Here is a 144,179-nt window from a genome sequence, read left to right as displayed (position 1 = left end):
GTCCTTGTGCTCATAAATTATCTTTAGCAGCACTTGTTTGAAGCCTTGCTGGTATACATAAGCCAATGTATACTAGGGTGTCAGTGGCACCCTAGTAAAAATTGTCTTACAATGTTAGTAATGGTGGGAGGATCAGAATCTGTATTCCTTATCTGCACCCATATTCTCCTGAGATGTGTAATACGATAGAGTGGACACCTATGAATTGCCAACAAAGATGGAAAAGTTCACACACAAAAAGAGGACAAAGAGGGCACAAATATCTATCTGTTTCTATTTATTTCTTTTGATTGTTGTGCTTATATTGTTGTGTTTATATTCCACCTTTACTCATGTGAGCCCCATGGCCAAATGGGAATTTTTCTCCCAGGTCCTAGTTCAACATTATAACCACCACACCACCCTGGCTCTCTCTCTTCTATCTGTACTAATTTAATTAGAAATATTTCACAATAGTTAGGAAATGGCATCCAGCTAATCTGTGCTCCTGCTCATTCTGTCATTCCTCTTCAAGGACTCTGCTCTCTCTTATAGATGTCCTACCAGTGAGCAACGTCCCTTCCCCTGAGTTATGGCCCTTTCCCACCAGGTAATATAACAGGTAGCAATGTGCATATATCAAGGTCAGTCAATGCAAATGATTATCTGATCTTCCAAAATGTAGAGCTGTCAATATCAACTTATCTCCAACACTCCACAGGCCCCTGCTGTTAGGACCACGGCATATTAATGTTGCGTTTGGCTTTTAACGGAATAACACCAAGAAAGGGGAAGTGAGGGAGGGAGATGCCCAGAGATCCTTTGCAAAGGGCAAAGAAAATATCAGAAACACTAAGCAGCACAGCCACAAAGGACTGTAATTTCTTTACACAAGGACTAGTTTAAGTGTGCAATAAACTTCCAAGGTCATCAACAGAAGAAGTTAGCATAAACAGTTTTATAAAGGAGCTAGACAGGAATTTCAAAGTGGCAGCAGGGAGGCAAAAGGCTCTGGAGTTTTACTGCTGACACAACAAAGGGAAGCAGATCAAGATATGTAGCCTGGTTTAAACCTCCTCCTCCTCCTCTCCCCTCACCCAGCCCACCATTGCGCCACCTCTGTGCAGATATTTTATTTCCATCATCTTTCTAGATCATTTATGAAACCTAAATGGTATTCTTTTTCAGTATTTTTGTATATTTTAATATTATTTGACATCCGAAATAGCATATGCATTTCTATGACCTTTTTATGGTGGTAATAATAATAATAATAGGTTGAATCCAATGTTAACCATACTCATAGGAGACCCACTGAAATTTATATGCATGATTTACTTATATTCATTAATTTCAATACGTGGCATTCAACGAAGATTTACTCAGAACAGACCTATTGAAATTAATAAAATCTCATTAATTTCAGTGGTCTCCTCTGAATAAAACTTAGAAGAATAGCACCTGGTGGGTCATCTAAGTTTAATTCTGTGCAGAACTTACTTGGATACAGTCTAATACTATGTATTAATTTATGTGATTTGTTAGTTGATTAGTCTAGACAGTATCTAAGTGGCTCACAATAAGGTTAAAAGTCAAACAGGTACAACATGCAAAACATTTCATTTCAATCAAACCATTCCAGTAATCCATAAACACAGCAAAGAAAGCAAACTAATCCTTTCCTCCAATAGGCCACCAACAGGCCATTCAATCATTGCACCCGACAGGCTGTCAATATATTATCATATATGACTTATTTGCATAGCACGTGCATTTCTGTTACACGCTCTACATGTTTAATAAAGCAAATCCTTCTGCAAATGAGCGCTAGCTAAAGCCTTAGAAAAGTAGGAAATGGAAAATGAGAAGACTAGACCTAACTGGCTAACTGGGGGAAATGAATGCCTTTACTCATTTAAACTATTTATCGCCAACTCTTCATTGCAACAACAATACCAGAGCAGGTTATGCAAACAGCTGGAACACAACATGTATAACAATACAGCAGGGGGCAGGGAACGATTACATCACTCTCAACCATCAGAAAACAACTAAATTAACAATAAGAACAAGCAAGCAGAGACACTAATATGCAGATGTCTGAGTAAAAAGGCGGGCAGTTCAGCTGTCACATAAAACCTATAAGGGTCAGCAACACACCTTTCTCAGAGGAGAGGGAATTCCAGTACCACCACTAAGAAGGCCCTCTCTTAGGTTGTCACATAGCATATTTCACATCAACCTTAATTCACAGGTTGGTCTTGAACAGGAGAAAGCCCTCCTTTCTGTAACCTGTTCTTGAGTTGTATATTCTTTTGTAAGCCAGCGTAAAAATATTGAATTTGTCTTGGTAGCAAGTTGTGAAAAGGATTTTTTTGGGGATCATGTGTGTGTTGTGGGGAGGAAGCAGGCAGGGGCAGAGCAAGGGGGCGCGGTGGGGGCGGGTCACCCTGGGTGTCACCACTGAGGGGGGTGACAAAATGGCAGGCAGCATTGACCGTGCGGCCTGCAGCGTGCCCGAGCCACATGTCTCTCCTGGGAGTTACACGGTGGCTTGGGTGCCCACATGCTCCGCACTGCCCCAAATGGTCCGCCCACTGCCTCCCTCTCAGCTGAAGGGCGGCCGAGTGGGAGGAGGCAGGCAGACTCCTCAGAGGCCCCACAGAGCATCCTGCCCAGCTGGCCCCACCCCATGGGTGGCTGGCCCCGCCCCCTGGCGCAGGGCACTCACGCTGCCTCAGGCACTAACTCAGCTTCCTCCGCCACTGGAAGCAGGCCTGGCTTCCAACCTTAGCCACATTTGTTCAAGATTAGAACAGATTCTTCTCATGTATGAGTAGCCAAACACATCAGCACCCTTGTACAAGTGCGATATTTTTTTCTGGCTTCATGATTTGGAACCCTGGAAGACCAGCAGGGACACTATACGCTTTCAGCATATATATGAGAATCTATATATGCTTCAAATATATTAGAATCAAATGGACCGGGTGAAGAAGGATGTGAAAGGGTCCAAAATCATGAACTTACTCCCCGCTTTCACAATTGTAAACACATGTGTGGGAGCACCTGAATAAACCTAAGTTATTGGCATGTCACTTTTGTCTGAAATTAGTGTAGATTAGAGCAGAGCCAGCAGGCATAATTCTGTTGACTTTCTACTTTGATTTGTTGCAGTTCGTGAAGTATCTGAGAGATCTTGCTATGAAATAGGACTGGGAATAACTATAATTCTGTAGAAGAGCACCTGCCTTACTTGCAGAAGGTATCAGGTTCAATCCCTGGTGTCTCCAGTTGAAGGTGGGAATATTCTTGTCTGAAGTTCTGAAGAGCTGCTGCCCGTCGGAGTTGACAATACTGAAGTAAATGGACCAATGTTCTGACTCAGTATAGAGCAGCCTCCTATGTTTCCAGGTATTGGAGCATTTTGCTGTCAGAATAAACTAGTTATTCTTATTCTCATTCCTGTCCCCCACTCTGCAATTCTCCTCTGCAAGTTTTTATGGTGACTGTTTCCTAAATAACGTCAGACTTTCTCACTAGAATCTAAATATTCAGCAAATATTTAGTATCCAACACCAGCATTTTCAGTATTGCAACAGTGGTCAACACCTGACAGTCTCTTACAGCTGACATGCAGTATCAGTCAGTATTTGAAGGAGCAATAATTATTAGGCAGAGCCTGAAATGCAACATTTGACAGTTATGGAGTAGCTGTCAGTAGCTGTGTATACGATATGATATGTATTTTTTATTTAACGGTATCTGACATGCAGCAGTCAGTATATGATATGTATCTGACATGCAGTAGAGAACAGAAAGTTTAACAGCATAAGACATGCAACATTTGACCATTTTGGGCAAGTGCCTTACAACAGAATCGAGAAAATCTTGATAGTTTAATCCATTTAGCCAATGAAAAACAAGCAAATTTCAAATCATCACCATGTTTTGATCCAGACATTCTGAAGTCAATTTTTGAACCAGACTTTCAAAAATTCTGAAATTTCTGTACATTTTGAAATTTTGCACAACTAGTGTTTTAGCACTAGTTCATATGATTACTACAGACAAGTCGGATTAAATTTGATAAAAGGCAAAAACAACTATTTTGAGTCCAAGGACGGTTTGCATTTTGTCTAGATATTAGTTGAAAAGCCCTCTTAACAGATAGAAGTCTGCAGGCTGGGGCATAACAAGGAGAGTCTGTGCAGAGGGTCATAGTGAGCAGACGGATCTCAGGAAACCTGGCCCAAAATTGTTTAGGGCCTTAAAGGCTAATATCAAAGTCTTAAACTTGATCTTGTTGCAAAACAGCACCCAATGCAAGTCCTTTATCAGCAGTGCTACATTTCCACATCCATCTCTCAGTAGCCTAGCTGATGCATTCTGCACTAACTGGAGCTTCAAGACTAAGAGCAGCAATATGGGCCTCTAGCAATAATGATGGGCACCCCAGACCACATACCTGCTCCTTCAGATAGAGTGCAACTCTATGCTGGACAGGCAAAATGTCTTAATTATTGGACCTATGAACTGCTACCCACATGGCTGTCATCTTGCCATAATTGAGCTTAAGTTCATTGACCATCATTCAGCCCATCCAGACTCTGGTCCTAGTCATATGCATTCTAGCTCCCAACCGGCTAGAATAAGGCCAACTCTAGCACTGAGAATTCTAACAGCATATCCTGAAATACTGTGGGATTGCCAACATTGTTTAAGCCAAAAAGAAAGATATATGGCACTTTTTACAGTAGCACCATACCACTAATGGGCATAAAAAACCATAAGCCAAAGTTAAACAAAAGAGTGCTTTGTTCAGCTGCATAGGTAGTCTCGTGTATCTGTTTAGCATAATTTGGTGAACACCAAGGCTAGCAACATTTTTTAAAACTAAGATTAAGAAATACTCCTACCATCGCCAAACCTCCACTTTTTCTGGTATTTTAAAAGCCTGGTGATCTAAGAGTGCACACATTTACTTATCTTTCAAAGACATAATCACACTGTCATCCGCTTCTGGACCACAAAAGATGAATAGCATTAACATGGACTTAAAATGGGTTCATTAATTATCAGAAAAGATAAGTGTTTCATCAGGTATATACAGCAGATAATATTTATCTTTTCTCATAGAGGCAAGAAAGATTAAAGTAATTCTTATACACATGCTGGGGAAAAAGTAAGAGGCTGCACCACTGAATGTTTCATAAAGTGACTTTAGATAATACACCCCGCCACTATAGACAACCTTACACAAACAGAGCCACATATGATTTCCATCAAATGCAGTCTCCACAGCTTAGTTCAGGCAGAAGGGTAGTTTCAGAACCACGACTGTTTCACAGATTTCCTTTATTTCTGCAGCCCAATCTTATGCATATTTACTCAGAAATAAGTCCCAAGGGCTGTAATCTTAATAATGTCCATATGCAGATTTCTTTCAAACTATTGAACTACTAGAAAACAGCAGGGTTTATACCAGCCTGGAAAATAAATAAATACAGATATGTTATCACTCTCCCCCCCAAAAATAATAGTTTGCATCACTCTGCATCTGGTCTGTGTGTAGATCAATCAATCGATATTTAGATAGACACTCAGCCATACTCAGAGAAGGCTTAAACTACTTAACTGCACAGCTGTCAATGGTTTACTCTGAGTATGCCCACTTCCATTATCCCTGATCAGTAGCTGTGGTGTTAAGTGGAACTTAACAATTTGGGTATAGGATGCATCAAGGACCACCCCATCTCTTATATCCCTGCCCGATCATTGAGGTCTTCAGGGGAGTCACTCTTTATGGTCCCCCACAACTCGGATACATGGCTTGTATCCAATAGGATACAATTGTAGTTTATTAGAGCACCTGGCATATTCTGTTAGATTTCCTCTAACAACACATAGTAATAATACAATTTGGCTTGGTCCAGACATGAAGTTCCATATTCAGATATATATGGTTGGCAAGAACATCTCAGTCATGACTTCACTATGTAACCTTGGGCAAACCAATCACTGCTAAGTACAAAACACACACAAACATCTGGCCTGTGGGAAACCTGTTGGCATCTGGTGTGTGGGAAACCCCTAAGTGGAAGCTGAGCACAAAACACTCTCCCCTTCTATGGTTTCCAGCAACAGGGGGGCATGGGGGGGCTTGTATATTAGCATTAGTCCTAGTATTAGATACATAACATAGTCAGTTAATGAAACTGTTTTTAAAAACTTCAGATTGCTAGGAAGCTAAACCCCTCTTCAGGTAAAGTAAATAACTGAATGAGGGTATTAGGGTTCAGCGCACAAGTTCTGTTTCCCCCTTGCAACTCCAGTTGGAGGGCAAAGACCTGAAACAAGTAGACTACAGTACTCATGGAGGTTCCCATAAGTTTTAGAACTCTGATTTCCCCTAATGCAGACTCCCTCAGGATGGCTTAATTTTCAGCATGGCCCCATGCACATTGCCTCAGAAGCAAACCCCAGAGTGCTCATTGGATTGCAAAGTGCTCCTGTGAAGATAAATATTGTGCGGTTGCTTAAAAAGCGTGGAAGTGGGGAAAGGCTGTATCTTCTGCAAGCTTACATGGAAGTAAGTAAGTCCCATGGAATTTAGTGGGACTTACTTCTAAGTAGAGCACAAAGGATTACTCTGCATGATGATATTTCAGTTCTTAATTCTACTCCCCCCCCTTTTTTTTTTTGCCAAGCAGAAGTTAGCTCTGGCTTATGTCTTCATTTCAGCTATTCATAAACATTCATTTGAGAATCTGGGGCAGGGGTGGGAAGCTTCGCAATAGCATCAGCTACCTTCAGGACTAGGATAAGAAGCATGGGTCAGTGGTTTCTAGAGACAGAGCCTTCTTGAATGTGTTGTGATGACAGCTGGTATTTTCACCAGCTTCCAAAGATCATCATAATGACACATAAAAAAACACGAGATGCTCACATTAAGGCAAAATAGTTTTGTTAGATGAGACAACTCCCCAAGACTGGAAACATGGGTTGTTGTTTTTTTAAAAAAATCTCATTTTAGTTAAAGCAGATAGTCTAATTTAAGTCCTATTGATTTCCATTGATATACTCTAAATATGACTAGATCTGGATCCAACCCTTTGTAAAGAAATGACAATGCATAGACATCTCTCTAAATGCTAATATTACCCCCATTAAATGATTGACCAATTAAACATTTAAAGAATAGAAAATAAGCCAGTGTTTAATTTCTGATCAGCTAAAAGACACAGGCAGTGTTTGACCAAATCAACTCTATTATTTTAAGTGTGTGAAGTATTGAGAATAGAGAGTTTTAAATGTAAATGTCCAAACACCTAAACACCTAGCCACCCAAGGGAATTAACATATTAATTGGTCAGTGTAGCCTCAGACAAGTCAGTCACATATTCCAAATTTTGAAATTCTTTATGCTGTCATGGTGCACATGAAGAGAAAAATCACTCCTCCTTTTCTAGTAGCAGTCAATAAAAGCAGTGTTCAACAATCCTATACTATTTCGGTACCAGAAATATTTGTAAAAGATCTAACCCAGTGCTTTCCTGCTTGCAATGTCTTTCGACGGATCCTAAATGTCCTGATTTGGAGGTTAACCCTAGGTTCTTCCAAATCAAATTTCCTCCCAAGTAAAGATTCCTTGGAATGACAGCTTTTCTTTCCTGTTAAAAGCTTACATGCAATACTAGAATGCTTTCTTTTCTAATGCCGATTACCTTGAGAGTATATTGTTCAAGGTGCTGGAATATTAAAGAAAATGACAATCTGCATTTTCAGATATTAACGGCAGCCTACTGTTGCTCCTGTAAACTTACCTATACAAACCTATGTGACTGTGTCAGAGATACAATGCAGTAGCCTAGGAACTTGCAAAGTGTGAATGACAGTCTGTTTTCTGATCCTTACCACCTTCTGCATTACTCAAGATTACAACTGGCACCTACCCTTATGCTAATGAATGCCTCATTACAAACCCCCGCCTTGGCAATAAACTGCTCTCATCAGTTAGATTACCTGACAAGCCCTTTCACTCCAGTTCTGGCCCACCAAGAGTCTTCATTCTTTTCTCTCCTCCCGTTGTCTTTTCTGCAAAGAGACCTCATCCTGTATAATCCCCGGAATAATGTAGCTTCTCTCCTGGAAGAGCTGGCATCTCCCTTTTTTACATCAGTCCCCCTTTTTTTACATCAAGCTAATGGAGCCAGTAGGTATTCTATTGATCTTTCCTCAGTGTAGTTTCCTCAAGGATATGACAGATTTCCTTACAGGTTAAACATCCAGGCTATATGGCTATGTATTTTGTTTTTAATTTTTAAACTCCCCCTCCTTTACTCTGAAATCCTTGTTCATCCATAATGTTTAATAGCTCAGTTGATACCCTGCAGAGTAAAGGCTTATTTCTTTGCCGAACTAATCTAGACACTGTCTACTGTTGAGTACAGTTGTCTGATTCAAATCTTCTGTTACAAAGCAGATGACATCTCACTAGATGTCACAGAAAGACACTAACAATGACAATTCACTTATCCCTTAGAAAGAATCAATTCTCCCACAATGCATTTGTCAGAGGACTCTCACTCAGTAAAGCAATTTTTCTAGCTGTCTGACACCGTAATTGCTCTTAAATTTTCAATGAACGTTTTACAAGAACTCCCCTGAACCATGATGAAAAACTTAACTTTTTCTCAAAAATGAGAAGCTGACAGGATGAAAGAGGTCTTTCTCTTTTAAAGGCTTGCTTGCTTGAGTAGGAATTCTTTCATATCACCAACAAGCTGTTGAATAGAGGATAGATTACTTTCCATTTATTTCATCAATCAGATTAAAGACTCTCCTTCACAATGCCCTTTAAACAAGAGCTGTTTATGGTGTCCTCCCAGGTTCTACTTTAATGTAGTATTAAATCACTTTGGGTCAAGAGGCAGGTGAGGAAAATAAATATGATGAATATTTGACAATATTTACGTATTGTGTACATTGAGGGTTATTACCTATTTCTTGTCATAGACAAAGTAATATTAAGAACGGAGGAAAGAATAGACTTCTTCTCCCTGATATAAGCATTCAGGAGTACATAAGAAAGATAGATGTCAAGGTCTGGCCAACTTCATCTCTGTAGAATATGAAACTTCTAGATAGGTAAATGAATAACCTTTTACAGATATGTATATGCACTTGTTCTATGCTTAGAAAGATGTGCACTGTGACAGGCAGCAGTGTGAAAAATTGACTTCTTCATCCCCTTTCTCTTAATGAAAGTCTAGAAGATGAATTTATTTGGAGGTGTGGGCCACTTCTATTTTTAACTCCCAACCAGATGAAAATGAAACAGTAACAACTGGCGCTTTCTTTCATTTTACACAGGGCAGACTGATTTTATTAGGCTGAGAAATGTGTACAAGCTACACTTGATTGCTCAGGAGAAATCAATATGACTTTTGGCTTTGTTATTGACTACCCCATTAAAGGCACTACCCTCTCGTATATAGATAACAACGGCTCAATTCAATAATATTAAGCATGCTAAAACCCTATCATTTTGGGCTGGTAACTGTGGAATTACACTACACAAAAGTGTATTCTGAAATTGTTTAAGATCACACTAAAGTTGAATGAAATATATAGACTTCCTAAATACCAATTATCTGAAACAGAAAGGGGACTCTAATGTGGTCATCATACAAATAAGTACCCACATTAAATATCAGGCACGTTGGTAAAGCAGTATCATCTGACACAAAGTGATGGAAAAGATTATTGACTTTGCCCCAGGTAACCAATGTGATGCAACTAGAAGAAAAAATGGCAGTTGGTATTTAGATGATTTCATAGGATCATAAAATTGTAGAGTTGAAGGGACCCTGAGCATCATCCAGTCCAAACTTTTGCAATGCAGAAATCTCAACTAAAGCATCCATGACAGATGGTCATTCAGCCTCTGCTTAAGGTGAATCCACCACCTCTAAGGGAGTCTGTTCCACCGTCAAACAACTCGTACTGTTGGAGATGTATTTTCCAGAGAACTAAAATCCAGATGGGACTGTCCCCCTTTCATATTGGCACTAAATAGCAGTTAAGGGCAGGACTTTTTTGCCTGCTGGAACTCAGTTCTGGCACCTCTCTGGTGGGCACCATTGCGATTCTCAGAGAATGAGGGAGGCGTTCTAGAAAAATAGCTGGAGGAGGAAGGGTTACCAAATTCTTTTCCCACCGCCACAAGTAGGAAGGTCTAATGCTTGAGCATTTGTTACATCTCAATTTTGAATTTTGTATATACAGTGGTACCTCGGGTTAAGAACTTAATTCGTTCCGGAGGTCCGTTCTTAACCTGAAACTGTTCTTAACCTGAAGCACCACTTTAGCTAATGGGGCTTCTTGCTGCTGCCACGCCAGCAGGGCACGATTTCTGTTCTCATCCTGAAGCAAAGTTCTTAACCTGAAGCACTAATTCTGGGTTAGCGGAGTCTGTAACCTGAAGCGTATGTAACCTGAAGCGTATGTAACCTGAGGTACCACTGTAATGTACCCTAGAGATGTCTGAGCACATGTGATTCAAAACTGTCAATGGGCAAGAAAAAACACTACATAGAGGTTGAAGATCCAAGGTGTCTTTGAGTCTGCATGACACATAATGAGAAGGAAGTTAGAAGAAGCAATGCTTGAACTGTAAATTGCTTCCTTGAGCTCTATTCCAAACTTCCCTTGGTTCCATTTCTAGCTCACCTTATTGTCGGGGCAGGACATCAGCAGAGGCAATTAGGATGTTTCCGACCTTAAAGTATGAAGCCATATTTCTTACCACACCAAACTGATTTTACATCTGGCAAGTTGAACTGGATTTATGAAACCTTGAATGTTGTCTTTGTCTGGCCCTTAACACTGTGCCACATATGCAAGGAGGAGGTGAGAGGAAGGATTTCTTTACATCATCTCCTAAGCCTGCAGAGCCAAAAGGTAAAATGAAATGGAATTTACGACCAAGTAATGCCATTGAAAAGAAATGGTTACTGTGAAGCTGCTGAGGGCAGAGGGAGAGAATATATAGAACCAATTGAACTTGGCATGACAAGCTTGCTTTTTATGGTGAATCTAGGAAGTGCAGGAAACGGACATATTGCACATTACCACAACCTTCTGGCAATTTATTCCTGCAGAAGTCAATTCCTCCAAATTGTCTTAAACCCAAATACTTCCTTTAGCTGGACTGTTTTTAAAAAGGGCTTCCCATTCATCAATAAGCCAGATAATTATTCTAATTCACTCAACGAAAGTATCAAGTTTGATATTCACAGGAAAAACCTTCTCAGCAGTGTCATTTGCAGTGCAATCTTGTTCGCGGTGTCTACTCAGAAGTAACATGCATTAAGTTCAATCTGGATGAGGGTTTATCCACACTTACTGTTCCTCCATTCTTTCCAGGCACAGCACACAATGCAAAGCTCTGTGGAGCTTCCTCCGTGAAAACCCGCTCTTGAAATCACAATTGGAGCAAACATCAATCCATGGAAAACCCAAACTAATGTTTGCTCCAAAACAGTGGGTTTTCATGGGGAAAGCTTAAATAAAATAAAAAGATTTTAAAATAAAATAATAAATAAATAAATAAAAAGATGCATGGTTGTTCTAAAGCTACAGGAAGAGATGTTTTAGAAAATGTTCAGTGTTCCAGTAGTCAAAGTCCAGCTGTCTTTAGCTTATTCCCTAGTGCATCGCAATCCACTTTGATACAACTGATGCAGGAGAACATTCCAAAAGAAAGCACATTCTATAATAAGCTAATCACAGTGCAATCCTAGACCCATCTATTCAGAAGCAATCCCCGTTGAGTTCAGTGGGAAAACCCAATTGATATTTGCTCCAATTCAGTGCTAAAGATTGAGTTTTCCTGGGGGAAAGCAGCAAGACAAGTGGAAGTCTGGATGAGCTCTGGGTGACTGGTCCAGTCTCCATCTCTCAGCCAAACAACTCACAGGGTTGTTGTGAGGAGAAAGTAGAGAGCATGAAGAAAGAGCATATGCTGCCTTGAGTTCCTTGGAGGAAAACTGGATTAGACATGTAATAATAAAGAAAAATAAAATAAAAATATACAAAGCATAATTAGCCAGTAGTTAGGATTGCCATACGACCAGAATTTCCTGGACATATCTGGAATACTGCAGCTGGCAGCAGTGTCTGGGCGGAAATTGGATGTATGGCTGCCTATGTCCATAAAAAATAGATGGGAAAACTCCCAAAATGTTTCTGTCTGAATTTTCATTGTTTGAAATATGGCAACCCTTCAATAGGTATTTATTTAAATTTGTTTTATTCCAGCATCAGATTTGTGGCTCTTTATAAGATCAGCATGGACAGTTTCTTTGGATGCTTCATTCTCATGGATGTGTGAAAAGAGAGAGACAGAGGTGCTTTGTATATTTGGTACCTGTATGGCTTCAATGCATAAAGGACACAGTTTGGGAGTGTCAGCAAATGTGGCTGTAGCACTAAAACAAGGACATCTAGAGGTGGATGAAAACAAATTAATTTAAGGGATAGACAGAAGACTAGACCAAGGGTTTGCACTCAGCTGAAGTTGGAACTTTCCAGATTCTACATCTGAAATATTATGGATGCTGCAAGGAACTATATTTGTTATGCAGTTTTATTTCATAATGGATTTGTTCCACTCCACTCTGGAAAATAAGTTTAAAATGGTATATATGCAGTATCACATTATTTGCACAGAGAGGTATGTATGTATTCATTTATATTAAAACACTTATATCCCATCCTTCTGATACAAAAGCACAATTTAATAAAAACAACAACCAGTCAAGGAGACGGGGCAACAGTTAAAACTTTGCCACATATCATAAAAAGTCATAATAAAATGGTCTCTGGGAATTAACAAAAGGTAGGGAGGAAAGGAACCAATCAAGACACTTTATGGGGGAAGCCACCAAGAAAGTAATCTCTTGCCTCATTCAAATGTGCTACTGCCTGAGGTGGGACACAAAGAAAGGCTTTTCCTTAGGCATCTTGAGGAGCAAGGAGGGTGATATGGAATGAGGTGGTTCCTAAGGTATCCTGGACCTAAGCCCTTCATCAGGGCTTTGAATTGTTCCTGGAAGCAGATTGGTAACTAGTGCAGCTCCTGTAGAATTAGAGTAACAGAATTCCATGGCAGCATACCCACCAACATCCTTGCAGTTGCATTGTGGGTCAGATGAAACATCTGAAGACTTCTCAAAGGGGCCCCACGTACAACACCATAATAATACAACTGGGATTAGGTGTGTGTTACCATGCCAGGGTCTGAGTTCTTTGGGGGTGGGCACTGTGGGTGCACCAGCCTCAGCCGGCCGCAGCTGCCACCTGGTCATTCAGGTGTAAAGCTGAGTGCAGTTGCACCTTGAGTCTGCAATCTGGAGTCTTTATGGGGAATACTTTGCCATCCACTGCAGAGTCCATCTCCTTCCTGACCAGCAGCCACCATTTGTTAGCCCTCAACCAACCCATTATTGTCTCCAGGCACTGATTCAGGCTGTCAACAACTACAAGAAGAACTAGTGCTCCTCCAAATCCCACCTGGACCACCTGGTCCAGGACGCCATGGTGAATGGTAACAAAATGCCATTGAGAGGTCCAGAAGAAGTTAGATAGACGTACTCCCCTATGAAAGATCATCTGCCAAGATGACCAAATCCGCCTCAGTCCCCAAACCAGGCTTGGAGCCAGTTTGAAATGGGTCCAGATGTTCTTTGTAAACCCAATTGCAATTCTGAAGTCTACATGGGTATTGTGTGCATCTAAGTAAAACAAGAATGATGAGATAACAAAATAAAAAGCAGCTGGGGGGGCAGGTCTTTCTCCCACCCACTATTCCCTACCAGAAAGAACAGTCATCTCCAACAAACAATTGCCATGGGAGTGCAAAGCTGAAGGAGAGTTCAGCCTGCCATTGTTCAGAGGAAGGTATACTCCCTGCATCCCAGGAAAAACATAATGACAAGGGAGAGACTAATCTGACTCCACCAATCAGCCAAAGGAGAAGCAGCTTTCCTATCAGAAAGAACAATAGTAAGAACTATGCAACGAAGAACCAACCCCTGTGTAAGTCTGAGATTTAGATTGTAAGTCTGAGAGCAGGGACTGACTTATTATTCATCATTGTAAGCTGATGCCTGTGCAGACCTTTTTTGGCTGAAATGTGGGGTAAACCCCCTTTTTATATAAAAAAAAATCTAAATAAAAATAATGGCCAGAATCAAAGAACTGAACCACAGCACATAATGTACTGAGGGATGAAGAAGAAATTCAATTTGGTTCACATTTAAAGGTGGTTCTACCTAATTCTCACATTCTGGAACAGGTGAACTGAAACAGAATCATTTCAAATTTTACCGTTCTGAACTTTGCAGTGCAGTCCTTTAGCCAAGTAATGTGTACAAAAATACATATTCTAGGGTAAAATGTACACATGAATGCATTTAGTAGGGCAAATAGAGTACAAAAACGCATTGTACTGAGGAAAATCACTTCACAAAAATGTGCGTTATTAGGCGGTTGTGTATATTAGGAGAAATTTGTACTAAAATGATGGTGAATTTTCACGAGGACCTAAAACTCAAGTAAATAATGTTCTCAGACTGAGAACTAAGGAGAACTGAATTTAAGATTGGAAAAAAGAGAAAACCTAAAGGACATATTCAGCCAGTCCTCAATGTACCACAAATTATTTATTTAAAGAAAATAATAAGAGCAGAATGAAAGCATTGTTGTGAAGTGAACTAACTTAAAGGTGTTTCAGAAAAGGTGATATGTGAGTATATCAGCTCAGCTTTTTCCCCCAGTAGAGATGAAGGCCAGGGAATAGGCATGCTTGGGTTAGCAGTTCTACTGCCTACTTTCAGGTAGATTCATAGATTTCAGTTTAATGTAGTTCAATTAGCAGGCTCATTTATTACCCACCAAGATGTGAAATTGCAGGGTGAGGTTAAAGTATCAGCGAAGGTATCTTCATCACTTCGGTATCATTGCCTTAAAAAGCACTGACCAGAAGAAGTAGATGACCTCATTTCAAAATTATTATAGTGCAGAGAACTCAGTTTCAAGATTATAATTCATTTTCGTACAGAATATTTCAAATTTATTATCAGCTTCCTGACAAATAATGGCTAATCGTTAAGGACAGCCACTTTAACATAATATGAATACGCATTTCTCTATAGGTAGTACAATAGTTCCTACATTAGCATTATTGACTAAGGTGCATTTAACTTCTTCCTTAATACTTAATGGAAGGTTAATGTATAAGTCAAAGATTAAATGGCTTTTACTTAAAACTAGTATATTGATTAAAATAACTTAGGGAGGTTTTTAAAAGCTGATGCTATAAAAGTAGTCACACTTTTTAATATTTTTATTTCATATTATGTGCAAAATGTGGGTGATGGCTCACCAAAATTATGGGAAGTTATCATACTAATTGTACCCTGAGCTAATTACGGCCAGCAATTACCAAATGGATACTTTACACAGAAAGTGGCAGATCACCTTTAGTAAATTTAAAGCTTCCAAAGTAAACTCTGTTCTATCAATCTGCAAATTACCCTGGTTACGCTGATAATATCCAGTAATGTCCTTCATCGACAACCTCTGAAGAACTTAAGACTGTCTTGCTGGTTCAGACCAGGGCAGCTATCCAACTTTGCCTCTGGTGGTAGCCAGTAAGATGTCCTTGGGAGGAAGATCGCAAGCAAGGACATGATGGAAAGAGCCATTTCTTATTGCTTGTTGCTTGCAGCTGGTACCCAGAGATACTGCATCTCAGCCTTTTCAAAAGGCCCTCTCTCTAACTGCCCATCACAGTATTCTTCCGTAAGTTGCAACAGAAATATGCTGAAGGCTATGTTTCAAATGCAAATCCTATACACTGACAAGCAGGAACTACAGTCCATCAGTGGTGCCATCGTGGCAGGACTTGGGGGCAGATATCTAGAGCCTCACTCAGCAGGATGAATAGGAGGACCATCTAAAGAGGACTGCCTATCAGGCCAGTTATAGAATCCAGAGTCTACAATTACTTAAATTCACCACTGTAGCCAGGAACTGCAACAAATTTTGGTTCTCTGACAATATGTGCATATTTCATGCAAATACATTTGTAACATTCGTATTTGTCACATTTGTTCACGGTTGCACATTCAAAATAACATCTTAGGTGAAGCCATAGCTGAGTGGGAGGTCCCAATTTCAATTCCTGGCCTCTCTAGCTAGGAGTAGCAGGAGCTGGAGAAACCCTGCCTGCCATCCTAGAGGAGAAATGGTAAACATGAGTTTTGAGACTCCAGAATGCATCAGCTCTAGTTGATATGGTCCAGTGGTCAGGGATGATGGGAACTGGAATCCATCAAAATCTGGAGGGCACCATCTACCCAAAGCAAGCCACTGAAAGTCAAAATGCAGAACAGATAGTCTTGAGCAGCTAAAGCATAATATTGCAAAGTACTCCTGAAAATCAGTTGAACTGAACGGACCCGAATTTTAACCTGTGAGAGAACAATTTCCTGCTACTTCAGTTCTCCACACCTTTTGTAATTCCATGAACCCCCTTTTACGTTTTCATATACCAGGCACAATTGAAGGATAGAGTAACTCGCCTAGTACAGACTGACTATTCAGTGCCCCTGAAATGTAGTTCTATGTTCTTTTCATGTTTTTGCTTTATTATTATTGAAATGTGTGTGTTAAACTTAATACGCTCCTTGTATTCAATGCCTTAACTAAAGTTACAGTGCTAGGGGGTAGGACAATTGCTATTGGTAGGCAAATTTATATGTTGCTATTTCTTTTGCCTTCTTTATTTAACTCCGTATTCCACCCCAGCTCACAATGCTTAGGAAATGACCTTGTATTCATGTGAAATCAGACACTCGGGGGTCATTCACCTTCTCTGCTTCAGTTTCAGTCCTGTAAAAGGCTCATCCTGAGAATTTCTGCTTTAAGGCAACACAAGGTTGCACCGAGGGCTTTCGCTTTATGTTCCTTGGAGCCTTTTCACTGGCATGGAATTGTTCTTATTCAAGGGGAAAAACCCACCACCAAGCAGTTAGTGTGTGTGGGTTGCAGAAATAATGCAGCAATTATAGAGAACACAGGTAGGCAACATCTTTGGGTATTAATGGCTGTAGATTAAGTTTCCTGAGGTGGTTAGTGAATGTTGTGTGTTGGGAATGCATATGCTCTGAGTTAACCAACACGACCAGAAGGTAGGGGGTAGAGATAATTGAGTTTGAAGTAATTTGAAATGAGCCAGCTCCTCAAAAAATGGCGATGATGATGATGCTAATGAAGGCCAATACTTTGAAGATGCAAATGGTGGACAGAGGTGTTGAAGAAGGGGAGAGGAATTCAGTCGGTAAGAGAGAATATGCTATCTGGATGTATAAAAAAAATTAGTACATTCCTGAGAGAGGTGGGAAAGAAAGGCAAAAAATCCTTGTGGATTGAAAAAAAAAAAATTCACGCTTTCTGGAGCACTTTGGGAGGTAGTGGAAGTCAATAGCAAAGACCTTTTTTAAATTCCCGGTTCCCTGTTATTAAGGAAAAGCAGGGGGAGCAATCTTGCTCAGTACCAGATCCATGCATCAGAGGAAGGTGCATTGTGTTCCTTCAAGGTGCATCATGTATATATGTGTAGAAAACATGCCCCCCACCATTGCACAGTGGAGCAGAGGAGACAGCCAGCTCACCTGCCCGACAGCTAAAAGGATACTGCATTTGGCTTGCTTACAGGTTACATTCAATCCCTGTTCCATCTGTATACAAAAATGGTTGAATCCACATGTAATCTGCAACATACACAGACCATGTACACAAATAGCTGAGTTGCTCACATCAACAAGTGTACGGTCTTTCACACAAACACTTGTATATGTGTAGAGATAGTGTGTACCAGTGTTTAATGTAACATGTAAACAAACCTATTATGATGCAGATTTTCATTGTGGGGTGAGAACAGCACGGGAGCGGGTAACGCTGTGGTCTAAACTGAGCCTCTTGGGCTTGCTGATCAGAAGGTTGGCGGTTCAAATCTGTGCTATGGGGTGAGCTCCCATTGCTCTGTCCCAGCTCCTGCCAACTTAACAGTTCGAAAGTACACCAGTGCAAGTAAATAAATAGGTACCGCTGCGGCAGGAAGGTCAACGGTGTTTCCGTGCACTCTGGTTTCTGTCACAGTGTCCTGTCGTGCCAGAAGTGGTTTAGTCATGCTGGCCACGTGACCTAGAAAGCTGTCTGTGGACAAACGCTGGCTCCCTCAGCCTGAAAGCGATTATGATTTAATATGTATTTTTAACTGCCACTATATCTGTATTGTCTTTGTTATACCCAAATGCAATTCAATGTATTCCTGTCATGTTTTATGATTTTCCTGATATTGTAAGTGAGCCGGAACTGGTCTGTGACCATAGTAATAAATTCGATTCGAGATGAGTGCCGCAACCCCCTGGTTGCCTTTGACTGGACTTACCGTAACTGTCCACGGGTCCTTTACCTTTTTAAATGGGAAAAAAAATTCAGAACCTGTGTTGTTAAAAAAATGCACACACTTATAGATTCACTGATTGTAAAAATATAGGCTACCCACACCTGAAAAGCAACCTCATTTCTGAGCAGTCGTGTAAAGAACTGCACATTAAGCAAGAGCATGTGGTGGAGTGGCTTGCTGAGGGGAAGACAGAAAGGGGCAAGAAGAAGAGTTTGGATTTGATATCCCGCTTTATCACTACCCAAAGGAGCCTCAAAGCAGCTAACATTCTCCTTTCCCTTCCTCCCCCAAAACAAACACTCTGTGAGGTGAGTGAGACTGAGAGACTTCAGAGAAGTATGACTAGCCCAAGGTCACCCAGCAGCTGCATGTGGAGGAACAGGGAATCAAACCCGGTTCCCCAGATTACGAGTCTACCGCTCTTAACCACTACACCACACAAGGCCAGCACCCTATGAGCACACAGGCGGTAATGCTGGATTGGCTCTGCTGTCACCTTGTCTCACCACCTTTGCTTCCCAGTAAGCCACAGCAATGGCAGTGGCAGGACAGGCAAGTGCTGCCAACCCACCACCTGCTCTTGCCTCCTGTGCGATGTAAGAAGAAAATGGCTTCACCTGGCACTTAGTTGAACTATGGAACTTGCTTCTGCAGGAGACAGTGATGGCCACCAACTTAGATTGCTTTGAAGAGGATTGACAGATTCACAGAGAATCAGATTATCAAAGGCTACAAGTCGTGATGACTGTGCTCTGCTTGAATGTTCAGAGGCAGGAGTGCTTCCGAATACCAGTGGCTGGAAACCACAGGAGAAATTCTTCTGCTCAGGACTGACCTGCTTGCCAGTCCCCCACAGGCATCTGGTTGACGACTGGGAGAACAGGATGCTGAACTGGATAGGCCTTTAGAAGAACCTGCTGGATCAGACCAATGTTATTGTCATTAGTGGTCACTTGAGGGCCTGCTGAAGATGATGGGAGGAGAGGCTCATCATAGTGCCTGGTGAAAGATGGATTGTATTCACTGGCTTTCTAAATTCACCCTAAAATTATTTGGATAATACAGTGGTACCTTGGGTTAAGACCTTAATTCATTCTGGAGGTCCGTTCTTAACCTGAAACTGTTCTCAATGGATAATGGGGCCTTCCGCTGCTGCTGCGCCATTGTCATGCAATTTCTGTTCTCAACCTGAAGCAAAGTTCTTAACCCGAGGTACTATTTCTGGGTTAGCGGAGTCTGTAATCTGAAGCGTCTGTAACCTGAAGCGTCTGTAATCCAAGGTACCACTGTAATACTATGCGTGGTGTGGAAGCAGTGTTTCAAAGTGGCAATGAAAACTTATTAGGACTGGCTTAATGCTTAGGGTTCATCCTCATGTTGGCTTGTGAAGAACATTCAGGAAATACAATTGCGTGCTTTTAAAATCAATGTAAAGTGCATAATCTTTGCACAAATAATTTGAATCATACCTTTTAACATTCAAGTCAAGAGTAATGCAGCTTTTAAATGCTCTTGAAACCCATGTTATGCATGAATAATTGCTACTTAACAAAATTATAGGTAGTAAGATAAATGGAAACCAATACTCACGTGCTATAAACCAGAAGAGACCTAACAGATCACACAAAGGGATACCATATGAGGATACGTACACGGAGCATCAACTTAATTTGCAAAAGTTCAAAAGACATTCGATCCCAACAGAATGACATGAAAAAGGATTGTAAAAATATCTTGTCATGTAGCATTGTTGTGCTGTCTAGCTTTTTAATCGTGGCATAATGTTAATGCTATTAGAGTTTCCGCAAAGGCACAGGGGGGTCAAGGATACAAGGAGGGGGGAAGAGAAAAGAGGAAGCGAAAGATTATATGGGGCTAATTATATTTTCTGGAGCTTATCACAAAGGTGCAACTCATAACCTATCTTTGCAGGCTGTAGCCAGGTGACAGTGCTTTAAAAATGATATGTTACATTGCAATTGTGTTTGCTGGCATGATGACTCTTTCCCCACCGCTCCAATAAATTCATGTCAGATGCCTCCTTTCTGAGCAGAGGTAGCCCTAGGACCCCAGAAACAACCGGGTAGCTCACTAATATGTTCTGCTAGGATTAATACTGACTATATTTTAGTGGATCTATCTTATTGACACTACAGAGCAGTAGCAGCAGGTGGGGCAGCGCAGTTGGGGGGTCTATTGCTCTCCAGGCTCCCCCACCACTGTGGACTTCTGCTGCTTACAATAAGGAGAGGGGCAAGACACAAGGAACTGAGTGTGGTGTGGCACACCCTGGCAAGAGTGCCTGGCTTCACTGTCACATGCCTGGCTATGCTCTGCCTCCAGATGATGTGGAGGCAGTAATTCTTCTGAATACTGGTATCTAGAAACCACAGGAGGGGAGAGTGCTCTTGTGCTCAGATCCTACTTGCCAGTTTCCCAAAGGCTGGCCTCTCTGAGAACAGGGTGCTGGACTAGATGGAGCATTGGCCTGACACAGCAAGCTCTTCTTATATTCTTACATACTGTCACGGAACAGACAGGGAACGCCCTTGGGTCAAGGAAAGGGGGAGTATCAGAGCAGGGACAGTCAGACGGGGAAAACAGCGAAATGATGGATGAAGCAGGGGAGGAGAAGGCGGAGAGCAGTCAAGTGGTGTCAGGGCTCTGCGATGCTGGAGAGCCCTGCCACCAACCAGGGAGTTCAGGAACAGAAGGGGAAGCGGTGCCTTTGGCACAGGCCAGGAGAGAGTTAAAATGCAGGGATCAAAGACGTCTCGCGAGATTCCCACGTCTGCTGTGTTGGAGAAGGAGCCAAAGGAAGCCGCTCCCCGAATCTGACTCGTCGGATTCAGACGCATGATTCAGAATTGTAGTTGTTCGCACATATGTTTGTTGGTCCCACTCTCTCAATAAACGGCATTGACTCAGTATGCTGGGACAGCAACAGACCCACCCCACTACTGCTACTACTGCCACATGGTGTGAACTACCTCAGTCTGGTGTCATAGACTGGTTGGATGCAGAGGTAGCTGATGGGAGGCACCAGCTGCTGAACCTCCAAGGGAACCCCCACGGGAAGGAGGCTCTGAGCCAAGGGACTGGTGCTAGGATGATGATGCATGGCCAGAGGGAGAAGAGGGAGCAGACTAGGAGGAGGAAGTGTCAGAAGCTGAAGAGGGTTGAATGAGCAGGAAGAGGCAGAGGGCAGTCCAGACTCAGGAGATGAGAGACAAAGATGAGGCATGCTGCTGAAGAATCCAGGGAGTCTCTCCTTCCTGCTGTGATCAGCTCCCTTCCTTCTGGTCTTCCAGAACACACAGAGAAATGAAGAGGGCGGAGTAACGAGAGACAAGATGACTGAGCCTTAGGCTGCTGGGGGAGGCGCTTTAGAGAGCAGTGGGAAGGTAGGGGCCTTCAGTCCTTGCAACTCCTTCACTGAGGCAAGACCTCCTGGAAGTGTTGCTGTGACCACTAGGGCTCAGCTGTTTCTGTTTCTTTGAATAGTTAACTTCACTGACATCAGGTGCTTTCTTGTTTTATTGCTGACCTACGCCTGACCAGCTCCTGACATCTGGTATCATTTCAAGCAACATGAACAGCATACATGGAGATCTCTTAATACTTGCTACATACGATTTACGCAATAAACTAGCTAACCCTAACCTTAACTTATTTTTACATTGCAATCATCATCACCCCCCCCCCCCGCAGGTGATTCACTGAACTCCTATGTGACATCTAGCTTGGCCCATACACTCCAGGTCAGGAGGAGCAGGAATCCAAACACACCTGATAGGGCAGATGTCCATGGGGTCTTCTAATGTTTTTATAGGAAATGTTACTAACAATTACCCTTCATTCCCAGAGATGACATCCAGGAGTGTTGTATGGGTCAGTGTGATAGCAACTGCAGACCAAGCATTGCTGAATTCATCCTGTTCAAAGGTTTGGCCATGAAAGACCACGGTGTCCTAATGTAACCTCATGATCATGAAAAACCCACCTTCCTAGAACTCTTTCTTGATCTAAATGGTTTTGCTAATCCAATTGCATTTTGTTGTACGTGTTGTTGGCTTTTGCAGCTCTTCCCCCAGGAATGGGAAGTTCCAAGGGCAGCTGCTACAGAGTCAGTTTTCTTGGAATGACGGGTCCCATTTTTCTAAGATCTACAAACAGATATGCAAGCTGAGTGTGAGGAGAGGAGGCTGGCACCAAGACAGAAGACTGAGCACAGCATCTGCTTCCCAAGAAACAAACACCATCCCTTGGAACATGCAGACACAGCCTGCCAGCAGCAAAAGATCAGCTCAATGCTGGCTAATTTCCAGCTCCATCTATTCCTTTCCTGCCCGCTCTCCACAGCAGAATATAGCTGTCAGCTTCTACTCTGCAGGTAGGTATGACCTGGATTCCTACCTCTGGAAATGTCAGCTGGATCAGCTGTGCCCATTAGCAAGCAGTCAAGCTATACAAAACATTGTCATCTCTTTGCTAGATGCAGCACAACAGCTATTAGCACTAAACTGTTTTAGCACCAGCAGTATGCTTACCAGTTGCCACACACCCCATCATGGAGCAAAGCTCTGGAAGAGATCTGTGATGCATCTGAACTTCTTCATCAATTGAATGGGAGCTGGCAGGTTTTGACTTACAGGAAGTGAGGAGAGTATCAGAGGAGCTTGTAACTAGCATATCCTAGACTGTCCTCAGTGGGGAAGATTCCTTGGCAGAGAGGAATCACATCTTGCATTTCTGGCTGGCATGCATCCTATTTGTTTTCTTCTTCCTCTGAAACTACAGAAAATGCCTAAGTAGGGGACTTACAAAGGTGCCAAATCATCCACAAATAGAATCTCCAACACTGTATTTACAATATAAATTGAAAGAAGCTGCAAGTTTCCATGCTTTGGATTGGGATCATGACACGGGTGGGGTTGACCCTTTCCCTCCATGGCATTTATCCAGCTCAAACCAACACACACCCAAACTAAAGCTTCTATTTGCCATGCAGAACACATATCTGTATCTACTTTTATCACCCTATTGGACAAATAGCAGCTTTCTGGGGCGCTGATGCAGCGAGAGAGGATGAATCACTCCCTGCCCAGTACTGCCCATCTTGATCTGAATTGGGATACCCTGCTTTTAATTAAAAAAACAAACACAAACCAGGAGATCCGACCATTGGAACTGCTGCTTCATATCTACTTTGAGCCAAAGATAAATAGAGAGATAATTGGAATTAAAAGAGTAGGAACAAGGTGTAAAATCAAAGGTGGTGTTCTTGGCCAGACAGCTTCTGCATACAGCATTGATCTAAATATAGGCCACACTCCTCCCCCCCCATCTGTCTTATATAAAACCTGAGCACAGCCTATAATCATGCTCTTATAGGTAGATAAGCAATGATTTGCTCGATGGATGAAAAAAAATGCAGGGAACCTGCTATGATCAAATTGGCAGCATCCACTGCCTGCATTTTATTTAAGAGATGGATTAATGAATTTGACACATTGGTTGCTATTTTATTTATTTGTTTATTTGTTTATTTAATCACTTACTGCAAAATTAAAGCTTCTAAGTGACTTATGAAATAGTTAAAAGCCAAAAAGTGTGACATGATACACATTTCAATAAACTTTTTGCACTAACTCAGGGATTGGGGAAGCTGTGTCCCGCCAGATGTTGTTGGACTGCAATTCCCATCTGCTCCAGTTGTCATGGTCAAGGGTCAGGGCTGAAGGCAGTTGTGGTCCAGCCACATCAGGAGATGTGAGCCACATCAGGTTCCCCATCCTTGTAATAGCTCGTAAACAAATCCAGCAGGAAAACAACAGAAACTTCAGCAATGAGATCATTTATACCAATAGGCCTGGGAGAAGAGCTAAGTTCTAACCTGGCACTGAAAGGATGTTAATGATGATGCCAGGTGAACCTCACTAGGGAGATGAAGCTGAAGGATCTACTCATGCTTCTTGCACACCACACAACATTTGGTCCTTTGATTTTTCTGTCACACAGTTTAGTAACATACTCAAAGCTTGTCATTTGAAATACTGATGCTGACTCTGATACTGTTCCCAAATTTTAGTTGGATGTATTGGGTTGTGGAGGATAAAGTAATATGGGGCCATCTTCCTTTTGTCTTGGCTGACCAAAATGGTAATGCTCTGTCATTTTCCTCAGGGAAACCAAAGCAGGCAAACTGACAGAGCAGCACACTTTGGTTTCTTTCTTTCTTTCTTTCTTTTACAGTTTTTTTGCAATCTATAAATACTTGCTCAGTTATTTAAAATGGAGGAAGAAAATTCCTACTAGTGATTAAGATCAGGCTAATGAAACAGGAGACACACACACACACAACCTTAAATATGACCTGGAAACAAAAGATTGCTTAACAGTTACTATTAAGCAATACATTAGAAGATCAATTAAACAGAACTTCATTCTAATGAGAAAGCTGTGGGAGAGTCTCCATGGAAACCTGGAATGAAAGAGATTCAGAATGCAAATGGCAAGGAAGAAACAAATAATATTTGTAAACACGCACCTTGGAATTGGTATAATCAGCTAACTGATGAAAGGCAGACTCAGTGCCTCCCTTGCCCTATAATACAGGGAAGAAGGGGAGGCTGTGACTAAGGTGCCATTTTAGTCAATATTTGGCTGGCATGAAAGACAGGGGTGCCAGGATTATCCTTATGAAGCCCCTGTAATAATCATGCTTGTAAATTATAATTTTAGTCGAAATGAAGACATTGGCTCAGATCCAATGCTCTGTGGGTGGCTCTAATAATTCACAAATAGCTTTCTTCTTTTCAGGGAGACCGTGGATTGGAGTGTCTGCCTTCAAGGACTTACATAAATGGCTACAGGTTTGTTGGTTGGTTTGTTTTAAAAATGCATGCACAGAAAGAATTGTTTCCATCATACAGTCAGACCCACAGACTCATTCAAGCCAAAATCTTCTGCATTTAAGGCAGAATCAAACCCACTTGGCTTTTAAATGAATTCTGGTATGTGAGCCAGGATGCCGGCCCAGAAGCTGGAAATATAGAAGATTAGGTTTTTGATAAATGAAGTAGTTCAATATGCTATATGCATTATAGCTGTATGTTTGTATAAGGATCAAATGGGATAAATAAATGGGGGAGGGGCAACTCTCCCCCAGATTTTTGGAAACAAATGAGACACAACTAAACAGTTGTTAGCTTGATTTGTTATTTTTCTGATCACCTTCTCCACCTGCTGGTTTTCAAGAAGGAAGTGAAAACACATATGTGCATGTGCACACACAAACACACAGAACAGCGTATTTAACCAGTTCAGGGCAATCTATACATTCAATGAAGAAAAGAGTATTAATTCTTTAAAAATAAGTCTTCCACCTGGTAGAGGAAGGGCATTCTGACTAATAATCACTAATTAGCTTTACGTGAAATTTGCAAAGCTATTCTCACTGAAGGACATGTTGTTGTTAAGCAGTGCTGAATGAAATAGCATTAGCTCCCTTAGTACTGAGGAGGCAGCCACTGTGCTCTGTTAATGTGAACAGATAGCACAGGGTTTAGCAACGATGAACGTTGTTAAAATGCAAAGCAGTTTTGTTCAGGGGTCAGTAGCACTACCTTGTGGCTGTGGAAGCAGGGGCATTGTCAAAGAGTACATGAGCGTTAGTGCACATAGGACGTAATCAAGATCCTGATTTACTTGCTGCTTTCCTAATAAACAAGAGTGCTAATTACCCATCATCTTCTTGGTTCATAACCTTACAACAATAGCCTCATGTTCAAGTATAACAAAACTGATTTCATGCCGGCTGATGTGAATTCAATACTCCCCCTCAACAACTAAAATTAAAGCATCACTATAATCCTCTGCACTACAGACAGAAGCTTTGAAACAAACTTTTCAAAGTACACAGCATACTGTAGGACTCAATTCTTATATAATCATAGAATTATGGCGTTTGAAGGGGTCTAGTAGATCAAGGAGTTAAATTGACTCGAGCAGCATCTTCCACCTTGGGTCCCTAGATGATAGATAAATAAACTTTATTTGCATTAGCCAACGGCCATAGCAATATAAAACAAGCAATATATACAATTAAAAAGACAACAATGGATAAAAGGGACAATCAAATGATCAAGACTATTGTTCAGATGGTGGCCCTTAATCTCATTGCACCCTTGATAAAACTAGCAACCTTTGGACTTCCGGTGGAGCGCGGACCTGTGGCAGGCGAGGGTTTTTTCCGGTGAGAAAGCCCCTGCTTTTTGACCGTAATTAGGGGGTTTTAGGGTGAAAAAACCCCCTCGAGGACCTTCTGGAGGGTGTCTGGAGGTCAAGGCTCCCGGCGGTGCCAGAAGCCGCCTGTTCGGCCGTCAGGTAGCCCCCCGAAAAGGGGGTGAAGAGTGCGGCGAACGCGCAGCGGGCAATCGGGCAGCCATCGCAGCAGCGGTCAATTAGCGAAGCCCCGAGCCTGCAGGGGAAAGGCGCTCCACTCTCGACACTAAGGAATTCGGATTCGAAACAGCTAAGTTTGTATATTTGGAAAGCTAAAACAACAAGGAAGTTCCGAATAATAAGGGAAGAATCCGAGCTCAGCGGTCGTCTGACATCGTAAAAGAAAGACGCAGCACTTCATGCAGAGTCTAAAGAGAAAGTAAGTTGCCGCTAGCGGCTACTGTTTCCGTCTCCCCTGTAACTTGTTGAACTACTTCGCTTTTGTTAAGGAAGAGCTAAAGGGGAGCAGAGGACTTTGTGACAAAAAAAAAAAAATCCCATTGGACATTAGTTTGTAACAACAAAACACGGAGAGGGTTATTCGCTGTGTGCCTCTATAGCTAAATAATTAAATAACAGTGCGAAGAGGAAGCTCGGCGCCATTTTAACGCGGAGCTTAGAAGACCCTCCGTCTTTGCCTTTGATACGATACTAAGGGACTCCAAAAGACTCTAAAGCTATTCAGACAGAGAGACGAATGTTACGGACTTGTCCTGCTTCTCCTCCACTCAGATAGGACTTTATTTTTTGGGGGGTTATTTTTGCCTTCTTCTTGCTTTCTTCCGTGACAAAATTACAAAATTAAGTGCAAATAGCTGAAGGAGAGTGGGTGCCATTATTAGTTAAGAATCCTCCCCCTGAGATTGAAAGGCTCCGACGCCCCCTAATGGACTGTGATAAATACTGCACCCTAATGTAGAAATCGTTGGTGGAGTCAACCCGGACCTTGTGAAAATACTGACTAAGAACTGGCCTGAGAAATCCTTTCCTACCAATGACTGAGTTTGCTCCTTTTCTTTTTGATTTAATCAACATTAAAATATACTTATAAGGGACAAACAAAACAAATATAGATAATATGGACAATATAATTATATAATTACTTTACTTTATATATACTTTGGGACTTGACTTGGAATTGAAAGTATAGCTGACTCTTCTTTTGTTCCAGTCTTGATATTACCTCCAGGTTCTCATTTCGATCTCTATTTGAACTGTCTATTTATTTTGAACTCTAGTTGAATTGTACATTTGAATTGTCTATGATAACTCAAACCAGATATTGAAGGGAAAATAACTGTATTAAGGAAGCACAACCTTGGGTAGATTGGGAAACCATTGTGGTAGGGAAACAGTGACTGGGTTGGATTTCTTGCCCGAATAGGGACAAGGAAATTATAAAAGAAATACCCAGAGACGACAAATTACAAACCTCCCTGATTGAATCAGGGGGGGGGGGGGACAGAAAATAGTCAATGATATATACCTGGGTACTAAGAGCAAAGTAGTCCCGAGTGGTAAAAAATATCGTTTTTTTCAGGTTGCTTCATTATATTCTTTTGCTTCGGTGGTCTTTAACAACAACTAACTGAGATTGTAGCAACACTTATAAAATAAGCTGTGTAAATATCTAACAATGTCGCATACACAGAAAAAAGGAGCGGAGGGGGGGACCCCAACAGATAGAAGAGCTTCTAAGCAAGAATCAGACTTTAAAACAGAAATACTGAAGATGTTTGCAGAAATAAAACAAAGTGAGAAAAATTTAGAGACAAAGTTGGAACAGGTGGATAATAAAATTGGAAAGATGGATAGAAAGATTGAGGAGACAGTCAGTGAATTGAGAGGACAGATTAAAGAGGTTGCAAGAAGAGTAGATGAGGGGTTGAAGAAGTCTAAACAGGAAATAAAAGAGATGAAACGGGAAGAAGAGAAGATGAAAAGTGAGATTGCGGACTTAAACAAGACACAGGAAGAATTAAAGGACTCAATTGCAATGAGTGAACTGAAACAGAGAGAAGTGAACTTGAGACTGAGACAAGTACCGGAAACCCAAAACGAAAATGTAAAAGGAAGATTGATAAAGGAAATTGCGCAGTGGATGGAACTTGGGGAGGAAGAAGTGGCGAAAACAGTACAAAATGCTTATAGAATGAAAATCAAAACAAACAGACTAAAGAAGTTCCCAGGTGACTGTGTAATAACGTTTAAAGATAGAGAAATGAGGAATCAGGTCTTACAAAAGAACAGAGAAAAGAGATTATATATTGATGGGAACTATGTAATCATATTTAAAGATATCCCAATTAGGTTGTTGAAACGAAGAGAAGCTTACAAACCAATGGTGCAATTACTTAAGAAAAATAGGATTGAGTTCAGATGGGAATTTCCCGAAGGAGTCTCTTTCTTTTATAAAGGAGTAAAGAGAAGACTAACAAGTCCAGAGGAAATTGGTAAATTCACAAGAAGATACAAAGAATTACTACAAGGAGAAGAAGAGGTCAAAGGGGCAGAAGGAGGAGTAAGGCTAAGAGAGGAATTGGAAATAGGAGGAGAAGAAGAACAGACTGGGAAAGACCTAGAAGAAGAGGAAGAAGAAGAAGAAGAAGAAGAAGAAGAGACAGAGAACTTATAAGTAAATCAAAACTTTAAATAGAGGAAAGAAGAATGATGTTAAAACTCTGGAATTGGAATGTTAATGGAATGAACAATAAGAAGAAACGAAATGGAATTGAACATATTTTAAAAAAGAAGAACCTGGACATCATATGCCTACAAGAAACACACGTGGCCAAAAAACACAGGAAAGTACTAATTAATAAAAGGTTAGGGAACGAATTTATATCCTCGGATAAAGAGAAAAAAAGGGGTGTGGTTTTATATATTAAAAACAAAATTGAATCCCACCAACTATTCAAGGATGAAGAAGGGAGAATGATCGCAGCCCAAATAAACTGGCAAGGGGAAAAAATGATAATTGTTGGGATATACGCACCAAATGGGAACAAGACAGAATTTTTTAGATCACTTGAAGAAAAACTATTTGAATATATGGACCAGAAAATTATAGTAATGGGAGATATGAATGGTGTGGTTTCACTAGAACTGGACAGATTAAGGAAAACTGAGAACAAAGAAGGGAAACTACCCAAAACCTTTTTTACGATGATAAAGAATTATAATTTGGTTGACATCTGGAGGCTCAGGAACCCATTGGAGAAGCAGTTTACCTACCACTCAGAACCGAATCAATCGTTCTCAAGAATAGATCAAGTATGGGTTTCAAATGAGTTAACGCCAAGAATTAAAAAAATTGAAATTCAGGCGAAGGTGCTTTCAGACCATAACCCAATAGAAATGGAACTCAAAGGTTTGGAAGAACGATCCTTCAGGTGGAGACTGAATGATAACTTATGGGACGACCAAAAATTCGTGGAAAAATTACAAAAAAATCTAATTGAATTCTTCAGGAATAATATGGATAAAGGGACAAGGACTAGCGTGGTGTGGGATGCAAGCAAGGCGGTGATGCGGGGTCTTCTTATCCAGCAAAACATACAGAAAAGAAATAACAGGGAGAAATGGACTAAGGAGATCCTTAGACAGATTATGGATTACGAACAGAAATTGATTAAAAAACCCAATAATGAAAAGATAAGACAGGAAATAAAGATTCTTCAAACCCAATTTGCGATGACAACAAACAAAGAAGTTGAATGGAACATCAAGAGATTAAGACAAAAAAATTTCGAGTTCGCTAACAAACCAGGAAAATGGCTCGCCTGGCAAGTTAAGAAAAGAAAAGAACAAAATACAATCAGCAAGATTGAATTCAATGGAGAAGTAACAACAGAACCGAAGGTAATCAGAAGAGCTTTCGTGGACTACTATAAACAACTGTATAGGAACAAAGAAAGGAACAACAAGAAGAAAATAGAGAGATATCTGAAAGATAAAATGATGAGAAAGATCCCGACAGATGAAAAAGAACAGCTGAATGCCCCAATAGGTAAAGAAGAGGTAGAAGAAGCCATAAAAGAATTAAAGAGAGGGAAAGCACCGGGACCAGATGGATTTACTTCGAGCTATTATAAAGAAATGAAGGACTCCCTGATGGATCCATTGATTAAAGTAATGAATAACATCTTAACAGAAAAGGACATCCCAGGAACGTGGAAAGAAGCCTTTATTACAATAATACCAAAACAAGACTCGGATTTAACACAAGTTAAGAACTATAGACCCATCTCGTTACTAAATACAGATTATAAGATATTTGCGGGAATCCTTGCAAAGAGGTTAAAAAAGATATTGATAAAGATTATACACAAAGACCAACAAGGTTTCCTACCGGGCAGACAAATAAAAAACAATATAAGAAATATAGTTAATGTTATAGAATATCTGTCCGATAGATGTGATAAACCAGCATCCTTAATATTTGTGGATGCAGAAAAGGCGTTTGATAACGTTGTTTGGGAATTTATGTTAAAAAATCTGAGGTCTATGGAAGTGGGTCAAGAATTCTACAACGGTATTGAAGCAATCTACACTGATCAGAATGCAAGACTCATAGTGAATAATATCATCACAGAGGACATAAAAATTAGCAAAGGCACAAGGCAGGGTTGTCCACTCTCCCCATTATTATTTATTGTGGTTTTAGAAGTCTTACTAAACGTAATCAGGCAAAACAAACAAATTAAAGGGGTTACGTTGGGGGTAAACGAATATAAATGTAAGGCATTCGCCGACGACGTGGTATTGACTGTGGAAGAACCCACCGACAGCATAAAAGAAATACTAAAGGAGATAGAACAATTTGGAGAGTTGGCAGGATTCAGATTGAATAAGAAGAAGACTAAAATGATAGTAAAAAACATGGACCGAGAAAAAATTGAATTATTACAACGAAGAACGGAAATTGAAGTAGTAAAGAAGATCAGGTACCTAGGAGTTTGGCTTTCCGATAAGAATATAGATCTATACCAACATAATTATATCCCGGTATGGAAAGGTGTGAAAAGAGACTTAGAGATATGGGCAAGAATGAAGTTATCATTCTGGGGAAGAATATCGATGGTAAAAATGATGATACTTCCCAAACTGTTATTCTTATTCCAAACTATACCCATAATCAAAGGCACCAAAATTTTCAAAGAGTGGCAAAAAGCAATTTCAAGATATGTCTGGGAGGGGAAGAAGCCTAGAATTAAATTTAAGCTATTAACGGATTTAAAAGAAAGAGGCGGCTTCGCTCTTCCGGACATGAGACTCTACTATGAGGCAGCATGCTTATGCTGGATAAAAGAATGGGTAAAGTTAGAAGATAGGGAACTATTAGACCTTGAAGGTTTTAACAACAAAGTCGGGTGGCATGCGTACCTATGGAACGATAAGAAGAGGGTGGACAAAGGTTTTTCAAATCATATTTTCAGAGGTGCTTTATTAGAGGTTTGGGAGAGATACAAAAATATACTAGAACCAAAAATCCCCCATTGGTTATCCCCGTTAGAGATGATGGCTATAAAGAAAGTAAATATGAGAGAGAAGTGGGGAAATTATGGAGAAATGGTTTGTAATGAAGGAGGGAAGTGGAAACTGAAACCCTATGACCAAGTTAAGGCTTTAACCTATGATTGGTTACACTATTTCCAGATAAATGAAATGTTTAAAAAGGAATTGAAGGAAAGGAATTATGTAGCAAAAGAATCAATCTTCCAAAAAGAGATAATAAATAATGAGTATAAAAATCTGTCAAGAATGTACAAAATATTGCTAGAATGGCACACGAAGGATGAGGAGGTGAAGGCGGTGATGGTTCAATGGGTAAGAGATTTCGGTTATAATGTTCAATTAGAGGATTGGGAAAGGCTATGGAAAGAGAATATAAAATTCACAGCCTGCACGCTTCTGAGGGAAAACATGATGAAAATGCTTTACAGATGGTATCTGTCACCTACAAAACTAGCAAAGATATATAAGGTAGACAACAAATGTTGGAAGTGTAAAAATAAAGAAGGGACCTTCTTCCACCAATGGTGGGAGTGTAAAAAAATTAAATGCTTCTGGGAAGAGATTTATAACGAACTGAAAAGGATGTTGAAGTACACCTTTGTGAAAAAACCAGAAGCATTTTTATTAGGTATTGTTGGGAAGGATGTGAGAAGAAGGGACCATAAACTTTTCCAATATGCGGTGACAGCTGCCAGAATTGTGTTAGCTCAGAAGTGGAAACAAGAGGAAGTCCCAACGGTAGAGGAATGGAGAGCCAAATTAATAGAGTATGCCGAACTGGATAAGTTAACAGCGAAAATTAGATATACTAAAGATCAAAAATTTATAAAGGATTGGGAGAAATTTGTGTGTTATCTGGAAATTAGCTATGGTGTTAAAGTAACGCTAGCGGGATTTAAAGAGGCTTTGTAAAGTACCAATAAATATTGCTTAGCAGAGAGGATGAGGAAGGGAGGGATAAGTGGCAATATGAAAGATAGATGAAATGTGTATTAAAAGGATAACTACGACCGATCGTCAGCGACGCTGAAGGAAGTCAAAAAATAGATATGATGGTTGTATAATGAATGTATTTCCTTTTTTCTTTGGAAATGTATCATATATGTTTTCTACGTTTTATTTTTTTTTTGTCTTTTTGTCTTTTCTTTTTTCTGAGCAAATTTTTCTTTTTTCTTTTGAAAACCTTAATAAACATATTTAAAAAAAAAAAAAAAAACTAGCAACCTTTGCTGTTGTCTGATCATTTTGATCTGATAACAGAAAGAACAATGTGGCCGCAAATAGGCGGTCTGGGATTTGTGAGTAGGAGTGGGGTGATGATCTCATTCCTCAGGTCTTTATAAAGGGGACAGGACAGGAGAACATGAGCCACTGTTTCCAGATTGTCATCTCCACAGGGGCAGAGTCATTTCTCAGTTGGTACCTAGATTTTGTTGGACCACAATTCTCATCATTGTTGACTGTTGGCTAAGCTGGCTGAGGATGGGAGTTATAGCGCATGTGCTTCTAATTCAGAGGCCACCAAAGAGGCACCTGTGCGTACACATGTACCCTCACAGACTGCTTTTGACCCGCTGAAATTAGCCTTCAAAGAACCATTGCATTGTAGGTAATGGAACAGTAGTGTGTACTTGGTTGCATTATGTGTGTGGTGACCATGAGGCTTTCTCTAGTTTGCAAATGTGCCCACCGGCCTCAAATGGTTGATGACCCCTTTCCTAGAAAATGTGCTCAACGTACATAATGATTTAGTTATAGGAACAAAGGCAAGGAAAACTATAAAGCATCAGGCCAAATGCATCAAGCCTAATGGCAGGAGTTGTAGTTCAGCAACATCTGGAGGGCCAAAGTTTCCTCACTCCTGATATAATGAAATACAAGTCATAACCGAACTCTCCCTCCCTGAAAGCAACATATCATGGAAGAGAATTGTATTCTGAGGAGACTGGGTGATGTCACCAACTTTCCCCTTGATGCCTCACGATAAGGCCTAAAGAGGCCCGAACCTAGCATTGCTTTATAATTACATATTCTCCAAGTGTCCTTGTTTTCCAAGGACAGTCCTGGAATTACAAAAGCCAGCCTAGCTTCTGATTGGATCTGGCCTCAAACACCCACCCACACAGGTACAGCAAAAGGGTTAAGGACAGATAAAGTACTTCTCCATGCAGCACATAATTAAACTATGGCACTTGATCCCATAGGAGGTAGTGATGGCCACCAACTTGTATGGATTTAAAAGATGATCAGAAACATCTATGGAGGACAAAGCCATGAGAAGCTACTAGCCATGATGTGCCCCCACAGTCTGCCTTCTTCACCCTTAGCTAGTCTGCTGCCCTCAGGTGTGATTGAGGATGCTATTTGTTATGTATTTAGTGGTCTGTGTTTGCCTGGGCTTAAGTCTGGACTAAGGATTCTGAGCTCCTGTGTTCTGATTCTATACATGATGTCCAATCACAGAGCATTTCAGGATTTGGGCCTCTGCCATTGGCATTTGAACTCTGAGTTGTGATTCGCAGCTTGGAAGTTTAGACAGCCAGTCACGTTGGGAGTGGGAGTGGCCCAGGCTTACAGAAATGTATATAAGCAGTTGCTTTGCCTCTGTTTCCCAGTTATGTTGTTCAATAAAAGTTCCTGTTGTTATCACTGTGTCTTGCCTTGTGGGAACCCACCTACACTTCACGATTGTTCTTCACCTCAGGCAGCAAAATATATTGGACTGTCATGGTTTCCCATCAGCATCCCTTGTCAAAGCTACAGTCCTCATATTGCCCATCTAACCATAGCAACTCTATACCACACTGTAATGCTAAGGAACCATGCAATCATTGCTACCATCACTGTGGAGCTCCCTTCTTTGGGGGCTTTGCATCCTTCTCAAATATCCAGAGCCAGTTTAAATCAGCGTCCGAGTAGAAGGCAATAAGGGCAGTTTTGTTGCCTGTGAGAATCCAAAAAGAGTGGGGTATTTGGCAAGCTACACAAGTTTCCATTTGCTTTTCTGTCTCAAGGAACAACTTGACTGCCTCTTAACAGAAATTGGAGTTGGATATAAGCTAATATCCCTGTTGAAAACATTCCCTGTTTCATAATTCACGCTTGGTCACTAAAATGTTCAAGGCAATAAATAAATATAAAACTGTATAACTGAGAGGACGTAGAAGTGACTTTGCAAGGTTGGATTCAATTTCAGCGCAGTGCTTCCTTCTCTCTCCCCCTCCCACCCGCATAAATCAAATCACAAATAGCTTAGTTCTCATCCTGATGTTGCAGAAAAGCAAATATCTTTTATTCTTCCTCCTTCTTTCTTTTGAGTCATCAGTTCCTACCTAGAGCAAAATAATAAGCACTTATTTTGTCCTAATCATCTTAGTGGGGGAAAAGTCATAGAAGCATATTCATGATAAATGAAGAACCATGTTTTGCACAAATCAGAGTGACAACCTGTCAATGCTTCCTAATGCAACCTTATATAACAATTCCCTCCTCCTGTGGCAGTTGTCAAGAGAATGGAAGTCCTTGTCATTTCTATGGTTGCAAATTGGGACCTTCATTCACACCTAGTTAGAATCTTATTTGCAATTAAATGGTGAATTGAATTTTTATTTTTTTTTATTTTTTTGCAACCCATGATGTTACCTGGGAGGTTCATGGAATTTCAAGAAGTGGCATCTGGACCTATATGCGATATCTGGGACTTCACACCACCAACAAACATATTCAAGGTTTATAATACTTTAACTGTCATGGCTGCATCCAAGTCTGCTGTGCTGAGATTCTCCAAGGATGTGCAGTTGCCAGTTAAAACAGTCTCCTGTGGAATGAACCCTAGCCAAAAATGGAGGCTTAGAGAAATTCTTCTATCTCTGCATAACACAGAGTAAAGATTTTGCTGACCCACCCATGGCGGAGAGTTTCCTAGCAGTCGTGTAATCACCTGTCTTTGGCATTTTAGGGTGTTGTAAATATTAAATGGGAAGTGTGGGGCTGTACATATCAAGATGAGATCTGGGGCTGAAGCAATGTAGTCTTGGTCCATTTGCAGGAATGGGGCACTACTCCATCAACCTCAGTCTGTCTTTGGCCAACTCCCACCTGTCAGTCTTCTTACAAGTCACTCAGGGGGACACAATGACTGTTAGCTTCCTCCTCCTTAGTTGCAGTTTTGCCCTTGTAGAACTAAACAGGGAGGATTCTGGGAACAAAACTAAAATTAGTTGGCTCTGACTCCACATACTGTTGGTCTCTGCCTTCTACACTACCCAGTGGGCACAAACTGGGTTATGTTGCATATATTTGTTAGGATCGTCCTCCTCGCGTGTAGGACACTGGTAGAGACACATGCCCGACTGGCATGTTCTCTCCCTCCTGGTTGTTCGTTCAGGAGCTTCAAAAGCTTTCTCCAGCCCAAACATCACAGCAACTGATACCAAAAGGCATTAGCACACTTTAGGATCCTGCAGAGTGTTAGCAGTTCACGTAACAAACTCAGTAGCACAGCATTTTGGCTAAACTACGTTTACAGTGGTGCCTCGGGTTACATACGCTTCAGGTTACAGACTCTGCTAACCCAGAAATAGTCTGTACTACCCAGAAATAGTACCTCGGGTTAAGAACTTTGCTTCAGGATGAGAACAGAAATTGTGCTCCAGCTGTGTGGTGGCAGCAGGAGGCCCCATTAGCTAAAGTGGTTCTTCAGGTTAAGAACAGTTTCAGGTTAAGAATGGACCTCTGGAACGAATTAAGTACTTAACCTGAGGTACCACTGTATTTACATATAATACACTCAGAGCATTCTGACTTAGCTCCTTCCTCTTTCTCATCAGGCAGCAAAGAAAAAGAACAAAGGACAATAGTCCCACATCACGAAAACACAGTAATACCAAATCATCCTGTCTCCGTCATTCCCACTATGTGGAATGAAAACATACACCGTCCTGTGACAGACAACAATCCCATGACTGCAAGCACGGAGCAAGAATCCTAACAATATTATGTAAGCACATCTACAATATTCACTGGATACTACCATGAGACAGCTCAACAACCCAAATTTTCTATGAAATGACTTTCCCATAATTGAATATGCTTTACAAGACCCTATATATCATCTTGGAATAAGAAGATTTCAAATATACCCTGCAAATAAATTGCAGGTAAAAAGCAATTAAACCCATTAATAGTCCCCTCTCTTCACGGTATCATTCCAGTCCAGAGCATCAATGCACATATGGAGCTCATGCTTCATGGATTTAGAGGGAATAAATATGCCCATCTGAAGGAATGCACACATTGATCTGCTGCTTTTCTAAAGAAAAAAACCCTTTTCATGCAGGGGAGCTCTAAGAATTAGGAATCAAGGTATAGCAAGGTAAAGCTAGGAACCAGGTATAGCAGCTGGAAAGTCCAACCAGTTAACAAGCCAAAGTCAAGGAAGGCTATCATTACTCATTTCAAGTCTAAGCAGGAAGCCTTTGTAGCACTTTCCTGTTAAGGGTAACCAATGGCTAGCCTGGACAGGGAAAACCAATCTATCATAGTGGAACCCTTTACTGCCTAGGCAGAGGCTTCAAATGGTAGCCCTGGTGGCTTACCATATGGGTCATCCATTTACGAAGCTATGGGTTCCTATCTCTACCCCAGAAGCTCTTCTTAGCTCATAAGGAAATGCTTTTTCTGAACTACAGATATTGTGAAACAATAGGTCTCACTTTCCACTTCAGAAGATCCCCCCCCCCTACTCTAATGGCAAGGGGTGAGGACCTCTGTAGGCCTTTGAAGGCCTACACTCTGTCCAATGAGATCCTTCTTAAGTCCTCTGCTGCTGTATCTTGTTAGATTTAGAGGCTATCTGTCACTTTCCATTGCAGCTAAATACTGCTGCCTTAGCTCCTGCTTTGAATGAAGTGGGAAATTATAGACAACCAGCATTTAATGTGCTACAGGAGCAAATTGACTGTATTTCTCTTCATACCAAGCTGTTGCCTTTGATATTGTTTTATACATAAAGTTGCCCAATCGTGCTAAATTTTATGTACTAATGACAAAGTGATTTTCTTTACTACTTATTCCATTTATTTCCAGTGATCTGGAACAGCAACAAGCTTACAGCACTCCCCGCAGGCCTGTACAAACCAGAGTTTTTTTCTTCTTCTTGTTTCCTTAGATGATAACAGATCTGTACACAGTTCCTTTTCAGACATACAATAGCTTTCGAGCACAGAGATACATTTTTGACATCATGCCAAGAATCAAATTGTCCCCAAGGGAGATAGGAATAAGGTGCAAAATGTGTAACTTATACCAGACACCTAAAGCAAATGCAATCCCAAACAGTCTGGGTTCTCATGTAAGTCCAAATAAGATCTGTGTAAGATCTTCATGGACCATGCTAGAGCTGAGAGCACTCAAGTGAAACATAGATTAAGGCTACATTCAAATGTGGAGATTATTGTGTTAGTTTTCCTGGTTATAATGTTAGCACTTTTGCCCTGGCTTCTAATCCTTTTACATTGCTCTAGCTATTGTGTTATGAAACTGGATTTTTTATCAATATACCACCATGTCATTGTGGGAATGTTCAGGGTGGCAGGAAAGGATATATTGTTTATTAATATCCTTTCTAACTTGTGCTAGCATTCCCCTTTATGCAACAGATAGCTGGTTACATGCTCATGTGAGCCTCTCACTATTATAGTACGTTGTTGTTGTTGTTGTTGTTGTTGTTGTTGTTGTTGTTGTTGTACGTTCCTGGTAAGTTCCCTTGAATCCCTCTTAAAAGAATAAAGACGTGGGGGGCCACTAGGGGGCGCATCGGAAGATGGCTGACAATAACATCTCTCCGACCCATACGAGGTAATTTGGAGGCTATGATGGGAGTAATTAGCCTCCCTACCCCCCCCCCCCCAGGATGGGGGGGGGACTGCCCTTGCCTGCTGTGCCCTACACCACCCCCGAATTTGTGGGGATGGGGGCACTAGGCACAAAGCCCTCCTGTGGGATTCCGGCACTCCTGGACGCTGTCCCTGATCCGCGCCACTAGCTGCAAGAACTTCAAAAGAAACAATTTGGATGAAGGAATGCACATATTTCAAGGAAGGAGGGGGAGTAAAGACTGCTAACAGAAGAGATCTCTGATAAAACAAGACAAGAATAAATAATGAGAAGATACGCCAAGATACGGTATGGCAAATGACTGATGGGGGAGGGGGGGAAACTTTCCTTTCTTTCCTTATGTGATTAAACAAGAATCCCCTCCCCTCACAAGTCAGAAATGTCGTTTTAAGGACTTAAGCTGTGGATTTAAGACTGTGTGGAGATAAACTTTCGAACCAAAGCATGTTTTAAGAACAGCGTGGAATGTACAAGAGCTCTGGAATGACGCAGTTAAAAATGCCGTCGCCATATTGGGAAGTTCTGTTGGAGGTCTTGAGTCTGGGAGGAGAAATAGAGAAGTAGAGCTGCTTTTATATTGTGGGTGAAACTCCTCAGAGGGACTTAAGAGCGACAGTGTTGCGAGATTAATGATGGAAAGAGCGATGTTATCTATGAAGGTGATGATATATGGAAACCATCTCGATTTGAGGATTGGAAGAACGGAAAAATTCACACAGGATTAATATTGGTGTTTATCGGCTTAAGGAGACTATCAGAAGAGATCATAAAGAAAAAAGAGAAAATATATGAACAAGATGTGATGTGGAAACAGCAAGATAAGACTGGATAGAATTATGAACTCTGTTTGGACTGATTTGGTCTGATTTGGACATTAATGCAGTAGCAAGAAGATGATCAGAATCCCCCTTCATATCTTGAAATATGGGTCCCCCCAACAAAATTTAAAATTCGGCTTTGTAATTCGGAATTTATGTGATGTGATTTGATTTGATTTGATTGGCTGGTTAATAAAAATTATTTAAAAAAGAAAGAAAGAATAAAGACGCCACAATCTTATTCAAAGTCAGTAAAAGAAGTTTACTCACATCAGTTCACAGTTGGATTCCTGAAGGTTACAAATATGTACATGTGGATCTACCCCATATCGGGGAATAATCCCAGTGCTTCTGCTAGCTGAGAGCTAGCAGAGCAGTCCTAGCTAAAAGCTGGTGAAACGAAGAAGGAAGTCAGAGAGAGAGAGAGAGAGAGAGAGAGAGAGAGAGAGGTGTTGCGTGACTCGTCCTTTTGTTACCTGGACAGGTAAGGTCACGCCCACCTTCTATCACATGCAAGGAAGGATGCTCCAGCCAGGAGGAACAGGAAGTTTTGACTGGCTGGACCAAACATTCCCTTGCATGTCTTCTCTAGCATTACAAGGAATGTTGTACTTGATAGCTTCTGATGGATCACATCCCACAGTCATGCTAAATTTCATTCACGCCAGTGGACATCATTGATCATATTGCAACCACCCTCTATGTGCATGTGTGCTTCTGATCTCCCATGAAAACAGGGGGAAGGAATTGCATGCTGAGATGCTGCACCAAATTTTGGTCTGTTGCTGTTTAGACCCATTGCACAGCTTATCTTTCTTCCTGACCTGGGCTCATCGGTTTAGCGGTTCTCCTTAGTCTCACGTTTCTGCTGCTTTACCAAAAATTGTGGAATAAATAGTTTTAGCTCTTCCAGCTAGTATTGTTTTAATGATATAATGAATAGGGATGGAAAGAGACTGGGTAAAGCAAGTATGTATTCAGCTCAATTCAGGGATGCCAACTTGAATAAAATATTTGGGGGGGGTGCAGGTAAGCCCCGCTCCGCATAATCAACCACATGATGCAGCACATACACACCATTTTAATGGCAACACCCATCAGTTTTGGGGGGCTGGCTCCTTCAAATATTTTATGGGGAGGCAAAGAGACCCCAGTTCCTAGGAGTTGGCTCCTATGGCTCCATTTAACCAAAGGTTTGGCCTAGGCATACTCAAGAGATCACTTGTTGTTGTTGTTTAGTCATTTAGTCGTGTCCGACTCTTCATGACCCCATGGACCAGAGCAAGCCAGGCACTCCTGTCTTCCACTGCCTCCCGCAGTTTGGTCAAACTCATGTTAGTAGCTTCGAGAACACTGTCCAACCATCTCGTCCTCTGTCGTCCCCTTCTCCTTGTGCCCTCAATGTTTCCCAGCATCAGGGTCTTTTCCAGGGAGTCTTCTCTTCTCATGAGGTGGCCAAAATATTGCAGCCTCAGCTTCATGATCTGTCCTTCCAGTGAGCACTCAGGGTTGATTTCCTTCAGAATGGATAGGTTTGATCTTCTTGCAGTCCATGGGACTCTCAAGAGTCTCCTCCAGCACCATAATTCAAAAGCATCAATTCTTCGGCGAACAGCCTTCTTTATGGTCCAGCTCTCACTTCCATACATCACTACTGGGAAACACTTAAGAAACACTAAAAAGGTAGGACAGTTCTAAAGATTCTCAGCTCTTCTTTTCTTGGTAAATAGCTCAGAGTTCTACATTTTGGAATCAAGATAATTGATTCTACTGAGAAATGGTACTTGATGTTTAGTTTTGCACCATTGGAAGGAGCGACTGTTGCTGGCCTTAATTCTTGCTGCCATATTAAACCACGCCACGCCATACTACAGAACCAGTACAGCAAAGACAATGTTTGTGATGGAAACATCAGCAGAATTGTGCAAACATGATTTGTTATAGGATTAAAAATGGAAAAATGGTGTCCCAAGTCATAATGATTTACTGCTGAATTACAGAAATAGTTGAAATGTCCAAATGGGGCGGCTGCTTCTCCAGTTCTTGAAGGCTGGAAATGCACCAGAGTGGTTGACAAATACATTTAAATATCGTTAATACTGCTAAACCTGGAAAAGCAATTAGCAGCAATAAAATTTGTATTGAATTTGGATAAATTTTAGGCAATTAGCCTTCCTCTAAATGTAATTTCTGGCCAAGTAATCCATAGGGACACATGACTTATCTACATTTATTACTCATTACAGCAGAGTAATGTCTGTCACAGCTGAACAGCAGGGGATTTATCATCATAAATTCAGATCTGCTAATGGACTGAGTAGCCTTTTTCCTCTGAAGCACAAATCCCTAGGCAACAGATATGAAATATAAATTGACCATAGCGAAAGGACAAAGTTGTACAGCTCGTATGTTTATCTATGCTTTTTGATGCATGTTTCCAAAAGAATCACAAAATTAAAAATAAAGACGAACAGCGAAATGGCAACTTTGCTGAGGCAAGTTAAACAAAAGCATTGTGCTAGCTTTGAAGTTTCACAAAACTCTTCCTAAGGCTTGATGCTAAACAAAAGAACAAGCAACAACAGGGTCGTGGGTGTGGCGGAAGTCCAATCTGCAGGCTTAGAATAATAATTCAGGAAATTCTTTGCAAAACAGCTGAGGAAGATTGTACCAAATGTGATCACAGCTTGAGCAAAGGAGAGAAGCAATATATATTCTTTTGCATTTGAAAATATAAAAGCCAGCAGCTATTCAAATACATTTCTGGCACTGGGAGATTACCTGTAAGGAAGGGAACATGAAAGTCTAAGGAAAGCAAACCATGACAGTTCTTCTTATTAGCAAAAAAGCAAAACTGGACATCAATTTTAGATGATGCCCTGGTTTAGTGCAAAGTGTGTGTGTGTGTGTGTCTCTCTCTGTGTGTGTCTGTGTGTGTACCAGTTATTTTTAAGACATCATTTTTAGAGATCATGGTACTTATTTCCCTTTTACTAAGATCCTGCAAGTGATAGTGTGGTGTAGTGGTTAGAATTTAGGACTAGGATCCAGGTATGCTCACTGGGTAATAATCCTGGACTAGTCATCATCAATCAGCCTGACCAATCCTTACAAACTGGTGTCAGGATTAACAGCGGTCTGGGGCAGCAAGTGATTATCTTTACTGCCACGAGCTCTTTAGAGAAAGTACAATTTTTAAAATATACTAAATAAACAATCTGAACGTAGCACAGCAAAACCTCAAGTCAACACTCATGCTAGCAAGCTTTTTCATCTTAGCCACCAATATCTATGGGTGGTATTCAACTAAATTTCACTAATTTGGCCTTGTTCGTGACTTTCAATGGGTCTACTCTGAGTAAAACATCATTGAATACCACCTTATTGGATGAGATGCAGGCAAAGTTAGTTAAACTCAGTTCTCATTGAAATGAACTGGATGGAAATAATTATCACAATTAACTTGTCCCATTGATTTTAATAGGACCCTAGTGCAACCAGTCTGGATCCACCATTGTGTCTTTTGAAGTACTACATGGCAACAATTCTGTGTTTGCCCAACAGGGAGAGGCCGCCAATCCAAGTTCTCTGACAAGTATGCATATCTGATAGGCTTGCTTTCATGCACCAGTTTTATTTTGCATTCACAGGCTACATTTTAAGGGGTGCACTTCAATAGCCTAGGTACAGACTTACATTGTAAGTTTAAGTTATAGATAGGTAGCCGTGTTGGTCTGCCATAGTCAAAACAAAAAAAATCCTTCCAGTAGCACCTTAAAGACCAACTAAGTTAGTTCTTGGTATGAGCTTTCGTGTGCATGCATCTGAAGAAGTGTGCATGCACACGAAAGCTCATACCAAGAACTAACTTAGTTGGTCTTTAAGGTGCTACTGGAAGGAATTTTTTTATTGTAAGTTTAAAGCATATTAAAGTCATTGAGAAATAAGCAGTCTTTAACAATGAAGGGCTTCAAATGCCCCATTAGAAGAAGCTACAGATAGCATTGAAATTTGTATTTCCAAGATGGGAAATACACATTTCAGTAGCATTGGTATTTTTTTAAAAAAGAAAATTCCAGCTCAGAAATAGCTCTGAATGCTTATCTGTGGTGGGGGATCATTATGTCTTCCCACCCAGAATCTCTCCCCCCCTTTCTTCTAAATTGCCTTCCTGCTGGTGCAGCTGCTAGCCCAGAGAATCAGAAAATGTGCTTTCTTCTGAGGACAGACTAGGCTTTCACCAGCCTGTTGCCCTCCAGATGTTTTAGACTACAGCTCCAAATGCCCTATGTGTTCTGGAGCTAATGGGAGCTTCAGCCCAACACATCTGGAGGGCAACAGGTTCACGAAGGCTGTCGTTAGGGATGGAAAAATCTGTCCATTTTGGTTTTTCATAGCTTTCCATCCATCTCCCCACCACCACCCCAGTTCTGAAGTTCAGGTCTCCACATTTTCATTTCACTTTGCAAAACCTCAGTCCTTGTGAAAATCCATCAGACTTTTGTAATATCCACATTTCGTATCTAATTTTGCTAAATATTTGTGTCGTCCCCCCCCCCCAAGCAACCTCCTCTAATATAAAGGATTTTTGTACATTGTATTTTGTATGAATTTTGTATATGCATTTTTCTACACATTATTTGGCTGGACAATGACATTGCAGAAATTTGGGAAAATGCAAATTTTGAAGGAGGGCTGTGTTTAGGTCTGCATGCTGTTTTGCAAGTGCAAATTAGACTGGTTTCCAACTAAATTCGAACTGAATTCCCCCCCATCTTTAGCTGCCGTTGAGCAACTGCCCTCCCTTCCTCTGCTCTCAGTGATGCTGTAATATAAGTGACTGGGTGGAAGTTGCTGCATTAGTAGGTTGGGGGATAAGATCAAACCATGGAACACTGTCAGCTACATTATTGGGGTGTGGCAGGATCCAGTTTGGCTTCAAAATGTGTTCAAAATAAACTGAGTTACTTTCTGAGTTTGATGGGGAATGAGTTGGGTCTTCTGAACCTAGGGATACTTGAGCAATTTGGTTTCTGTTAATTCCATTACCAACTGACCTCATCTTTGCTACCCAGATATGCATCGTATGATGGTATGTTAACACTGTTTTTGAACCAATCAATATTCCACGATAGTTTTATAGGCTGGTACAATATGATAATATTACATGCTCTTTGTAAAATTATAATTGCTTGAGCCTGCAGTATCTAACAGCATTTCAAACCAGGTTTTTTTTTTTTAAAAAAAGCTGCAGAAGAAGAAGGTTCACAGGGATAGTAATTTTAAATATACATGTTCATTCCTGAGAGAAGCCAAATGCATATTTAACATGACATGAATGGTCACCAGGAGCAAGATTTATTTCTGAATCATGCCTGCAAACAATAGTGATGTGTGACTGACTCTGCAGGTGAGGATGTTAAAACAGCTTTCTTTGATTAAAGGATAACTGGAGTTGAAAGTGTGAATGGAAGTACTGTGTTGAAAAGGGGTCACAGGCAGTTTGATATTTGTTAATTAAAAAGGAAAGCTGGGTTTAGAGACTTGAGAGATCAGATGCATCTGGGCAAGTGAATTGCAATGAAGTCAACAGTAAATTATAGCAGTGGTTCTGCTTCCCCCTTTCACTCTCTGTTCTATTGGTTCCATTGGTGGAACAAGCATAATATTAGCAGGCACAACTATTGCTTGCTTGGCCTTGAAAGTCGACCCAATTTTGTAATTATAGTACAATTTTTAATAATGTTCATACAGTAATTAAGCGAGGGCCTGGTCCAACCAAAGCCAAACACCACGACAGTGTGCTTATAGAAAACAGAATCATAGGATCATAGAATTGTAGAATTGGAAGAGACCTGAGGATCATCTAGTCCAGGCATGTTCAACTCACAAGAGACTGTGATCTACTCCCAGTATAAAGAAAACTGGCAGTGATCTACCCATTTTCATTGTAAGAGTTGTTAAGCTTTTGGTGGGGAGGATTGCCCAGAGCTGTTGAGCTTTTTTTAGAGGGGGGTGCCAAAAGTTGTTCAGATTTTTGGGGGGAGGAACATACAGCACCCCAGCGATCGACCTCCAACCCCCTGAAACGCATTATCAGCACCATGCTCTATCCAGTAAACATGCGTAAAAATTCTATTAGGATGCTAACCTAAAAGTGCACACTCAAGTGTCATTAATGAAATCTAACTGAGTGGGTTTCCTACAGCGCATCGCCCCTTTAAAGTAGAGTTACCTAAGGTAATATGATTTTTGCAATTGCCCTATGAATTGACCCCATTTGCACACCCCAAGTATAGTGTATGTGTTAGAACAGAGGGTTGTGTTTAATTTCAATTGGTTGACTCTGAGTAAAAGGTAAAGGTTAAGGGACCCCTGACCATTAAGTCCAGTCATGGATGACTCTGGGGTTATGGCGCTCATCTCGCTTTACTGTCTGAGGGAGCTGACGTTTGTCCACAGACAGTTTTGCCGGGTCATGTGGCCAGCATGACTAAGCCACTTCTGGTGAAACCAGAGCAGTGCACGGAAACACTGTTTACCTTCCCGCCGGAGCGGTACCAATTTATCTACTTGCACTTTTGGGCATGCTTTCAAACTGCTAGGTTGGCAGGAGCTGGGACCGAGCAACGGGAGCTCACCCCGTTGCGGGGTTTCGAACTGCCGACCTTCTGATTGGCAAGCCCTAGGCTCTGTGGTTTAGACCACAGCGTCACCCACGACTCTGAGTAGAACATAGTTAATGGACCCAGATAATCCAGGTCCATTAATCTCAATGGGCTTATTCAGCATGGCTTATTTGGATACAATCCTTAGACTGCAATCCTAACCCCTACCTCCCTGAAAGTAATCATAGAAACATAGTTGGAGGGGACCCTAAGGGTCATCTAGTTCAACCCTATGCAATGCAGGAATCTCAGCTAAAGCATCCATGACAGACGGCCATCCAACCTCTGCTTAAAAGCCTCCAAGGAGACTCCACAACCTTCCGAAGGAGACCATTCCACTGTCAAACAGCCCTTACTGTTTTCCTGTATGTTTAGTAATAATCTCCTTCCTTGTAACTTGAAGCCATTGGTTTGAGTCCTACCTTCCAGAGCAGGAGAAAACGAGCTTCCATGTGACAGTCCTTAAGATATTTGAATACGGCTATCATATCTCCTCTTAGTCTCCCAGCTCCTTCAACCGTTCTTCATAAGGCTTAGTTTCCAGACTCTTGATCATATTAGTTGCCCTCCTTTGCACATGTTCCAGCTTGTCAACAGTCTTCTTAAAATGTGGTGCCGAGAATTGGACACAGTATTCCAGGTGTGGTCTGACCAAGGCAAAATAGAGTGGTACCATTACTTCCCTTGATCTGGACACTATACATCTGTCAGATTCAGTAGGACTTATGTATGAGTGGATATCAATTTCTGGTCTCTCTCTCTCTCTCTCTCTCCCTGAACCTTCTGCCATTTCTTGTCTAACCATCCTTTTTTTAAAAAAGTGTATGATTTGAAAGAAAATATGCTCATAAATACCTATTTTGAGGAGAAAATAAAATACAGTGGTACCTCTGGTTGCGAACAGGATTCATTCCAGAGCCCTGTTCACAACATGAGCAGAATGCAACCCGCGTCTGCGGGTTGCGATTCGCCGCTTCTGCGCATGCGCGTGACGTCATTTTGAGTGTCTGCGCATTTGCGAGCGGCAAAACCCAGAATAGAATAGAATAGAATAGAATAGATTCTTTATTGTCATTACACAAGTGCAACATTGCACAAGTGCAACGAAATTGGATGCCATCCCTTAAAAACAACAAAAGCAAAACAACAACAACAACCAAACAAACCACATTCCAGCCACACCCACACCAACACCCATCAAACTCCCAGGTCACACTATCGAGTTACAGCATTCAAAAAGGCCACAGCTCTTGGATAGAAACTGTTTTTCAGTCTATTTGTCCTTGACTTGATGTTTCTATATCTCCTGCCAGAAGGCAGTAGTGCAAACAGACTGTGTCCCGGGTGAGATGAATCCTGCAGGATGTTATTTGCTTTCCTAAGACAACGGGAACCCTTTCTGGTACTTCCGGGTCGTCGCAGGATGCAACCTGAAAAGATTTAACCTAAGGCAAAAGTAACAAGAGGTATGACTGTATGTTTGTAAATGCATGATTAAACACATTATTTTCCTGTGGATTAAAGCAACTGCAGATTTTGAAGGCAGAGGCTGGAATGGATTTATGGGTCAACACATGCAAAAGTGAGATGGATCTCTAACCAGAAGTATTTGTGGGCCGACGGTTTATAAGAATCTACTGGTTGTCTCCTGGGCAATCTGCTCTGTAGTTTCTCAAGGGTTTTTGATCCACAATGAATAGCAACAACAAAAAAGCAGCCCCCCCTCTAAATTTGCTTGCAAAATTAAATAAAGCTTTGGCAGGGTACATGACTAAGGATTGTACTAAAATTACAAAATTGGGTGGACTTTAAAGGCCAAGTAAGCAATAGCTGTGTCTGCCTAAGGTAGGGTTACCATATTCTCAAAAGTGAACATCCGGCCAAAGTTGTTGATGTGTCAGCCCTAGCCTTCCGGGTGCTCTACAAATTCATGGACTGAGTATGTGCTCAGAGGCATTTTGCTTAATTTGATGTCTGACTCTCCACTACCTTTCACTTCGTTCTGCTTAGTGGACTTTAGATTTCTATTAAAGACAAAAACAAAAAGCCCTGAAGTTTGCCCACTCAGTTTTCAAATGCCATGCAGAGATATCAATATTCAAATAATTTAATTCAAACCTTGTTTCTTTCCTTCCTTCTGGCAGTTTTGAATTCTTTAGGTTTCTCGTTTTCCCAATATTAAGTTCAGTTCTCTACATGTCCACATAGGTTTTGTGATATAAATGTATATTTTAAAGGCCCTCATAAAAATCATCCGTGAATTTCTCCTAATATACATGCCAGTATGCAGTTGTGCCTAATATACACATTTTTTTGCAAAGCAGTTTCCCATGATACAATGCATTTCTCTTTGTTATTCTCACCAGTAGATGCATTTCTATATATGCATTTTTGCACATATTGCTTGCCTGGAGAACAGCAGTGCAAAATCCAGAGTATTGCAGATTTCAAAGGATGGCTGCGTTCAATTCACACATTTTGTGGGGGGACACTGAGCATTAGGTAGGTTCACCTTTCAATGCAAAATGAATCAAATTTCTCCACCAACCCTACTTCTTAGTAGACCTGGTTGGGGCTACACTGCTAAGCCACAATCCAAAGTAGTAATAGCTGCACTTGGATGTGAATTGCAAGCACCACACCTGCCAGCTGCTTTAGCCTTTCTGCTGCCAAAGAAAAAGGGAGACACTCAGTTTAAGAAATGGCATGTTTCTTTGGCAGTGGAAATTGCTGCAGCCAAAACAGCCCACAATGCTCCAGCTGCACTCACACTTCTCTCCATGTGTGCATATCAAGCATTTGAATCGCTGCCCTCAGTTTCTCTTGCCTCTTTGCAAACATTCAAAAACAGTTTTGTGATACAGAAAAGAGAGAGCTTTCTAATTAGAGCCAGATCCCCCACTGCTGCAAAAACACAGTTTTATTATAGCATCGTTTAACCTGGATAATCCTAACTAAGTTTTACATCTGTTTTCTTTTTAAGTAAACAGGCAACAATACAGACCGCTTGCAAGTTGAGTTTCATCGCTGTTTTGCACGAAGCTATTGGACAAAAATTAGACCTGGAAAAAATGGGAGATTTATCGTTTTCACTGTTCCTCTTAGAAGCTCAGCGGTCTTTTTTTTTTTTTTAAAAGCAATTTCCACAAAGGTAGACTTAAAAGTATGTTGGCAAAATATCCGATGAAACCACAGAAACAAGGGTAAGATTTCTGTTAGTCAGGAGCCAGCCCTCCTGTGTCAATTCTGCCATGAATAGGAAAAGCTGAATAAAATAGTGCTCTGCCAAAATCAGTCCTCTCCTCCTATTTCTCAACAGTTCTCTTCCTCTGAAAAAAAGGCTTCCATTTTCCCGCCTTGTCTCAAGATGCTTTAAAATTTCTATGGGTGTGTGATTTTAAGTTTACCTTACTGTAGCAAGCTACCTGAGGGTGTTCTCTGCAGCTTGCTGATCCCCACCCCCAAAAAGCCTGATGGGAGGAGTTGCCTGATGATATTTTCCCCTTTGGCTTTAAACTGAAGAGCAGACACCTAGGGAAGCAACAGAGTGCAGATCATTTGTAGAATGAAAGAAAAGACACTCACAAACACTCCTTGGCCAGCTCAAAAGAAAGGACACACCAAAATCATGAGATGGTCCCTTTTATTTTTGGAGAAAATGCAGTTTTTTGATTGGCTTGCCTAAGATCCAGGACAACGCACAACCTTTCACCTTTGGGAAAATCTGGACGTATGGCAGCCCTACTGCCCCCTGTCCTGTTTGGACTTCAAATGGGATGCCTTTTTTCACGTATCCGAGCTCCTCCTACTGGTCCTTAAAACCGCACAGTCAGCAGTGGGTCTGGTGGGAGGAGGAGAGTGACAACCTGAGCGGGAGTTTGTGGGGGCAGAGGGTGGATCCATGAGGAGGAGAGCCAAGAGTGAGAGCGAGACATCAGCATAGAGTAGGGTAGGGCGGAGCTACAGGGAGGAGTTTGAGAGAGTTTTTGTATGGGCAGAGGATGAGTTGCGGAGAGCAAGAGTCTCATGTTTTGGGTGGGTGGGTGGGGGTTTGGAGAGAGAGTTTTTGCATGGGAAGAGGCGGGTCAGTGCTTTTGTTGTTTTTCATTGAATAAACCACTGCAAATAACAACAACAACAACAACAACAACAACAACAACAACAACAATTTATTTGTACCCCGCCCATCTGGCTGGGTTTCCCCACCCACTCTGGGTGGCTTCCAACAAAGATTAAAAATACATTAAAATGTCACACATTAAAAACTTCCCTGAACAGGGCTGCCTTCAGATGTCTTCTAAATGTCAGGTAGTTGTTTATCTCTTTGACATCTGATGGGAGGGCATTCCACAAGGCGGGTGCCACTACCGAGAAGGCCCTCTGCCTGGTTCCCTGTAGCTTTGCTTCTCGCAGTGATGGAACTGCCAGAAGGCCCTCGGCGCTGGACCTCAGTGTCGTGGCTGAAAAATGGTAGGACTCAGTTGAAGGCAGGTTCCAATGTATATTTTTGGACTTTGGCAAAATTCAAATGGGATTGTCAGAACTCACCTGCAAGGGTACCAGTAGAGAGACACATCTCCTCCAGCCTGTCAGTGGTTATGTGGTTGAGATTACTCTGTAAATTACAGGAGATATGGAGTCTATGAGTAGCAATGCAAATATTTAGACAATTCCTTCATTTTCATAACACATGCAGAAGCCCATAATTCTGCTTTTCTTACTGCAGGATTGGGTGCATTTGCTTTGCTTTCATGGAAAGGCAGGCAAATCCTCATTTCCACACTACATTTACTAGAGGTGTTGTATTAGGTTCTTTCCTATTTAAGACTCTATCCAGCTGTATTTCTGTGTTCACCTTAGTAAGCTGCTTTATACCAACTTATTAATTTTACCTTATTATTAATAATAATAATATCCCAAGGCACTAAATGTGATGCACTAAATGAAAAAAGATGTCACACTGTAAAAGCAACATTTTGCCTAATGATGGTTTGGGAGGGGGAAAGAGGTCAAAATCTGCTATTTTGCGTATTTAATAATACATAATGATGTTGTGTAATTAGTAATTTGCCCACTGATGCCTTGTAGTAATTAACTTATTAAACTTTGATAATAATGTCCTTTTCTTCCCTTTGCATCCTACTGACAGACATTCTAATGATCCCCTTTTCAGTAAAGTACCACTAATTTTGTGGCCCACACTGACTTTTTCGCTTCCTGCACTAATTATACCCCTTGTTTAAAAAGCAAAACAAAGCAAAACAACCCCACTAAATAGGGTACTACTTTTGTAAGTAGCAAGTACAGGCTCGGTCTCGATCCCGAGTAATAGGTTTTAGCGCATTTTCAAAGGAAGAATTTTGCAGGTAGGAGCCCAAATGGATTTTCAACTAGGCCTCAACCTTTCGAAACCTCCTGATGTCAAATCATCTTGTGCTGGTTGCCATGCCAACTGATACCCGAGGAACACTCTGCCGGGTGTTCATCTCCTAGAAAGCTTCACCAGATGTCTTCAACAAATTGCAATGAAAAGACTTCAGCATGTTAGTCTTGTTAGGAGGTTAGGGGGAGAGGGAGGGAGGGGAGTGGAAATCAACCGAAGAGATGCCTCTGCCTCCACCTTGGATAAAGCCAAGCCATAAAATATGTAGACCTGTGCTAGTCTCACAGTAAGCCAGTAAAATCTCTTTCTCTCCCCCTCCCCGCCCAATTCCCCTTACTTCCTGTAGCAGGATTTTTAAAATATTTATGTTCTTATTCCTACATGCGGCACGAGGCCATTATGCTTCACAGCTGACATCGTCTGGCAATAGAAACCTAGAGGCATCTGGCTGGCAGCGGAGAACGAGAACAGGTTGATAAATTATTGATTTACATAAATCAACACCCTTTAAATATTGGTCTTTTGAAGCAAAAGGAAAAAAGGGGGGAAAGCTTTTGTATTACTCCCCATTGAAAAGTTCTAATCTGAACAGGTAGGAGGCCTTTGGGTTTTTTATGCCTTTAGCACAGGTATCGTGTAAGCTTCGATGTGCATCCTAAACTTGGTGGATGCATTTTGTGGAGGTCAAGAAACTAAGAGAAACACTTGTAAATATCTACATATGTTATCTATATGTATGTAGGGCAACTCAGGCAGGGAAAGGACCATAGATCAGGGATACAGCACATGCAGTACATAAAGAAGATCCCAGGTTTGATCTCTGGCTTCTCTAGGTAGGACTGGGAATGTTCGCTGCTTGAAATCCTGGATAGTCACTGCCATTCGTCTTAACAATACTGAGCTAGATGGACTAATAGTAAATAATAATAATTTATTATTTATACCCCACCCATCTGGCTGGGTTTCCCCAGCCACTCTGGGCAGCTCTCAACAGAATATTAAAAACAAGATAAAACATCAAATATTAAAAACTTCCCCATGCAGGTGTCTTCTAAAAGTCAGATAGTTGTTTATTTCCTTGACATCTGGTGGGAGGGTGGGAACCACTACCGAAAAGGCCCTCTGCCTGGTTCCCTGTAACCTCACTTCTTGCAGTGAGGGAACCACCAAAAGTCCCTTGGAACTGGACCTTAGTGTCGGGGCTTAAAACTGGTCGGACTCAGTTGATGGCAGGTTTCTATGTCTATTTTTGGATTTTTGCAAAATTCAGATGGGATTGTCAGAACTCACCTGCAAAGGTCAACACGCACCACATTTGGAACATTTTAGAGGTGAGTGAGCACAATAATGCTTCCTGTATTAACCCCACTGCACTCCACAAGCATCTTTAGCATCTGGGAGCATCTGGGGTGAGCTGTGAGATCAAAGCCAGCTTCTCGCTCCCCCAGGATGCTTTCCCTTACTGACATATGGCGGTGCCCAGTGTCAGTCCTGTTCCTGCCACTGTGTAGGTTCAGGTAGTCTGGAACCAATGCCTACACAACCACTCGCATGCTGTAATCAATAAAGTTGTGGCCAAAATTAATGCCAAAAAAACCTGAAACTAAATTCTGTGTCTATCGTGTCTTTATTTTGGGGGTGGTTTGGGGGGTCTTCACACGCAACACAGAAAATGATGCATCCTACAATACTATCAGCCAAATATTTCCTACAATCCCAGCATTTCTTCTGAAAGAGATGGGACTCCTGAATTAAGATTTTGCTACACAAGGATTATTGGGTTGCTGTTTTTTTTGAAAGGAGAGAGAGAGAAGGCACATACTTTTTATTATCCGTTTGTATCAGTTTTCAAATATATAAAAACTAAAATATGGCTGTGACATCCGTTCTCACCTTCTTGAACAGCACCCTTATGAGACCTACACAAGTGCTCAGGAATATTTAGGCTCCTCTCCCTGTGCGCAGGCTCCACCCAATCTCTGCCCATGCACTGAAATCCATGTCTGCCATATCTAGCTGCACATACAAACATCCCAATGTTGGCAGGGCTCCATGTATCATGAACACTGTCCCAGGCTGCAATTCTATATGCAGTTACTTGATTCTAGGCTCTATTGAACTTAGTGGGGTTTACTTCTGAGCAGTTATGAATCGGAAATGCACAGTATCATAAAAGAAAATGTCAAATCCAGACCCGTTCATTTCTTCATGGGGCAAAAATTCACTTGACACTGCATTGTAATTAGTTTAAAAATAGGCTTATGCCTTATGTTAGCAATCAATAAATAAGGAGATTTAACCAGAACAATAATTTAGAACAGAAGCATTATAGCACAATAGCCCTTTTTAAAAAGGAAAAACTCTAAAAACAAAGTGAAACCCTGAACGATTTAACTTTTGCTTGGATTAAAGCCAGGCTTAATGTATTGATCTAATTGATATATGAAAGCAGAAAATCACATTAAGATCACTTTCGTGACCATTATAGAAATCCTACCTATGTCCCTATTGCAGCTAAAGATGCTTGTTTACTGAAAAGTTATTGCCCAATGCAAATTATTTCTTTTTATCTGTGAAGCAATGATAAGGTCATTTTTGTAATTCCAGCATAATTAAAACATGAGAGTCTGCACTGCATGTCCATTTGGAATTACAATAACTGTCAACCGCAAGTGAAACATTGTTTGTACTTTCTTGTTATCAATGTATAAAGCAAGTGATAATGCTATTTTCCTCCTTTTTTAAAAAAAAAAAAGCACCAGGGAGTAAACATTGTGAGGATTAATGATGCAGTTAAAATTAATGATGGCAAATTATTTAGTCCGTATAATAAAACTTTTTCTTCTTAAAGCTGCATTAAACTTTTATATAAGAAATAATGTTTCAGCATGATGCTGTGAACACTTCACTGGAGAACCTTGAACCGTGAACTCCTATGCAAATTGAGCATAATTTTCACAGAGCTGGTGCTGAACTTTAAAAGGATGTAAAGCGGAAATACTCTGCCTACCTACCTGTCTTCCTTCTGGATTTTAGGTGTGATTTCTGTACTGCAGGGAGTTGGATTTGATGACACTTTGGGTCCCTTCTAACTCTACAGTTCTGTGGCTTCTGATGTGAATCTGTTTGGCTGCTGTGAAAACACAATGCTGGACTAGGTAGACCTTTCATCTGTTCCAGCAGGACACTTCTTTAAAGAACAAATACTAAACCAAGGGCAATTTAGAGGCTTCATATCACCTGCCAATCACAGGCATTTTGTATCCCTCTTATCTTGTCCTCCCTAAAGAGGGCTTTGTGGATTGACCATATACAGTCAAAAGATGCTCACAGTACTAATTTCTGGCTCCTGCTCCTGAAGTTCTTAGATCAAACTCCAGAGTCACTGACAAAGTAGCTGCTGGCCCACCCTTTTCTCCCTTCCACTGTAATCTTTTATTACCATCTCTAAGCACTAAAAGTGGCAGGTTCTGGCAATGCTAATTGCAGCCCACACATTGGGTATACCAATTTCTTTCATTGTGTCTACACTGCATATGGCTTATATCAACATTGCATATGACTACACCGCACACAGCTGATATCAATATATATAATGAAAGGACACACACTTCAGTAACATACAAGAATAAAGAAAGGCAATACAGGGTATCAACCATGGTTGATTTATACAGCTCAGGGAACTTGCTTGGAAAACAACAATGGCTTTCACAAAGTCAGCTATGAAGATGAACATGGATCAGGGGTCAGCAAACTTTTGCAGCAGGGGGCCGGTCTACTGTCCCACAGACCTTGTGGGGGGCCAGACTATATTTTGAAGGGGGGAAATGGACAAATTCCTATGTCCCACAAATAACTCAGAGATGCATTTTAAATAAAAGGACACATCCTACTCATGTAAAAACACGCTGATTCCTGGACCGTCCACAGGCCAGATCATAGCTGTCAATGTTTCCCTTTTTTTAAAGGGAAATTCCCTTATTCTGAATAGGATTCCTCTCAAGAAAAGGGAAAAGTTGACAGCTATGGGCAAGATTAAAGCCTGCTTATTTACCTACTTAAAAACTCACTGCAAAACTAAATTGAATTTTCCATTGTGATGTGTTACCGCTTGGTAATGATTGTGATATTGATAATAATAAATTATCAGGGCTTTTTTTCAGTTCTAGTAGCTCTCAGGTGGGCGCCATTGCCATTATAAGAGTGCAAGGGAGGCATTCATGGTGAGTTCTGGAACCTCTTTTTAAAAAAAGAAAAATAGCACTCATAATAATAAAAGGCATATGTCCTAGCTACCAGAGCATGTAGCCGCACTACCTCAGACCTGCCCAAACAGAGTCAGCAATTACACAACTCCCTTCTTCAGTCTACTTTCCTGATTTGTGAATTGGCCTCATCACCACGTCCTCTGAAATCAACAGTAATGTGATTTCCAAGTGATATAGAAGGAATTCTTTGCTGGGAGGCCACAGAACTGAAGAAATCCTTATATAGCCAACCTGTAAACGCTCAGAATGTTCATTAGTTTCGGTTGAATGTTGTATTTCTTCAACATATTTAAGATGAAACCTCAGATTAGGCCATCCTAACAACAAAGTCAAAGTTAATTAGTCCTAACTAACAGCCAAGTTGTAAACGGCAAGAGGTCAGCTCCACCCTCAGGAAAATGAACATTAGTGAGACATTTTAAAGCACTGTCTGTTTTTATAGGCAGTGCAGGGAAAGGCTAAACCAATAAAATGTGATCTTTCCATTCTGTATTTTAATAGTAGCCTCTAAAGGATGGAACACATCCCCCGGCTTTGATGGCAAAACCTTGCACCAAGTTAATAATGATATGTGAGTAAAGAAAATTACTGTCATTTCACTTTGATGCTGACCACTGAACGTAACAAGCAAACAGCAATCAAGCCCATGTCAATCACCGGTGCCTTTTGCAGGGGCAGGGGGGTCATGTCCTAGTGTGGGCAAGATAGAAGTCCCCAAAGATCACTTTGAGGCTTCCTTAGTTTACCTAAGCTGATAAATCATAAAGATCTCAAATGATTCTGTTTGCAGGTTGGGAGGTAAGGGTTAGGAAATAAATAAATAAATCCCACCAACGTTGTTTGAGGACGTTTCAGCACCAGCAGCTGTTGTTGATTATGACTTCATTTTCTTTTCAGCCGTCTTTGGTTGCACAGCATAACTGCATGGGGGCATGGAGGTTTACGGCTTCGAAATAGCCTTGTCATTTGGTGAAGTCTAACAGAGCAAAGGGGCTCAATAAATGATAAGAAAGAAAGAAAAAGAAAGAAAGAAAATTCATTCAAAGCTTTAGCTTAACAGGGTGATTCTTGAATCTTCAGGTTGGAGAATCTTGGTGTGGTCAGGGGTGAGGTGGGAGAGATGACAGAATGGTGACATTTGTGGTGGGCTTTCCAAATCCTTGTATTTTATATGCAATGCAATCCTATACCCATTGGCCTTTGAGTTAGTCCCATAGAACTCAATGAGCCTTAGACCTGAACAGAAATGTAGAGAATTGTGCTGTAAAATTCTGAGACTTGAGATTTTTTTTGATTTTTTTTTTGTAATTGTTCATTTTATTAAGTTGTAATTGTTCATTTTATTAAGTGGGGTAAAAAAAATTATTATTATAAAAAATAATAAACAGTGCAGAAATTAGTCCATTGATTTACAAAGTCTATTTGCAAGCTGGGCTATAGCCCATTAAATAAAATATACACATAATTTTCACCTACAAAAACTGCTGAAACTATAAACTAACTTTAAAACTATAAACAGTAAGTCTGAAACATGTCAAATCCAATTATTTTTAAGGGCACAGGAACTTGGCGCTGATGTGAAATTCCCTTGGCTTCAAGAATTCTCAGCAGATCCACACATGCATTCCTTGCACGTACATAATTTTAAATTCTGTGATGAGAGATATGCCCATAAACCTATGGAAGAGTGTCACTTTATACTGTACCCTTCTCCATCAATGGAGCTGCAGCATTGTTTTTTTTACATAACCCTGTAGTCACTAACAGATTCCATGGGGGTGGCCAGTGTGGGGCTCTCGAATGTTGTTATCATCCATGACCATTGGCCATGTTGACTGGGACCGATGGGAGTTGTAATTCGGCAGTGTCTGGAGAGTACCACTTTGGCTACACCTATTGGCAGGCATTGACATAAAACAAGTCACAAGAGCAACCTTTTGTAATGAGAGAAAAGAGAAAGCTGAGAAGGAATATGGAGAAAGAGAATGGGAAGTGATAAGCAGGAGGGAGAATAAGAGATTTAGGTTGGAAGGCAAGACAGAAGGAAGGAAGGAGGAAGAGGGAGATATTTCAGATAAACATAAAAATGTAAAACTTGTCCCTGTTTTGACAGTTGGGGTTTCGAGCCATTTCCTAAGTACTAATATCACAATCACCTAATATATTGAAGCGTTCATGCAGAATACTATTAAATAATCTCTACCTTTCAATTTTGGACTCTATTTAAAAATTAACTTTGGAGTACACACACATATACAGATTTCTGATAGCAAGATAAGAAACTTTCTCATTTGCTAGAACAGAAGGGTGAAGCAACAGGGTCCCATTCCCAGTGTTCAAAGTAATTGTAAGAGTGATAGGACTCATACTGTCCTCCATGTGAAATTTATCTTTCATTCAATCAGCAGAAACAACTACTGCTCTGGAAGGGGTATTATATCCCATCTACTTCCCAATAAAGCCAGTGGTGTCCAATCAGACACCTATTGTTAGTAGAGAACCTGAAATTGATACAATCATCGCGTTGATCCACAGTTGCGCATGCCAGTGCTTGGCTTCGCTGTCATCCTCTCCCCACTCTTCCTTCCCCCCTCTTCCAAAATGGAACCTTCATAAAGAAGGCTACATCTTTTTAAACTAAATATATTGGACAAATGGCAGGGGGAAAAGGGGGTTGTGCGGGTTTGTTGTTTCACATTACCTTTTCTGCAACACTTCCTCATTTGTGTTCTCGTGCACAGTCACGCCCATTCATTTTTACACACTGTAGTGTTTATACAAAGCAACTTACAATTCACACACAAACCACCCCACAAGTATCAGTTACACACTCAGTGTATCATTTGGCTTCTTCTCTGTACTTCTCTCCACCAACGGATTCATTGTTCCCTAGACCTTGCGAAGGCCTGAAAGTTGGAATGTTCATAAACATTCCGTGGCATCAAATAAGCTGATCTACTGGCTACAGAGAGCTAATTCCAATTGATTGTAAATTGAAACCTCAGAGCCAACTGCAATGGAAGCTTCAGTTGCTGAAACTGCACCCTGCATTTACCCCAATCCTCTCCCCACCCTCAATGTAGTTGAACTGGGAAAATTGAGAGGTGGTGGTGGAGAAAGACAGTTAAAAAAAAAGTTCAAATCTGTTTGTTCTGCGCTTTTATCTTATACTTCACTTTCAAAGTTCATAGTAAGTGCCCTAAAAGATTATTGAAAGGCAGCTTTGACTTTGAAAGTAGATGTATACAAATTGGGGTCTGTAAGAAAGCACAGGAGATAAATCATTTGGAGTCCCCTGTCATTGTGGCATAGCATGAGACTGCTGAGCTCAAACTGCTGTTATTTTGGGCTAGGTGTGCAGGAAACTGCTGATATACTCCTGAACCTGGGCTATACAGTGAGGTAGACGAGGAAAGTACCTTTATCTTTCCATTCCTGTGGTGTATGGGATGGTTAGAGCTGAGGACTTACTAAACTTTGTTAAGTTTCATGATGATAACATCATGTACACCACCATGGAGCGGCAGTTGTTTCCTACAAGTAGTTTATAAATCAGATAATATGCCTTTTCTGATTAATCAAGTTCACTTCTGACCCTCTAAATGTCACATATACACTAGTACACGAGTTGGGACGTGGGTGGCGCTGTGGTCTAAACCACTGAGCCTCTTGGGCTTGCCGATCAGAAGGTTGGTGGTTTGAATCCCCACGACAGGGTGAGCTCCCGTTGCTCTGTCCTAGCTCCTGCCAACCTAGCAGTTCAAAAGCACGCCACTGCAAGTAGATAAATAGGTACCGCTGCAGTGGGAAGGTAAACGGCGTTTCCGTGTGCTCTGTCTTCCGTCATGGTGTTCTGTTGCTCCAAAAGCTGTTTAGTCATGCTAGACACATGACCCGGAAAGCTGTCTGTGGGCAAACGCCAGTTCCCTCAGCCTGAAAGTGAGATGAGCACCACAATCCCATAGTCACCTTTGACTGGACTTAACTGTCCAGGGGTCCTTTACCTTTACCTTTACCTATATATTAGTGCACCAGCTATATCAGTTTTCTGTAATTCTTTGCAATAATGGAGGCAATTTAACTTGCATGCGACCATTATGCATCTCTTGGAATAGCTGCACAAATATAAGATGAGAGACACATGGCTTACTAGCAGTACATGTGAAAAGGATTTAGGGGTCTTAATGGACCACAAGCTTAACAGTGTGATGCAGCAGCGAAGCAGCAGCAGCAGCAGCAGCAGCTAAATGCTATTCTAGGCTGCATCAACAGAAGAATATTGTCCAAATCTAGGGAAGGAATAGCAGCACTCTATACTGCCTTGGTCAGACCACACCTGGAACACCGTGTCCAGTTCTGGGTGCCACAATTAAGAAGTAAATAACTTTATTGCACTAGCCGTTGGCCATGACGAATCTGAATCAAAAATAAACACATGTAAAGGGATGCTGCACCACAAATAATAGTCTCTATTTAGATCTCTGAATCTCACTTACAGTTTGAAGCTATTTGGTCCAGGGTCTTCTTTCTAATGTTTTTGGTCGCCAGAGCAAAAAGGGCTACTTTGTGAGTAACTGAAACATTTACATTGCTAAGAAACCATAAGGCCTTCTCTGCCTAGGACTGTGTAATTTAAGAAGGATATTGATAAGCTGCAACATATACAGAGGAGGGCAACCAAGATGATCATGCCTTATGAAGAACAGTTGAAGGAGCTGGGTATGTTTAGCCTGGAAAAAGGGGACTGAGAGGAGATATGGTAAAGGTAAAGGTACCCCTGCCCGTACGGGCCAGTCTTGACAGACTCTAGGGTTGTGCGCCCATCTCACTCAAGAGGCCGGGAGCCAGCGCTGTCCGCAGACACTTCCAGGTCACGTGGCCAGCATGACGAAGCTGCTCTGGTGAGCCAGAGCCGCACACGGAAACGCCATTTACCTTCCCGCTAGTAAGCGGTCCCTATTTATCTACTTGCACCCGGGGGTGCTTTCGAACTGCTAGGTTGGCAGGCGCTGGGACCAAGCAACGGGAGCGCATCCCGCCACGGGGATTCGAAGCGCCGACCATGCGATCGGCAAGTCCTAGGCGCTGAGGTTTTACCCACAGCGCCACCCGCGTCCCGCAGATATGGTAGCCATCCTCAAATATTTAAAGGACTGCCCCATGGATGGGGGAGCAAAGCAAACTTATAGTCTCTTGCTCTGGAGGGTAGAACTCAAACCGATGGTATTACAAGAAAGGAGAATCTGACTAAACATCAGGAAGAACTTTCTGATGGTAAGAGCTGTTTGACAGTGGAATGGACTCCCTTGGAAGGTGGTGGACTCTCTTTCATAGGAGGTTGTTAAGTAGAGGTTGGGTGGCCATCTGTCATGGATGCTTTAGTTGAGATTCCTGCATTGCAGGGGGTTGGACTAGATGACCCTCAGGGTCCCTTCCTTATCTACAGTTCTCCAATTCTATGAATTCCTGCTTGATCAGCTCGGCCTTACAGTTACTGTGATTCAGGTATGGGTAGTAATAGACATTTATTAAGTCCCTTGTTTTAGCAGATGCGTATGTCTGCAATATTTCCCCCGGGTGCCAACGCCAACTTCAACAAATTTCATGGGATCATAACCAATTGCTGCTCAGATACTGGTTGAGTCTTTCTGTCATATGCATTAAACTGTTGGGCATTTATTAAGGTTTCATTTATGTGACTCACTCATACTTTTTTTATTCCACAATGGTTCTCACAGTAATTTCAATCATAATTGGAATTCTTAAAATAGTATCAATGAAAGCAACTGTTAATTTAAGACTACCATCAGCAATTACATAAACAAAAGCAAGACAGCAGATGTCAAATCTCCACAACTGGGAGGTAAATCAGACAGAAAAGGCACACTGAGACAAGTAGTCTTTTACTTCCCTTTTAAAGGAAGGATGGAATGTTCCAACCTGTCCTGAAGGGGGTAACCACTTAGGGGCCACCACCAAAAAGGCCCACTCCTTGGTGATGACAATCTGAATCCCCTAAATTAGCTTTTAAGATCATTTGATCTGTGATGGTTTCAATACTGCTGTATTTTTAAATTTGCTTTTATTTGTTGCTTTTAGTGTTAACCTATACTCATTTTTAAGTAACCAGATTTAAGGATAATCAGAATGAATTGGTGGATGGATGAAAATGCTGGAATGTGAACCAGGGTTGCAGGATCACATCTCAATGGAACCCAATAGTTGTCACTCTGTTGACCTACTGTAAAAATGAGGGAGGTAATTTTTCAGATATTGCTCCTACGGTCTATAACCCCCTGCCCCAAATATAGTTCCCCTCCCCATTCTGTTGATGGAGAGCAGAGTGACACCTACTGGATTCTACCCAGTATCTTCGTGGGGTTTTAACAGAAGTAATTCTCTCTCTCTGTCTCTAGGACAGGGGTAGGCAACCTAAGGCCCGGGGGCCAGATGCAGCCCAATCGTCTTCTCAATCTGGCCCATGGACGGTCTGGGAATCCGCGTGCTCTTACATGAGTAGAATGTATCCTTTTATGTAATATGCATCTCTGGGTTATTTGTGGTGCCTGGTTGGTGTTTTTACATGAGTAGAATGTGTGCTTTTGTTTAAAATGCATCTCTGGGTTATTTGTGGGGCATAGGAATTTGTTCACCCCCCCCCAAAAAAAAATAGTCCGGCCCACCACATGGTCTGAGAGACAGTGGACCAGCCCACAGCTGAAGAAGGTTGCTGGCCCCTGCTCTAGGAGGTATAGGAATGAAACAGGTTGGTGGTAAAGGTGAAAAGCCCATATGCCCATTTGGTATGTAAGTTAAGGGATAAGCCTGTTGTAGATCTGCCAGCACCCATTTTAAGGCCAACAAACAACATTTCAGAAGCATTTATGCCCAGAAACAACTGCTGGTATCCCCCCCCCCCATCTTTGTTTCTCAGCCACATTGGAAGACAACACCTCTGTGTTGTTGCACCAATGCGAATCTCTGGGTTCAGGGTGTTAACTAATTAACAGTAGAGGCATGTGCAGTTTGTTAACATTTCCATTAAATCACACTCAATGCATTTCATTTTCGCCCTGTTCTTCTTTGTGGAATTGTGCACCATTTATATAAGGTGGGGGATAGGAAGCCTTAACATAAAGATGGACTGGGCCATCACAAAAGAGAATTCTTTATGGAGCTTGTTTTCCATATGAAAGTAGCAACATAAATGGCTTGCAATGCCTTTTTTTATGAATTGTGTCCTAAGTGGTTATGATTGTCCCTAGTATTCAGTGTTCAGTCATTAAGTAGCTTTGAAACAACAGGAGGAGAGAAAGGAAACATTTTGTACCTACGGCACTCACTTGGGCAACACGTTTTTAGCAAACTCTCTTCCCCTTTTGGATCTAAATTATGCAGGGACACAATGATGTGTGAATTGATGAAAAAGGCAAATCATATATTTCTGAGCCATTAATAGTCAATTCTGTCCCCTCTGGTTACAGGTGGGGAGGGGGAGAATTGCATTGATTTTCGTATCTGAATCAAATTCTCTTCCCCACTTTCTGCCAATCTGACTGCTGCTTTGACAGAGTCAGGCTGTGTGGGGAAAGAGTTGATTCTCTTGTCAGATCTCGAGATAAATAAGTCATGCTTCTTCTTGCTGTACAAAAATAACTCCTTTGGAGAAAGAGAGAGAAATCTGGTTTTGCACCCTGCCAACATATTCAGGTAAAATGGTCACTGTGCATAAAAGCTTCTTTGTAGTATATATTACAATAACATCCCATTGAGAGGAAAAGAGGATGATGCCATCATTATCTTGGTCTTCTTAACTTATTTTTTCCTTACCCCCTAAAAAATAAAAATAAAAAAAAATCTTTGTGCCTGAACCAAATTAGGCAGAAAAATACGGGACTTTATGAAAAGTTGACTTAGCTTCACATTGGTACGCAGCAAAATAAAAACAACCAACTTCCTTTAAAAAAGGAGAGGCAAGCCCTCATATGCCTCCCTCAGTGGGGTCTCTTAGGATTGGTAGGCTAGAGGGCAGGGAGCTGAACAGTAGGTGGCGCTATGACCAACAACAGAGCCCACTCATTCTAGTTTTGATCCCATCCACATCTCTGCTGAGTTCTAAAAGGCCAACACTGAGATTAAAGAGGAGTTGGCCGATAGGCAGTGCTTTCCGCTAGATTGATTGTAAGATGTCATGTCTGTAGGGACTGGTTGAGTGCAGTCTGAGGTTGGTGGGGCAGTCTAATGGACCAACCTACACTGGGGCCCCCACTCTAGCCAGGGTTCATCCTTGTGTGTTTCCCTAACTAGATGAGGAAGCATGCACACAATAGGTGGCATGCATTTCTTAAGAAATTTGTAGGGATTTTACACAGGACAAGCGGGCAAGAATCTATGGGCGCAGTGAGTATGGCCATATTTATTAGAGGAAGGGAATTTAGCACCAACAGGATTAATTTTAACTGGAATGCAATGCTAAATTAAGGAAGTATGACATGTCAGTTTGCATTTCTTAGTACAGAAAGTATTGATATGTAGATATCTTTCCTATTCTTCTTAATTCAAGAGGGTTCTGGATGCTTCCCTGTGCGAAAGAAACTTCATGATATTTGGGTTATTCCTTCAGAGAAGCTGAGTACAGCTGGTTTAAACTGGTTCTCTTATCTCTTTCTGACACGGTCATGCTGACTATAATAGTGAGGCCAGAAGGAGCCTGCATTTTTCTCTCTCTTTCTGTCTCTTCTTCTTTCTGCTGTGGTGTTAAGGTTTAGTCTTATTATAAGCTATTGTAAGTTTAAGTTAAGTCTGCTGCAACTGGATTTCTTATGGACAGTACCAATCCTGAATATATTGGATTTGTGACCATTATGCTCATTTGCCATCAGTAGCAGTAAAGCTCTTCTGGATGAAATGCCTCTGGTCTATTTTTTTGGGAATCCTGCAACATGTTCAAGTTTTTACGCGGCTAACTATACATAGGAATCTACTGTGGATCAATATTGAGTAGAATTTCAATGACATGACTTGCTTCAGAGAAATGTTGCTGGCCTCCCAGAAATATGCCTACATCTTCTTAGCCCCTTGTGGACTTCCAATTGCCAGGAATTTGCCTGTGGGCCCAGTTTCATACAGTACACTCCCATCTGAAATGCACTTCCAAAACAGTGTGCACATGGGGACATCAGGAGTATATCTGAAGCACAATGTCCTTGAGTCTTACAACATGAAGGTGGGGAATGCATTTCTATTCCTCTCCTAGGGAAGAGAGTCAACCATGCCATAATATATGGATCAGAACGGTGCTAATATGCGGTAGTGACATCTCATGGTTTGCCAATTAATCATCCTTGCTAGAAAGCAGTAAGCAATGTTTGCTTGGGTGGGAGCAATGCATGTATTCACCCACAGAAATAATTATTCCAGTTTTTCATTAGATGTAAACGTCTTGATTGGTAACATCATTGGCTCATGAATAATGAATGGATAAGGCACTTTGTAATAATTAACTGGTAACATTAACAAAAATGTTACAACAATGAAAGTGGACTGTATATACATTGATGGTACACACACACAGCTCCCATAGAGGGTGTTGATTATCAACTTGGATTGTACTTTGTTCTCCTAACGGCATGATAAATGAATCTCTTCGAAATCACACTGTAATTGTTTCTTTCCCTGCAGATAATTTCAGTTGATATACACATTATTAAAATGTCAATTAACCTTGATTTCCCCCTCCCCATCTTCTGTGATAAGTTAAACTAAGCTAACTTTGATATAGATGTAGAACTGCAAACCCTGTAATGAGGCAAATTGCTAAGGGAGCCCTAGTTTAATTAGTTCAGTCATTTTCTGTCACTTCTAATTATATAACTAAAGTCTCTACCCTTGGGAAAGATCACATTTAGTGTGAGCTGCTCTTTTATGCTAATGAGATTAATATTCAATGACCTCATTTGTGTACACTTGTTACTCATCTTATAGCTTTTCATAAGCTGATCATTTTGTCCCCCCCCCCCCACATAATTTGCAACTATCCACATGTTTCTGTCACCATTACAGGCAAAGCCCAAATTTTGCACTACACATATCTGGCACATACAATGTGATCCAAAGGAGGCAAAGATATCTGTGATGCTGTTCTTCATAGGTGACACCATAGAAACTTTGGGCAAAATGTAATGACAGATTGGCCACAGGAACCTCTAAAAAAACATTTTTGAGGGAAGGGGGGAAATGCCTCAGCCCCTAGCAGCTGATGTGTATGTTGGAGGGGCAGAGGGGGCAAAGGCTATATTAGTCTGCACCATGCAACTGCATGTTTAACTATCACTAGCTCAGAGCAGGGCCGCCATCTACTAAGCTGAGTGAGATCCCTTCCTCCATTGCTCACCCCTGGTGCTCATAGGTCAGAAACTTGGAAAGTTCATTTTAAAACAGAATCAGATCCAGTTCACCTCCTCCAAAAAGGAACTAGTTCCAATTCAATTTACAGTTCAATTCACAATTCATTCATTCATTCATGTGGTCCTTGGCATTTCCCCCTCCCCCCAGACTTCATAATGTTACAAACTGCTCTGCTAACACTATACTTAAGAAAACTAAGTGCAATTGCTTTGTTTATTTCCCCCGAAAGTTATCATCTTTAAACTCAAACAGCAGCTTTGTTTTTCCGATAGGTAGAAAATGGTAAATGCAATGGCCACAGTGAAGCACGAAGTTAAGTGCAATGAAAATCGTGTGTGTGTGTGTGTGTGTGTGTGAGAGAGAGAGAGAGAGAGAGAGAGAGAGAGAGAGAGAGAGAGAATTTAACTTGAATTGAATTAAAATACACCCAAAGTGCAAAAGGAACTTAATTGATCATTGGTTTACTTGGAAATTACAGGAACTTTCTTCAGGAACAATTCAGAGATTTTTAAAATTAATTTGGTAAATTCGTTAATTTGAATTAGTTCATTCCAAGCAGAGATTAGAAGTCAGGCAATATCATATTGTGTGTACTATATGGAGAAACTCCAGGTTCCCTCAGATTTTCCTCTCTGAAATCAGGCTCCCATTCTCAACTGCCCATATGATAGACCTTTTGGATGTGGAAACAGAAATGCCTCCCCATCCTTGAAAGAAAAATCAGACCTTGCCTTGAACATTCAAAACAACTGTTTAACTTCAATGGAAATTCCAGGACTGGAAGAAGCTGCTTTTGAACATGTGTGTAATCTCCTTCCTTGGACGATTTAAAGGGAGTGGGGATGTTGGAAGGGGATCTAGTGTATTTTGTTATAGGGATAACATGTCTTTATTAAGGGCAGGGATAGAACTACATGTTTATCTTGGTTCCTTGAAAGGCTCAGCAGTGGGTGGGGATGGGAGTCACAAAATGGCAACCTTCCTAACCTGACATCTGCCAGATACTTTGTAATAAAACTCCCATGGAGCTAGCATGGCCCCAGCTAGCATGGCCAATGGTCAGAGCTGATGGCAGTTGTAGTATAAAAGATATGGAAGGCACCAGGTCAGGGAAGGGTACAGGAGTGGACTTTGCTAATATGGCACCCTGTGTGAGGCCAAAAATGGACACCCTCTCCAGCCCTCTCAGGATGGCTCTGGCATAGTCCTAGAGCCCCCCCTTCTCTCCAAAGTTTAGTAAGTGCTTGCCCAGCTTTGGGAAGGAGGAAGAAGGACTCTAGGACCCTGTCAGAGCCCCCATGCCTCCTTCCCAAAGCTGGGCAAGTATTTACCAAGCTTTGAAAAGGCATCCTCCTAGGTTGCGCATCCAGTGAAGGACCACCAGTGGCTTATCTCTAAAAAGAGGGTGCTCTTTGGGGAAGTAGCTGCCACATTGACCCCACTCTTTCTTTTGGTTGCCTGTTAGGGCTGCACTGCAATGGTCCCTGAATATCTGGGCCCCATTTTCCGGCTGAAAATTTAAGGACACTTTCTGATTTTTGGAGTGGCACCCTTTAGCAGTGATGATGTGGGTGTCATCTACTTAAAAAAAACAACCACTACCACGGATGCTCTTGGTGGCTTAGCTGCCATTTTTGTAACTGCTAAATAACCCAAATACAGCATTTGTGCATGGGGGGTGGGAGGGATTTAATAGTTGCAAACAACAACAGCATGGCAACCACAGGTGGGGAAGAAAGGCAAATCTAAATTCCCTGAAAATTAGTGGCGTGCAATTAAAAGTAAACATGTTTTCCCCATCTTCATTTTTAAAAAAGGTTCCCATCATTTCCTCCATAAATATAGCCAATTGTTTGAGGCATGGTGTTATCTGAAACTTCTAGGCATTAAAAAAGCTGGAAGGGGGGCAAAGATAGCCAGTTTCGTTTCTGCTGGTCCCATTTAGAAATGACTTCATTGTCTGCATTTCCTCCATGCTGAAACGTGTGTGTTAATAAGAATGGGGGTGGGGAGGTGAAAAGCAATGGTAAGGAAAATGCAATTAATTTCAAAAGAACTTTATTCATCAGTGGGACTTTTCTCATCAATTAACACTTCCTTTCCTTCATGGAAAAAAAAGAAGTTTGCTTAGGAATTTATAAAGCTTATACACATCTGCTGAATGAATTACAGCATGACCAAAGCAACCACAAATTGGCACAGTGACCATTATCTGTCAGTTCCTCCTCTACTGTCGGCCACATAAACCTGGTTTAGATGGAACGGGAGGGCTAAGATTCTTATCTTTTATTTTTCCTAAAAGGTACCTGCACTTCCCATGAAGCCATCGCATTGAAGTGACTGGGTGGAAAAGCTCTAAAAGCGAAGGAATCTGTAACTTACAAAGACCCAAGCTAGTAACAGATGGTAGAATGGAGTTTCTCCTTTCCCCCATAAACAACAAAAACAAAACAAAAACAAATGGTTAGAGGGAATTGTCTATTGTTTCTTAGTTCAGAGGTTCTCAAGATAAGATGCTATGGTGGTGAGAGTATCTCTACAAGGGGGGGGGGAGCCACCCTGAGACTGTGATCCAGCTGTTGTGCCGTGCAGCAAAATATAATTGGCAGCTGTGAATGTGCGCCCCAATATATATCGCCATATATAAATAACCCAACATAAGAAAAGTTCCTGCTGGATCAGACAAATGGCCTATCTGTGTCCAGTTCTGGGCACCACAGTTCAAGAAGGACACGGACAAACTGGAACGTGTCCAGAGGAGGGCAACCAAAATGGGGAAAGGCCTGGAAACGATGCCTTATGAGGAACGGCTAAGGGAGCTGGGCATGTTTAGCCTGGAGAAGAGGAGGTTAAGGGGTGATATGATAGCCATGTTCAAATATATAAAAGGATGTCACATAGAGGAGGGAGAAAGGTTGTTTTCTGCTGCTCCAGAGAAGCGGACACGGAGCAATGGATCCAAACTACAAGAAAGAAGATTCCACCTAAACATTAGGAAGAACTTCCTGACAGCAAGAGCTGTTCGACAGTGGAATTTGCTGCCAAGGAGTGTAGTGGAGTCTCCTTCTTTGGAGGTCTTTAAGCAGAGGCTTGACAACCATATGTCAGGAGTGCTCTGATGGTGTTTCCTGCTTGGCAGGGGGTTGGACTCGATGGCACTTGTGGTCTCTTCCAACTCTATGATTCTATGATTCTAGTCCAGCATCACATTCTCACAGTGACCAACCAGATGCCTATGAGAATCCCACAAGCTGGAGATGGACACAATGGCACCGTTCCCACTTGTGCTTCCTAGGAATTGGAATGTAGAGACATACCACATCTGATACTGTGGGCCCTAAACGACTGTGCTCTGTAACGGTGGGTGATGGAACTGACCATAGTGTCATCAAATGCAATATATACTGTAGGTTAAGGGACGTGTGTCTCCTCTCCCCCCCCCCCAACCCATATGATTACATTTGATTTCAAAAGAGGAATCTTCTCAAATCAAGAGAGTCAGCTATCTCCAGAATGCCTGGGAATTATTTAAAAACACAACAATAGATGTTCAGCTAGAATCTATACTGCAGACAAGGAAAAGTACAGTGGTACCTTGGTTTCCGAACGTCTCTGTTGACGAACATTTTGGTTTGTGAACACAGTACAGTGGTACCTCAGGTTAAATACTTAATTCGTTCCGAAGGTCCGTTCTTAACCTGAAACTGTTCTTAACCTGAAGCACCACTTTAGCTAATGGGGCCTCCTGCTGCTGCAGCGCCGCCGCTGCACAATTTCTGTTCTCATCCTGAAGCAAAGTTCTTAACCTGAGGTAATATATCTGGGTTAGTGGAGTCTGCAACCTGAAGTGTATGTAACCTGAAGCATATGTAACCCGAGGTACCACTGTAAACCTGAAAGTAAATGCTTTGGTTTTCAAACACATCTCGGAAGTCAAACATACCATGCAGCTTCCGCTGAGTGCAAGATCCTGAGGCCTAGCTGCTGGCTGTTGAATTTTTGGTTTTTGAAAGTTCCAAAACTTGAACGGTCTTCTGGAACAGATTACGTTTGAAAACCAAGGTACCATGCGAGCAAGGCAACCAGGATGCCAGTGTGATTAAAGAACAGAGATAAGGAAGCTACTAAATGCAAGAAGGCTTTCCTCAGAATTACAGAATTGTAGAGTTGGAAGGGAACCCCCGAGAATCATCTAGTCCAACCCCCTGCAATGCGGGAATCTCAGCTAAAGCATCCATGAAAGTTGGCCATCCAACCTCTGCTTAGAAACCTCAAAGAAAAGAACCTCCAAGGAACCTCCACAACCTCCCAAGCAAGACTGTTCCACTGCCGAAGAGCTCTTACTGTCAGAAAGTTTTTCTGCATGTTTAGTTGGAATCTCCAACTAAAAAACTGATGTTTCATCCAAATGAGAACATAAAGGTAAAGGTAAAGGTACCCCTGCCCATACGGGCCAGTCTTGACAGACTCTAGGGTTGTGCGCTCATCTCACTCGATAGGCCGGGAGCCAGCGCTGTCCGCAGACACTTCCGGGTCACGTGGCCAGCGTGACATCGCTGCTCTGGCGAGGCAGCGCAGCACACGGAACGCCGTTTACCTTCCCGCTAGTAAGCGGTCCCTATTTATCTACTTGCACCCGGGGGTGCTTTCGAACTGCTAGGTTGGCAGGCGCTGGGACCGAACGACGGGAGCGCACCCCGCCGCGGGGATTCAAACCACCAACCTTTCGATCGGCAAGTCCTAGGTGCTGAGGCTTTAACCCACAGCGCCACCCGCGTCCCAAATGAGAACATAAAGGAGCACAAACGAAGGGATACTGAAAATGATTCTGAGAAGGACATTGCTAAAAACATTAAGACTAACAACATTGTTGGGACATGTTTAGAAATCATGCATGATTTATAATAATCATGTATGATTATTATAATGATTTATAATAATCATGTATGATTATTCCAAAACATTTGGGGGACCAACCAATATATGCAATAGTCAACAAGATTTTCACATAGAATCCCCCACATTCACCTGAGCAGGAAGGCCATGCCAGCTGACACTCTTAGCTTTTAGACAAATCAAGACAGCCAAAAATGGGATTGTAGTATAAAGGAAAACATTTGCACCTGCCTTAACAACTTCCACACCACCTTAGGAGGCTGCACCTCAACTCATAATGTGCACAACTCACACAAATGTTCATAGGAATTACGTGTGTACATCAAAGAGAAAAACAGAGCCATTAAACCCATAATATTGTGTCAATACAGTAAATCACTGTAATTACTGCAATTATAAGTCTGTTCATGTGATTTATCCTTCAGGAATGCATAGCAGAATGCCTATCATCTAAATCTCAGTTGTCTGGAAGAATGTGCTTTTTGTATTTATTTATTAATTTTTTGTCACAAACGTTTTATTTTTGGGCGGGAGTCCCAAATACAATTAGGCTGTAATTCTATACACCATTTATTAGGAGAAAACTACTGAACACAGTGCTTACTGATGAGTAAACATGCATGTTGTTTGTTTAGTTTCCCCACAAATCTTATTGCGAAAAGTATGTGTGCGTGCAAATACACTGTACTGTATTAAAAAGGACCATTTCCAGCTGATTCACCACGCTCAAAATCAGATGTCTTCAAATCTTCATATGCATATCCAAATACCCCAAGTACATAAAACACCCACTTATCTATATTTTGTACAGATACACTAAAATGTAACCTCCTTGTCTTAATCTTGACCTCTAAATCCTTATTTCAATAAAGTGAAAGCTTCATTTTGTAGCAGTAACTTATGCAGTGACATGCATTGCAATATCTGGAGGAGGATGTCAAGCAGGGGCCAATGAGGAAAGAGAATGAAGATGACTTAATGCTCAGAATGATGTTCAGAGATCAGGGGAACATCCATTTTCCCTACTGAAAGCAATAGCAGTCTGGCATGGCCCAGTGATGGTTTTGGCCTGCACTGGCTATTCTAGGCGGCAACAGCAATGCATTATGTTGCATAACTAGAGATGGAGGACCTGTGACTCTCAAAATAGACCAACATGGTTTCCTCCAGATGTTGTTGGATTCATCAGCCCCAGAGAGCATAGCCTGTGAAGAAGGGCAATGGGAATGGAATCCAACCACATCTGGAGGGCAACACATTGGTTACCACTGATCTGGAGGGACACACCTTCCCTACACCATATAGCCTGGGCCTTTCCCCAGTCCCAGTTCTTGCTTTGCCCTCACAGCCAGTAGGTGTACAGACCCTTTCTCCACCCTTGCGATGAAGCAATAAATTGTAGCATATAATCAGATTTACAGAATCTTGAATTAAAAAACACACCGGTACATAGGTGGGAAATGGTTTATCCAGTAGAGCCACACAACACTGCATTCCTCTGTAGGGTACAGTGATTGCCAGTTATCAGTATGGGTACATGGTACAGTTATCAGTATGACCCATCAAGTATAGGAGCCAACTCCTAGGGGCCGAGGTCTCTTCGTTTCCCCTCCCCAATGAAATGTGGAGGGCCCTAAAGTTAATGGGCATTGCCATTCAAATGGTGTGGGTGTGCTCCATCATGTAATCAATTATACAAGGCAGGGCCTACCTGCCCCCCCCCCCCCAATATTTTATTCAAGTTGGCACCCCTGCCATCAAGCATTCACAATTTCATATTTCTTGGTGTCTCTATCAGTGATGTTGGAGATAATAGACTTTTATGCACCCACATGCCAAATTCCATCCTGCAAAAGAGGATGGGGTAGATTCAGGCAGATAAAGGAAACTATGCATTCAAACGTGGACACTGCAAAACAACCACAAAGAAAGAATCAGGAATTGCTGCCTACAGCCTAGAGAATAACCTGTAAATAGTAAATATCAAAGGAAAGCAGTTGGCACCTGAGTGTCAACAACTGTATCTGAAAAAAACAAACATCTTTGCGTGCACAGAAATATTTACTACAGCAATGCACAACCTTTCATTCATAAAAAGGCTTCAGCAATAAACCACATTAACAGTATGTCATGAAAGCCAATGAAATGCACAGGACAACAGCTTTCAACGTTAAAAGTCTCTGGATTCACATTTAATTCCAATATATAATGTTATGTATTGAACATTTGTTAATAAATACAGTATATTTTACTTTGATTACATTATGCACTTTATTTCATTGAGAACTATCTTTCTCTTTTCTTTTTTCTACCCTCCTAAACCAAAATGAAGATGTGATACATAATCTGGAAAAAGAGTCCTGACTATATTCAACAACAAGACGTATATGCATTAATAATTGGCTAATTTCTGGAAGACAAATACAGGCACCACCTAAGCAAGAAATAAACAACACAGCACCTTTCAGAAATTAGTGGACTCCGACTCCCGTCAGGCCCTGTCAACATGTCCAATGGCTAAGGTTGTTGAGAGTATAACAACATCAGGAGAGTATAACAACATCAGGAGAGTATAACAACCTTGGCTACTCATGACCTCAGCAATGGCAGACTTCTGGGAGGACTGAAACGCCCTGCAGAGTTGGAGGAGGACCAGAATGATAAGGTCTAACAATTTATTAAAGAAGGGTACAAACTTATAGCAAAGGTCCAACGACTCTCTCCTTGTCCCTGCTTATAGCATTCTGTGGGATAGGCTACACAACAAAGATATGTCTTGTCTGCACCCAAGTAAATATACACACAATCTTTAGAGGCCCAGGCAGGCTACGTCACATGGGAACCCAGATGACTGGTATTAACCATTGCCTGGGATCCCTTGGAACACAATTGGCTGGCATTAGCCATTACTCCCCCCTCTAGCTATGCCTGGGGTCTGTGGATACATCAAGGCATGTGAAACACATATGAGCTCAGTGCTACAGATGCTACCAATTAGGTCAGGTCATCATGACCATCAACATGCTGCAAGCAGGGCTTCCAAAGCAGCTCACCATCTGGGTCAACACAGAGGACCTCCCATTATTCTCTGCTAGGGGACACCATTTTGACTTGAGATGTCTGATCAAGGCAGTAGAAGCTGATGCACACCTTGCTTCACCTGACCATCATAAAGGTATGCTGAGACCTATATCTGATCCACCCACATTACCTAGCTTTCAATGAGCTAACCCATCCACAGCCCAAGAGGACCACTCATTCCATCCTGTTGAGCAGAGCAGCTATATGCAATTAGGATGGCAGCCCTCAGGTGCTTCAGAGTGCTCACCAGAGTAACCTATCTTCAGTCTCTGGTGACTGTGTTGGAAGAGTGGCTTGCCTGGTGGGAAAGAGTCACAGCAATAGCCTCCCAGCAGCAATGTCACTTATGGGGAGGAGCAAATTGCTGGTGAGGTCAGGTCTGTGCTGGCAGATAGGCAAGAGTGTTGGACTGACGGCTATGCAGTCTCCTCCACTCCTCACTGGGAAACTAGTAAATTGCACTCTGTTTCAGAGGTATGTTGTAGCAGCACTCTGCAGCAAGGAAAAGGCCAAAAGGGTTGGGTGGAGCTGCCTTGTAAAGGCCCTCCCTTTGCCCTCCCATTGGACAACCCCCCCCCCCCCACTTTTGAGTGGTCTCTTTCCGGCCTAAAGGTAGCTGAGCACCAGAAGATGAAATATACTCAGAGTCTTGTAGTGATTTCATGCTCTTTATTGCAGCTTGTAAAACAGTGATTGAATTGCCCCCCAAACCTCAGGCTTTTATATACATTATTTACCCAATGAGTTCCATCTGATTGGCTGATTCTGCTTCCCTCCTGGAGCCTGATTGGTCTTTTCCTGCAAGCCAATCAGTTGTTGCATTCTAGGATCCTACTTGCCAATTGTTCTAGGATCCAAGCTTAGTACATAACAGAAGAGCTCCCTTCACTCTGCCCACCTTTTCATCTCTCTTTCCCCCTTCTTTCTCGCCCTTTATCCAAGACTCCTCATCGAATATCTGGTAATAATAAAGTAGTTTTGATAATAATCAGCCCTGTGCCGAACATTTCTTTTTACCATTTTCTATAAATTAATGAGGAAAGAAATTACGCTCAAAATTATTAAAGAGGAAGGAAAATGTCTTATGGGTGAGGCGCTGGGTTTTTAGTTAGCTGACCTCGCTTTTGAGATGCTCAGAGGGTGCTGTAGCACTGGGACACAACCATACTGGGAAGAGCATTCCACAAGTCCAAAGCCCCAACTTAAAAGGACATATCCTTTGTTGTCACCCTCCAACCCTCCATCAAGGGAGGGGACAGAGGAGCACCTCTGATGAAGATCAAAGGGTCTAAGTAGGGTCTTTGGGGAAGAGGTGCTTCAAAGGAAAGGCTACCCTCCATAAAACTGCCTGAAGGTGTGCAATTGTTTGCTGCATTCCTGCTTGTAGGGATCTGTGGCATTCTGTGTGCATAGTGTGCATGCACAGCTTTAAGTCACCACAGTTTGTGGATCAACAGGATGGGGACAGCTTTGAAAAATATTTGCCAGCATCCTTGTATGCAGGTATCCTTCCTGCCCTCTTAAGGGGACCCACATAAGGACCTTTTATATATACAAACAGAGATCTTGCTAATGTTGTCAATACCATGCAGACTGACAGAAACCTATAAGTAAACCAATTAATACACGTAGCATTTTACACACACACACACACACACACACACACACACACAAACACCCTACTCAGAATATTGTATATTAGAATTAATGACCTTAGCTTTTGGAGCTCTTCCATGTCAACCAATTGTGGCAGCCTTCAAACGTGTTTGATATTTCAACAGTAGAGCAAAGAGAAGGAATGATGCAGCAATTATTTAATGCCTTGTGCAAGGATGAGACCTATTTAATGTATTGTGCAAGTGATTATTTACTGCACTGTGCAAACATCTACAGTGCATCTGAAGTGCACTTTTGATCTGGTCTTTCCAATACAACCCACAGCCAACATCTTTGATCTCCAAGTTAGTGATCTAATCTGCTGTATAACTTAGCTTTTATTGATCTGTTCTCATGCTAAGCAAATCAAGTCTCACTTTTATGGGACAGATTGAAAAAAGATAGTAAAACTGCCTCCAAGACTGCAGTTTAAATCTGTGCAATAACAGGGGAAGCCAGAGATAAGACTTTTATTGCACTGCCAAACTTCACATGAACCCCAAGTGTCATTAAAAGGCATGTGTCATTTGCCACATATATTTATTTTACTAGATAACTTGGTTACCACCCATTTAGAAGCAAAATAGTCTATGCTTTTTTGTTTTGGAATCTATCATTGGCATCAAATATACATTCAAGGTAATAACATTCCTGTGGTCTGTCATACAAACTACATATTGTCTGTCTAAGTACACAGTTTAATTTATTTACAGGAGTTTAAAAAAAATTGGGATTGAAAACACAGCTGTGCATTTTACTGATTTGTTTTAACCAACTGCTGAATTGACCCAACAATGAGATCTTATGAAATGGTTTAATCTACCACCAGATGGAACCCAATTCTGGCAAAGTGGAACAGAGATGTCAAACTGTATCCAACATTTGATGTCTGCTTACCATTAGAGGGAAATGGCACAGGGTTCCTAACTCTGGTGCCAGTCAAGAGACACTGGGCCACAATTCAGGGCACACTCAAGCACTGTTCAGGCATTGTTTTTCCACACTTTCAAAGAACACATGGCAAGTGAGTAGGGCTGCCCATGCCCCCAATGTCCTCTCTCCTTGATTCTGCAAGATCAAGCTTTTGGTTTTTTTGCTGGAAGGTGCGAAGTGGAATTCTTCATGCATTTAGTTGATCAGTTGGTACCTGTACTGGATTTGAATTGCATTTCTGTATATGCTTGCATAGATATAGATGATAGATAGATACATAGATGATAGATAATTTCACAGTTTAGAGATGTGATATAGGAATGCTTTTAAATAAGTAAATAAATAAATGTGGTTATTTAAATACTTTATAGATACAATTATTTAACTGTTTTAATATATGTTACTCCTTTTATTGTATTGTAAATTGCTTCAGCATGCCCCTTGAGAAGTTATTCAAAAATGAAATAAATTGTAGTCATCATAAGTTTTAGAAACTTCTGAACCCGCCATGACTGGGATTCCCCATTATGGGAAGGATTTCACATGCATTCAAACCTTCTGCAAGGAATGCATAGATCTGTCAATTTCCCTTTTTCCTATTTTCTTATTTTTTCTGCTCTTAAGTTTGGTATTTTGAATTTCCACATCAGTATGGGTTTGTATACATACATACATACATACATACATACATACATACATGCATACATATCTATCTCCTCATGAAGAGTCAAAAGCATTTTAGTGTGCTTTTTTTAAAATTCACACATTTTTGTCCACTCATGCACATTTATGCAAGCAATCCCCCCACTGTATAATGCCTTTTTGAATGTTATTTCAACCATTTCATGCATTTTAACACACATCTTTCCATAATGTATGCATTTTTGTGCACATGATTTCGTTGCATAGAAGCTAACTCCTAGGGGCCAAGGTCCCTTTGCCCCCCCATAAAATATTTGAGGGGGCTATCCTCCCAAGCTGATGGGCTTGCCGTTCAAACGGTGTGCGTACAGCACATCATGTGATTGATTATGTGGGATGGGGCTTACTCACCCCCACCCCATTTTTTTATTCCTGTTGGCCCCCCTGTCATTGGGCACCTGCGCTACAACACCCAGAGGAGTGTCAGCTTTCATGGATAGCTGTGTTTTGCTTTGCATGTTGTTTCAGGAAGTGTGCATGAGGTAAAGGTAAAGGTAAAGGGACCCCTGACCGTTAGGTCCAGTTGTAGCAGACCAGTCGTTGCGGCGCTCATCTCGCTTTATTGGCCAAGGGAGCTGGCATACAGCTTCCGGGTCATGTGGCCAGCATGACTAAGCTGCTTCTGGTGAACCAGAGCAGCGCACGGAAACGCCATTTACCTTCCCGCTGGAGCGGTACCTATTTATCTACTTGCACTTTGACGTGCTTTTGAACTGCTAGGTGGGCAGGAGCAGGGACCGAGCAACAGGAGCTCACCCTGTCGTGGAGATTCGAACCGCCGACCTTCTGATCGGCAAGTCCTAGGCTCTGTGGTTTAACCCACAGCACCACCCGTGTCCCTGTGCGTGAGGTAGATTTGCATTAAAGCATTAACCAAGCCGAATTTCCCCCCATCACTACCTTCTACTGTATGCATAAAGGCCTGCAGCTGTAGCCAGTGAAAATGAGGACTCTGGAGCAGAGTGAGTATGCCCAGCCCTGATCTTCCTACCACATGTTCCCAGGCAGATACCTGAATAGGGTCTCACATACACATGCTATGATTTCACAGACTTCGGTAAGGTTGAAGCAACTGGGCTGAACCTAAAACGGCTGGCCTACCAAAACTCCAACCATTAAATTTGAAATTTCCTCACTCCATTTCATGTTGATGAAGATTTTTCTTGAAAAAGACACACACATACACATGTACGTATGCAATGCTGAATTATTATTATTATCATTATTTTGCTGCACTGGGCTGTCAGAAGAAATACGAGAAGATTAATTCGTATACACCCTGCACTCTTCCATCATGCTTCAGAATATGTGGGTCTGTCATGCGAAATGCTATTACATTACTGAGCAAGAAGGAAAATAACTGTGGACAAAGTATTGTGTCTCAGCTTGATGTTATTAAGAGTAGTTTTGCTTCAGAGGGTTCCCTATTGTGGCATTTTTCCTATTGTGCAGTAGCAAGAAAGACCTGATGACTATACCGAGAGCGTATGATACATTCAGGAGGCAATGCTTTTAGTTCCCATGCTCAGAACAATAGTAACTGAGAAAATTCCTGTAAATTGATTGCCTACAATTTTGGGGGGAATTTCATATCTCAGAGCCAAACAAAGACTGTAGATGACACCTGACAATTTACATGTCTATCCAGTTAGATTATTATGACGGGGAAAAATATTTAAAAAGCCCTCTGTTTTTGTTACTCGAGCGAGGAGAGCAATTGGCTTCAAAATGTCTTCTGTGCCAGAAAGTTTTGTACTATTTGGTGTATTTTAAAAGCCTGATCCTGAAATGTACTGAGTGCTTCCTGCACCCAAAGAAGTTCCAGTTCTTTTGTTCAAGATGCAACAAAGGGAACAAAAATGCATTCATTAATAGTGACTTTAAAGGATATGGTGCATCTGTAGGGACTAAGAGTAGTGCATCTTTAAATGTTATGGCCACAGTCCACTGAGTTCCTGCATGAGCCTTATTTAAATTAAGGGAGAACACAGGCATATATCTTAGATGATGTAAGTGTCTTGGACACACATACAATGACCTGAGAACAACTGACTCAGTAACCAAAGACTATGTGCTCAAAGTTAAAGCCAAGTCCGACACAGTTAAAACATTACATCTGTCTTACTGGACTTTCACAAGACTCTATTTGATCTGCAGTCTGGCAGAAATTTAGTTCGACCCAGAAACTCTGGCGTAGCAGATCTTCCCAGGGCACAGTGCTGAATCTGCGGTCCTGTGAGGCTGCTGAGCAGTTCAGGATCTTAAATCTATCTCAAGGTCCTTCCTCACGAAGCAGCAGATTGTAGCTGAAGGGCTTGCTGATGTGGTCAACTGGGCCATTTTTGCATGTGATTTGTGTGTGACATGTAAGGGCATCTTTGAGAAGCAGCTTCCTGTCCCTCTGTAATCTCCCTCGATTCAGTGCGGCAGCACCTACTTTTTGGAAGTCCCTACCCAGTGATAGTAGACAAGCATTGTATTGTTTTTGGCGCCAACTAAATTTCTTTTGTTAAGCCTATCCATGTAATTTTAATGTGTTAACCCTATTTTGTTCTGTTTACCTAAAAGAATGTCTCACCCCTAAACCCAGTTGATCACTACACTCTACCATCTTCTCAGGAGGTCCCTTCCAAGCAATGGCCTTTAGTGGGTGGCACCCACTTCCCTCCCATCATATATTAAACAGCTCCCACCTCTGTTGCTTTTTGGCACCTACTGAAGATCTAAATCACTGAGTCTCTTGGGCTTGCTGATCAGAAGGTCAGCGGTTCGAATCCCCATGACAGGGTGAGCTCCAGTTGCTCGGTCCCAGCACCTGCCAACCTAGCAGTTTGGAAGCACACCAGTGCAAGTAGATAAATAGGTACCACTCCGGCGGGAAGGTAAACGGTGTTTCTGTACGCTGCTCTGGTTTCGGTGTTCTGTTGCGCCAATGGCGACATGACCCAGAAAAACTGTCTGTGGACAAATGTCGGCTCCCTCAGCCAGTAAAACGAGATGAGCGCCGCAACCCCAGAGTTGTCAGTGACTGGACTTAACTGTCAGGGATCCTTTACCTTCACCTTTTACCTGAAGACGCTCCACTTTCAACAAACCTTTTAAGTGGACATATGTATCCCAGTCTGCATCTGCACTGAAACTATTATAATTGGTTTTTTATATGGAATGGTTGTTAATTGTTTAATATGTTTTTAATTGTTTTTACACTTATTCTATGGCAAAGGGTGGGTACAAAATGTAATTAAAGAAATAATAATAAACAATGTATGTTTTACAACTGTCAATTTTATTTATATAATGATAAATAAATACTATATATCAACTCATTTTTAACATTTTAACATTTAACATAACATATTTATGTCATTTTATCGACACTGATTGTTCAAAGAAACACACACACACACACACACACACACACACACACACAGGCTGCAAATACCCACTTACCTGAGAACAAACCCCATTGAACTCAAAAGGAATAAAAACTTCTGGTAAGACTATGGTACATTTGCTTGATTCTGAACTCTGAGGAGACTTTTCTGAGGAGTTTTAACTACCTGAGGATGTACATATACACAACACACAGATAAACAGCAAGGGATATGGGATGTGAATCTGAAGTGGAAGGGGAAATTGATGGATAGTCCTGTTTCCCCACTTTAGGATTGCAGTCCTCACATTGCAGTCATTGATGCAATAGAGATTTTTTTACATCAAATTTAATTAAAAACAAATATTCCTGTTTAAAACTATGGTTTGGTAGCATGGCTTGAAGCCAGGATAAGAAGACTGAAATCACCTGCATTGGTGCCCTTTGTGCACAGATTAAGGGTATTTTAAAAGACAGTGAAAATAGCAGACAGTGCATGTCCATAGTCGGAATAGCTCTCTAAAAGGACAGAGAGTCAGAGCAGTGCTTCCTCAAATAACCTCTTTGAAAATGTGTCTCTGAATGCAGTTGGTGTTAGGGGTTAACTTGCTGGAGCTACTGAATTTAGGAAGCCCAACCTTTCAATATACCATGGCCATCAATACCTTGCAGACCATTATTCTCCCGTCCGGGAGGTGTCAATAAGGCTAATAAGACAGACATCCAGTCTATGCAGGGCCACAAGATACAGACATTGGATATCTTCCCTATTGGTGGCTCTCAGTCTTGGGGTCATGACCTCCGGGTAGGCAGTGAAGCTGTTGTCAGGGTGTTGCAAACACCACTGAGACATCGTAAGCCTTCACACGTATATATTTTGCTTTGTAAAGGTTTTATAGGTGGTTGAGAAGATTACCTTGAGAATGTCAAAGGCTGCAGTTACAAGAGTTAATGACTAGATGGAAACACAGCCTGTGCTAGAGGTTGCAAAACTGCTAACTTACAAGGCAAGCCTAACCATGCCTACTCAGAAGTAAGCGCTATCGAATTCAGTGGAACTTACTCCAGGGTAAGTGAGGTTAGGACTGCAGATTGCCATTTTCTTTTCGCCGCAAGACAGCCCCTGCACCATGGGGCAATGCCTCACTAAAATCAGGAGAAGTTTACAGAATCAGAGCAAAGTGGTGCTTTGCTTTGTGTACAGGGATTTAAATATGTGCACTGTTCTCTTAAATACAAATTGGACTCCAGAATGCCCTTTCTCCTCTTTTTCCTAAGGGGACCATGTTAACAAGCCAAAACCTTTGTGGATTCTTAATCCAATATGCAAGTTTCAACAGATGCTAGATTTAAGATAAGACTCAAATCCAAAGGAAATTTTGCCCGGGAAGCCCCAATTAGACTGAAAACAATAAACTGAAGTCCTATTCCTACTTACCCAAGAGTAAGCCTCACTGAAATCAGCAGGGCTTACTTTCAAGTAGCCACTACAAATTGGAACTCCCTCTTGACATCAGGAAAGCACCTTCACTGTACTTTTTTTGGTATTTTTTTTGTATAGGAGTTACAGGGGCTTTAAATAGCTTTTTTTTAAAAAAAAAAAATTGAATTAGTTTTTGAATGTTTTAAAACATCTGTTTTAACTGACTTTCATTAACAAATTCAGTATTAATATATTTGTAAATCACTTTCAGGGTCTATTACAGTCAAGTAGTATATACATTTTGTTAAATAAAAAGAAATATAAGCTCTATGACTGTGTGATTTTAGGAATAGAGGGAGATCTAGAAGTTTGTTCTAACAATTATTAAGTCATGTGGCCCTAAACCAAAACAGTAACACTAGACAGTCTTGGTAAATCACCATTTCCATTGAAATGCTGGACATTGTGCACTCTTACTCTTTCTCAGTTTTCCTATCTGTAAAATAGAAATAATAGTGATTTACCACACACAATGGTTATATCACGAGCGCTGCAAATCCCTTATTGTGTTTAAAAGTTCTATATGTGTTATTTCATAATATTTTCTTCTTCATTAATTATGTTCTCATTAAGCCAAAAGAAATCATGCAGCCCCTCTTATACTGCTATGCTATCATCTAAACATTGCTTCAAAAGGGGGGGGGGGAGGCTAACTCAAAATGAGTCTGTCTTGGAGTCTTAAATAAATAGCGAGCTCAGTATAATGTTCACATCACAAAACCACTGCACTTCATTCTGCCTTGATTGATGGTCACTGTTTAGCTTCGACTCAGAGTTGAGCCAGCCCTGGGACTTTATTACCTCCCATTCTAGTAAGGGTGGTCTCGTCAGTTCAGTGTGGAGGTCAGTAGTAGGGCAGGGAGAGCACTAATTTCACCGTGAAACAGACCTGCACTTTTGCATGCGCTCTTGTGATGTGTTCAGCCCAGGAATATTTGCTCCAAACATATCTTCATTCAAGAGCAGTTCGAAGCATTATATCTATCTATCTATTTATCTATCTATCTATCTATCTATCTATCTATCTATCTATCTATATAATTTTTTAATTAGTTTTCCTTAAACACATTTTCCAACAATACATTGACCAACATATAAACCTTTTTTGCTCTGCCAAGCTTGTGACTTCCCTCCTTCCCTTCAACTGCTATCCCATGTCAAATCCAATCGCTTTGGTTTGGATTGGATTCGAAGCATTATATCTAGCTGGCCTGAAGAAACAGCAATTTTAAAATGTAACATAGGACTGGGGCCATAGCTTGAATATCCACATTTCATTGGATTAAAATAATCAGCAAAGAATTGAAGAAGTTTTTAGGGGTGAACACTCCACAGTCACCCCACCTCTCTCAGGCTAATCTACACCTTACATTTAATGCACATCCAACACATATTTAAAGCACATACTTATAGAATCATATAATTGTAGAGTTAGAAAGGACCCCAAGGCAATGCAGGAATCTCAACTAAAGCATCAATGGCAGATGGACATCCAACCTCTGCTTAAAAACCTCCAATGAAGGAGAGTCCACCACCTTCCAAAGGAGACCATCCCACTGTCAAATAGCTCTTACTGTCAGACAATTCTTCCTGATGTTGAGTCAAAAACTCCTTTCTTGTAACTTGAAGCCATTGGTTTGGGTGCTACCCTCTGGAGCAGAAGAAAACATCTTCCACGTGACAGCCCTTGAGATATTTGAAGATGGCCATCATATCTCCTCTCAGTCTCGTCTTCTCTAGGCTAAACACACACAGCTCCTTCAACCGCTCCTCATAAGTGCCCCTATGAAGGTTCAGAGGAGCTCACGGTATTACAAGAGCAACACAATGTCCTGTGTTCCGAAAGCACTGCATGTCTGAAATGTGGCTATGTTGTTCCCTGCTGGACTCTTTGATGCCATGCTGCTACTGTTGGGGAAGCATCAGAGCTCAGCTGTAGAACACCTTGCAGCATTCCAAAGTCCTCAGGTTCAGTCATCCATATTCCAAGGTAGGAAAATGTCTTGCTTGAAACACTGGAGGACTGCTGCCAGACAAATAGATCTATTGTCTGATTCTGTATCAAAGCAGCAGCTTATGTTCATTACAAGACTACTGAATCAAAATGCAGACAATTATACCAGCCTTAGACCCTGTGTTCTCAAACATGGCTCCATGGACCATGAGTGGTCCTCTAGATTCATTCAGGTGGTCCATGGCATGTCTACATTAAATATTCCTATTGATTTTCAATTGTATTTTATTGCTTCTTTTATTTCTTATATTGCCATTTTATGAATGCACATTGTCATACAATAATGTGCAATATAATAAAAAAGAAGCAATGAAAATACCGGGGGAGGGGGGAACATAAAGCATCCAGCACAGCACATTACAATTGCTACAGAAAGAAAAATATTTCAGTGGCCCGCCAATACTACCAGCAATTTTCAAATGATCCATGAGATGGAGTTTGGGAACTAATGTAATGGACAATACTGGGTAAAAGAGACAAATAGACTGACCTGCTATGGCAGCTTCATATGATGCTGTGAAGAATGAGCTAGATTAAATATGTTCCAATGCAGATTGCTGGAGGGCAGGGAGCGAGGAATCCATAATACCTCTTGACGTGCTACTTCTCTTTCTGCCAAAGCCAACTAAAATCAGTAGAAAACACTGTTTAATTTGCACCAAAGCACAGCCCTGGCATCTGTTTCCCAAACTAAAGCTTCAACAGATGACGTCAAAATTAATTAAAGTGACCCTTTTGGCATCTCCAGAATGTATTTCTCTTACTGGTAAAATAAGTTATCCTCTTAATTCAGGAATAAGAGGAAGAGCTTCCAGAAGATTTTATCCTGCCGGTTCTTTCTCAAAAAATTAAGCACAGGTGAAAACATATGGAGATAAAAGTCAGAAAAGATGAAAAAGTATAGCATAAAAAGCTAATTTCAGAATGAATGGTAGTTTGGGATTTTTTTATGGGGTGTAGGAATTGGATTATTATATGTGTTTCTCATATCTCTATCTCTAGATATAGATAAACGGAAATAGTGTTGATGTGTCCTGATTTTTTATTTTTTATTTATTTGGCTTTTAGTTTCTTATAACAATGGTTGAGACATACTGTTTTTAAGCTGCCTTACCTACAAAGTATAATTATCATGATTCATATTCATATTATTTGGTTTTGAATGCCTAATTTGTATTGTATTTCTTTTACTGATTCCTTTTGGTTTCCATATGTAAACAGGTGAAAGAGTTCTGTTGAACTATGAAGCCATATATAAATAAACTAAATAATAAATTTCCCAAACGTATATGTTGCTTTACTTCTACCCTATGAAAAATCCTCAAGACAGATTCTAACAACAACATCCAAAATCCAGTAATACTGAAACAGAATATTGGTACAGATGCATGAAACCCCATCAAAGGATTTGTTTATTTATTTCCAGTATCTTGATGGGCCAACTCTCCCAACTCAACTCACAATGTATTTAAAACACAGAATTCATAATAGGATGACCACACTGTATAAAATCTCAATGAAGAAAATGAAAACATCCAAAAGCATTATACCACTAGCAGTTAAAACAAGATGAATCATATAAAATATGGCATATATATTTAAATAAAAAAGAGGAGAAGTTTTTTTAAACACACACACACACACACACAATTATTTAGCAAGCACAAAAATAAGCATGAAATGCAGCTTCAAACAGAAACATCTTCAAGTCCCGCTTAAAAATGTCTATGTCAGAGTCAATACCTACATGCCTACCTGAAGCCACCAAAAAGCATTTAACTGCAATATAAATTTATGTCAATTAAAAGTTGCAATGACTCTTTGGCGATCGATTTCCAGATTTGGAATGCCAACCCCAAAAGAGGATCTCTGTCTCTGGTAGCCAACTGCCTCATTTCTGTAAATTTCCATATCTGTATTTGTTTTATTTATTTATTTGAAAAGTTCTTATGAAAATTCATTGCCATTTTAGTGTAAATTTCTGCTTATGTACACAGTTTTTTCCAGGCAAATTTCCCCAATATACACATATTTACATGCAATTTTGCCCAAAATACTTTTTTTTTTTTTTTTTGCAAAGCCATTCCCTCTAATTCTTTGGAGGTCTTTAAGCAGAGGCTTGACAACCATATGTCAGGAGTGCTCTGATGGTGTTTCCTGCTTGGCAGGGGGTTGGACTCGATGGCCCTTGTGGTCTATTCCAACTCTATGATTCTATGATTCTAATAAAGCAAATTTTTAATGCACAATATTAACCCTTGTATTTGCATTTTTTGCACACATTAGAGAAGTGCATTGCAAATTCAGAAATCTGTGAATTTCAAAGGGTGGCTGTGTTTTGGTTCTCAATTTTGGTTCTCAATTTTGGGTCTCAATTTTCTTGGGACCAATAAATAACTTTACAAAGGTGGCTGAATCACTTGATTTGCATGTGCATATGTTTTAAAAAAAACCAAGTAAAAAGAAATGAAGATTTTAGTGAAAACCAGATGCTAAGTCCCAGAGGAATAAATTAAAATAAATGATTTTTGAAATATGAAGGAAAGCAACTCTGTGGATCCATGTGCCTTTCACATGACACTTTGGTTCTCTTGCTCCTGTAAAAGAATAAACCTTTGCAATGCTGAAGCACCTACTAGAAAAATTTGAATTATTGCTGATGAGAAATGATCAAGAAGACAACAGAGCACGACCTTTCTTTGTGAAAGTAAGGACTGTATCTCCAGACCTTTTGAAACAAAGCATAAGATGCTATGAATTAGAACCATATGCAGAGAAAAAAACAAGTCGCCGGAGTAAACATTGGTTGATGTTCATAGTGAAGATCAAAAGCGCTCATAAAACCATCTTCTACAAAAGAACCTGGGGTTAAGATCAAATCAGAAAGTTAACTTCTGCTCCACGATGCGGTTATTGGGGGATGGGATTGGGGGCGGGTTAAAGCAGCAGCAGCTATTCTGCTGAGCAGAGGCTATGTGGAGCTATGTGGAGCTGGTTCTTACCCTTCCATTAGAGGTTTTTTTTAACAGAGGTTGGATGGTTATCTGTCAGAGAGTCGAAAGCTGTGGTTCCTGTGTTGCAGGGGGTTAGACTAGAGGACCCTAGGGGTCCCTTTGAATTCTACAATTCTGTGAAATGTCTCCTAGAAATCACATGGAGATAGATTAGTGTTCAGTGGACTGCACACACAGTGGAACTGTCGGCCATTTTGTGTGTGTGTTTTCAATCTTTTCCTTCCTCCAAGAAGCTCAGTGAAGTCTATTTAACTTCCTCCTCCCACACACCATTTTATGCTCACAACAATCTTGTGAGACAGGTTCCTCCAACTAGATGATCTGGATTATGATCATCATCCCTGATCATTGGCCATACAGTGGTACCTCGGGTTACAGACGCTTCAGGTTACAGACTCCGCTAACCCAGAAATAGTACCTTGGGTTAAGAACTTTGCTTCAGGATGAGAACAGAAATCATGCGACGGCAGCAGGAGGCCCCATTAGCTAAAGTGGTACCTCAGGTTAAGAACAGTTTCAGGTTAAGAATGGACCTCCAGAACGAATTAAGTTCTTAACCCGAGGGACCACTGTACTGGCTGGGGGTGATGGGGGTTGCAGTCTTCAACATTCCAGGTTGAGGAAGCCTGGTGATATTATGTGAACTTAATGGCAGAGTGAACATTTCAACCTTTGTCTCTGTGGTCTAAGTCCAACACTCTAAAGTGACGCAATCTACTCTCTAAGCAGCTTACAGATTGTCAAGTGTGTGTTATAGTTTCCCTAAAGGTGTGGTGTTTAAGCATTCCCCCCACGGTGGTTTCCACTGTGACTGGATCTTGCCCACAGTGGCCTCATCTGTACCATACATACCTAGTTAAACAGCTATGACTTTGCTCAAAGGCTCCTGGGAACTGTGGTGAGTTAAGGGTGCTGAAAGTTGTTAGGAGACCACTATTCTACATGCAAAGTGATTTAACAATAAATCCCTCTTCTTAGGGAACTCTGGAAATTGTGGCTCTGTTAGGAAACGAGGGGCCTCCTAACATCTCCTGGCACCTGTAATCAATTACAGTTCCCAGGATACTTTAGGGGAAGCCATGGCTGTTTAAAGTGATATGATGCTGCTTTGAATGAGTAGCACAAATGGGACCAGTAAATCGTTCACATGATGTTCATTCAATCTTCGGCCCTCAATGATGGCCAGTAGGTCAATCTTCCATTTCTGGACTTCTAATTACCAGAACATGTCTGGTATACTCTGCAACACTCCTACAAAACCTGCTTCTGAAGACATGGGTCCACCTCTAGGTCCTTCTGGAATGTATTCAGTATTAGCCACTACACTCATTGCCTATCTGGCAAACTGTTGTCGTGGCTGCTTCTCGTTAACTTCCAACTCAATGCCGGGTCGTGGATGGAGTTTACCATGTGTGGTAGACAGTGGGAGGTAATTAATGAAGATACCACTCCTCATTCATCCTAGAACTGTCTCCTGTTGCCATTCTGGAGTGTGTGGGTCTAGGACATGGGTCTAGGACATGGGTAGGCAAACGTGTCAGAATTAAGCCTTATCAGAGGAATTGGCCACTCTCCAGGCACCGGGCTTAATTCCTTGTTGACCTTCCCGTCTGCGACTCCCGGCAAGATCAGGGGAGATCTTCTATTGGCGATCCTCCTCTAACGTGAGAAGAACACACCACTCTTCCCCTCCTCCCTGCCATTCCCCAGGGAGGGGAAAGAGACAGACAGAAATGTATTTACATGCCTTTATTTCTGTCTTTTGCAGCAGTACAGAGAAACATGTCTGCACTCTCTTAACACCAACAGCAGAGAGAGAGAAAACCCCTCCCCTGTACTTCCAGCACAGGTCAGATGACACTCTGAGCTAACATCCGGTGCTCAGCATAGTGAATAGACTGCCCCTTTGTTCCCACAGTACAGTCACAAGCATCAACATCCTGTTTGGCTTTCCAGCCATCTGGAGCTCGCTTCTGCATTGCTCCTTTTTCGTAACAGGGGCCGAATCTGGCCTAATTGCCTTCTAAATCCGGCCCGCAGACGGTCCAGGAATCAGTGTGTTTTTACATGAGTAGAATGTGTCCTTTTATTTAAAATGCATTTCTGGGTTATTTGTGGAGGCTAGTTGGTGTTTTTATATGAATAGAATGTGTGCTTTTATTTAAAATGCATCTCTGGTTATTGGTGGGGCACAGGAATTCATTCATTTTTTCTTTCTTTCAAAATATAGTCCAGCCCCCCACAAGATCAGAGGGACAGTGGACCGGCCTCCTGATGAAAAAGTTTGCTGACCCCTGGTCTAGGAACATAGGAAGGAACACGGAAGCTGCCTGATAGTGGATCAGGCCATTTCCCCATCTAGCTCTATTCTGCTTACATTGGCCAGCAATGTCTCTCTGGGATTTCAGATGGGGTTCTCTCCCAGCCTTATCTGGATTGGACCTGGGGCCTCCTACATGAAAAGCAGATGTTCCACCGCTGAGCTACAGTTCTCGCTGCAAAGGAAAGCCTGAGCAGAGCTGCAGGAGAAAACACAGTGAAGCTCAGAGAGCAATCAATTGGCAAAGCCCAGCAAAGTGCTCTTCTCCAGTGGGACTTCTCGCTGCACGGTACATTTCTGGAGTTTCTCCCGCCAGATGGATTCACTAATGTCAGCAAAGACCTGAATGTGTAAAGCCTGTATGCCACACTTGTAATTGCAAATGCCAAGGGCAAACATCCCCTACAGACATTGCTTAATTGTGCCTTTTCTCTCCCAGTGAGAGCGCATGTATGACTGCACCGTGAGAGATCCCAGCGCAGAACTTGCTGTGTTCTGAACATACTGCTTCTAGCAGCCTTTTGGGCAATTTCTAGGCTTGCTGAAGAATGCTGATGACTAGCCTAGAGGGTGATATGGAGGAAAGCGAGGAAGAAATCCAAGCTGCAGTATGATTTCCCCCCTCCCTTTGAAATTCACCCTTTGTCGCAGCGAACAATGGGCAAACCCAACACTGCCGGAAAGGAGAAAATTTAGCTTGCAATCTGTTCAACTTTTACACGAGGATAAATGGAAGGATCCTTGCCTTCCATTTTGGAAGGGAGCACAGTAAACACACTTCCAGCCAGAATGGAAGGTCAGTGAAAGCCTTTCCTGCCTCTGGCTTAAAATGACACTTAAGTGTTATGGAAGAAAAGCAAAGGCAATTCTGCCCGCAATACAAACCTGCCTTTCCCCGTCTTTTGGATTTGAACGCCACAGATAGCTTTTCGAGTGGAAAATGGTGTCTGTCACGATGCTTCCTGTATTTTCAGCTCTCCGCTTTTGTGCAAGCATAGGAAATTGCTTGGAGTCTAAATCGGACCGTAAGGCTGATATATAGCTACAACAAAGGACGGTCTGCTTTCAGATTCTGTTCTAGGCCAAAGCAAAGTGCCTTGGCTATAGAACAGGATGAATGAAAACCACAAGGGGGCAAAGAAAGCATTTGAACTTGAGCTACTCTCTCCCTAAAGTATTAAGATGCTGGGCCAAAGCTCAGCTCAAACTTTTCTCCACTTGATTCACAGAGATTCCTGTCTTTTCCATGCAGCATGATGCCTGCCATCCTAACCTTTCAGTTTTGTTTTTCTTACAATCAAGCAGTATATCAATTTTATGAAATAAAATTCATGGAGTTTATTTTCAAATATCCATTCATTTTTATGCTTATCCCATGTTTTCTCCAAGAAGTTCAATTGTATACTGTAGATTAGACTGAGAATTGTGGTTCTGCCTCAACTACCATCCTCAGTTTATTGTTGTTGTTGTTTAGTCGTTTAGTCGTGTCCGACTCTTCGTGACCCCATGGACCAGAGCACGCCAGGCACTCCTGTCTTCCACTGCCTCCCGCAGTTTGGGCAAACTCATGCTGGTAGCTTCAAGAACACTATCCAACTATCTCATCCTCTGTCGTCCCCTTTTCCTTGTGCCCTCCATCTTTCCCAACATCAGGGTCTTTTCCAGGGAGTCTTCTCTTCTCCTGATGTGGCCAAAGTATTGGAGCCTCAGCTTCAGAATATGTCCTTCCAGTGAGCACTCAGGGCTGATTTCCTTCAGAATGGATAGGTTTGATCTTCTTGCAGTCCATGTGACTTTCAAGAGTCTCCTCCAGCACCACAATTCAAAAGCATCAATTCTTCAGCGATCAGCCTTCTTTATGGTCTCACTTCCATACATCACTACTGGGGAAACCATAGCTTTAACTATACGGACCTTTGTTGGCAAGGTGATGTCTCTGCTTTTTAAGATGCTATCTAGGTTTGTCATTGCTTTTCTCCCAAGAAGCAGGCGTCTTTTAATTTCGTGGCTGCTGTCACCATCTGCAGTGATCATGGAGCCCAATAAAATAGAAAAAATGATTGCCCAGAGTTTCCCAATGGCAGACTCCCTCCATGCTGCAATGGCATGCGGAACTGGATTCAGTGAGGGTGTATCTCCGCTCAACCCTGCTAACCTTCACCAGCCTCTGCCAGCATCACTCTTCCAGCATGGATACCACCTCTTCTTCCCGTCAAATGTGTGGGGAAGCAGAAGTGCTGCCAGTGGGAAGCCCCAGCTTGCATGTCTGGCACAGCTGCAACTGTGGCTATGGCCACTGTACTCCACTAAGCCCCGCCAGTCAGTGGCTGGGATTAGGGTTGCTTCCTAAATTCCATGGCTGAGTGGAAATTTGAATCAAGGACTGGCACTCTAATCATTAACATCACACTAGCTCTCCTAGATCATGCCTGGAATGAAGTTGCAAGGGTCAAATCCTTTAAGATCCATCATTAACATCCTTTCAGCTCCCCATAAAAGCCTGATGGTGCCTGGCGGATTCTGATTATTTCTGTCGATAGTATGATTTTTCCCCGGCTGAAATTTTTGCTGCTGTTTTACTGGGTCTGCTTTATAGGTTACTGTATAACTTATAACATATTGTTCTTTTTTATGTTATGTTATACCTCATGCTCTTAAAATTTTGTACATCGATTAGAGACTCCTTTATGGCAAACAACTAATAAATTGAAATAATAGTAGTAGTAATAATAATAAACTTCACAATATTTTTAATAATAACATATGTGAACAATTCTGCATCATTTTTTGTTTACTTTTGTAGGTATTTTTATTAATGTATTTATTCTCAAGGCAGAAGTTTAGAGGCTATGGACAGCCCAGAATAAAGAACTGATTTCCAAGTGTGTTGTGGATTTTGACATGATTTCTACTGATATGCTGGAATATTTTATCTTTCCCAAAGTGACTACAGTCTATTATGTAATAACACACATACCACATAATAATATACATTTGTACTGCTTATAGAAGTGTGCTATTTACCTGATAGACCAAAATAAGTACTTCAAAGCTGTTAGTCGTTAGGGTAAACATGTATTTTGGCATGCATACTAATTTTGACAACTATTTACCCCATATGCTGTAATTACAGTCTATTGTGGAAAACTGTACAAAGACACACTTTCTTTATTTTTATTTTATTTTTGGCAGGGTCATGATGGCTCCTAATGGTTCCTTCAGAGATGTTATACCTGTCATAGAAGACAGCGGATGCTGAGGTGGTGTTTCAGTCAAATTCTATCATTTTCACTTCCTTCTCTTATGCCAAAAGAAGAATCAAATGAGAGTACAATGGCTGACATTAGTATGAAGGAGAAAGGAGGACTTGCCATAAAATGCATGTGGAAACAGACATCCATGTTTGTTCAGGCTTCTCAGTACAATAGCGTCAGATAGTTCATATGCGAACCCTTTTGTTTTCATGAGATTGACAGGCATCCATCATGAACAGCAAACTCAACTCAGGGAACTATACTTACCTCTCAATATCATTCCCATTCCAGCCACAAACTTTCGTCTTTGGGCTGGTGCATTCACACAAATCAGTACTTGCATTTCCCAGACTCGATTACCATTTCCTTGGCCATGTTTGAATGGCCCAATGAAACAGATTGCCACAGATCACTTCCCATCATCCCGAACCTAATGTTTTCCCATCGAGTCAGCTCAAATAGCTGCTAGACACAAGTGTTGCAGGACTCTGGCGATAGGAGAAGGGGAAGTCACATCTTGGGCCCAGAATGGATTTCTTGAATCCTTATATCTCTCCCTGATCACTGAGGGAATCTCTGCTAGAGGTCCCCCATGGCTCAGGTACGTAGCTTCTATCCACCAGAAGCCATGCATTCAATATTGTGGACCTTTCTCCCAGCTGCGATCAAACTGGATCCCTCCCTGTTGAATGTCAGGCACTTGATGAAGTCCTTTCTGTTCCAGCAGGCATTGTAATTCAAACCATACATTTTAAGCACTATGACACTTTTTGTTGGATACTCCTCCAAACAGCCATGACTTCCCCCAAAGAATTCTGGGAGCTGTCATTTGTTAAGGGTGGTGAGAGCGATTAGGGTTCCCTGTGAAGCAGAGTTGTTTGTTAAACCACTTTCAGAACCAGAGCTCTGGAACGATTGCATGAAGCCATTTTTTATGCTTTTACCACTGTTTTCTGTTGTCTTCAGCACCATATTATTTGACAGATGAATGACTCTATTTCTTGTTCTGTAAACTGCTTTGAGACCATTTATGGTGAAAAGCGGTTTATAAATATTGGAAATAAAATAAAATAAACATGCAGGCAATTGACTGGGAACTGACTCTCCTGGGAGAGAGGACCATTGTGATGGAGTTGATGTGAGGTGATGTGAAAGCTCAATTTGTAGTGTTATATTTTTGATGGCTCATTCACAAACAGGCAAGTTATCACTTGATGTTTCAGTACAGAGGTGAACAAATCCCAGAAAAAAAACATACACTAGTTTTTTCTTTCTTTTGTTTCTTTCTTTTTTAAATGCCACTGTTCGATGAAGCATTTGCTTGTCCTGTCCACAATTGTCATTCAATATGTTTTGGTAGTGAGTCTGACTTTCTTATAAAACTTGTATATCATTCAGAAGCTTGTGAAAATGTGGAACAGTGATGATGGCAGAGTTTTAGGGGATGATGTCAGTCTAGTACAACAACTACTCAGTGTGAGATGTTGCTGTTTTAGATTGCCCAAGGAGTAATCTAAGGAGGAAGAAAAGGCACAGGGTATTAGATGGAAACAAGAGTAAAGAAAAAGTATGTATCATCTGATGCTGCTGCATGCATAACAAAGAAATCAGCTCACTGACTATATGAATTCTTATAGGGATAGATGAGTCTGTCAATTTACCCTGACCTTTGATACCTGATATGTATATTTTTCATGACTGTACCTTTTTGCAATTGAAAGTTTTATAAATTCTTCTAATGCCATATTTTAAATTGTTGTATTATGCCCTGGAACCTTAGAGTGAAGGTTAAGCAAATAATAATAATAATAATAATAATAATAATAATAATAATAATAGCAATAGCAATATTAATTTAGGTTTCTCTTACTTTCTTATTTTCCATCCTTAAGTTCAGTTTTCTGCCTTTTCCACATCAGTTTCTGTTTTTAAAAAGCAAGCCCTAATGGAAATTCATTAGCATTATAGTAAAATTTGCCACACGCACACACACACACACACACACACAGCCTTTGCAGTGTTCCATTATATTATGTATTTTGTATGTTGTTTGTACACATTACTTGGCTGGAGAACTACATTGCAAAATCTGGAGAAGTGTAAATTTAGAAGGATGCTAGTGTTTCAGTTCTCATATTGATTTGGAAAGTACAGATTTGGCAGGTTCACCTCCTATTGCGAAATTAATTAAATTTCTCCCCATCTATACTTGCACATAAATAATCCAGCTATTCCCTGCATCAAATTCCTTTTCTAAAAGGGTTATGGATCAGATTCATGGATGGAATCAGCATCATTTCTAATATTTTAACCAAAAGTATGGATGAAAAACAAATCTTATGGGCACATAGGATGGAAAATACCGATTCCACTTGGGATTTCATGAGCCATTATCAGTACACACACAGGACTGCAGAATGAAGCAAAGGGCTGGCTATGGAGGAGGCGGGTCCACTCAAAGGAGATGTTAGTAAGAAACAAAAGCACACAGAGATAAATAATCCAGTGACTACTTTCCTATTGCCCACATTAGGAGGAAAAACGATCCCACGTGAATGTGGTACTTCATCTACAGAAAATAGCACCCACCCACCCAAGAAACTCTATTAGGAGCATAGAAAGCTGTCTTGTACTGAATCAAACCATTGGTTGGTCTAGCTCAATATTGCCTACACTGACAATATTGAGAGCTCTCCAAAGTTTTAGGCAAGGAACTATCTCAGCCCTAACCAAAAGATGCTGGGCTTGAACAGGGGACTGTTTTCAGCTCTGCTATTGAGCTACGGCCACTGAGCTTTGTAGCTATAGGGGAAGCTGCACCCATTCACTTCAGAACTTGCTTCTAAAACATATGTTCAGAAACAGAGAGTGAGAGCCAACTAAGTCAAATTCAGAGCAGGACTGTTGAAGTAAATAAATAAATTAACATCCATTAATTTCAGTGAGTTTATTCTGAGTATGCATAAGAAGGAATATCACCCGGCAGCTGCCAGTCTGTTTATATTCAAAATGCTGTTCAGGTAGATTGTCAGCCTCCTGAGTAGAGGATTCTAAATTTGGGGGTTGGTTACCTTAGAGGGCACTCCAAACATGTGCTTATTTTGATCACCATATAGAGAATTGATAAAGAGAGGGATAAATATGGGGAGACAGAGAGACAGAGAGAGCTTTACCCACAAAAAGAAAAAAGAAAAGAAGAAAAGGATCGTGTGGACTACCAAGAATAAAAAATATGAAGACATGTTTATGGCTATCTAAAACAACCAAGCTATAATGTGCAATTTATCAGTTTCAAATAATATTTTGCCTGTTTTTAGCTGAAGAATATGTGAACTATTGCTAACATTCATTTCTGTGTTTGTCTACAGGAGTGCCAAAACAAACTGAATAACGAATGGGTGGGGGGGAATCCTTTGTTTCCTTTGTTAGCCTTAAAAGAGAGCTAAGACTAAACAAAACCTGAGGAAAATGGGTAAAAATGATGGGTATATCAAAGAGTTTGTAGAGCAGAAAAATAGCTCTCTGGACTTGGAAAAGCTCTTATCCGCTTCTGAATACACCAGCTAGCCCTTGTGATGTCTTCCAATTACTGCTACCACATGTAGGATAATGTTAGATGAGCAAAGAAAACAAGCTCCCAAAGGTGAAATTATCTCTCTCTCTCTTCCCCCACCTCTTCCAGGAGAGCTGGGTTAGCTCTCTTGAATGAGCAAATCACAATACAGATTTGTAGCAATGTAGCAGAAAATGCCCCTGGTCTTCTGCAATGCTAACAAGCAAACAGAAGGAAGAGAACATATATATATATATATAGTACAATCTAACGGGGACTCTCCAGCCTATTGTAAGTTTTATCAGAATAGGGAAGAGGAGGGGGTGGAGTATGCTTAAACAAGGCCTATTAGCAGTAAATAGTTCTGCCAATATCTGTCACAGTGGGAGAACTCCTCCAGCAATTTTCGCGATTAATTACCAGTGGCAAGCGTATTCATAATCTGGTGTTAATTTTGCGGAATCTGAATGAACTCTGCTCCAGCACACTCAGATATTGTTTCCTCTGCTAGCACTAGCATGAACTACATGCTCAGGTCATGCTGTGTCAAAAGAGTGCTAATGTGTTTATATAAACACAAGAAGCACCTGCTTTTTACCACACTTTTTGTTAATTTCCAGCTCCATCGCGCTCTCCAAACACTGTTTGGAATATAAGACAATTGTTTGGTGCAGGAGCATGAAAAGGTTGATGAAATCCACTCTGCTGCCTGCGTTTGAGGAAGTAATTTCCCACTGTATGAATCCTGGAAGCTGGTTGTTGACTAAGTGTGGCCTTGAAATTATTAGTGGCCACTGTTGCATTTTCAGTGCTCTGAAGGAAGGATAGCTAGATCCATCTATTTTCAATTTCACACGCGTTCATTTGCAAATTGGATCCAGCTCTTTCTGCATTAATATATATATATGAATTTATAGTTAAATAAACAATTGCTCATGCTTTTAATCACCTTTTAAAGTATGCATTTTATTCTAAAGTACACATATTTCATGCATTTTGCTACTTTCCTTTTTGAATCCAAGAACTATCTCACAAAAGAGAAGTGCAACACCCGGAGATTAATTAATTGATGTATTCGAGCAGAAAGTGCAAAAAAATGCAAATCAAACAAAATTCCCATTCATCCCTGTTCTGAAGATCACAGAAAATTGCTTGACGTGTGTGTTGAAGCCTTCCTCTGTAGATAAGAATGTGGAGGATTCTCTTAAACCGTTTCTCTAGAATAGGTGGCCGATCCAGAGAGTGTGAAATTTTCTTAAGGGATTTTTATTCTTTTGTAGAAGCAATGGGTGAAATCCAATGCCGTCACACAATGCCATACTCCAAGCTGTTCTAGAGGCTGTACGCCAGGCTGAGAATGGGAAAAATCAGAAACTGAGAGAAACTGAAACTCACAGATTTGCCTATCCCAAGTGATGTGCCTTTATACCAGAGGTTATTTTTTTCCTGTTCAGGCATGGGATATACATCTGACCAGACATGCAGAACAGCCTTTCCCAATCTTAGAATCATAGAAACATAGAATTCTAGAGTTGGAAGGTACCCAAAGTATCACCCCAGGTCTCCAGATGTTATTGGACTACAACTCCCAAAATGGCTTGGGTCCAACAACATCTTGGGAATAAGCAAATCTCATTCCTATCCTCAGATTGTCCGTACTGCTACAATTCCTAGAAATAGCCCCAGAGTCACATGCCCCCACCTGGTGCCTTCCAGATGTTTTGGACTACAACTCCCATCAGCTCCACCCACCACAGCTGCTCTGTCTGGGCCTGATGGGAGTTGCATCCTGGAACATCTGGTGGGGATGAGGTGGGTGAACAACGTTTTTCTGCTTATCCCCTACCTGTAGAACGGACAAAATTATATGTGATGAAGCCTAACATGTCAACAAGGAAGCAAAAGTGTGTGGGGGGAATAACATTTTTAGTTTGATAAGAAATGATGAGAGCTAGCATGATTTGATAACCCCCCACACGGAAAGTCTACATGCATTTTTCAGTGTGTGGTAACTTGGAATCTTACCCCATTGTGGTAATAGGCCAGGGGAAACGTTTTCACAAAACCGCATAAAATGAGTCACCCAGTGAATTTTCCATCTCAAAGATTGCAGGGAGAGTGGGCCATGAGATCAGCACAAAAGAATGTGCGGAATACACAAATATATCACACCCCTTCTTTGTTGTCAGCTTTATTTCAGCCTTCTTGTGTGTACTTACTGTCAGGCAAACAAACATATTGGTGTTGAAGGGATATATTTGAATACAATTTTCCATGTTAGCTGAACTGCTTGAAGAGGTTGTGCAGAAATGATTAGCTCCATTAAATATGGAGGGACTGGCACAAAGCAACGCTGATTGGTTAATGAGGATTCTCTAAGATGTAATTATGAGACTACACCTGCCCAGGTTGGAATCCATTAACCAAGAACTATGATTTTATACAAAGAACGGTGCACTCCAGGGTGTATATTGTTTGCCTCTGAACACCCCCCACTCCCACCCCCAGAACTGAGCCTTACGTCAATGGCACCATATAACTACACACTACCGCTGCATCAAGTGAAAAGGCTCGCGCATACGAATTAGCACAACTTAGAACAAATATGACTCACATCCATTTCTACAAGGGGGGGGGGGAATTAAGGCACTGGCCAATTTGAAGGCCAGAAGGATCATATATTTTATCGATGTGAAACTTTCAATCTTTAATTGGCTTCCCCCAGAGTAAGCTTATTGAGAACTATGCCAGTATTACAGGACTTGCTGCTCTAGAATGATTGCTTTGCTTCTGAGGGCGGAACTACATGTTCAGTGGAGACTGACATCTGGGAACTCAGGTCTCTGCTGAACAGCTGCAAAGCTGAGACTGGATATGATGAGCAGGAGGTAAGGACTGGACTATCATCTGTTCCCTAGGAAAGCTTTCTGGCTGCAGGGATATCACGGTTTCTCAGCATTCACACAAGAAGTTGGTGGGAGAACACAGTTCTTCCAACACACAACCAAATAAATTAAGATGCCAGGTTTATTTGCCCCAGATTCTAACATTCAGGGTAAACAAACATACAGTGGTGCCTCGCAAGACGAAATTAATTCGTTCCGCGAGTTTTTTCTTCTTGCAAGTTTTTTGTCTTGCGAAGCACGGTTTCCCATAGGAATGCATTGAAAATTTCCTATGGAAACCGCCTTCAGACCAGGTCCGGGGACAGTCTGTTCCCAGACCTCTTCTGAAGGCTGGGGGGGTGGGACAAGGGCTTTTCTTCCCACCGCCAGCCTTCAGAAGGCTGTTCTGAAGGCTGGCGGTGGGAAGAAAAGCCCTTCTCCCCACCTCCCGCCCTGCAAGCTCCGGGGACAGGAAGGCTTCACTGCCACCCGCCAGCATTTTAAGATCGCCCCGGGACAGCGGAGAAGTCTCCGCTGTCCCGGGAAGGCAGGCAGGGGGGAGCAAAGACTTTTGCCCCCCGCCGGCCTTCAGAAGAGGTCCAGGACCTCTTCTGAAGGCCGGCGGTGGGCGAAAGTCTTTGCTCCCGACCGTCAGCATTTAAAAAGTGGTCCCCGGAGATTTCCCTATGGGCTTTCTTCTTGCGAAGCAAGCCCATAGGGAAATTCGTCTGGCGAAGCACCTCGAAAAATGGAAAACTCTTTCTTCTTGCGAGTTTTCCGTCTTGCGAGGCATTCGTCTTGCGAGGTACCACTGTATCAGGTGAAGGTATTTTTTCATCTGCCCAGGCTTAAGTCAATTGTCGCTTTCTAATTTCAAATAGCTATTTCAGCACTGATTTTATAAAGAGGGACTAGAAGCCAGTGATCATTAATTGTATCTGTCTTTGCGGCATTTCTACTTTGGGCATTTGAGAAAGTTCAGATACTCTGAGTTTTAGTGCATGATCTAAGGATGGGACAGAGTTCTATCAGACATGGAATATTGGATGGAGCCATGAGTCAGAGAAGGGTTTTTTGAATTGGCCCAGAACCTATTACATTCTAGAAGACGCATAGCTAGCATGGTGCCCACCAGTAGTTATTGGACTCCAACTCCCATCAGTCAATGGTCAACAGTCCAACAGTGTCTGGAGGATACCATATTGGCTACTCTGGTTACTAGAGGGATGTGGGCCTATTCCAGAAATAACATAGGAAGTTGACATTGTACAGCGGTCAGTCATCCCCTTTGCGAAAACCTTTGGAAAGGAGCCAGCCATTATGTTCATAGTAAATCTGACCCACACAATCTGGCAATTGATCTCCCAAGCTTATCCCCACATTTGGTTGAACGGGGAAATCATGGGCTAAATGCACACACATTTCCAGGAGAGGAATGCCATACGGAAATCAATGCTTCGGTGCTAAAGTGACAAATAGCAACACAAGATGTTCCCATGTGAGTAAGATGAAGGGAATTCCATCTCCACTGCATTTACAAGTGACCAGCGATGGGGATGCAGGCAGTAATAATCATGCATTCATTCTGGGAGCATATGGAAAGGGGAGGGGGAGAGGGAGAGACAGAGAGGTTAAAAGGACTAACATATGGTGCCTCAAGTAGTTCAGAGTGCAGTTTCAGTACTTGATGCTACTATGGGGCCTTTACTAAGCTTCCCTGTCAGGAAGGAGCCACCAGCTGGATTAAGATTTGTAACCCCATTAGGAGCAGATTTCCAGGTCTCGGTGCTCCAGGCAAGAGCTTTTGAGCAGCTGGCTCTCGTGAGAAAAGAAATTTGCTACAATGAACCCCCTGAGTCACGCTTATGACTTGATGTAGACAGAAGGTGCTAAAATAGCAACACACACACACACACACACACACACACACACACAAACACACACAATGTGGGGAAGTGGAATCACATAAAGGCAAGTCAGATCCCCAAGCCGTCCAGAATGGCTGGGGCAACCCAGCCAGATGGATGATATAAATATTATTATCATCATCATCAACAACAACAACAACAACATCATCATCAAAGATAAGGCCTTCCAAAAAGGCATCATGGTGCCTGTTCAATTTGTAATTATTTTAGAAAGGAAGGCTGAGAGACTGTCTGCCCCAAATTTACCCAATGATCTTCATGACTGAGCAGAATTTGAACTCTGATCTCCCAGGCCCTAGCCCAACACTCTAACCACTACACCACACTAGCTTCTGGTACTGCTTCCCATGTTCATTTCTATGTGTGACATAGAAATTAATTTCCTTAGCCAGTATCTGGTGAGCTCAACAGATTTTGCTCTCCTGTATGAATAGTTGCTGCAGGTGGAATAGCCATACTGCTAGTTGCAGTTTATTTTAGTGCTCTTGCGCTGCTCAAGAGGCACACCAGCAGCATGGAGAACTTTAAACCATTTTAGAAAATATTCCTTTACTGGAGGGATAGTATGTGGGGTAAACATATGGCTTTTCCTTTGTTTGCAGGTGGGGGTAAGACTGCAATAATGTATTAGGGAAGTGCGCACCCACTGAGGCTATCATCAAAAGGGAAATTTAGAGTTAAATAAAAGTTGCAAATGACTGGCAACATTGAGGAGGAGTTATGTGAACAACAGTAATGACATCACACACAATAGACAATAGGTGATGCTTTCAGAACTATATTCCATGGAATAATTGCAACTCGGGCACTGCCATTTGTCACTTTTGCCACTGATGTAAATCTTTGCAACCTTGAAAACTGACAGCATCAAAGTGGCACACCAGCTCTGCTTAAAGGAGGAAAATGCTTCAACAAAATGTTGAAGGCTGTGGCTCAAAGTGTGCTATTGATTCAAATGGAAAAGAATCAAAACCTGATTAATGGAATAGCAGACTTCATTGTGCTTAACCTATTCCCCACCCCCAATCCCTGAACAGCAGCTACCAGCCAAAGTGGAACTGAAGATTTCATGGTCATTCGGGTTTCCAATATATCAAAAGCTGCAAACAGATAATAAGGTAGTTGTACTTCCCTGTGTTTTTAAGGCCAGTGCTTGCTCAATGTAAAGTAGGCAGACAGCCTGAGGCATGTTCCATCGTGTGCCAGGTGGCCTTGCCGTATGGTCTCCAAGAGACCATTCACCAGCTGCAGATATCTTGGGGCAGTTTGTTCCCCCCATTCCCTTTTCTCACCCATGTAACATATACAGTGATGTTGGCTCTTTCTCTCCCGGGATTTCCTCCGTAGCAAAAGAGCATCATCATCAAGTAGATTTGCCAAATAAAGTGGTCAGAGGTTCGTATAGGTGAAACTGTCACTTTCAGTTTCTTTTTGATATTTTTTTAAAAAATAGATTTTTAACGTTCCTGATTTAGGCTGTATTATTTTCACCTTAAACTTTACCCCTGTTGTTTATTTTGAAGGTGTGGAATATATACATCATGTAAATGAACAAACCCCACTGAAATCAGGTAGGCGTGTATAGGATTGCAGCTGGAAAGGCAAGCATAACAGACTTCATGGCAACATCTCATCAGAGTTGAATTGAAATAAATGCAAAACTCGGTACCTGTTTACACATGGCATAGATGCAGGGATTGAACATGCATGAGTGGGGTTTTGTGCATTCAGTTTTCATATCATGGAAAGGATAGGTGAACATGATGTCTCCATGCAAGAAATACCCTCTTTGCACGAGACCCCAGAAATGCAAAAAGAGGATGTGCTACGCATGGACACATATATCTCCCAATATTTCTCTGTTGAAAATAGGGATGCCCTATTCAATGATGATGATGATTTTATTATTAATACCCCGCCCATCTAACTGGGTTGCCCCAGCCACTCTGGGTGGCTTCCAACATACAGTGGTACCTCGGGTTACAGACGCTTCAGGTTACAGACTCCGCTAACCCAGAAATAGTACCTTGGGTTAAGAACTTCGGGATGAGAACAGAAATTGCACGGCGGTGGCACGGCAGCAGTGGGAGGCCCCATTAGCTAAAGTGGTACCTCAGGTTAAGAACAGTTTCAGGTTAAGAACCAACCTCCAGAATGAATTAAGTTCTTAACTTGAGGTACCACTGTATATAAAAAACTTCCCTAAACAGGGCTGCCTTCATCTAAAGGTTGTATACTTGCATATCACCTTGACTTGGGGTGTCAAATCAGAAACCAGAACAGCTTCTGTAAATCTGGGACTGTCCCTGGAAAATAGGGACACTTGGAGGGTCTGGACACATCTTATTTCTATGGTACTCAGTCAGATCCTTATCATGAGAACAACCTACAGAACTGCAGCTAATTCGCTCACAGATCTCAGTGCACCAAGGATTCTTTTTCGCAATAGCTACCGGACTCTGCTTGTTCACTCTGCATTAAACACTGCATTTGTAGCTTTCCTAATATCATCGTGGTGTTTGCAGTGCAATAAAACCTTTGCTCAGCACGCCTTGCTTCGTTTCGTCCTAGACAGAGATATCTATTTGCTTTGCTCTGTGTTGAGGACAAAAGCAGTCTTCCGGGTTTATTGATGCAAGCTATAAATGAAGTGTGAAACGAAACATTTCTTCTTGCTGCTCTGAGAAAATACAATGTGATCGATGAACTGTGCTGTATGGTTTGGCTTGGCAGTTGGCTGGTGCACAGTTTCCTACAACCTGCATGAAACCAGGCTTGCTAAAAACCAGTTGCAACTCCTCCTGGAGAGCTGTTTGATGCTGCTTTTTCCTTTGGCAGGAAGGGCCATAGCTCAGTGAGAAAGCAGTAACTTTGCATGCAGAGTGTCCAAGGTCCAATCTCCAGGTAGAGGTGGGATAGACCCTAGAGAGCTGCTGCCAGTCAATATAGATAATACTGATCTGGATAAGCTTTCTATGTTTTGCTCCATTAGCCCAGATAATATAAGCCTATCCATGGTCACTAGAGACATCACCTTGCTGACAAAGGTCCATATAGTTAAAGCTATGGTTTTCCCAGTAGTAATGTATAGAAGTGAGAGCTGGACCATAAAAAAGGCTGATCGCTGAAGAATTGATGCTTTTGAATTATGGTTCTGGAGAAGAGTCTTGAGAGTCCCATGGACTGCAAGAAGATCAAACCTCTCCATTCTGAAGGAAATCAGCCCTGAGTGCTCACTGGAAGGACAGATCCTGAAGCTGAGGCTGCAATACTTTGGCCACCTCATGAGAAGAGAAGTCTCCCTGGAAAAGACCCTGATGCTGGGAAAGATTGAGGGCACAAGGAGAAGGGGATGACAGAAGACGAGATGGTTGGACAGTGTTCTCGAAGCTACCAGCATGAGTTTGACCAAGCTGCGGGAGGCAGTGGAAGACAGGAGTGCCTGGCATGCTCTGGTCCATGGGGTCACGAAGAGTCGGACACGAATAAACAACTAAACAGCAACAACATCTATGGTTACTAGCCATTGATGGCTATTTTCTACCTTGAGTGTGGGAAGCAGTGTGCTCTGTATGCCATGGCTGCTGGGGAACACAAGTGGGGAGAGTGCTGTTGCATTCAGATCCTGCCTGTGGGCTTCCCATGGGTATCTAGCAAGCCACTCTAGGAACAGGATGCTGGACTTGATAGAGCTTTGGTCTGATCCAGCAACATTCTTGCTAGGTTGATACAACTCCATCACAACACCTTAAATTGTGTTTCCTGGAAATGCGTGTGTTGTGTCACTTTGACAGGACACTTACAATATTACCCTCATAATCAAACACCATTGCTCGGTTATAAGAGGGTTTTCCTTAAATATTTGTGGTTAATTATACAGGGAGGTGGCGGTGGCTGGTGTCCAATGAAACTGCTGGGAGAGAAAGCAGAGAGACCAGCAGTAGATCAAGCAAGAAACAACGACAGTCAGAACTCACTCATTCTAGCTTTGTCCCCATCCCCATTCCTGCTCATTCTGCAGTGATTGCTCTGAAACTAAGGAGAAGGAATGTGATAGTCTGTATTGGTGGGTGGAGGGTAGGAACATAGGAAGCTGCCTTATACTGAATCAGACCATTGGTCCCTCATCTAGCTCAACACTGTGTACTGGCAGTGGCTCTCCAAGGTGTCAGACAGAGTCCTCTCCCAGGCCTACCTGGAGATGTCATGGGGGGGTGAAACCAGGAAGCTTCTGCATGCTGAGCAGATGCTCTGCTGCTGAGCTATGGTCCCTCCCACAAGGGCAGGTGAAGGTTGGCCAAGGGCAGACTGAGGCTGGTGGGTCAGTGCTCTGTTTGTTCTAATGGACCAGCATACACTGCAGTGAGGAAAGAACACCTACATTGACATTTCTGTAACAGAGAACGTGGATGCCAGCATTGCCAGCTTTCCCTGCTAACCGTCTCTGTGATACAGCCTTTCACTGGTCGATGTGACTGTGCCACAAATAAAATGATTCCCCCCCCCCCCAGATTTATTTTCCAAAGCATTGTCACAGCTGCCCCTCTTTGCCCTGTTCTCTTAATTTGTTGTGATGCTCAGTGCAGAGGCTGACTCAGGAGGTAAGAAATGAATGACCCTCCCCACCTAACTAACAGGAAATAGATGGATGCATAATAGGATGAGACACGGCGGCTGCCACAGCTGCCACGTCTGCCCCACTTCTTTCTGTTTGCCATTTATGAAAGAACCGGGGTGCCTTACTAGGAGTGGTGCTTTCATTCTCTCCTAAGTCCCAACCCCATCTCTCCCCATTTCCTCCCTCTTTTGAGTGGATTTTCCTCCCCATCCCTTTTCATTTTCTCTCTCCAGACGTTCAGACCTTTATATAAACAGTCTTCAAGCTCTTTCATGAGGAATACGGTACTTAAATCACTTTTTCAGTGTCCCGTGTCACCTTGAAGGCATCGTACTCACCTGCTGTATTATGCATGCTCAGATGTTAACATTTTCATGCTTTGAGAAATTCCATGCACACTATTTTCTAGCACGGAAAAGGCTAAGCCTGCTCCAGGAGCCATGAAGATGGCAGCTAGAAAATGGCCAAACACAACTTGAAAACCTTTTCAGTTTACAGTAACAGGAAAAATGGTGCCATTTATAGGAACCACTGTAAAAAATGACCATGTTTGTCTTGCCAACCATACACTATACACAACACACACACACACACACACACACACACACACACACAATATCTATATTATTCTATCATCTGGGAGGGGGAGGCCTATGTGGTGGGAAGTGGATGGGTTCAAAGGTAAAGAGATCTAGAACATATCTAGATTCACTGTAAGTTCTAGAGTCGCCAGATCTAGATTTTCTATTATGGAATAAGCCTCTTTTCAAAACTGGGTCCTTGACTTTAGTGGGGTGACATAATAAGTACATAGATGGTTCATCTTATGAGTCACTGCTTCAGGGCAGCCTCTGTTCAAAGGGATTACCAAAGGTGCAGTACCTCAAAGATTTGGGGGTGATCATGGGCAAGAACCCAATCAGCCAGTCCAAGGGCACGTAGATCACCCTGGGATTCATTTTTGCACTCCCTCAGAGTGTACTTTGGATTCTGGGACAGTACATCTCATGCCTAGGCAGAATATAAACAGCATGAGACTCTATCACAATGCTTTGTCCTTCTCAGCTACCAGAGGAAGGAACACAGTTTACCCTTAGTCAAATCATTTGCCCATGTACCTTGTTATGCTGCAATAAATGGCAGCAGCTCTTCAGAGTTTCATAGCCTGGAGATGCCTTTTATATACAAAGCTTGCCTTCTGCCTCTGACCGAGTAGCCTTGTCATGCAGAGTGAGTCTGGGAGCATGCTTGACCTGGTGGGCTCTTGCATTTGGGCAACTCTACAATCCATGTTAATGATACTACTACTTGGTGGGTTGCAGACTGTGTAGCCACTCCCTGTCTGAAGCAGGGAACACCTTCTGAAAAGGCTGTTCTGTTTCCTTTAGAATCATTGAGTTCTACCGACATGCAACAATTTGGAGCTGTCTTCTCTCCAGTTTAGTAGCTATGCCTTCATTTCCCTGTTGCGACTCCAGAAAGTCTGAACAGATGCCCCAAAGGGTATGCCTGAGGAGGGTTCATTAGATAAATGCATTACTTCAGAGTCTGTAGCTGGATATTAATGATGTTCTGAGATGTTTGCCAGCATTGCCACAACTGTAAGAAGAAATCAATGTGAACATCTCACAACTTGGTCAATGGAACTGAATTCTACTTTCTAAATGAGCAAGGGCATATGGTTGGAAGCATATGTTCTCTCTGTCATATCTATAGTACAGAGTTTCAAACTTTGTCAGTTGCATGGATTTTTCTCCCTTGCAATTAGCTTTCATAAGAAATTTCTTTTTCCCCAAATTTTTATATCTCCCCAATCTCAATCAGCATGATGCATGTCTATGTTTTCCCTGCTCCAGTCTAAACCTAACTACATGTTGTAGCCAGGGCTGAATGTATATAGCCCCAAGTCTGCTGCTGGTCATCCTTTTAGCATAGAAAGTGGGACAGGTGAAATCCAGCTCTCTGCTTCCTGTCCCAAAAGATGGTTTTGAACATTTGAACATTTGAACATTTGAACCAGGACTAGGCTCATGCTAACCAGAAAAGCACAAACAAGCAATAAAGTGGGCGAGTCGGCTGTTTGGATATCTGAATCTATAGAGTGCATAGCAAGGTTTTGGTGTAATTCTTTACATTCAAATAAGTTAATTTTAGCACAGTGCACCCGCAGATAATGGGAACTGCATGTATGCCATCTTGAGCTCCTTTCAAACATGGTGGGATATATACACAGAAAATAATTGATACCCCCACCTCCACCTCCTATAATCACCATCTACCACTCTGTTCGGCCACGGTGTTTGGCAACCACTGGCTACTAAGCTATGCTTAATAAATAATTAAAATCTACTGGTAAAAATAGCAGGTTTTTAGTTTTTCAGGTTAAAAAGATGTCCCTTAAAATCAATGTTTTATACTCAACAAAAATGGAAACAAAAATGGAATGGCTGACTTATTGGATGTGCATTTGATATTCTATTAAACGCTCAAATGTGTGTGGGATTGTCTTTCATTTCCACACAGTAGACTGCAAACAATTCCAGCAAAACTGCATCACCCTGATAAGACTTCATATTTGTTCTTTTCTCTTCAAGAATTGTAGGTTTTTCTCTCCTCCGCTCACCTCTCCTGTAGCTTTTATTATTATGAACTACCTGATGGAGCAACAAGGTCAAGAGGCTGGTGAAAGGTTAGCCTTTGACTTTGCAAGGTGTCAAAATTCAAGTGCAGAGTCACGCAGATCCTACAGTAAAGTTCACCATGGAGAGGATAGGTTAGCAACACAGGACAGCAATTACTGCAGCAACCACAAGAAATAAAAGAAGGAAGAATTATGAAAATGAATCTGGTTTGCGTGATTGGTACAGGATGAAATTAAAATGGGTCAATGCATAGTTAAATACCACTTTAATGTGGTAGTTGTGAAGAAGCATGGGTGAACCTGTTGTTTCTCTCAGTTTCTCGTTTTTCCAGTCTTCAGTTCAGTTCTCCACAGTTTGCAATCTCCCACACAAAATAACTCCTCATGAAAACTCATCAGCATTTTTGTGTGAATTTCTCCTAACATAAACATTTTAACACTTTCCCCCTTATGCACACATTTTGCAATGCCTCATATAGCCTGTCTGCAACTCTTAAATGCATTTCTGAATCTGTACAGAGTGGCATTGCAAAATTCACAAAACTGCAAGTTTCAAAGGATAGCTGCATTTCGGTCTGTGTTCAAGAAGTTCAGATCAAGTAAGTTTGCCTTGGTTCAGTAAGTGGATTGAACCAAATTCCCCATCCACTCCTAGTTATGAATGAAACTCATGTCTTCTTCACTCTCCCATTCACATGAAAGTGTAATGCAGTGAAAGAATTAAGAAGATGAAGTCCTACTTAAAGCAGTACTAAATTATCACTTCAGGGTGACATCACTTCAGCGTGATTATCCCTTTGAAACAACAAATGATATATTCTTATCTTCTCTAAGAAAACACTATAGAAGAATGCTATAGCAATGGTGGTTAAGGCAGACTGATTCACTGGGACTTCTGTGTACAGAAGTACATACCACTCAGTCACAGATTCTGGCATCCAGAAGGTGGCTATCACCATTGTGCCCTGCTTGTGAGCTTTCAAGCATGGGTGCAGCCAGAGGGGTAAGGGGGTAAGCCCCCCTTTTGCAAGGATCTCAGTCCTCACTCCCCCCCCCCGACATTGCTGGTCTCCTTTCATTAACACATGCTGTTATTGTTCTTTCAGAGATCTTAAAATGTGTGACACAGCTTGCTCATCTAAAGATATACCGTATTTTTCGCTCTATAAGATGCACCAGACCACAAGACGCACCTAGTTTTTGGAGGAGGAAAACAAAAAAATAATAATTCTGAATCTCAGAAGCCAGAACAGCAAGAGGGATCACTGCACAGTGAAAGCAGCAATCCCTCTTGCTGTTCTGGCTTCTGTGATAGCTGCGCAGCCTGCATTCGCTCCATAAGACGCACACACATTTCCCCTTACTTTCCAGAAGGGAAAAAGTGAGTCTTATAGAGCAAAAAACTTTGCTCTTTCTATTTCTCTCACTCTCTCTCAAAAAAACCTCCACCCATTTCTGGTTCTGCCACTACTTTCAGGAACATCTGGCCAGCCACTATTGGAAGCAGAATGCTAGGCCAGGCAATTATTTGGTTCTCATTATTATTGCTTGCAGGTTGACACACAGTGCTGGTTATCTATCCCTAGGGAGGGATGAATCTTTCAATTTTGGCTTCTCTCCTTTTCTCATTGTTCCAGTTCATTTACCACCCTCCCACCCGATTTCTGCACCAGTTTGATATATATATATATATATATATATATATATATATATATATATATATATATATGCAGGTTTTGGTGTCCTCGGGTATCTTCCCGTGTAAAAGTTGGGGTGTCTAGGCGACGTTTCGACGAGGTCTCACTCGTCATCTTCAGGCTGGTGCTTTCGGCTTCTTGTTACTGGAACAGAGCCTGTTCCAGTAACAAGAAGCCGAAAGCACCAGCCTGAAGATGACGAGTGAGACCTCGTCGAAACGTCGCCTAGACACCCCAACTTTTACACGGGAAGATACCCGAGGACACCAAAACCTGCATTCCTGTACCCGTGAAAATCTACGAAAGCATATATATATATATATATATATATATCCTCAACCTGAAATATTGTACACATTTTTGTGTGCATTTTAGAAGCAATTTCCTCATATACAAGGCACTTTTGTACAATATTTCCACTGAAAGAAGCATTTATCTGTTCGCCTTCCCCTAAAATATGCCCTAATAGGCCTGAAGAATCATCCTTTTTTATTTTGGTATGCATTTTTTTGGTCAAAGAACTGCGTTGCAAAATTTGGTGCAGTGCGGATTTTGAAGGCATCTGTCTCAGTTTGCACATTGGTGCAGGAAGTGCTAACCAGCTAGGTTCACATTAAAATAAAAACTGAACCAATCACTGCTCCATCTCTAGACAGCATATCCACCTTTCAGGACTGAACGGTAAAAGGTGGGGAGACCCTCCTCCTTCTGTCAACACACTAAGGCCTGAAGCAGATTTTCCTAGCCAGTTGTCTCACCTGCTACCATTGTATCATCCCATGCTCAATCCCCTAAATTTTCTTGGCTGAAGGATTTCTAATATTAGGGCTGGAAAATATGACGGGTGGATACAGCTGGGAGCTACCACCAGTACAGTTGGCAGTAGTGAACTATATATTAAACTAGTCCTTATAGTTCATCAGCTAAATGTAGGTTTCCTGTGATCTGTCCCTGACATGCAAGAGAATGAGGAAAGAGAGGGTGTGGAACAAATTATACCAAATAGGTAATTCTTTGGAAATAATCCTCCATCTTAGGTTTAAAAAGTATTTTGTTTTCAAAGGCCCTCTTAACAATCTTTAACATTCAGATTGTTCTGTGTGGATTCGTTTGGGTTCCTTTGCACCTTTTTCCAATTTAACTAATGATGTCAAACTGATACTATTTGTTGTAAAGTGAGCCAACTTTGATCTCTTCACCTTCCAGTTCCCCACAGGAACTGGGGTCAAACCTTTGACTTTGACTTGCTACAAGAGACTGAACACCTTGCCAGATGAAAAACTCTTTCCTTTATACCCAAGTTAAAATGGTTGCTGGGAGGTGGGAAACTCACCCAAATTTGGTCTGGTCAAAGCTATTCGGGCATCATTCTTATGATAGGTAATAACAGAAATAAACGATATTAGGGCTGGAAAGTCACAAATTATAGAGCGAATCTCAGGTGGGGAAGGGGTGGAACCAACCTAAATCCATTCTTTTCTCTTTTTTGACATTTTTTTTATTTAGTTCATGCCAAGTTGGCACATACAGAGTTTTTATATGTCGATTCTATCCGCAAAGTTAACTCTACAGATCTGGTATTATTTGCATCTTGTACATGGAAATTGAAGACTAGGAGAAAAAGTGAAATACTGCCCAATAATGTGGATCCGTAAGCAGCAACACAACTTCCATGTATGGATCTCCATGGACAGGACTCCTGGCTGGATGCCAGTGTTCAATGAATGGCTTAGTTATTGATGTTGGATCAGGATCCCTGAGCACACACCCTTGTGCAAATTAATTGAAACAATGTAGCCTATTGTACAAAACTCGCATATGCATGTACAAAAATCACATATGCGTACATTAGTAACAGATATGACCTCCACTATTTTTAAGCAGCATTTGAACACTGTTTGGCATGGAGTCTACTAGTTTTGAACAGTCACTGTTGATTTTCGGATCCCTGTACCACACTTGAATCAGCGCCTGAAAGAGCTTCTCCACAGTCATACAGTCTATAGCACGGAGGTGACTTTTGCATATAGCCCACAAATTCTCAATGGGATTTACGTCCGGGGAATTCCCTGGCCAATCAAGTACCAGTATTTGCTGCTCTGTCATGAATTTCTCCATCACTTTTGATGTGTGACAGGGGCTAGGTCCTGCCGCAATATCCCAGTACCGCCAGGAAACCTCTTTTCCAGCTCTGGAATAACTCTTTCGTAGAACCTCAGTATATTGTGGCAAGCGCACCATCCCTTCTATTGGCTGCAGGCTTGCGACACCATAAGGATCAACTGACTTTTCGTGTTTGTTTTGAGTACAAGATTACGAGTAAGATAGAAAACATGCTTTGTTTCAATTAATTTTCACAAGGGTGTAGGACCCCCCCCCCCAGTGGTGCCATCTGGTCAGAACCTTGGAGCAAAAGTCTCTAAATCCCTGTCAGCAGAATGAGCAGGCGGGTCCGCAAATGTTTTGTAAGCCACTTTGAGGTTTTATTACGATCAAGCCGTATAGAAATCTTGTGAAATATGTGGTGTTATGCACAGGGCTTTTTTCCAGCAGGAACTCACTAGAACTCCTGCACCTCCCAGATGGGGACCATTGCCATTATAAGAGAACAAGGGAGGTGTTCATTGTGAGTTCCTTAATCTCTTTTTCTAGCACTAGTTATGCACATTATCATCTAAAGAGCCTCCTCCACGCATAAGATCATCAAGGCAAAGTAAAATATTGCCTAACTGCTCCATTGATTCCCACATCAGGTCAACAGAGGAAGGATACAGATATATACCCAGAAGCAAATCTGCACTGACACATGCTTTCCTTTATGCCTTACTGATTATTGTCTTCCAAAGCAACTACTCTATTCCGAACTTAAAAATGAAAAGTGTAATGCTGGTGGTCAACAAAAGAGGTTTAAAGACTGTCTCAAGGCAAATCTTTAAAAATGTAGTATAAACACCAACAATTAGGAAACACTTGCCTGCGAGCGCTCCAATTGGAGAACAGCCTTTACCAAAGGTGTCATGGGCTTTGAAGACACTTGAACTCAGGACGCAAGGGAGAAATGTGCTAAGAGGAAGGTATGCTTGGCAAACCCTCACTGTGATCAACTCCCACCCAGAAACCTATGTCCCCACTGTGGAAGGACGTGTGGATCCAGAATTGGCCTCCACAGTCACTTACGGGCTCATTGTTAAAACTGTGTTTATGAAAACCATCTTACTCAGCTCCGAGTGATCACCAAAGAAGAGATGGGAAGTCATTGACACCCTTGTTGATTATCTGTAGCATGATATTACCCACACATGAACAAAACCTGGAAGCATGTACATTTCACTGAATCGGATCTAGCATCTTAGTCAAAGTTACACAGTGGGGAAAATGCCAGAGTTTGAATTTGTCTCCAGCTAGTCTGTACACACACACCAGCAGACAATATTAAGCATGTTCAGCATTTCACAGTATTTCACAATATTTCACATTTCAATCTTTCAACATTTCACAGGTGCAAATATGAAGGTGAGCTCTAGAAACATCCCCTCCGCGTGTCACTTGAAGAGCATCCTATAAACGTGACGCAAGCGATACAGTTCATCTTTGAACTTTATGATGTGATATAATTGTTGTGGGCAGACAACAGGAGCGATTGGGGAAAATAAATTATACAAGCTCAGACCTATTGATTTTCTGCTCTGTACATGTAGATATTTCTCCCACACAACTGTGCCATTCCAGCAGAAAAACTTTAAGAATCTTTAAAAGTACGTCGAGAATTAGGTGGAGGGTAAAATTATGAATTTCCCACTTGGAAGAAAGTGGCTTAAATTCTATCCAATTATTTGCCATGACAACCAGCTAAACACAAAAGGGCTAGAATGGATGTAGAGTACTGCCTCTATAATCATCCCTGTATGTCCTTCAAATCATGGATATGCAGTACCACTATCCCCGTCTACTTCAGGGCCATAAGCCTACACGGTAATTACATGCTTTGGAACACTCCACTTAAGTGCATCAATAATATAGTGAGTGAACGCATTCTTTAATTCTGCACCTGTAAATGGAAGGGGGGGGGGAGAGAGAGGGAGGGAGAGAGAGAGAGAGAGAGAGAGAGGGAGAGGGAGGGAGGGAGAAAAAATAAAGAAAATATCTATTGGAGCACTGAAAATAAATTAGACGACCACATTATTTTTTAACCTACTCTCTAAGACATAGGGTTAAAGTCCAGTCGATTGTTAATTTGAAATGGCCTGTGGATAATCAAAGGAACAGAAAACCAGCTGAAAGCTGACATGTCTTTTGGACAAGAGAAAGAAAGAAAGGGAAGGCCAGAAGAGAAAGGAATTCTTCATTACAGGGACTGTGAATGCTGCCATTAGATTCCTCATCCGAAAAGCTTCTTTTGCTACGCTTAAGATACATACCATCATAGAATCCCGTGGATTTCAGTATAGCTCTCTGCAGAAATGTAGAATGAAACGCACACGCATGCACACAAACAGTGAGCAAGTAAGACTTTTTGCACCTTCAAGAATAAGAGATTTATTGTGGCATCAGCTTTTGAAGAATAAAGCCCACATTGCCAGATGCATGAAGGATGCTTGTAGCTAGCAGATGTGTGTGTGTTTGTGTAGGGAGAGAGAGCGATGGGAATACAGGAAATAATGGTAAACACAGGGCTCAAAATGCAATGTGTACAGCATCTATACAAAATTCAAGGCGAAAGCACCGTATTTTTTAGTGTGTAACACGCCCCCATGTATAAGACTACCCCTATTTTTTGGAGCCCAAAATTAAGAAATTAAAAAATTAAGAAAGTTGTTGAGCTTTTTCGCAGATGGAACTGGTGCCGTAACTCACCGCATACTGGCACTCACCACATACTCTTCCTAAGCTGAGCGGCTCCAGCCCTTACTTACTTACCGTATTAACCTGTGTATAAGATGATCCCCCAATTTATCACTAAAAAAATTCAGAAAAAAGGTTGTCTTATACATGGAAAAATATGGTAATAGCCACTGACATCAGTTGTTGGCAATAATGCTATCTCCCTTGCTTTACCATGCTAATTTAAGTTCTGAGGGTTTTGTATGCAGTGTACCTTTAAGGCAGCTGTGAACTGGTCAACTGGTCAACTGAAGAAAGGCTGCCTATAAGCAGAAATCAGAAGTATATTTGGGCAATCATTTGCCACAACATTGCAAGTTCTAGGAACAGCCCATTGCATTGAATGGATTCAGCGGGGGGCAGGGACAAGAAGGGATGAGTTATTCCATGGGGAATTTTCTCCCACACTATGTATTGATGGTCACCAACTTGGATAGCTTTAAAAGAGGATTAGACAAATTGATAAAGGTTAAGGCAGCCAGTTAGGGGACCCGGGTGGCGCTGTGGGTTAAACCACAGAGCCTAGGGCTTGCTGATCAGAAGGTCGGTGGTTCGAATCCCCGCGACGGGGTGAGCTCCCGTTGTTCGGTCCCAGCTCCTGCCCACCTAGCAGTTCGAAAGCACGTCAAAGTGCAAGTAGATAAATAGGTACCGTTCCGGCGGGAAGGTAAACGGCATTTCCGTGCGCTGCTCTGGTTCGCCAGAAGTGGCTTAGTCATGCTGGCCACATGACCCAGAAGCTGTACGCCGGCTCTCCCGGCCAATAAAGCGATATGAGTGCCGCAACCCCAGAGTCGGTCACGACTGGACCTAATGGTCAGGGGTCCCTTTAACTTTACCTAAGGCAGCCAGTTACATAACGCTTAGCCTCTATAGCTATTTTCTGCCTCTACTGCTAGAGGTTATGTGCCTCTAAATATCAATAGCACTCTTGCTTTTGAGCTTCCCAGAGGCATCTGGTTGGCCACTGTGAGAACATGATGCTTGACTAAATAGGATTTTTGCTTGATCCAGCAGAGGTCTTATATTCTTACATTTAAAATCATCAGCAGGGGCCTTGCTGTGAATCCTTTCTGTACATGAAGTAAAATCCTGTGAAATTTGGAGCAAAGCATCTTCTTTGGTTACCCAACAGCTCTGGAATCATGTTCTCAAAAAAACAAAACAAAAAAACATTCAAGGCCACCTTTACACCTGAGTTAACGCTTTGTAAAATTTCATTGGCTTTTAAAATGTATCACGTAAACCGAACCTTTCCTCTATCATGTCAGATTACTAAGAAAAAAGAATTATTATTATTATTATTATTATTATTATTATTATTATTATTATTACAATTACAATTACTACCACTACTACTACTATTACTTGGGTCATTCAAGCATGTGCTAGGAATGCAGTTGGGCATTAAAATACCAACTTGCACTTTTTATACAATTCTGGAACAGATATAGGCCAAGTGATCTGGCATTTATGGATATTTCGACAATTTGATGTAAGGTTGTAACCATAACGTATGTGTGTTGCTGCTTTCTTAAGGAAATGGTTGTGTGTGATATGTAATGGCTTTTTAAAAATAAATAAATAAATAAATTAAAATGGTTCTATGGTATTGTGGTTTACACAAATGAGTTTTTGTTTCTTTAGAGGTTTACTGTAAGCACAGTTTTATTGCTTTTAGAGCTCGTGGGCATGACTTTTGTCATTTTAAAGGGCGGAAGAATGGCTTTATTGTTTTTAGAGTTTGTACAAGTGGTTTTAATTGTTTGTGTCTGTAATTTACAGCTTTGCATTTTATCTTATTTCTCTCATTGTGTACTGCACTGATGGCCCCAGACTGTAAGGTGGTTTATAAAGTTGTATAATATGTAAATAAACAGTCTACACATTTAAAACTGTCCCTCTGGCAGAGCACTCATTTTCCTTGCATGATGAGCTCTTTGTCTCTGATATGGTCTCGGAGAATATGTGTTTCCCCCCTTTTCTTTTTCTGCACCACTTCTTGGCCAAAGCCCTTGATGCCATTGCCATAATAATGAATTAGAAGGTATGAACCAGCAAGCCGGGGAAAAAAATGTTTGAAGTCTGCTGTCCAAATGCTCATAAATTCCAACCACTTTTGCTCTCTAGGACAGTAATTGGTAATATCCAAGTAAGGGAACTATTAATACTTGCCACATTACTTAATTTGCATACCTCTGTAATCTTAATTACAGTCTCAGCAAGAATTTCACCTTTTAGACCAGACAGCTGAAGAAATAAAATGAAGAGACCAGGCCTATAGGAACTATCTCCTGGTGTCATCTAGTGGCTGTCTTCTCCTATTGCATTAAAATAAAATTCTAGGGGAGACTTCTTTTTTTCTTCTGAAAACCTTACCAATCATGCATGCTTTTTAAAACGTGGTTTCTGACAGAGCAGAGGAGCAGGTAAGGTTAGCGCCAAGCTTGCATTTTTCCCCGCACTCCGCTCTGGCCGCTTTTCTTATTAGGTCAAGACGCGTCTGTGGCGAGCTCAGTTAACATGTACTGGTGTGAAGGTGACGTGAGCGGCCCCATTTTGGCTGCATGGCTGAGTGGCTGGGTGTTGTTAAGGGACAACCTCTGCCAATACACAAGGTATTTCCTCATGACTGACTGAGCAGCACTCAAGGGATCCTGGGAGATTGAACTGACATGCTAACAATCTGATTGCAGATGGCACCGAGGAAAGACTCGGAGTGAAAGAGAAGTGTCCCCTGACCCTCCTGTCATCTCTCTCTCTTTCTCTCTCTCCGCCCCACTTTTACTCTGTCCCATGAAGGGACCGCTGCAGATGAAGAGTCAACCGTGACATAGAGAAGATGACAAGGCCACAGATAGGCTTGGGCTTGGATGTAAATATGACAAAATAATGCTATTTGATATATAAGGAAAAAAGAAAGAACGCACATCACACACACAAACAAACACACAGCTGCCTTATAATGCCTTATACCACTGGTATTATCTACTGACTGCCAGTGGGTCCCCGTCCCCCCCCCCCCAGAATTTCAGACAGGATTATCTCCCAGCCCTACCTAAATATACCAGGAACAAACTTGAGACCTTTCCCATGCAAAGTGGAGGTTCCAGTAGTGAAGCCGGGGGGGGGGGGGGCAGGTGGAGTAAAGGGGTGTGAACAAGGGCCATCTTTTGTCAGCAGAATGTGGAGAACAGTGCTAGCATTCTGCTTTTAAGAGAAATATCACTGCAGGCTGTAACACAGATACTGAGGGTGGGGAGACAGGATAGAACAGGAGCTAACCCTACCATTTAGGGAGAATGACAGCCTCAGGCGTCACAATCAGAGGGGGCAGTGGCAGTCCTGCCAGCTGTTCCTGAGCCTCCCCAGGTGATTTCTCCCAAACCCCTCAAACCCAACCGCTCCCATTCTCCTGAGCCAAAGCCCCAGTGCCAAAGATTGCTTAACACTGGACTTGATTCCATTTTGTGCTCCTCAAATAGTCTGCTGCTCTCAGGAGTGTTGGAAGGTTCTTTGCTAATCTAAGTGGACTTCTGAATGTGGGATGGGAATGTCATTTTCTTCTTTGCCTTGGGCAGCAACATGTCTTGAGTTCACCCTGGGCAGGTGCACCAGGTTCCGCCCAACATTGGGGGGAGCCTGGCACACGTGTGTGATGTCAAGTGTGCGGCATGCATTACATCACATGGTGGTAGCAGGCCTGACAGGGCCCAGCACATTCTCCAAAAGACCTGACGGAGCTCGCTGCTGCTGCAGGAGGGCCTGATGTGTCCCTTTGCAGCTGTGGGAGGGTCCAACGCAGCCTGTCACAGCCATGGGAGAGCATGATGGAGCCTGCCTAGCTGCAGAATATTGAGGGGACCTGGTCCCCTCTTTGAAAATAAGCCTCACCCTGGGATTGGGAAAGCTATACCTCCATGGCTATTCCACCCAGGGTGGCTTTCTCTCCAACCCTCAGACTTGGCCTCATGGCATCTCTGCTGCTATGCACACTTATAGAGGCTTGGGCAATGGAAATACTCCTTTCCTTTGTATTTAGATGATAAATGAAAAAGGGAAGGCAAACATCTGCATATCCTTTCTCTGATTTGGGTGAACTGAAATTGAATGGAAGCTGAATTGAAATTATGTATATGCATGGTTAATTAGCAAGCCAGCCGGGAGTCCAAGCTTGTATGTTTGGTATTATTTGTTATAATTTATTTAAAATCTTTGTTGACCACCTTTATGAGAAAAACACACTCATGATGATGATGTCTGCTTAGAGCGGGCCCATTGAAATCAATTGACCTATGTTAGCAATTTCATTAATTTCAGTGGGTGTGGAATTAACACCGGATGCAACCTGATATGTTTTGCTTTGTTTCTGCAAGACCACCAGCACCAAAGAGCTCAATATTTTATTTTGCTGTTGTTCAGCATCATCAGTGGACATGATGCTTTGCAACGAACAGGTTTATACTCCAAAAGAGCATACAATTTAAAATATAGGGTCAAGGAAAACATGAAAGAAGGCAAGAGACAGTAATGTGGGTCATGAAAATCAAGGGGAAGGTATGCAATTGTAACTGGATGCAAGTGTAGTTGTTACAGGAGGGTAATGGGAGTAGGAAGTGATAGTAGCATTTGACATCAGAATGGCAAATTTTGCAGGGAGGAAAACATTTTGAGCTCTAAATAGACAATAGGCTACAGACTCTGACAAAAGACTGGGACCTTGAGAGACAGTATCTCACTTCCTGCTATGGGAGATCTTGTGTGCAGCTTGAGAGAGCTCATCGAATACTTTAGGCAAAGCAGCAGAGAAGGAGGCTCCTAATGTGTCCTAGACGTCGAGGTCAGACAGGCAGGACGCACGGGTATTGGAAGTGGGTTCTGGTGGCAGTAGGGAGAGAGGCCTTTTGCTGCCTGTCCCAGCATGGCTTCCACTTCCACAGTCTCCTTCCTAGAGCACTTGGTCCCTTTGGAAGTACCGATCCAAGGTCAAGATGTGTAATTGTGAAATGATGCAGGGCTACATCCAAGCTACAGATCATAAATTTCTCCATTGCAGTGGTTATCCTGCTGCAGGGCAATCTGAACCAAGTTTACCCAGAGAAGGAAGTGCTATTGAATTCAGTGGGTCTTATTCCCGGGTAAGTTAGGATTGCTGTCTAAAGCTGCTTGCAAATAAGCAACATGGAAGATCTGGCACCCTGGTGAGTTCAAGTAACATTTGGACTGCCTGACTCAAAGTTTGCAAGCAATAATTGTCTATTTTTTTTCCTTTGGACTCAGAGGAACAATGGTATTGTTCTTGGTTTAAACAAATTACATAAGCATGTAGCTGTTTCTGGGCAATTGCTGTATTGTAATTATGTGTAATTATGCAATTTCATGTAATTATGGTTCCAGCGAAAGGAAATTTGTTCACCTTAAACATTTGCAAGTTTTATTCCACTCACACCCCCGTAGGACCCACACAGGCAGAGGTTACACTATCGTGGCTCAATAAGGTGAAGTTTTTCTGCCTGGGGAGACATTTCCTTTCAGCAGGGTTGGTGCAGGAGGAAAAGGTTTGGAGGGCTTTCCTCTCAGCGCTTAGAATAAAAGACCCAGGAGAGCAATCCTATGGTAGTGATGGTGGGTTGATTCTATGGCAGAGGAACCACTGTTTCTTCAGCCTTGCTGTTCTCTCTGGTCTGGGCAGGAAAAAAGGTGGAGGGCCTTTTTCTGGGTCTCTCTCCTCCACAGTCAGATGTAGTATTGCTTCCAAATTTTTATTTTATTTTATTTTATTTTATTTTATTTATTAGATATATGTATATCTAATAAATATTTGTACCCTTCATCAGAAGATCTCAGGGCGGTTCGCAAGATAAAAACACAAGGTAAGAGCACAAATAAATTGTCAAAATAGAAGCAAACAAACAATATCCGCCCCCCTCCCACAAGCACATTTAACAGGCTGTAGAATATTAATCAGCCAAAGACCTGGTTGAAGAGCAACGTTTTGTCCTGGCACCTAAACATATACAGTCATACCTCGGGTTACAGATGCTTCAGGTTGTGTTTTTTTTTTTTGGGTTACGGACCTGCCAAAACCCGGAAGTACCGGAACAGGTTACTTCCGAGTTTGTGGGGTCATGCATGCGCAGAAGCACCGAATCACAATCCGCACGTGTGCAGATGGGCCGCTGCGGGTTGCGAACGCTGCGGGTTGCGAATGTGCATCCTGCATGGATCATGTTCTCAACCTGAGAATCCAGTGTGGTGTAGTGGTTAAGAGCGGTAGTCACGTAATCTGGGGAACCGGGTTCGCGTCTCCGCTCCTCCACATGCAGCTGCTAGGTGACCTTGGGCCAGTCACACTTCTCTGAAGTCTCTCAGCCCCACTCACCTCACAGAGTGTTTGTTGTGGGGGAGGAAGGGAAAGGAGAATGTTAGCCGCTTTGAGACTCCTGAAGGGGAGTGAAAGGCGGGATATCAAATCCAAACTCTTCTGCTTCATCATCATCCACTGTATAATGAAAGTGCCAGATGAACCTCCCTGGGGAGAGCATTTCATAAATGGGGAGCCACAGCAGCAAAGACCCATTCTCATGTTGCCACCCTCCAGCAGGGGCGGAAGAAGGGGGTGCGGGACATCCCGGGTGTCACCACTGAGGGGGGTGACAAAATGCCGGGCGGCACTCACCGTAGGGCCTGCAGTGCGCCCAAGCCACGCATCTCTCCTGGGAAAGACACAGTGGCTTGGGCGTGCACAGGCTCCATGCTGCCCAAATGGTCTGCCCACTGCCTCCCCCCCCAACTGTAGGGTGGTTGAGTAGGAGGAGGCAGGCAGACTCCGGAGGTCCCACGGTGTGTCCCGCCCCTATGAGCAGCTTGCTCCGCCCTTGCCCCGCCCCTGTGGGTGGCTTGTCCTACCCTAGGCACCCAAGCAGCTTCCTCTGCTGCTGCCCTCCAGACCTCACCTGGAAGAGGCACACAAAGAAGGACCTCAGAGGATAAACACAGCATCCAGAACAGTTCATATGTGAAGAGGCGGTCCTTCAGGTATTGAGGTCCTGAGCTGTAAAACTGAGGAAGGGCAGAGTACTTTTGCACTCATGTTCTCCTTCACACAGGCATCTGGTTGGCCATTGTGACAACAGGATGCTGGACTAGGTGAGCCATTGGCCTGACCAGTGTAAGTGTACTTTTGCCAATAAAGAGTTAATTCATCACTCTGGACTTTCCTTGCCTGTCAGTGCCATGACAGACCTGGAAGCTACTGCACTGGCTACCCCTTCTTTAAACCCACTGCACTCATACTGCAGCCTAAACTCATTCACCCACCCTGGAATTTTGACTTCATAACAGCCCATGAGGTTGGCTAAGCTGAGAGGTGGTGGCGGACCCAACATCACACAGAGTGTGTCATAGCTAAGGGAGATTTGAACCTGGGTTTCCACCATCCATGCCTGACACTGTAATCATTCCAGCTCCCTGTTTCTTGGCATAGAAGCTCTTTATCCAACCATATACAGATGTGCAGTGAAACAACATGTGAGTCACTAATACACTGCAGTCATTATGGTCATATAGATAGACATATAGGCTTTAACCTCTCACAGCTGCTGACTGATTTTCATAATCTTATGGGGAGTTCGTATAGTCTCCTTTTAACTGTTTTTCTATACTGCACTGTGACAGATTGTTCTTCCTGGTAAACTTGACAAGAGCTTGCTGAACAACCACACAAAGGCTACTGGGCTTTGTTCAAAATAAGTAGAATATGTTTTATTGGTGTGAACATTACCTTTTATGAAGACTTACAAATAGCCATATTTTGTTAAGTTTATATCTCAGACCATCTGGTAACCTCAAGTAATGTAGTGTGCGAGCCCAGCATTAGGTCCACCTTGGAGCACACCCGAGTGTTACAATATGGCTGCAAGTTTGGGGGAAATTAATTTTTATAGGTTATGCCAAGAAGCAAAAAAAAAAAAGAGGAAACCCAGCCTGCGAGTTCTGACAAAAACTAAACATCTGAGCACCATCTGCAATGAATTGAGTTCCTAGTAGAAAAAGCACAGATGAACAGAACGTCATCTTCATGGAAGGGCAGGGGGAGGAAAGAAAGAAAACTCAGTCTGGAAATAAAGGAGGTACTTGAAACCACAAGTGTGTGTGTGTGTGTGTGTGTGTGTGTGTGTGTGTGTGTGATCTGCTTAAGATGGCAGGATCAGTTATGCGCAAAAGGCCAAGACACTTTTACTTAGTTCAGCTGTGCTTGTGAGCAATCAAATACCATCCCCCCCCCCGTTTGCAGTTCTATCCTGGTTTTCCTCCAAGAAGCTCAAGGAGACATACATGGTTCTCTTCTTCCCTGTTTTGCCAGCACCCTAATCCTGTAAGGTAGTTACACTGTGAGACTTTGACTGACCCGAGGTCACTCAATGAGCTTCATGGCGGAGCAGGGATTTGAATGACCTTGGGCCACTCATCATCTCTTAGCCTAGCCTACCTCACAGGGTTGTTAGGGGATGAAATGAGGGGGGGACCATGTACACCACCTTGAGATCCTTGGAAAATAAAGGTGCTATATAAACGGTGCTATCCCCCCCCCTAGAAACCACGAACACCTCCCTCGTTCTCTTAGAATGGCAATGGTACCCACCTGAAAGGTGCGAGGACTGAGTTCTGGAGAGTCCTGGCTGGGGGGAGAGAGAGAGCCCTGTAATATAAACTAAATAAATAAATCTGGACCTTGTTAGTTCTAATTCCTCCTTTTATTTTCATTTTAAGATGACATTTTACTGCTTTTATTATAGTGTTTGATTGTTCTTACAATGTTTTGGTATCGCGCTTAGACATTTTAAAATGCTAAGTGGTTTGGAAACACTTTTACATAAAATTCATAGAGAGGTTGACCTGGTGCAGGGAACAATGCTTTGGCACTTGATCGGGCTTAGACTTAGCAGTCTGTCATTCGCATAGGGTGGGCTACTTATGCATCATCTAAAAAAAGAAGTGATGCCAAAAGAAAAGGACAAACGCCGACACAGGTCTGCAGGTGCTAATTTATGCATGTCAATGAGATGTTAGACATAATGACTATAATTTAAATAGAAATACAACACATCTTGCCATAATAAGGAAAACTGCGATCAGGTGAGCTGTGTGCCTGGTCAGCCAGCTTTTCAATTTGCTAAATGTTGACGATCAACTTCAGGATACCATCCCTGCCCTGCTCTTCCATCTTATGGTGGTTTCTTCTTAAATCAGACAGATGACTGCTCTTTGAACAGTAAGGCACATGGGCTCCATAAATTCAGGAACAGCACAATGTGTGTTGATTGGAATGCCTATGATGCCTTTCTGGAGCGAGGGAGAGCCAGTGTGGTGTAGTGGTTAAGAGCGGTAGACTCGTAATCTGGTGAACCGGGTTCGCGTCTCTGCTCCTCCACATGCAGCTGCTGGGTGACCTTGGGCTAGTCATACTTCTCTGAAGTCTCTCAGCCCCACTCACCTCACAGAGTGGTTGTTGTGGGGGAGGAACAGAAAGGAGAATGTTAGCCGCTATGAGACTCCTTCGGGTAGTGATAAAGCGGGATATCAAATCCAAACTCTTCTTCTTCTTCTCCAGACTATCAATCCATCATTCCTGCCCAATGGGCGTGTTTGCTAGGGCTGGTTTTTGCCGTAGAAGTTGTAGTTGTGGTTGATGTTAATCACCCACCCTTCACCCTAAGGCCCAAGGCTTAGTTACAAAATTAAAATACATTAAATATAATTTAAATCACCTTACAATCACCAACAATAAGAACATCTGGAGGGTACTTCATTGGTTTCCCCCAGTCTGGATGCAGTGCCTCAGTCCCTTAAATTTGAACAGGGATGTTAGGAGCAATGTGTGTAAGTGGGCATAGCTCAGTGGTAGAATTAAGTGACAGTGAGAGCCAGTATGTTTTTTTGTGAGCGTCATACAGCATTGGGAGGACATTGGCTTTTAAAATATTATATCACAGGGGATTTTCATTTGTTCCACCTCTGGTGTTTCATCCCACTCAAACCAGTGCTCAGAAGAGAACGCTGATCATACAAGCACCCCCAGATCAAGGCTGCCTCCTCTCTTCCCCCTCCAAGTGCCAGTTGTAGAAAAGGAGAGGCTGAATTTATTCTGCAGGTGGAATTTTGCTCAACAGTGATTCTTTTTAAGAGCGGTTCCTGGAAGCATGCCCAGGATCTGAAGACTTGTGTGTTGTCCTTTCCCCCCACCCCCTGTGCTTCCCAATACGTTGTCGTCTTGCCAAATATTATTAGCGGCACATTAAAAGTTTGCCTGCTGTCACCATGACCTTAGGCGACCTCTTAATTTCTTGAGTTCAAGTCCAATTAACCTTTGGGAAGGAGCACAACTGTTCCAGCCAGGTCAGTCAATAGAATCCAATAGTCATCGTTTCATTCTCTGGTTTGTCAAAGGGGGGCCTGTGGTCCCACCTCATCCGTTTCACACAAAGGTGGTCATTTATCACTGTTTAGGGGAGTGGGCTGAACACTCGGCACTAGTTGAAGCGCGTTGATCAATTAACGCGACAGTATCTTAGTCATGCCATCCCACGGGTTGCCACTGACGAAGGCGCCAGTTGAAAAATTACTTGCCTCTTGCGGTATTCTCAGACTAGGTTACTGTAATGAAAATATTGATGTATACTTGAAATGTTCGATGCCACTAGACTAGGGGTCGGCAAAGTTTTTATGGCCTGGGGCAGTTCACGGTCTCGCAGACGCTGCGGTGGGCTGAAGTGTGTGTGCACACACACACACGCACGAATGAACAAACACTATTTTTGGTGCTCCTTCTGGCACAGAGGAGGCGTGCACAGCTTCCCATTGGCTGCAGGAGCTTCCTGCAGCCAATGGGAAGCCGGCCAGTGTCGCGGAAGGCGGTCCCCACTCTGCTCCGTACCGGTTTAGCGCAGCGCACGGGAGCCAACTGAGTGGGCGGCGGGGGTCCATGGGCCAGTTAAACGACCCCCATGGGCCTTAGGTTGCCGACCCCTGCACTAGACAGTTCTGTGAAACAGGAGTTGACGAGATGAAGTTTGAATCCCACTTGTTGAATGCTACTCACAAAACAGAGTAGGCAAGAATCACTCTGCCCGACATTTTGTTTTCTACTCTATCTCTCTCTCTTTCTCTTTTGGTACAAAGGTGGGTCTAGTCCTCTAAACCTCCTCCTACAATCTGCACTGGAACACTGCTCTCCCCTCCCCCCCACCTCCCAAATATCTTTGTTCTTTGGGAGGCAGGAGTCTTTGTAAAGAGCAACTGCACAATTGCTGTACTCCAAAAATACTCTGGAATTTTTGCATGTTATAATAAATCTCAAAACATGGGGAAATGCTTCTCCCTCTCTGAGTACTGAGCGTTCCACACAGATGCTTCTGATTTTTAAAAATGGGATACCATGATGCTATACTTGTGGTCAGCATGCACCTGAACTATGCAACAACTTGGGGGAATCACACCCAAACATGTCTTCTCATGAAGATTTTCCATGCCTCTGCTTTCGCAGCATCAGAACCAAACATAACAGTCCAATTGGCTTCTACAGTCAAGTTTTGTGCATAATGCAGATCTGACAGAGAGTTCCCCTTTTTCATGTGTCATAGATGGGATGCAGTGATGGAGGTTTCCCATTTGTACAAGGCTGTATCCATACACCTCTTTGCTCCATTTTCCCACTGTTTCTTTTTCTGAACATTTTTGGGTGTTTTATGTGATCTTTCACACAATGTAAAAGCCACTTCTGTGAATCTAGTAGAATCTGGTAGGCATGTTAGTCGTCATTTCTGCATTAATTGCTTCCAGAAGACAGGGGGGGAAATCAGTTTGCAACTCTGGTAACTCAGAAAATAATGGGATGAAATTTGGAGGGAGGTATCCCAGCATACTGCTTTTGAATTATGGTGCTGGAGGAGACTCTTGAAAGTCCCATGGACTGCAAGAAGATCAAACCTCTCCGTTCTGAAGGAAATCAGCCCTGAGTGCTCACTGGAAGGACAGATCCTGAAGCTGAGGCTCCAATACTTTGGCCACCTCATGAGAAGAGAAGACTGCCTGGAAAAGACCCTGATGCTGGGAAAGATTGAGGGCACAAGGAGAAGGGGATGACAGAGGACGGGATGGTTGGACAATGTTCTTGAAGCTACCAACATGAGTTTGACCAAACTGTGGGAGGCAGTGGAAGACAGGAGTGCCTGGCGTGCTCTGGTCCATGGGGTCACAAAGAGTCGGACATGACTAAACGACTAAACAACAACAACATCCCAGCATACAGATTCTTCCCCCGCCATTTTCATGGATTAATCATGGAGGAGGAGAAGTTCACATGCACAGGAAGGGTGGGGTGGTAGCAACATGTCTGATGACTGGTGTGAATGAAATTTAGTGTGATGTGGTGGTATGGCAATCAAAAAGCCACATTTCCACGGTGCATCTGGTGTAAAGGGAACACTGGACACAAGGACAGAAGCACTAGCATTGTAACCTGGAAAAACAAGTCAATAATCTCAACACCTGAATGCACCCCAGCACACTAGGAACTATGCAATTATGGGCAAATCCAAGCAGGTTCCTCTTCTTAGGAATCATGAGAAATGTAGCTAGTCACATCCTTTAATTTTGGTGGGTCTTCTCTGAGTAGGAGTAGCACTGAATATTACCCATAATTTCTTTCCACGCTATGCAACCTATCCTCACAGATCAGTTGTTAAGTGTTTCGGAGGTAGCATGTTACTTGTCATTTTTCCCTTTAAAAAGGACATTTACACTCAGCAAAAGCCTTGGGAAAGGGCTGATGGGAAAGAAAGATAAATAACTCAGTATTAAATTCGGTATTAAATTCTGACTTCACAGGTTCATGAAGTGGGCTTCCCAGTTCACCAGTAAGAACAATAAGAACAATAAATACAATACTGCTATAGAGAGAATTTTTTTTTAATGTGCACTGAATCATTTTTTTGCATTATACAACCTGATTTATAATCCAGCTAAACAGAATGAGACCCTAGAAATAAAAAGAGGCTAAAGCAGCTCCCCTGTGAGTCTGCTTGTTTAATTTATACATGCGCTAGGCTACTCAAAGCTAGTAGAATTGCTGCAACAAGCTAAGCGGAAACCCCAACAGCAAACATTTGGATAGTAATAAAAAAAAGAATATTTAGAAATATGATATAGTCTTAGAAATTCATGAGATTGCAAAATCAAGTGTGTTTGAGAATTCCTGTTTGTTTTCTAGTTCTTGACAATTTAAATCATGCTTCGTCAGAAGTTTAGGCTTACGCCTGCAAAAAACAATGAGGACTATAACCTTGCGTCTGAAATATATGGATACCTCTTTTTTTTAAAAAAAATCCTCAAATGAAAATTTCCTATGAAGAGTGTGAGCTATATTTCCCCTTCATCCTTAGTTATAACAGGATCTATGTTATCACTGAACCCTGCAATGACATGAGCAAAATCTATCCTTCTGTTGTTGATAACCCAATATTCAACCTCTATAAATAGTGCAGAAATTGGCAGTTTATACACACTACGATAGATTAGAGTCAAGCAAAGAAAAGCAAATGGAGAATTAGTATCTGTGAACTGTTTTCCTAATCAATACTGAGTGGAACACAGCTTGCTGAAAATGGCTATTTCTGCGTTTGTTTGCTATTTGCATTGTGCCAAGTTTTCATTTCCCTGTTCACAATTCAGAATTCTGTAGCTTTAAAAGTGAACAATTAAAGCTATGGACAATTTCTTAATCGTTCAGCCCTCGGAACCCAATTAAGATTACCTCCTTGGTCTTCCCTCCTGAACAACTGTGTAATACTGTACTAATGAAAAACAGGGACTCTTTTATTTGCTATGGCCTTGGGGTCAATTATCAATTTATCATTGTGTCCTGCAGGTTTAAAATAAAATACTCTGTGCAGTGTAACCATTCTGCACAATTGACATTAAGTAGATTCTGCAAGTATGGACTTAATAAAAAAATAAATACAAAGACAGCTGTCTAAAAGGGTTCAGCTTCTATAAATTGTATTTGACTGCCTTTAATACAAGATAGTGGGAAACTGCAAAACTAAATTAAAGGCATTATTTGTGCTACTGTCTTTTATCTGTATGCTCTAGGAGAGCACTGAACAACCAGAAGAGAGGAAAAGAGAAGAGAATAGCCCCACATTAGATTATGATTTGGACCACTTATTACTTTATACCCAAACTATAGCTCAGCGATAGAGGGTCTGTTTTGCATGCATAAGGTTCCAGGTTCAATCCCTGACATCTCCTGGTAGGACTGAGAGAGAAACCTGCCTGCACCCTACAGAGCTCCTGTCAGTCAAAGTTTCTTTCTTTCTTCTTTGGCAATCACTCGTAGCCAAGTAAGATTGTCTTCCACGAACACGGTTTTAACAGTGAGTCCGTAAGTGACTGTGGAGGCCAATTCTCGAGCCACACATCCTTCCACAGTTGGGACACAGGTTTCTGGGTGGGAGTTGATCACATTGAGGGTTTGCCAAGCATACCTTCCTCTTAGTACGTTTCTCCCTTGCATCCTGAGTTTGAGTGTCTTCAAAGCCCATGACACCTTTGGTGAAGGCTGTTCTCCAACTGAAGCATTCGGAGGCCCGTGTTTCCCAGTTGTCAGTGTTTATACTACATTTTAAAAGATTTGCCTTGAGAGAGTCTTTAAACCTCTTTTGTTGACCACCAGCATTACGCTTTCCATTTTTAAGTTTGGAATAGTTGCTTTGGAAGATGATCATCAGGCATCCGCACAACATGGCCAGTCCAACAAAGTTGATGTTGAAGAATCATTGCTTCAACACTGGTGATCTTTGCTTCTTCCAGTACACTGGCATTAGTTCACCTGTCTTCCCAAGTGATGTGTAACATTTTTCAGAGACACCATTGATGGAATCTTTTGAGGAGTTGGAGATGGTGGTGTTTATAGGAGAGAGAGAGACAGACCCTGCCTGCACCCTACAGAGCTGCTGTCAGTCAAAGCAGACAGTACTGAACTAGATGGTACAATGGTGCAACTCAATATAAGGCAGCTTTCTATAATTATCTATTTTGCTCTTTTGGATGATAAAGGCAATGGCAGCAACAACCTAGAACAGGGTTATATATGCTTAAACCCAAAATCAGTGGACTTTGGCTCACCTCTGCACTGGATGGTAGCTTCTTACATTCTGTTTTTTTACCATCAGGGCAGACACAAGACATTTTCCTGCCTGAGATAAAGGTCAAGAGCCCTCCTCCCATTCCATACACTCCAGGATGTCTCTGATGTAAATAGGGACATCCTATTCCACACACCCCAACATTTCTCTGATGAAAATAGGGACGTCTTAAGGGAAAGCGGGACATTCTGAGATCAAATCAGAAACTGGGGCTGCTTCTGTAAATCTGGCACTGTCCCTGGAAAATAGGGACACTTGGAGGGTCTGCCATTCCACACACAGAACCCAAGTGGACTAGCAGTTGAATCTTACTTTGACACTGATGATGAGACATCACCATCCTACATACCTGAGTGCATCAGGCTAGCTTAGAGGGTCCATCACTTTGCCTCCGCACTGTACTTTCCAGCACATTCCACTGGAGGCAACTGCCTCACTCTGTCTAATGGAAGAGCTAGCCAGGTTTACCATAATTCTTCAGTTATCTGAATGATGACTCAGTGAACATAGGAAGCTGCCTTTCAGTGAGATTTTTTTTGTGGGTGTGGGTGAGTTTGGTAAAATTAAAGGACTTTCGGGGAGGAGGGCAAAGGAAGAATCACTTTCCACAACATTAGAGGAACCCATTCATGGGTTAGGTGGTATGGACCAAGGGCCTGGCAATATAAAACAGCTTTCTGTGTTATATCATGCAGGCAAGTTTTGGGTGTGATCATGGAGGTAGGGCTGGGATATAAAAAGGAAGGATTCCTGTGAAGTTCCTTCTATCAGATCAGAAAGTATATGTCAATAAAGTAACTGGATTCCCATCCTGCAGCTTTTTGCAACACAGCCCTATTAGAGGTAAGGTGGCCATTTACACATTCCCAAAACATATCACCACAAAAGAGGCACAGATTTGCGCCTGCTGGTTTACATCTACAGATGCACATTTAGAAACAATTACTGAAATAAAAAATAAAAACGCAATGCATCTCATTGTGACTTCTGTGCTTCTGCTCAGCCTGGTGTTCAGGACATAATAATAATAATAATAATAATAATAATAATAATAATAATAATAATAATAATAATTTATTATTTATACCCCACCCATCTGGCTGGGTTTCCCCAGCCACTCTGGGCGGCTTCCAACTGAATATTAAAAACAGTACAGCATCACACATTAAAAACTTCCCTAAAGAGGGCTGCCTTCAGATGACTTTTAAAAGTAAAATAGTTGTTTATTGCTTTGACATCTGCTGGGAGGGCGTTCCACAGGGCAGGCGCCACTACTGAGAAGGCCCTCTGCCTGGTTCCCTGTAACCTTACTTCTCGCAATGAGGGAACCGCCAGAAGGCCCTCGGCGCTGGACCTCAGTGTCCGGGCTGAACGATGGGGGTGGAGACGCTCCTTCAGGTATACTGGACCGAGGCCAGTATAATAATTGTTGAGCACCTTAAAGCCCCCTGTTCACAAACTGAGGAGGCCTTAGATCAAGTTATTTTGTACTGCCTGGATGACCATATGTGGATTTGACAAAATTAAGTGTTTGATTATCTGACAGTTGTACGAAGAAGCATTTCATACTTTGCTAAGAAAGGTTCAAGCCTCTCTTTTTTTCTGAGATTTTCATCAATATAGTAGAAGAAAGAATATCTGCATGCCTAAGTACTGACTTTAGGTCATGCTTTTTGGACCCACTAGGAAAGTGACAGATAGCAATAATTAAATTGCACGTAGTGATTTGATCAAGGAGTTTTCTTCAACAGATCTACAGTCATGTTTAATTGGTGGAGGAAACACACAACTTTCTCTCCTAGCCTTGCTTTGACTAATCTTTTGTCACTGTAATAAGTGTGAAATTGGCAAATATACGCACATTTACTACAAGCAAACAAGCTGTCCAGAATCTAATTAGGCACAAAACTGCCCATCTGTTGTACATTATCATGGGGCTTGCTCACATGGATGTTGCTCCATTACTAAAAGGCAGGGAGGCAAATTGAATTGAGTCTGCCCTCCCTTGTAGAGAGGGATCAAGAGCATAAAGTCAGATCCTTGCTGTGAACTAACAAAAGGACCACTGGGAGAAAGTGGGATGAGATGAGGGCTTTTCTATTTTAAAGGCCACATGTCCAGTGTTTAGTATGGGCCATAAGGGAGTGTAAATGCCATTGTTTCGCACAATGCGACACGAGTCGGGACCATATAGGTCTTGTTGCCTTTCCTCCCTGTTGATTTTTGTTCTTACTCCCCAGTGGCAGCTGCCCTTTTATCATTAGTTAACTACCCATGTATGTCAAGTTTGAAGCTTCATTGGTTCTAAACGGGAAGGGATTAATTTAAACAAGTTTTCACATCTTTTTTAAGGTTTGTGCATGTTCACAATGTGAAAATCAGGGTGAGCGTCTGTTAAAAATTTGATACCATGCCAATTTAGAATGCTGTGGCAGCTAGGATGGAAAGATTTGTCCATTTTGGTCCTCTCTGCTTCTCATTTTTCCAATTTTAAATTCAATCCTTCACATTTCTGCAGCAGTTCAGTTTTTTGAAAAGAAAAAAAAATCTTACGAAAATTCTTCAGCATTTTAGTTCAGATATTGCCAATAAACCGATGCTGCTTTTACTATTGTATACATTTTTTTGCAAGCACACGATGCATTTTTGTGTTATTTTCATTAATATCAACACATGTGCCTTTTTGAAAACACTGGTTGGACAACTACATTGCAATGTTCAGATAAGTGCGAATTTTGAAGGCTAACTGTGTTTTGATTCTCATATTGTTTTGAAAAGTGCATAATTTGATAGATTCAGCTTCAAATTTGTGTTGAATCAAATTTCTCCTTCATCACTACGGGTAAGTATAACCCAAGCTGCATATTATGACCACTACTTCATCATTATCCTTATCATCACTGATCCAAGATGGAGCTGCTACGTTTCTGGGACATGGTAGCATTTCAAAATCTTACCTAGGAGTTTGAAGTATTTTTTCCTCAACTGCAGCGAGGGCTATTGTCTCAGCATTTGATTGCTAGCTTTTAAAAATAGGTTGCTGCCACCTGGGAATGTGAACTATTTCATCAACCCTGCATTAATTAAAAATATGTAAGTATAAAACTATCATTTCTAATTCAGAGACTTGTAATTAAACAAACGCTTTACAAAACCGATCTTCACAGCTTCCTGGGATAATGACATTCTTTTTTTGATGCAACTGATGCAACTAACCAAGCAAACAAAAATTAAACTTTTTCTAGTTAGAGTTTCTAGTTAGAATATTCTACCTACGGCTGGGCTGCAAACTTTCTCTGCTTTACTAGATCCAGTAATCTAGTAAAGATTACTGGGGGGGGGGGGTGTCTTCATATGAGTGCAGAAGCATGCAATTTGTCTCCTGTACAGTATATTAAGTTCTCTGAAGCAGGAAGGAAAACACTTTCAAATTCCATTGGAATAGCTTGGCTTGGTTTTCTGCTGTGATTTGCTCCTGGTCTTTTCAAAAGATGCCAGTGTCTTAGCCAAGATAAAGTTTGCTTGCCCAGGTGGAGACCCCTTGACCCCGAGTGCTGTTGCCTCTGCCTCCTATTTATGCATCTCAAGAGGACCAATGGGAAGCCTGCCCAATTGTAGTCCGCTCAGCTGGCCCCGCCTCCAACAAGACACTGGTAAATTAAACTGGGGTTTGGCAGGAACCCTCAATGGCTGGTGACAGGGAGGTGGGCCAGCCCAACCAGCTGGTCCGGGGGTGCTGCACGCGGTCCTGCAAAGGCCGCCCACCAAGGGAGGTGTGAGCGCTCATTCTCGTCATCACAGAATCCAGTTCAGGTCAGTAGAACCACTGAACCACTGAATTGCTTTACTAAGAGCAAAGTCAAAATGCCCATCTCCAAGTTCAACGCTGCATTCACAATCCAGAGGAACAGGGCAGCACTTGGGCTAAGTTCACCGGCCATGTGTTGTGTCATTCATCATCATTCATTGTTATGCAGAATATTAATCATAGCAGCCAGCAGCAGCAGAGACCAAGGAAAGAGGCACGCTTCCTCACTTTAACCAGAGACCTCCACAGGGTAAACTCAGGCTGAACATTTCAAAGTTTAGCCCCGTTCTAATTGGCTACCTCCTTTTTGCAGCCAAGATCTGACTTGCATCTGGTTTGCATAATCCAGAATCACAGTGGCCACCCACTGGCAGAAGCATTACTGCCATCAGCCATGGAGACGGAGCCTGCTGTTGCTGGAATTTTCACTGGCGGCATCCTGCAGAAAGCCGCCAGAGAGGGTGTTGCAGGAGCAAGGAGGGGCTGAGTCAGCCTAGGACCTGCTCGATCCTGAGCCAGCTCCACACTATCAGTTGATGGCATTGGGCCCAATGCAGGTTGGTGCAGTATGGAGCAAGGTCTTACCTGCCTCCCTTTCCACCCTGTCCATCATGGGCGGTGAGGCCAAAGGTGTGAGGGTAGCTATTTTGCTCCATCATGCCCTGCTGCCCAGCAGGAGTTAGAATTGCTCTGCAAACATTTTGGAAGAGGGTTAACAAAACCATATTGAGGTTTGCCACATTTCACATGAATTTATATGGAAGTGAAAGCTGGACCATAAAGAAGGCTGATCGCGGAAGAATTGATGCTTTTGAATTATGGTGCCGGAGGAGACTCTTGAGAGTCCCATGGACTGTAAGAAGATCAAACGTATCCATTCTGAAGGAAATCAGCCCTGAGTGCTCACTGGAAGGACAGATCCTGAAGCTGAGGCTCCAGTACTTTGGCCACCTCATGAGAAGAGAAGACTCCCTGGAAAAGACCCTGATGTTGGGAAAGATGGAGGGCACAAGGAGAAGGGGACGACAGAGGACGAGATGGTTGGACGGTGTTCTCGAAGCTACAAACAGGAGTCTGACCAAACTGCGGGAGGCAGTGGAAGACAGAAGTGCCTGGCGTGCTCTGGTCCATGGGGTCACGAAGAGTCGGACACGACTAAACAACAAAACATATGTCAGCAAAATGGTCCACGTCAGTTGCATCATTCAAGGCATGTAATAATAATAATAATAATAATAATAATAATAATAATAATAATAGGAATTAGATTTTATTTATATCCCTCCCTCCCCAGCCGAAGCTGGGCTCAGAGCGGCTAACAACAATGCTCTCCTAGTTAGTTTCTCAGGTAAAGCCATTGTCCATACAGTCTGTTTCCACTGTGTGATGTGTAGATGACGAAGTCCTTTCCCGTTTCTTGCCATGAGCAATTGTGCTGCTAGCAGAAGAAAAGTGACAAATTCCATGTGGTTGTGGTATATTTTTATAGTAGTGAGTATGGATGAGACTTAGACTTCGCCCAACTTACTTGGGAATGTGCCCCATTGAACCCAGGGGTGCTTACTTCTGAGTAGTCATGCATGGAATTGAACCGGGTTTGATTCCCCGCTCCTCCACATGCAGCTGCTGGGTGACCTTGGGCTAGTCATACTTCTCTGAAGTCTCTCAGCCTCACTCACCTCCCAGGGTGCTTGTTGTGGGGTAGGAAGAGAAAAGGAGATTGTTAGCCGCTTTGAGACTCCCTCGGGTAGTGATAAAGCGGGATATCAAATCCAAACTCTTCTTCTTCTACTTCTACTGTTAGGTTCATACAGCAAATGCAAATATCTGACCCACAGTGTTTGTCAAGCAACATCTTTGCCACAGACAAACCTAACATCCAGGGGCATGGGGGGGTGGGGCGGAGCGCCCTGGGTGCCCTCACTGAGGGGGGTGACATTTGGTGTGCCACCCGCCCGCAACTCCCAAGACTACCCCCAAGCCGTCCTGGTAAGGGGGGAAGCTGTGCCGCTTTGCCCGTGGTATTCCCCCCTTCGTATACCCTTGGGGGAGGCTTGGGAGTCACGGGCAGGCAGCACAGTGAATATCTGCCATGGGAGGCTTGCTCTGCCCCTGGCTGCAGGGCGCACACACTACTCCAGGCACCTGAGCAGCTATCCTGCACCTGGAAGGGCACCCTCCGCACCACACACCCCTCAGGTACGCATCTGCCCTGGGCAGTGAGGGCATATGCTCTGCCGCTGCTAACATCCCTGCATAGAGGCAGTTGTGCAGCATAGAAAAATTGTGTGTGTGTGTGTGTTTTCCAAAAGTGTGAAATTGTTGACCTTTGACCACTTGTGCTACAAGATCCAGAAGGGTCAGAAGTAGGAAATACTAGAAATGAGAAAAAGCGGTGGTTGCTGAAAAGAAATACACAAATCTTCTTCCAAGTAATTTGTATCTTCAGTTCTACTGCAGATGTTTTAATAAATCTGGGACAACTCCTTTTTCATATTGGGATTGTGGCTGCGAGATGTGCATTTTCACAATTTGCCTGAGAAATAGCTAAAGGCCCACAAATTCCTTATTATTTAGCAACTTCCTGTTGTCTCATTATTCACCAGAGAAGGGTTGTAGCTGGTCCGTAAAGATGCACATTTGTGAATAAGAAAGCCAAATATCTTCCTTCTGTTCTATCTGCACTGATATATTGAAATAGCAGGGGGAAAGGCGGGGAACCCATAATGCTTCATTAGTTAATTGTGCAAAGTGAAGCTCTTTAGGGGTAAACATGTGAAGGACATTTGCTGAATGGTCTTTGCCCATCATGCATATTATGGCCTAATGATGTTGGTAATGGTAGGGGGGCTCCTGGAGAGTCATCTGTCAAATTAGCACATTGAATTATTTATTGGCTGAGAGTAAAATGATAGAAAGGTAGCAGCTGAGAAAGGTTTTGAAGAAAATATGCAATTCTCCGCAAGCAGGAAAATGTATGTGTATATATATATATATATATAACAGGTGCATATATAGGGTGGTGTGCATGCACATATAGCGCAAAATATGCATACAGATGTTGGCTTCAAGTAAATATGTTTGCATTTTATGTGGGTTCCTTTGGGAGGAAGGGTGGGGTATATAAATTTAATAAATAAAATAAAATTAGAGAGAGAAATTGTATCCCACTCAGAACAAACCCATTGAAATTCACGGCCTATGTTAATCATGCCCCTTACTTTTAATGGATTTTCTTTAAGTAGAACTTAGTTGGCTGCTGCCAATGGGCTCCCACACCATATTCCATCCTGCTGTAGAGATCACCAAACTCTTCGGTGGAGGAAACTTGGGCCAGAATGGGGGGTGGCAGCAGGAAGCAGAAACAACCACCAAAGCTCATTGACAGTCCCACCTATTTTATCCTGGGTCCCACCACAAAACACTTTGCCAGGGTCCCCTGGAACCCAGAGCCAGTCCTGCTTAACTATGTCATCAAAATTGTTGTGAAAAGGAGCAATGATCACTGGTCACCACAGTAAAAACAGTCCTTGCATTGCTGAAAGGAACTCCCCTCACCACAGCCATTAACTCTCACTCTTAAAGGTATGGTAGTTCCTGTTTCCAAGCTACTTTATTTTGTTATCTTCTATTTATTCATTTTCAGTGGGGGAGAGGTGTTAACCCACCACGTTGAAAATATTTGGAGTGGATAACATTGCCGGAACAATCCTATGCACATCTTTGCAAAAGTTAGTCCCTCTAAATGCACACTCCAAGGTAATAATGTAGTCTTAAACCATCCCACTAAAACTAATCAGATAACCTGCAAGTATAAAATATGGCATATTCTACCATCTTGCAAATATCAACATTTTGTAAATATTGTGCACAATTTCTGTTTTCCATGCTATTGTCTACATATATTCCCAAATATGCATACAGCAAGGGAAGATGGGCAAATTGATTTAGTTTACATATAAAGGTGAAATTATGCAATTCATATATTCCTAAACAATATGCGAACTGAAACAAAGGCATCTTTCAAAAATTGCACTTGCCCAAATTTTTCCAGTCAAGTAATGTCTACCAAAAATGTATTTGTTGTTGTTGTTTAGTCGTTTAGTCGTGTCCGACTCTTCGTGACCCCATGGACCAGAGCACGCCAGGCACTCCTGTCTTCCACTGCCTCCCATAGTTCGGTCAGACTCATGTTTGTAGCTTCGAGAACACTGTCCAACCATCTCGTCCTCTGTCGTCCCCTTCTCCTTGTGCCCTCCATCTTTCCCAACATCAGGGTCTTTTCCAGGGAGTCTTCTCTTCTCATGAGGTGGCCAAAGTACTGGAGCCTCAGCTTCACGATCTGTCCTTCCAGAGAGCACTCAGGGTTGATTTCCTTAAGAATGGATACGTTTGATCTTCTTGCAGTACATGGGACTCTCAAGAGTCTCCTCCAGCACCATAACTCAAAAGCATCAATTCTTCGGGGATCAGCCTTCTTTATGGTCCAGCTCTCACTTCCATATATCACTACTGGGAAGACCATGGCTTTAACTATACGGACCTTTGTTGGTAATTTGCACTAAAATGCTGATAAATTTTCATGAGGGCTTTAAAAAAACGTTTCACTAACTGATGTGGAAATGCAGTGAATTGAAAAATTGAAGATTGGAATCATGAGAAATGGAAAGAAACCAAAATTGACAGATTTGCCTGCACATACAATCATTGGGCAAAGGTACCACAAAGTCAGGGGACGCGGGTGGCGCTGTGGGTTAAAGCCTCAGCGCCTAGGACTTGCCGATCGAAAGGTCGGCGGTTCGAATCCCCGCTGCGGGGTGCGCTCCTGTCGCTCGGTCCCAGCGCCTGCCAACCTAGCAGTTCGAAAGCACCCCTGGGTGCAAGTAGATAAATAGGGACCACTTACTAGCGGGAAGGTAAACGGCGTTCCGTGTGCTGCGCTGGCTCGCCAGATGCAGCTTGTCACGCTGGCCACATGACCCGAAAGTGTCTGCGGACAGCGCTGGCTCCCGGCCTATAGAGTGAGATGGGCGCACAACCCTAGAGTCTGTCAAGACTGGCCCGTATGGGCAGGGGTACCTTTACCTTTACCTTTACCACAAAGGCACTCCGTGATAACAAGGGGTTGATTCCAATATTATTTCCTACTCAGTTTATACTTATTGAAAAGAAGGGACATGACTAACTTATATCTATTATTTTCAATGAGTCTACTCTTAACTTAGTTGGAGATAAACCTTATACTAGTTGCTGAATGACAGGCCTAGCAAACAAAATACTCAGAGCACGTGAGTTCTAGATTTCCTTGAAAACCTCCAAGAACACTTTTCTAAATGCTGTTTACATTTAATGCCTAGGCATCAGGATAAAGTAGGTGGTTTTAGATGAGCCCAGGGATAGCAATGAAACAAAAGGGGGGAGGAAGCTGAGGTATGTAAGCACTTTATAGGTCAAAAAGGAGCCCGTTGAATTGTGCCCACAATCTGAGAGAGCCAGCTCAGACACTGGGAGACTTGTATAATTTTATATTCCACTAGCCTCAGGAGGTATAATCTGTGGTTTTATACACCGCATGAAGCATTTTTAATTTTTTTTTGTTTACAGTCATTGAGGAAGGATTCCATTCTCTTCAGCTTATGTAGGAGTAATCTTAATTCCCCCCCCCCCAGATCAACTGTACTTTCAAACAATGCCAAAGAACAGCCAAACGTTTAAGGAGAAGGACAGAGATGTGAATAAAAGGCATATATTTCAGCATGGCTTTGTGAACCACCAAACTGTTTTGCTGTTTGCAGAAGTGTAAGACCCAAGCTCAAATTCTTATAGAAATTAGTACAGCTGAGATGGGGAGCGAATGGGAAAACATTTCCTCTCAAAATATGCAATTAATCTGTTTAATTGCCGTCTTTGAAGATATGCTTGGTAAGGGTACAACCCCTCTTTTCTCTTTTTTCCAAATGATATTTTTATTTCTACATGCTTGTATTAGAGAAAAATAAGTAAATACTATTTACAAAATGGAGGGGGGTGGGGAGGCAGACATTTGCTAAACACACCCCACTAAACATGTGTACCTGACCTTCCCAATTACCTACAGGCTTACAGTTCATTGAAAATATTTCTGTTTAATTGAATATCTTTTGTTTAAAGTAGTCACATTAGCTTTGATGACCAGACAAAGGGAGGAAAAAGCCATTCAGCTGTATAACTCTGGGTAATTGAATTCCCCCCCCCCATATTTCACAATCAGATTGCTTGTCCCTAGGGGTGTTCCCCCACCCCCTATTCATTTGAATAAACTTTATCCAGAATGTTTCCCCATCTAGAGATGGAGGAATCAGAATTTAATTTGAAAACCTGAAGGTCAACACTGCTGGTTTTTTTAAAAAAATAAAAATAAAAAGCTTGTATTATTCCTATGCTTTATTTGTGAAGTTCTGTCTCCATCTCCGTCTCTCTCTCTCTTCCTCTTTTCTTCCACCGAGAGACACAGAGAGAAATTGCTTGTAGCTGCTTGTATGTTTATTGCCTTGTGGAAAGAAGAACAGAGGCAGGTAATTATGCAAGGAATTGCCTGCTGGTCTATACGACAAGAAGGCCACCATGCTTGTGGCCAGGAGGCCACCTAATGTTTATCTGTTCGAGTCCACCCAAATCTGAAAGGAACAAGCTGGAGCCCCTGAAACAAAGCCAAGCCGCAAGACATCATTACTGCTAATTACCCGGCAAACAAAAAGAAAAGGGGTGGGGGGGACTTGGTTTCAGTGGCAAAATATCAGCCTTGGCTGAGCAGCTGATGCTGGAAAGAACAGTTGGTCTTATTTTGATTAGCATTGTACTGTGAGCTGATCAGCCGCCATAAAGAGCTAAAGTAATTGTGTTCTGAAGGGCCGCTCCTGTGTATTACCCAGAGTGCCAAAAACAACCTGTGCATTGTAAACAGCTGACATCTGCTAAGGATCACAAAGATGCAGGGGCTGCATCCGCGAGGCTGACGACTCTCGTCCCGCGCAGAACGAAGCGGAGAGGGGAGAACCGACAATGCACAAAAGAAACTCCCAGGCACCTAAAAGACTTTGCAAAGCTCTGGAGCTTTGTCCTAAAGAGCAAGGAGCAAGTCTTCTAAAAGACTTGTCCGTGTGATGAAGCTGTTCATACGTTTGTTTTACGTTTCAGTTGCTGCTGAAAACGACATTTAGAAAACGGAACTTGAGACTGCCGGCTTGCTAAATTCAACTTGTTTTGGTCAAATCTTTTGCTGGATGCATCTCAAATTCATTGAAACTCTGCCACCGATGAACGTGCATTCTGTGGCTAAAAGTATTGAGCAATAGGTTCCATGCTCAAAAATGAGTTTTTGACCTTGTTTCTGTAAAACATGAGCCCCTCGGGCCTCATGGCAAACCTCTTTTGAAGCTAAAGCTAATTTTTCATAGTTAATTTTTGGAAGGTCATGGGATGTGGTTTCTCCATTTATATGAAAAAGTCAGTTTAAAAGTCTACTAACTACTACCTAATTATTATTATTATTTCCTCTTTGTTAAACTTTTTAGTCACTTTTTTTAAAACAAAAAATAACTCAAAGCATCTTACAAAACACACACACATTTAAACCAGCATGAAGCTAAAACAGGGTAAAATTAAAATTTATTCATATTTTTATAAGGCCGAACTGAAACATTCAGCTCACTGAAGGAGGCCACAGATAATTAAAAGCCAAAGGCCTGGTGGAAAAGAAATGTTTTTGTTTAGTGCATAAATATAACTAATGAAGGCAGTAGGCATGTCTCCTGGGGACAAGACTTCTGTAAGCAGGAACCAAGGCCTCTCCTTGTGTCAATAGCCTCTACACATCCCTCAGAGACGGCACAGGGTCTGGGTTCATTCATGTGATCCTTGAGGTATTGGTTTGGATTCTAGCCCATACACTGAATAGAATTTTGTTTGTTCCATTAAGGACAGTTAACATAATGTGATAAAGCAGGATTTGCCAACCTTTTTTTGACCAGTAGGCACAGTTGGATTTTTGAGAAAGAACTGTGGGCACCAGTCACAAAATGGCCACCATAGAGTGTGGTACATCATAGAACGACTGCCCTAAGGATTTGGCATAACTCAGTGCTTTTTTATGGGGGGACACAGGGGTACGCATACCCCTAAACATTATGAATCTAAGTTTGGCCTCATTGAGGGGCAATATTTCAATACAAGTAGAAAAATGAGAGTACCTCTAAACATATTTTAAGAAAAAAAGCACAGGCATAACTGATAATGGCTGCTGTAGAGGCACGATATAATAGTTACCACATCTGAAAGATCAGAAAAGGCGAGGTGTGGACATATCCACTGTCTCACAGAAAGAAACTCTTTACACCTCTCCCCCCTATAAAGAACAGAGAGATGTCCAGTGAAATGTGGGCCTTTTGTATGTAGGAGAGGTTGAGCAACAGAAATAACAGCTCAGCAAGTATCGTGGATATTTGTGGGAATATTTACTGAGACCCTTGGTGGGCCATCTTACCCATAGGTGCTAGGGGTGCGGGGCACCCGGGCGCTGGGCTCTCAGGTGAGCCAGGCTGAGAATCCAGGGCCCGAGAGTTGAGTCCTGGGAAGAGTTGGCCCGTCGGTCAGAGCACCGCGGCAGGCTCTTCTGCTGCGGGAGGCTCTGTGCCGTGAGTTTGGGGGCAACTAAGCCAGAGAGACGCTGAGGCGGCTGGACGGCTCTGCCCTCCTGTGTGCCTGGGACTGGGCAACCTGGGGGGGGGGGTGTCGCCGGGCAGATCTTTGCACCCCGGCACAGCGTATGCTTAAGACAGCCATGAGGCAAGGATCGACAGGGAAAGCAGATCTGGCCTCTAAGGAATTTATTGCCCACTATTGCTGCTGCTGTACTCCCCACTTGTTTGCTATGTAGATCTTTATTCTCCCCTTGTTCCCCATGTAGGTCTTCACTCGCCCTTTCTTCCCTGGTGGGTGGGCAGGCCTGCCATTTTGTAGTTTGCCTCAGGTGGTCGCCGGATGAGGAATGAGGTGCCAGGAGCTTGGCACTGCGCAGTGGAGCCACTCTTGCCATTGCGTGCCGGCACAATGCCAAGTTCTCCAACTCTCACCCCTCCAGCAAATGCCATGAACACACTGTGTTTGGAAGCCTGGAGGCCAGCGACACTGCACCTCTGCCACCCACCTGACCCCCCACAGACTGTTGGGCACACAGTCTGGCGATCCCAACGATGAAATTTAAAGATGGATACACAAATACCCATTGAAATAATCCTCACCACATTTTTACCCCTCTTGCAAAGTGGCTCTAGCTTTCCACTAGATGCTGCAAATCAAGTTCTGATTGATTTGCTGGTCTAGCATCCCTGCTTCAGGGACTGGTTCTTCCTTCTGTAGATTAAAGGAAGGAAAATTAAAATATCTGTGTTACCAAATGCGTATGAGCATTAGCAAAACAATTGCATTTGTAAGA

Source organism: Podarcis muralis, chromosome 11, assembly GCF_964188315.1.
Source record: "Podarcis muralis chromosome 11, rPodMur119.hap1.1, whole genome shotgun sequence".
NCBI lineage: Eukaryota > Metazoa > Chordata > Lepidosauria > Squamata > Lacertidae > Podarcis > Podarcis muralis.
Note: the sequence above shows the minus strand (reverse complement) of the source record.